General features: G+C 33.2%; 2 protein-coding genes and 1 long non-coding RNA gene across 5 annotated transcripts in view; 2 read left to right on the plus strand and 1 right to left on the minus strand.

The window, feature by feature from the left end:
- Window positions 1-8,528, minus strand: part of LOC118184541 (uncharacterized) — a 10,812-nt gene extending 2,284 nt beyond the window's left edge. The window contains exons 1-2 of the mRNA XM_085823392.1: window positions 8,115-8,528; window positions 1,343-1,557 (exon numbers count right to left, since the gene is read on the minus strand). Of these exons, the coding sequence (XP_085679518.1) occupies window positions 1,343-1,429 (87 nt within the window). The 5' untranslated portion in view covers window positions 1,430-1,557; window positions 8,115-8,528. The remainder of the gene's footprint in view (window positions 1-1,342; window positions 1,558-8,114) is intronic.
- A 2,573-nt stretch (window positions 8,529-11,101) lies between these two features.
- Window positions 11,102-93,728, plus strand: LOC118202953 (uncharacterized). Of its 3 annotated transcripts, none has more exons than XM_035375176.2 (8): window positions 11,102-11,490; window positions 31,888-32,074; window positions 38,685-38,796; window positions 43,699-43,811; window positions 65,262-65,368; window positions 66,411-66,532; window positions 75,110-75,294; window positions 81,248-85,858. In XM_035375176.2, exons 2-7 carry the CDS (start codon window positions 31,920-31,922, stop codon window positions 75,263-75,265), a joined length of 765 nt encoding a protein of 254 aa, XP_035231067.1. In that variant the 5' UTR covers window positions 11,102-11,490; window positions 31,888-31,919; the 3' UTR covers window positions 75,266-75,294; window positions 81,248-85,858. The 3 variants fall into 3 exon arrangements, with proteins under 3 accessions (XP_035231067.1, XP_035231066.1, XP_085679529.1); XM_035375175.2 differs by lacking the exon at window positions 81,248-85,858 and adding an exon at window positions 93,537-93,728 and having other exon boundaries at window positions 11,104-11,490; window positions 31,898-32,074; XM_085823403.1 differs by lacking the exon at window positions 81,248-85,858 and adding an exon at window positions 93,537-93,728 and having other exon boundaries at window positions 11,105-11,490.
- Window positions 93,729-101,046: 7,318 nt separating this feature from the next.
- LOC146999401 (uncharacterized) lies at window positions 101,047-107,894 on the plus strand. Its single transcript, XR_015042970.1, has 3 exons — window positions 101,047-102,098; window positions 104,791-104,880; window positions 107,750-107,894. It is a non-coding gene; the product is annotated as an uncharacterized LOC146999401 (long non-coding RNA).
- The last annotated feature ends 23,557 nt before the right edge of the window (window positions 107,895-131,451 follow it).

Raw genomic sequence — 131,451 nt, forward strand, 5'->3', positions numbered from 1 at the left:
TCGGATAAATGTCGGAGTTTTCAATTTTACCAAAATTATTAATTGTAATAAGGTCATCAATATATCTGTAGGTGTGTTTGTAGTAATTTAACTCTTGTGTTAATTCTCTTAAGTTAAATTCTTTGATAAATAAAAAGATATTACAGATCGAGGTGCTGGAATGTAAGCCCATTGGCAATCCTCTGACTTGTTTAAAAAGTTGATTTTGAAACTTGATGTAGTTATGAAAAAGTGTGCATTTTAGGTAGGTTTTCCATTTGTCAAGAGTCATGATATTGAGTATATTAGGGAAAAGTTTTGGTAGATCAAGTAGACTATATATATAAAAAAAAAACTGAGAAGAAAGCAAAGCTAATAATTACTACAGTGAAAAGAAATAATTTGAGTGTTTTTAAAAGAACAGTATCTGTGCATGTACATCCCATATTTTTATAACTTCTCAGTGTGAAGCGGGGTTGGACTTCATTTACTTGTAAAAACTTGAACAATATGAGTAAGATTTTGATAGTAATAATTACTTAAAATGCAATAAGAATTCATGTTTCTCTATTAATATTTTTAAATTAGAGGTAGTCGCATATTATCTCAACCACCTTAATAAAAATTGCCATACTCTGCACATAAAAATTTCACAGGCAACCCTGTTCATAAAAATCCTTCAGTCAAGCAATGTTTTAGTTGTTGTGTTATTTTTGTTGTATTTGGAATTCTAATGATTTTGACAGACATTGTAATTTTTTTGGGAAGTTGGGAACCTTTAACTTACTTTTAAAATATCACTTGTGGAATCTGCCAGCAATGGAAGAAATTGCAGTAAAAATTCTGCAGAATATAGTATTTTCTCACAAAACTGTTAACACAAACAGCGATGAGATGTGTTTGGTAAACAGTTGATGTGCAGTACAAGTTTATGCAATTTATTGGTTTTTTAAGTGAAAACAGATCACTGTGTACATTGAGAAAAGAATAACGCTAAAAGTTAGAGAAGCATTTTGCAAATTCATAAGTGTTTTATTTTTTAGTACTTAACATATTAGCGTAACCACCTCAAGTTTGGCAAATTTTTATAAATGAAAAAGAATGAGGGTAATGTTGCTTGACTGAAGGAATGTTTATGAGCACAGTTGCCTAAAGTATTGTTATGCTCATGGTCGACAGATTTTAGCACATTTGGCTAATATAATTTACACAGCTAAGTATGTATAACAATATTATTTTATTTATCACAAAAACTGTTAAAGTTTTGCCTATATTAAAAACAATTCTATAATTTTTCAAATAGTAAAGGGAAATTATTTACTTTATAAGCCAAATTATATAAATTTAAAAAGTAATGGCTTACCAAAGAAGTCACAGTATTCCTTAAGGACACGGCATCACTTAAAAATTGTAACGATGTGTAAAATTGCCATGCCGATTTGTACTGCATTGCAGTGCTTGCACCAGATGTATAATTTTTTTTCTCTTTATGTTTCTCCTTTGTAAATTGAGTACGCAGATTACTCCATTTTTTTTTTAAATTTCATTTTCTGGAACGCATATTTGTGTGCTTAAGTCCTGAAATGTTAAAATAACCATGCTTCAGAAAAAGTAAATAACTACTGTGCTTTAAATGATAACCTTTACTATTAAATAAATAGACAATAATGTTATGAAAACCGCAACAATATGAGTAAAAAGTTCTAATAAAGAATAAAGATTACTATAGTAGAAAGGAATAGTGTAATTTCAATACAAAAATTTCAAATAAGAAATATAAATATGCAAAATCTTAAAATAGCATACGATACTGAATAATTAAAAAATACTAATACAGTTCTGAAAACTGTAATCATATTGATATATCAGTTAATCAGCTAATAAAATTGAACAATATTGTATTAAATTGAGCTGTAATTTGTTTAACCAACATAAAATAATTTTCATCACGAATAAAAAAATATTTGATTATAAAGTAACGGGAAGATAACTTACCAAAATAAGGGAATCCTTTAACTTTTTATTTTTATAATCTATGTTATTTGTGTCCCACAACACAGCATGGTCTCTATAAAAATCAATCAATTGAAAAATTTGATTTTCGCTCCAACGAAAAAGCGCCATGTTTCCAAAATGATTCCAAAATGAGAGGGAGAAGCACGTGATCTCTGGAAGCAATCTAATTGGCTAGAGTCGCCGATTTTATCGTCGGCTAGTGAGCGGTGAACACTAGCTCTGAAATCGTCGCAGAGAACATGACCAGGGATAAATAGAAAGGGCTAGCTCATTTCTTTGTTCAACTTCTCGCTGACGCGAGCCTAATGGGGGGACTTAACACAAGGCCAACTAGATATCTACAGGCCTGCTCCACCGATTTGTGACGTCACAATCGAAGGCGATCGTTCCCACGGTAGACGCAGCCGACTGTTTCATTTATGTAGTGCGCAGCGTTTTATTTCCAACACAAAAGTCAAGTCAAATTAATTTTTACAACTAATATTTCGAATTTTAGGAATAATAACGTACTATGTTACATCGTAATGATATTTAAATACTAAATACCGATTTATTAAACAGAAAATAAAAATAAGATTTGAGTGATATTGTAAATTTAGCAGAGCTGATTTAAATTAAACTGAAACATATCTGAACTTTTATACGGAAATAAAATGGGCACAAAAATTATTTATAAAAATTATACGGTATGATAATAGCAATGAAAATATAACATATGTAATGAACTAAACATGAGATGTTTTCATTTTGTAATAAAAAGAAAAAATATGTTAAAGCTCTCAGATGATTTTATATTGCTTAAATTATGAAGACTGATTTATACTGCTTGAATACTAAACAAACACATATAGTATTTCATAATAAAATTAATATCAATTCATTAATTCTAATATAATATTGCTTTATAATTGTTTTTGGTGCAATGATATTGAAGCAAAATGAACTCTTTCTTTTCTTTATTCCCATAAAGACTTTTCAAGATTCAATCAGAGATCCTAAGAAGCTTTTTAATAATAAATACACATGTGGACATTAAGTGAAATACATAAATCTTATTAATACATTAATATTTTAAAAGTATATCTGAAGTTTAGTCTACATATTGAAAAAAGATTCATTCTAAAGATGTTTTATAGCAAAAACATTACACAGAATATTCAAAAATATATTTCAAGTTCTCTTAAAAAAAGCAAGATCATAACTATGCAATCAATCCCAATGAGCATCATATTATGCTCCAAAAAATTCTTATGAAAGAAAATCTTATTAAAAATACACTCTTAATACATCTCATTAAAAATACACAATATTAAGCAACGAAAAATCCTGCGAGTCATTACGATAGTATAAGATACTCATTAGCCAGTTGAAATTATCATTTCACGTCTGCAATAAGTTGTCATTTGAATTTTTTAAATATTAATAATGGAACATTATTATTGCAGACTCTGATGCGAGGTCCACAAAAATAAACTTCATAAACTTGAATAAGTTTCTACGACTCACTGATATTACAATATATCATCTATATCATTCTATATACCAAAATGGATATAGTTTACAGATGCTTAGTATTCAATTAATTTAGACATTCTTTTTTTTTTTTCTTTTAAAAATATTTAAACTCTTTATACACCACATACTACTACATTAATTTGTATTGCTTAAATTAATTAGATTGATTTACACTGCTTAAATATTAAAAAGATATGTGATATTTCATAACAAAATTCATAAACATATTAATTTAAATAAAATTTTGATTTACATTTATGATTTTACATGCAATTGTATTGAAGCAAAAACCATTTTTTTTTTTGTTTCTCATAAAAACATTTCAACATTTAATCCAATATCTTAAGGTACTTTTTAATTATAAACATACAAGTGAACATTTTGGGAAATATATGACAAAAAAAGTTTTATTTTAAAGATGTTCTAAAGCATGAACATTATACGAGAAATCTTGTAGCATATCCAAAAATATATAATAAAATTCCCTGAAAACAAAGTGAGATCATAACTATGCAATCTACCCCAATGAGCACCATATCATGCTATAAAAAATTCTTATGAAAGAACATCTGATTAAATATACACTGTAAATTTATTTAATAATAGACAAATAGTAAAAGATGCATGCAGTATTAAGCAATGAAAAATCCAGCATATCATTACAATGTTATAAGATATTAATTATTAAGTTAAACATCATTAATTCACATCAACAAAAAGTTTGCCATTCAAATTTTTGAAATATGAATGCCAAAACAGGCTTATCATTGTAGCCCTTGATTTAAGGTCTACAAAAATAAACATGATTTAGCTAGTTGATTTGGCTTACGGCAAAGGATTTCGATTAATGTGCCTTGAACTACTACTTTGTTTTGTTTTCTTTTATCCAATCTATTAATGCTTGACAGTCTGAATCTGATTTAAATCCAGGTGGTTGTTCCATATAAATTGGTTTATTCAAGTATCCATTTAAATATGCAGTTTTTACATCAAAAATCTTATTTTGTAGTTTTCGTAAACATCGTAATTTTCTTATTGATAGATCTTTCAACTAATTTCCAGACTTCATGAGCCTCCATGGAACTTAGTTCTTCTATCATTTCATACATCATACTACATAATCTTTTTTTATTGTTCTCGTTCGTCTTTTCTTCTGCTTTAGTTTTCGTAAAAATTGCTTTTAAATCATGATCTACAATTTGTTTATCTTAAAACTTGTATAATTGAAGCTATATCTTTCTCTTTATTACTTTTGATAATTTTAACAACAATCAACTTTAATGTCCTTCTAGTATGAGGTAAATTAATTTTTTATCTCTTATTTCATCCCAACTTGAATGCTTTTACTTTTCAGAATTACAGCTGTATTCATGTAACATGTAAGCATCTACAGATTCGTTTTGACTCATTTTCAGTTGAGCTAATTCTTTCTACATTTGATATGAATATCTTCTGTTTTTGCCGCCATTTCATTTTTTATTTTCTCCCATCATTTCTTTGTATTCTGTTCATTCACATATTTAAACGCTTATGGAGCTGTCACAGTCTAATTCATTAGATTTCTTGCTATCGCATTATCATCCCATACTTCCCAAGTTTTTATTTCACTTTTAAAATTAACATCTTCCTTTTTGTTGGTTCATCAGCTTCTATCACACTTGTCAATATTTTCAAACTTAATTAACTTTTGATTCTATTTGATCATATAAGGTAATTATCAATTCTATTTGCCCGTATAAGGTAATTATCAGCCAGCCCGTTCGCCGAGATTGGAACTCCAGACCAAACTATCAGTTTTCAGCTATTTTACCACTCAGCCACTAGTAGGCAGCAGCAAGTTTCTATGGCTCAGTTATGCACAGTTTGCAAATACTAATTATTTAACTTTAAAATTACATAAAAAATTCACCTAAATTCCAGAATTATTTAATTTACCCATTTTTCTTTTTTGGTCATTGGTTTCCTTTAAATTGTTATTTTTAACCTTACAGTAAATATTCTGCAATATATTGGAAATGCATGTGACACAACTTTTCAACAAATCATGCAATGATTTGCCACATTCACAAATACTATCATTCCAAATAATCCTGTTTTCAACTTTCTCTGTGATTAGACTTATTAATATAGAATGTTGATTTTTTGATGAAATATATAACTTCTCATACATTTCAGATATTAGGATTGAAAATATTTTAAATGCAGAGGTATTAATGAAAAGCACGAATTCTGTTGGCCAAAATAAACCACCTTGATCAATAGCAGCTAAGTACGCAAAATCTTCCCAATATTCAACTATCATTTCTTTGTCAAGAATTAATTTTTTCCTGGAGAGATTACAATTTATATGCTTCAATACAGATCTACAAACATATCCAGAAATGTAAATTAGACACATTGTATCTTTTTCTGTAACATTAACATCGTTGGATTGATGCAAAACATCACCAAATTCCTTATCAATAAGTTGATCATCATTAAAATCTTCAATATCATTACAAGAAAAATGTTGTAAAATAAATCAACCTTTCTCAGAAATTGCATTTTAAGCAAACTAATTAATTTTAGTTTTCTTTCCGACTCTATAATCTGCTGTAAGGATACATTATAATTACAGCCACTCATTTGTTGAAATTGACCAAAACGTCCCTCAAGGTTATCTGTCTGAAATTTTCCTGAAAGAATAAAAGGTAATTTAAATTCTTTTAACAAATACTTTGAAAGTTCATTCAATGTTGCTGTTGTATGGAGAAGAGCAACTTGGGCTTCTTTTGACAGTTTTCCCAATTTGTGACTTACAATTTTTTGTTGTTGGGCAAAAATCGTTTCATGATATAAGCCACGTACAAAACTGTGATAAACATTCTAAGCTTTTATCTTCTGTTGTCCTTATAGGCTGCATAAATACATATCGAAACTGTAAGGCCTTTTTAGAGTGTTTAACTTTTACAATTTTCTACCACTTTAAAATTACATCAATAAAATGTTTAGTTCTTAAGACATCTTTTCCATACCGAGTTCTATTATTCTGCGATTCAATTTGCAGAGCAACTAAAGTCTTTTCATCAAAAAGTTTAATAGCAGTACTTACATTCTGTTCCTCTGTAGAAGACGGAAATAAAACTTTCCTTGATAAAGTTGGAGCCATTTTAATATTATCGTTTTTTTCTATTTTATACAATTTTTTTAAATGTAGAACACTGAAATTGTAAACAATATTTGACGTATGTTTGGTTTGAATCGTTCTGATTGAAGCAGTTGTTTCGTATAGATTTCAATAAATGAACTGGCTTTAGTGTAGAATTGGGTGCCCCTTCGACTGGCGACATTTTTAAAAAAATTTTGGCGATGAAACCTCACTTCTGGTTACCACAATAGTTTTAAATTTGTTTTAGCTTCCCGATTTTATTTAAATGAAAACAGAGTGATGTGTACATGGACATATTTAAGGCGCAATGCCTAGTTTGTGCAATTCTAGGATGTTTTTTTAAGTAAAAACAGATCGATGTGTACATGGACACAGATCTTATGCAATTCTTCGACTTTTTATTTTGGTTTTGTATAGCGGCCATCTTGAAATTGTGACTTCCTGGCGCCGATCTTGGCGTCAAGAAAGAATCGCCAATAAACGAGGGGCACCCAATTGTAAACTTTTACCAATGAACTGTATCAAATAATGTAAATATAGGAAGATTATGCATGGTAGGGTTTATAAATGAGGATTTTAATGCACCACCACAAAGCATTTTGAACATATTTCTGTTAATTCTATTATTGTCTTATATTAGAGTTATGATTCGATAGCCACAAGACTGTACATGGTTAATTACTTGTTTTGTAAATATTAATAATTGATGTGATGATAAGTTTTTTACGGGAAACATTGCTACAATATCTCTGTTTTTTGCTAATATAGCTTATCATAAATGTTTGCAGATAATTCGGATAATTCTGTTTTTCGGATAATTCACCTAAAACACGACCACTTTTATACGAAACTTGTGGTTTTATATATATCACATCTAATAATAAATCGACAATTTTTTCAGAATCATTTAAAATTTCACATTTTTTTTTTCAAATACATCCAGTGACTTGTTTGTAATCCAGAATCTGCTCGGCCAATTTTCAGAGATAACTTCCTTAAGTATGACGGATGAGGCAATATAAAATACTTACTGTTACGTATAATATTGTAGCTGTTTGGATTACAATAAAATATATAACAAGACCAGGCAAAGAATTCTGCACTATACGAATGTTGTTTCATTTGCATTAATTGAATCTGTTCATCTCATAATGTGGATTATTTTCTGTTTCTGCACATTTCAACAGTAGTTCTGATATTTTATCTAAATTTAAATTGCAGTCATCATGAATATCAGAAGCAGAAAAACCATCCAAATGGCTAATCACTGTCTCAAGTTTAAACCATTTATCACATAGTTTTTCTTCTCCAAATATCCATTTGAACTTTTCAATGGGAATTTCATTTTCATTGAAAAAAACTCTTACATTTAAATCGTCCAATATTTTTAAAGATACAAGCACAAGCACTTTTGAACAGTTTAAAAATTCTAATTTCGATAGCCAAAAGATCTTACCTTTGGTTATGAATATCCATGAAGAGGGAAGATCTATTTTTCTTGCAAAACCATTACTAATGCCGTTCCATCATCACGAACAGCTTTATCTTCTCGAACGACAAATTTTTTCTTCAAAATGCTTAATGCATACACTACTGTGTTTGCCAGCTACAAAATCTTTGCGATTAATATTTTTTATCCATTTCTGAGAGAGTACAGGATACGAAGGAAATTTGAAAGTCGACACATGTTCATTACTGCTATCGTAATTTGATCGGCATTTACGTACACTACACTTTCTTGGCATTCTAAAACACACTTTTTCTTATAAATTCGAATTCACAATATAATATTTTACTTTCCGGTAAAATACAAAATTTTTCAGAAGAAAAAACACATGTAAACAATTATCTCACTAGCACTAGTCCTACGGCGAAGCAATGCCAACTTACAAAATTGAAGGACTAAGATTATGACGTCAGATCATGTGATCATCAGATTGGAGCAGGCCTGTAGATATCTAGTTGGCCTTGCTTAACAGGCAGTAATCTGACGTCACTGTGATGCCACCTGTTCTGATTATCCGCGTTACAACTGTAGTTTCATTCAGCTGCGAGACGATTTTCTAGAGGTTACATATCCCAAATTAATTTTAATCATATATATATATCTGTTTTCTAATAATGTATATATTTAAAATAATTTATATATATGTAATTTTAGTTAGTTTTTATTTTAAATTCTATATTGTAAAGTATCGTTTACGTAATATAGCTTTTTGCGCTGTAGTAACGTGTCGTAGCACCTACAGAAGTACGAAAGGATGAGATATTTTATTTCATGGGACCAAAGGATCCATATGAGATTTTACTTTTGACGAAAGAATAGATACACAAATGTCAAAGACAAGATTCTATTAATGTGAAGAGCGGCAAAATCTGCAGCGAACATTTTCTATGCAGTGTTTATGAGGATGATATGAAGAATCGCTTGTTTGGATAGCCACAAAAAGAAACTGTTGAAATGAAATGATGTGCCAAAAGTAAATTATGATGACAATAATAAATGAAATTTTAATGATTTTGAAATAAAACTCACAAATAAAAATGTAGATATTCCTGAATGCCCTAAGTTTAAGAATAAACAAGAATGCATTGATAATTTGAAGAACAAAATAATATCCTTAGAAAATTGTATTAAAATATTGAAAAATAGAGAAAAGAAAAATTTTAGAATGTTTGTTCAGCGGCAAAGAAGGTGGACGACATCTAGACAGAAATTGGTATCAGAAATTAAAATCTCAAATAGCGAAATTTTGGGGGGGGGGGGGAAGCCCAAATCGGAGAATTTGGAAAAATGTCTAAAGCCTATTTTTATATAGAGGCAGATTAATGTATTACTGAAAAAGAAGGAAAAAATGAGGTGGTCATAAGAGCTCTGTCATCTTAAAGCTACGATTTTTGGAAAGAAAAAAAAATTAAGAAAAAAATTGGAATATCTTTACCTAGTATTAGTAAATTAAAAAAATGGGACACTAAATTTTAGCGTAGTTCAAGAATTCAAAGTAATGTTCTTACTCTAAAGAAGGAAAGAGGCGAATATTTGTATTCTGTAGAAAAAATATGCGTTCTCAGTTTCGACGAAATGCATATAGATTGAAAACTCTGCTATGACTCTAAACTGGATCAAGTTCTCCGTTCTTTTCAAAATGTGCAGTATGTTTTAATGAGAGATCTCATTTCGCGCTGTGCCTCAAATTACTGAGAAACCACGTTTTAGATAAAGGATTTGTTTTTTGAAGATGGAACTGTTTTAAATTTTGATATTATTAAAGAGGTTTTAAATAGAGAAGAAATCAAATTATGTCACAAACTAAAAGCGAATTATTTAATGGCCAAGGGAAACGAGAGACAAAAAGTCGCTCCAGAGAAAACATTATTTTCAAAAAGTACCGCAAAAGGTATACTCCACCGCACAGGAAATCAAAAAGCATCTGACTTCTATGAGTTAATTCATAATATCTTCGGTATTATGAATAGTACCAAAATAGTACCAACAAGAATAACAAGTATTTAACAAACTAATTTTGTTAAGTACTTGTTAAAGTTATTCTTATTGTATCCTTTGTAACTAATTATTGATTAGATTCTGTGCTAGATTAGCATTCTAGATAAAATATAATAGTATAAAGCATCAGAGTAATTGGCATAAAAAGACCTGCTTCCTTTACTCATACTTTTGAAAAATTGAAAGTACTGTATTAGATACTCTGAGTAAAGAAATTTTGTCAAAATTAAGGTAACCATCTTACATACATTTATTTAATTGTAATATAGATATAAGTATAAATTACAAAATTATTTAAAAAATATCTATTATTATATTGAATCGGAAGAGAATTATAACAATGTAAAATTTACAATTAGGCAAAAAATCAAACGTAGGTTAGCAGAAATGTTGCCATATATGTCGTATATGTTTAAAACTATGTCAATGTAAAAATTTTTTTTTTTTTGAGTAAATTTAAATAGCTGCTATTATAGTTATCTTATAAGCAGTATAAAAATTCTCTCAGTTAACATGCAGATGAAGAAATGATTAGAAATAAACGTGCATTAAATAAAAAACCTGCAAATAAAAATAAAAAAACCCCACGGAACTTTATGTTAAAAGAGTAGTACATTTTATGTATTATTTTTAAATTGAGTATGTATTATTAATTCTTTTAATGGTTCAGTCTAAAATGCATAAAGCAGTAACATTGTCTGTTCCAAATTATAGCTATCTTTCACACACAGCTCATTTTAAACGCTGGTTCAAAAACGCTAATTTCCAAGCTGTGAATTGCATCTGCGCGCTCAGTGTCATCATGACTACGTCATCACTTCTCACTGTCTGTTTCAGGGGGAAAAGCTCTATGAGCTAGCCCTTCTCTTCTAAGTCCTGGAACATGACAGATTTTTAGCGCATGCGCACATCCTGAAAATTGTTCCTGTGCGAGAAAGTCGGCCGATAAAATCGGTACGTGTAGATTTCCAAAGAATTTCGAAGATTCTTTGAGCGTATCGGGCAGAACGATGTAATTCTTAGTGTTATCGCCTAATTGGCCTAATTGAGTGAACGATGGATCTAACAAAGAATATTTGGGTTTTAACGTTAAACTTTATTATAAGTTAGTTTTAATCTGTGTTAAATGTGCTTTTTCATTAACAAGTAAATAAGTCTTGTACTTAATGCATTGCATTTTATCACTTGTTTTGTATTAAATCTGCATTAGATAAACAAGTAAATAATGGAATACTTTTGCGAATTACCTTCATAAGTAGCAAATAAAAATCGTCAACACATGTGATTCATAATACTTCTGATTCATATTGTGTGGGGAAAAAAAAAGGTAAGTCTTTTTCATTGATTTATGTAATAATGCGCAATAACACCCTTAACTAGCTACTTATATATTTATTTGCTTCTATTTACCATGTTTATATTAATACAGCGCCGTTACCGTTAATTAATATACCTTAAAAACTTTATCTGCAATTCTTATGTGGATTTATGAATTTCTTCTAATTTTTTTTTTTTTTTTGTCGGTTATTTGAGTAAACCAAAAATTTTATTCTCTTTGACAAGGAAATTGAGAGAAATATTTTCATTTGATATAAAATTTTCTAATATAAGTAACATTATCAAGGAATTTTTATAATTGTTATTAAGAGCAGAATACCTGATATGGAACTCAAACTAAATTGAAGCGTTCAGTGACGGATTTACAGTGAAGCATACAGTATATGCGTAGGTCATTCTGAAATTTTTAATATAGGTGCAGACGATAAGAAAAAATTAACGGTTAGATTTGAAAAAAGAAACTATTCGTAAAAATATATTTCGGCGTGCCCCTTGGAAATTGGCCAGCAAGACACAATTTTAAGATGGTAGCTACACAAAACCAAAATAACAAGTCAAAGAATTGCACAAACTTGGTGCCTGTGTATACATCAATCTATTTTCACTTAAAAAAAAAAAAAAAAAAAAAATCAGAGAATTGCACAAACTCGTCATTGCACACTTGCTTGACTTTACCCATGTACACATTGATCTATTTTCACTTTAAAAAAATCAGGAGAATGATGACGTCATATAATGTTAAAACAAAGTTACTCATTGCTAAAATTTAACAAAAGTCGTAACTAATCGAAGCTCAATAAAGTGCATTTTTAATCACACAATGAAATAACATAAAAAAAGAAAGGCGGTTAATCTTTGGATTATGGTAACTTGGGGATTTTTTGGCGAAAATTTGGCAGCCAACCCTGCTACAGCAACCTGCTAGTTTTGTTTTGGATGCCATTTTGTTTTCCCAAAGTAAAGGCATGTTTTTTTTACTCAACTTTTTTTCCAACAATCTGCTAGCCGAATTACGCTTATACTAGAACTTTTATGGAACAAAAATGCTTAATCATGACGAAGATTAGGTGCGAAATTGGGAGAAAGTGCAGAATCGCAAACTGCTTGCTGCATTTTTAAGAATTTCACATACACGGTATCATCCATGTACACGTCGACCTATTTTCACTTAAAAAAAATCCCAGAATTGCACAAAAATGGCATTGCGTACACTCTTGACTTTATCCATGTACACTACTAAAGTCCTAGCTAGTAACTTTTATCGCCTTATCAAAATGTCGCCGAACTACCTGTTACCATATTCCAAAGATTAGCTAGAAAGGCTCTAATCTTATATGCGCCCTAATATCTTCAAATGTGGTGATATGTGTTCTGCGCTGGTTTTTGGTGCGATTGCGTGTTCTATGGCAACCCTGTTGACGTTGAAAAATCTTTTGCTGGAGTCGTTTAATTGCTCGTTGATTCATGTCGTACGTGTTTTGAAATGGCCTACATTGCCAATGATAGACGTGGTGGCAAGATTTTAGTTGCATATTTTAGATTGTGTGGAAAGTAAATTTAGTATTAAAAGGTACGATGTTGGAGTTGTTAACGAGTCTTTTGTTTGTGGGTGTGTTTATGAGGATTGAAGTATATTTTTGGAATTTCTGTGAGACTTTTAAAACGGAGTCTGAAATACGGAGCTGTTATGAGAACTCGGACGAAGAAGGGCATTTCTGATAATTCTTGTGTGGATTTGCATTCAAATGGTTGCTGGTAAAGTATGTGGTTGTCAGTGGAGTTTAAGATTTGGATTGTGGGTTTGGTGTAGTAAATTAACTTTGGAGGAAGTTGTTATCATTACTTTCGAAATTTTGAATCTTTGAAAGACATGTGATATAGCAAAATCGTGGTACTTTTGTTCAGAGACGTTGTGCGACTGGCGAATTTTATTCAGGAATGTATTATGGTAAGTGCATTTTATTTTGATGTTTTTATTTTGTAGAATGTTATGTTCATTGTTTTTTTACTATGAACTTTTGTTGCTGTTGTTGTTTTTTGAATTGTTTGTAATTTAGTCTATTTGGTTGATTTATGCGCAATGTAGATTGTGCAGTTTGTAGATTTTTTTTAGGTTTAAACAGGATGCCCTGTACATGGTATTCTTTGAAATTTATTGTTGTTATGTTAATTTGTTAAAGCGAGGTATGCGTAGTTCGTAGATTCGTTCGTTGCCTAGATTGTGCAATTCGTAGATGTTTTTTTAAGTTAAAATATATCGCTGTGTACATAGATTCTTGAGAAGTATTTGTGGTTAGAAACTTTACGTTTTTGCTATCTAAATTTTTTGTGGATTTTTAGCTTAAATTGTGTGTTGAAAACGTTTTTTTGCATGTGCGAAAACCACGTTTTTGGAGACATTTTAGGCTTAAAGTTCCAAATGTAGGCAAACAATTTAGATAGTAATATGGCAGCATGGAGTTGCTTTTTGGTGAGAAATTTGGCGACCTGAGGTCGCATATGTTATAGAAAATTCTTATGTATTTTTTTGTTGTGTATATTTATTGCGTGTTATTTTACTGTGCATAATGTATTCTTATTTATTACATTATTTTTCTGTGATTAATGAATTTGTATTGAGCTTATTTTAAATTAATGTATAATATTTAATATTGTTAAACTTTACGGCAAAGCTCCTTTAAGTTTGGCAGAATTGTGTTACAGTTAAAAGGGTGCGGGTGTATTTCCGTTTCTCACGCGTAGGCTTCTTTGGAGGTTAGAGGTCACTGTCCAGCTGCATTTTTCCTCTTTTTGCGGGGGTTGAAAACACGTGTTTTTTCTCGTTCAGAGGCGAATAGTTCTAAGGGGCGGCGATTTTTGACAGAGTTATAGGTTGGAAACATTCTTCTGTTGCTGGGAAAGAAAAAGTCTGTCATCTTGTAGAAAGTTCTGAATTTCTGAGAATTTTAAACGCTATTTATTACCTTTCTTCTAGTTGGTGAAAGGGAGTCCAAGTTTCCTTAAGGTTGGCTAAATTTTTAATTTTAGTGTTGTTTGAACCAATAGTGATTTTGAGGCATTTCTTAGTGAGCGTCTGCCGAGGTTTCTTAAGCCGTTGCACGGAAAAAGGAGAGGGATCTTTTGGATTGAAAAAGAGATTTTTAGAGAAGACTTTTAGCAGATTTTTTTGGAGCCTTAGCGGGCTTTTTTCTCTGACGGCGGCCCCTTCGGGGCCAGCCGCGGTCAGTGAGGAAAAACGTGGTGGTTCTTCGGGGGTCGACCGCGCTTTAGTTAAGTTTTTATCTCCGAGAATCTGGGTACGGAGGGTCCGAGACAGTGTGGGTGCTCGACATGTTGACGGCAGCAATTCTTGCGGCCTATTATTTTCAATTTCATCGCTGATGTTTCTTTCCCAGTTGTGGAACAGTCTGAACTGCTCGTTCGTACTGGAGTTTCTATTTTGCTTTAGAAAAGATGGAAATATGGAAGGTCGTCATCACCTGAGGTCTGCCTTGGTCTTTTGTCTCCAGTTTCGTCCTCTTTCTCTTATCTTCAGTGGAACTTCGAAATCGGGAAGTTGATTGAGTTAAAATGCTGCTTGACGATGGTTACAGCTGGAACTGTGAAAAAGTCCGGTTTCTGAAAAGGATGAAGATTTGGCAGTTATTGTTTCGGCGATTTGTGACTGGATCCGGGCAGCTTCCTGTGTCCGTGGATTTCGTGAGTGACTTTTTATTTTCAGTGGTGTTTTATTTTGATACATAATCTTTTTAAATTTGGAAATGTTTAATACTAAAGCAAGAACTGTCATGTTAGGCAGATAAAAATTGAATATTTTTACTAAATTCTAGCTGAGAAGGTATTTTTTTATTAATGTTTAATAGTCAGAAGTTAATTGAACCAATTTGGAGGAAGTAAATCTTTGTTTTAATGTTTAAGTGCTATGTTCAATATGATTTATTCTAAATTAGTTTTTTTAAATGAGTTTAATCTTCTTGAGTTCCTGTTTAAAATGATTAAGAACTGTGATGTGTTTCACTATGTTTTTTGTGTTAATGGAATAATGTTCAAATTGAGATTGTTAGGAAAAGAAAAAAAAAAAAAAACTATGAGTAACATTTAAAAGATTTTGTAGGGGTAGTCTGGCCAGCTATCTTAAATTATAATGTGTGGGAATTTTCAATAAACGTGTTTATTATTTTTATTATTGTATGTTTCTTTTGTGTATTAATTGTGGTCTACTGTAGTTCACCCATGTGATCCTTACAGAAACATGGTTATTTAACCGAACCTGGTTAATTATATTGCGGTAGTAGAAGAAAAATCAGTTTTAGTTTGGTGATTATATGATCTGTTTACTGAATTTATTTTAATTTTGTTGAGTGGACTTCTTAATTGTGAGATTGTATCTGTTCCTGGTGTTTTGAAGAGATCTGTGTGGTATTTGAAATGTTAAGGATTTAAGGCTATCTCTAGATTTTTTATTGAAATTTATGTATTTTCAGGTTGGAGATCTAAATTAATTTTAATTCAGTGAGAGATAGCGTGTTAAAGATTTTGTTGTGGAAGTGCGTTTTCGAATTTTGTTTTTGTCAATTAATCGTGATTCTACCAAAACACCAGGGAGGATATCTTTCTTTGATGTCTTTTAGATTTTAAAGGTTTTGATTATGTAAATACAAAGTTTAGTAGTTTTTTTTTTTTTTTTTTTTTTTTTTTTTTTTTGTCGCGGCACCAGTTGAGTCAGTTTTAAAGAGTTAAATGAAAAAAAAATTTTTTTTCTACGTAACACATATAAGAGTAGCTCCTAAAAAAGAAAATTCATCTTTGCACTACGCAAAAGAAATAGCCATTTACCTTATTTATGAATTAACATGTCTTCAGTCAAATAAAATTCCTTAACAGCATCCAAAAACTTCCTATTGACAAAATAAGAGTAAAAAATGTCTTCCATAGCTATGTTCGACCGTATGCATTTCTGACATTCGACCATACGCATTTCCTTCTTACAAACAGGACACCTAATAATGGCTACTAAGTAAACCTTCATTTACACACCAGTGAAGATATGCTCTTTTCCCCTTTCTTTCCAAATTATATAGAAACTTCAAATTAATCTTACCACATTTCAGCCATTTTACCGTCTAAACCACAAAACAAGCAATATAATACTTCCTCACCAACACACACTACAAGCCCTTATGAATTTGCTTGCAATCATGCAACCAATTATGCCATAATAGGCCTTCCATAATATTTAACTACTCAGGTTACTATAATTGAAACAACAACTTTGTGATTTAAGTTATAATACAAAGGGTACCTTCCTTCTCTCTACTCTAAAAATATGTGGCATAATTTATAACCATCTTCCATGTTTCATGGTGATGATAGTCACAAATTTGAAAGTTTTCTGATGTTAAAAAGCAAATGGCAAAATTTTCCATTTTACAGAATTTATGGAGAAGCTATAAAAAATGATGATATAATAGAAGTTACTCACTATGATGACAATACCAGTATTGTCAATTAATTACATCACCAAATCTGCTGATATCATCTCACCAACTTTTTTTCATCAAGATTTAGAGTTGCCATGCAGAATATATAACCATACTTTTTAAAATTGTTTTACCATATTTTTTGTTGATGGTTGTATGTGCAAAAGAGTTGTGTTGAATGTGTAGATTTTGCATATCTGATTAGGTTACAAAGTAAAGGTGAAAAGGTTTGTGATAAACTAACAGAAAAAACCCCTAAGTGCAAAAATAATATGAAATTAATTAAAAGAAGAAATGTTAATGGTGGTGTTGTGTATTCGGTCCTTCCATGTACAAATTCAAAAGAATTGTAAGAAAAGGTTCTTGATTTTCTGAGGGATGGGCTAATCTTTACTGTATGGTAACTCGTTTTTTTTTCTGAAAAAATCGCCTAGCGGTATTGGTTGTTCATGAAATCTGGAAGCCTGCTGCACTTTTTTGTAATAGTAACCCTTTCGCATGGACCCGGGTTTTTTGTTCTTACTATTTTCAGTTGCTGTGTTTCCTTGCATGTGTGTGGTATGGTCTTGGATTTTAAACTTGCTATTATTATTTTACTGTGGATACCATCATTTGAGTATGTCTGAGGTGGGTAAGAGGATGAATGGATTAACAGCAGATGAGCCGAAAGAACGAAGCCTAAACCTATGCATGTGAAAAAAAGATATGTTAAAAAATTGACATTACTTTTATTTATTCGTCTCTGTGTGTTAATTTTTGTAAAACGATTTGTTGTTTAAGGTTTTTATGTTAGGAAATATGTATTTTTGGTTATTTATTCCTCTATGTTTGTGTATTTTTGGTTATTTGTTTGTCTCTGTGTGTTAAAACAGCGGCGAGTTTTTTTTTTTGGTTACCGTGATAGTTTTAACTTTGTTTTAGCTTCCTGATTTTGTTTAAGTAAAAATAGATTGATGTATACACGGACAAAGTTAAGGCAGTGCACAATGCCTAGTTTATGCAATTCTCTGATGTTTTTTTTTTTAAGTAGATCGATGTGTACATTTTTGTGTAGTGGCCATCTTGAAATTACTGCCGATCCTTCCTGGCGCCGATCTCGGCGTCAAAAAAGAAACGATTTGCCAAGGGGTACCGTAGGTAAATTTTTATCCTGAGGTACAAATACCTGAGTCTGATCCTTCACACAACATAGTGTGGTCAGAAATGTATAAATCACCTCATAACAGATGAATTGACCACACTTTAGTCGACTGAGAGATTTTTATAGAAAGTTGTATGTGGACATATTTGGAGTGCCTGGAAGTATGACTGGAATCATGAAAATAAATATGGCAAAAGAAAATAGCATCAGGGGAAGCGTGTGAATGGTAAGTGGCTGTTTGGAGATGCATGTTTATCATCATGAGATTGCTTTACTCATTTCTTGAAAGCAATAAAAGATATTTGTCTCTTATAAGCAAGAAATATGAAAATGTAAGGTTCATTTTTATTTTTTTCGATAAATTTGTTTTCTGTATTTATACTTTCTGAAATGATTTAGATTTTGATTTAAATGCAGGTAGCAATTAGAAATATTTATTAAGCACAAAGCTCATAGTTTTGAAGCTTTCTTTATTTTGTTAAGAGTTTTAGTTTAGATAACGAAATGTATGTTTTTATACATTAGAAATATTTTTTAACAGCATGAATCACATGGGAAACATTTTTTCCTGTTATTAATATGCAATTATAACACATTGCTTAAATGTTTGCCATCTTGATTTTATCTTCCTTTTTGTGGTTTTATGTAATCAGATTTTCCGCTTAAATATGAGCAAACATTTTTTTTATTACTATTTATTGCTCATTTTAAATAGTACCCTTTCTTAACATTTCTGAGATTCTTTTCTGTTGCTGCTGCTTTTAAATTCAAGATAGAGAGCTTTCCAAGTTCGTAATATAACTGATCCTGTAACATGCATATTAATTTGGGTTCTAGTGTAAAAAAGGGTATGTGTATTATGCACTACAAATCATATTGTTTTTTCTTCTTTTCTTTTCCCTTTTTTTAGGGGGGTACTTTTCTGTTATTAAGATCAAATTCAGAAATATATACATATAAATCTGTAAATGAGCTTTATAATTTAATTTAGAAATACCCTTTTAATTCCTCTTCTTAAATTGTATTTTAAATAAAAAAAATTAAGACACAAAGCTGTATAATTGAATTTAGTAATAGCCTTTTAATTCCTCTTTTTTAATTTGGTTATTTCCTCTATATTCTTAAGAAAAAAAAACTTTTGGACTGTGTCAATTCTAGATCAATCAATATTGCATTGCTTGCATAATGCATATAGCTTAGTTAATTGTGGACTTAAACTCTGAGAACTGAAACTTTCCTACCCTAAACCAAACCTTCTCTTGGTTTGGATAAATGCATACTCTTAGCTTGAGCCTCTGTGCTGCTTGGATGCTATTTCGCTGTGCTTTCTTCATATGGCAATAATATCAAAAATGTTAATGTCCTTGAATAGGCACTACTAGAGTGCCAAGTAAATTCTGGACACAAATGTGAATTCAGATAAAAATGGAATTAAAGCTGCCTCGACTGCCAAGTTTCTTAGATAAGTACTTTTCCGTTTTGCCGGCGCAAGCGATAAAGTCGCCAATAACGGTACAACTGATGCCAAACGGAATATTCTTGCTGGTAACCTTTTACGCATCATTTTCAAAACAAGTCGTAGCTTTTTCTTATCAGACTGGTTGTTTCTTACAATACTGGCATATAGAATACATAGAATTTTTATCAGATAGTTCAGTTTATGTCTAAGGCCATTTTTGGTAATTAGGTCAATTGGGATGCAATCACAGCGCTTATCCGAAGCCGAAAATATAGAAAAGGTAAAGTCAAGGGTTAAATTCATCCATTCTAATGAGAATGCATTAGCGAAGTAAAGCACTGCAGTTTTACATAATTTCTGAGTAAGCTATTCGTACGAATTGAAATATTTCTTGCATTTAAACTTGTGTTCCAAATTAAGATTTAACTTGAAATGAATGTAGATAATTACTGAGAGCATTAGATTTTTGTAGAGTAGTTTACGTGAGATGAGATCGCTTGGGGTCACATGATATGAACTGGCGAATCAGGATGTTGAACCATGAAAGCTTAGTAAATTCTTAAATTAATGTCTTTTTACAAATTTATTTTCTTTATTTATTGGCTTTTTATAAAATTTTAAGCAATATTAAAATGTTTACGCCTTCTTTTTTTAAAAGAATTCTTAGAACTAATATTTTTTTAATATTTTTTATGTGTATACTGTATGTTGTCGCCAATTAAAGTCTGCTTGGCGAGATTTGCGCCGGCGAAACGGAAAAGTACCCTTAGATATTACAAAGTCAAAATATTAGCATACTAACCAATAGGAATTCTTACCTTTCAATATGCCATCTACGTGCTTTGTCAGCAGAATTTCTGCGTTTCTACGTCTCATTGTTCCTACATTAGTACTTCTCTAAATTTTGCTTTTCATTACATGTGTATATGTATATGTTTATACATGTACACATACCTACATGCATACTTGCATGTATATACATAAATGCATTTCTAAATCTGGTCTTGATAACAGAAAAGAATTTTTTTTTTTTTTTTTAAAGATACAAGCTTGCCCATAATCTGTAGTATGGTATTAAGTCCAGGAAATATAGCTACTGTAAAAAAGTCCCAAAACATAAAAAGTCACATCACACACTAGTGTGAAAAAATCACAAAGAGGATGTTGAGAATGAAAAGATTTTGATTGGCCGTTTAGTAGAATTTTTGATATGGCAAGTGTAGAACTTGAACAGTTGAACTTTGTAATTGAACAAAAAAATTCACTAACAAAAAAATATCACTACCGATAATGAAGAAAGGTCAAAGTAGTTGTTGATAAGAAAAATTTTCAGTTGATATTTTAGTGGGAATTAAAACACAGCAGTTACAGGATTTGAACAATGGAACTTTGTAACTGAATGAGAAATAATGTCTATCTGTAAATTTAAAGAGAAAGTAATAGGGTAAAAAAAAAAAAAAAAAAAAAAAAAGGCAACTTAAACAATGTACATTTAAAGAAATGTTTAATGGAGCAAACAAATAATTATTGAGCCTTTTTTTGGGGGGGTGTAAATTTTGATTTTTGTTAAAGCCATAAATGCTTCATTATTTCATAAATTACCATGTCATATTTTTAATTTTATAATTTCTACATGCCATCTTACTAGATTTAAACTGATGATCTAATATGCAGAAAAATTCCAAATCCGGAATCACGAAAGTCCCAACAAATCTGGATCTCGGACTTTGTACTGTATTACAGTGATATTTTCAAATCAAACAAAGCATGAGAACTGATTATGTACTTGAGCACGTATAGTTATCATTACTAGTGATTAAATTCTGCAGGAGCCCACCGGAGTTAGGCCCTAGTATGTCTTAATTTTTGACATAAATCGTAATTCCAGCCGAAACACATTGGAACCCTAAATTAACTCTGGCATTTTTTTTTTTTTTGTAAGAAATTGATCTGCTGTTTCAGCGGAAAATTCTTTTGATCTCATAACATTATATGTTAGGAATAAGTAAGATTAGGCAATAGTTACAGACTTCATAGTTACAGGCAGTAGTTACATGCACTTTTCTTTCCTTGGGAAACATAAATGGATGGAAATTCAGACATTTAAAAGGAAAGAAAAGCTGCAGTCCACATGTTAAAATCGTAATCTTCTGAATATGCAATAAATTTGCTACAGCTAGTTTGGGAATGAATAAATTTCTTGTGGCTATCCTGGTTATGCCATTGTATCTGCTGATTTGGTATTTGGTTTTTCTTATCTGCATTTACAGAAGAACAGAGAAGGGGGACCATTGTATTTGTCATTAAATGTCCACCAAGTGATAATAGGCCTACTGAAATGGGCTGAAGATAAATGGTTCAACATGTTGAAACCCCCAGAAAAGGGCTTATGCGGACCTTTCAGATTAATTTATGGAAACAAGGAGAATGAGAGTAGTGACTTATACTGACTGACATTTTTCTTAACTTAGATCAATCCTGAGATTTGGGAACTTTTTTCTCTGGTTTACACTTTCTGCTTGACAGCTGTATTGGCATATTGGCAGATGATCATTTCAGAATGTATTTGATTCTTCTCTCTTTGCTTTTGTATCCACGTTGGTCTGTTGGCTTTTCCATGTTTTCATATTATCTTTAGCATTTTATCAATTCTCATTAATGATAAACATTTATTATTTTTCATTTCTCTGCCTGTAAAAGAATTATTTGTATTCTACCATAATTTGAAATTGAGGTTGGCCATAAAAAAATGTCCACTCAGCCAACCAAAATGCAATTTTAAATATTTTTATTTGCAGTAACGTCTTTAAGATTGTGATGATTTAAAGCAGTGGAACGTGGTTATGTTACAGTGAAAAATTTTGAATTTACGAACACTCACTTTTTTCCTGCGCAAAGTTATCAATGTACAGAAGGCCATAAATGATGCTAGAAGATGCATGTATGACGAAAGTTGCCAGTGTAAAGCATTTGCAAAGAACAGCATTCTAAAGACCAGTGACAACATAGAGAGGATGTGCATTGATGCACTGAGAATGTAACCTCCAAGAACTGTGTTCACTGGGCTGGCAAAAATCCTCGATATAACACCAGCATCTTTACATAAAGCTTAAGTCACCATATGGTGCTGGATCGCAAGCACATTCATTGTCAGTCCGTACTTCTTCAAAGAGGTCACTTCCACAAATATGAAAATGTACTCTATCACAAGTTCTTAGTATACAACTGTGTTGCAGAATTACATAATTCCAGAATTGCAGCAGCAAAATGTCATTAATGACATTGGGTGCACGATGGTGCTCCTCTACATGGGCACCATGTGTTCAACAAATGCTGCAACCAATAGAGTCATCTCCCAAACGTTTGCAGTTTCATGGCCACTGTGATCCCCCGACATCACTCTGATGGATTTATGGTTATGGAGTTATCTGAAATCTAATGTGTATACATCAAATCAATGGAACTTGCCAAAACTGAAAGATGCCATAAAACATGAAGTTATCCAGATTCCTCCTGCAATGTTACTTTCATCATTGTTGTAAACATTTTTCTGTATGCAGTGTGTTATCTGTGAAGGTGGGTAGGTTGAAAACTTGTAATTCCAATAAAAGTTTTTTCCACGTATCCTTTCTTGTGTTATCATTGGTCCTTTACGGTGCTGTTTTTTTGCAAATGTTTTATGCCAATAATTTGCATTATAAGTGTATCATTCCAACTCTATTTATGATTTATCAACATACTGATCAGTTTGTGCAGGGAAAAAGTGGGTGTTATCATTCGAAAATTTCAAAATGTTTTCATTGTAACTGTAACTGTAAAGCTCTGTTGTTTTAAATCATCAAACTCTCAAGCAATACCTTCAGATAACAATATCTTAAATTTAATTTTGGTTGGTTGAGCGGATAGGTGCTAAAGTTTCATATATTGGAGAAGTTTTTATATGACCACCCTGTATTATGCTATGTTACATATTGCGAGATTAAACTCAGTGCGTGTGCATCATAGCCCAATTTATGTACTTAGATTTTAGTGAAATTGGAATTCCAACTGAAGCCTTCAACAGTACAAGACCTTTTATTTTATTTTATTATTTAACTGTTTTTCATTAACTTAATTTAAATTATTTTTATATACCTATTTACATTGTATTTAATTGTTAATTATTTATTGTTTATTTATTTTTGTTTGTCTTTTCTGATGACCTTTTGTAGGGCTTCCATACTTCTAATTTTAGAAAATAAGCCAAGTATTACTATTGACTTTTGTTTTTAATTACCGTATTTGATGGCATATAAGACGCACTCTTATTTAGACACACAAGGGGTAAAAGTTTCAATAGTCCGTGCGAGAGCACAGTACTACAATAACTTAAAATGTGGTTTTAGTTCTCACCTTTCGTAAAAGCCAAATAAACAATCATTGAATGCAATTACCAAACATATTTTTATTAAGGAAAATTAACAAACGGCAAGCTATTTTGAACATGATATGTAAATTTCAATAACGAATAAATGAATGAATGGCAAGCGATCAAACATAATAGAAAATAAAGCAGGAACAACAAAAAACACAGATTCAAGGAAAACGTTGCCTATCATGAAATTAGACTTTAATCACTTTCAAAACCATAAAAATCCTTTTCACCATCATCATCGAAAACGAGAATATCGTCATCAGTACTGTGTCCGTCATCGCTAGTATCACCTTCTTCGAATAATGCGTCGTCTTCTGTTCCGTCCAGAGCATTACTGATTCCGCACTTCTTAAAGGACTTAACAATTATTTCAGCCTTTACGTCCTCCCAAGAACTTTTTACCCACTCGCACACTTGTGAAATAGAGGGCCGCTTCATTCTACCTGAGGGTGTGATGTGGCTCTTCTATCCACTTGTTCCATCGTTCTCGCACTTTTTCCTTAAATGGCTTATTCACCAATACATCAAAAGGTTGCAATTGGCTAGTCAGTCCACCAGGAATGAGGATTGACAGCTATCTGTGTTTTTCTCTCGCTTTATTCTTTATGGTTTCAGTTCTATGGGCACTAAACTGATCCAAAACCAAAAGAGAGGGTTTTCTTAAGAGTCCACCAGGCTGCCTCGTCCATACATTCTGTAACCACAGTTTCATTCCAGCTTCATCCATCCAGCCTTTCGGATGAACATGAACAATTACACCCGTTGGAAGTTTTTCTTTCAGATGAGTTTTTCTTTTGAATATGAAAAATGGAGGTAGTTTTGTGCCATCAGCACAACATGTTAGAACTATTGTATATCGGGTTTTTCATGACCTGTGGTTTTTATGGTTATTGATTTAGACCCTTTAATACTCAGTCTTGTTGGATGGTACATCAAATGTGAGTGGAATTTCATCCGTATTTCCTATTTGACCAAGCTCAAAAGAAGTTTTTTTGCGTGCATTTATAACAAACCTATGAAATGCTAGTATTTTTTCTTCATAATCTGCTGGCATTTTCTGGGCAATAGTTGTTTTTGTGCGCATTGATAAGCCTTGCCTTTTCATGAACATGTAGCACCAGCCCTCAGACCCTAAAAAGTTCTGATTCCCATGTTTTTCTGCCAATCCTTTGGCCTCATTGATTATCATTTTGGTTGAAACACTTATCCCAGATTTCCTCTTATCTATCACCCACATTTTTACGGCATTTTCAAGTTCAGGCCGAGATAGAGCTGGGCATCGAAGGTTATGTTTTTGTTTTTTAGCAGTCTTCAGTTGATCTTCCTGCAGTCGCCAAGTACGTATCATTTTTTCGGTAGGTGTTGGACCGAAATGCCTTGCTGCTGCTCTGTTTCCATGCACTTTGGCGTAGTTTAACACTCCTAGTTTATGTTGAATAGTATAGCTTAATCTTGTTTCCTGTAGTCATTTTTTCCAGGGTATTTTTTTTAAACAAATAGTTTTAAGCACTGATACCGACATGTTTATACATAGTAGCACCGATACCGAAACGTGTCGGCTGAGTCAAAGAAAGTCTATGTAAAGGAAAGGCTCCGTAGACGTAATGTGACCGTTGAACCTGTTCGAACTTCGACATTGTTGGCTTTAGTTTTCCACATGCAAATTTTGATCGGAGGTCAATCGGCGGTAAGTTAACGTGGTTGCTGCCGATTGGCTGATGATGTCAAGATCGGCGGGTTGGCCGAGTATTATATATGTACGCTGGTATCGGCGAATGTCTTGTTCTCTTGTGTTATTATGAGTTAGCATAATGCTAGTTTGCTTTCAATCAAATGATTTTAAATGTAAAGGCTACAGTGTTAGCTCTTTTATTTTAATTTACGGAATAAAGCATGAATTTTATTTAGATTAGTCTTAGCTTTATTTAAGGGAAGCAAAATATGCTTTGCCTTTATCACCACTGCCAACAGCTAATCGGCCATCCGGTTCAACTCAGCATTGAAGGAATGTAGGTGAAGAGGGCTGTTATCCACGAAAAGAAGCTGACCTGTCTTAGAAGTTTGTTCAAGTCGTTGTGCTCACACTTCATTGAAGATGTCATTACTACCTGAAGGTTTTGAGCTGTTAAACCATGACAACTAGGATCGATGGAAAGTCGACATGAAACTGTTATTGGATAGAAATTGTTGGAGGTTCATAGAAGATAAAGAAGAAGAATTAAATAAAGTGCAACAAGACGTGAAAAGCAGGAGTTCACACTGAGAGAGAACAGAGCCTTCACTGCATTATATTCTGGAATTAAAACTGAGTTCAGGCCGCTGATACAAGAATGTTCAAGTGGTAAAGAAGCATGGGAAGTTCTACAGAAGCAATTCGAACTCAAAACAAGAGCAAGGATAATTCAATTACTGGATGAATTTTTTAGTATTAGATATACGCCAAATGAAGAAATAGGATTATTCATCGCGAGCATAAGAATGACTGCAAAGAAGTTGGCTGAAGCTGGTCTCAACTTGGCAGATCTTTTTAAAGGATTCCAGGCAATAAGGAGATTACCCCAGGAATACTCCGGCATTGTACAGTTGATCTATATGTGGAAGGACGAAGATTTTACGCTGGAAAGAATTGCTGAAGAACTGGTAAGGGAAGAAAGCTGCCAGGTAAATGCCGATTTAGAAGACAGCAAGGTAAGCGTGTTTAATACTATTGATTCAAATGCAGGGAAAGATAAAGTTGAAAATAAAACTAAATCTAAGAAAAAGATGGGGAATATGATAATAGGATTTTGTTTCAGATGTCATAAATTTGGCCACTTAATCGCTCAATGTAAAGAAAATGTAAGTAAAAATCAGAAGTTTAAAATAGACGATAAAAATGGACAGTTTAAAGATAAAGAATTAATGTTAGTAGAAAATTATGTAACAACTCCAGATAAAGGAGGTAATGCAGATAAATTTAATTGGGTCGTAGATACTGCAGCTACAACTCATTTCTGTAATAATAGAAATTTAATGACAAATTTCGAAGAAATAAACGATATATGTATGTCTTTAGCTGTAGGAAATTGTGAAAGTAAAGTACTAGGAAAGAGTACTGTCAAATTTGCAGTAAAATTTGCAGTGGATATACTTTAATAATTGGGATAGATTATGCTACGGTAAACGATGACGGACTTTATCACGTAAAACCATTTAGATATGCAACAGGTAAAAGAGAAGCTGGTTACGGTGCAGAAATTGGAAGGTTAAATAAAGTAGACGATGCAATGCTATGGCATCGGAGATTTAGCCACGTAAAATTTGATTATATTAAGAAAACTAGTAAGAATCAAAGCTTGAAAGGGTTACCAGAAATTGGAAAACCAATGAAGAGTTGTGAACCGTGTATTATTGCTAAATCTAGTAGAATAACTTTTAAAACTGTTCCAAAGAGATCAGACAAACCATTGCAGTTGGTTTATTTAGACGTTTGTGGCCCACTACCAGTTCCATCTAAGGGTGGGAGTAAATATTTCCTTGCTATTGTGGATGACTATAGTAGATCAGTAACAGTGTATTGTATGAAACATAAAAATGAATCGTTCTACAACTTTAAGAATTATCATAGGCAAATGGAAAGAGTGACAAATAGAAAATTAATAAGTATACGCACCGATAATGGTGGGGAATTCTGTAACAGGCAATTCAAAGGGTACTTAGCCGAAAATGGAATTAGTGTTGAACGCACAAACGCGTACACCCCAGAAGAGAACGGTGTGTGTGAACGTTTTAACCGAACGGCATTAGACGCAGTTAAAGCTATGCTTAATGATGGTAAAATGGGGTGGGCAGAAGCTCTTGGCTGTTTCGTACATACGTGGAACAGAGTATGTCATAAAAGCAACCGAACCCCTTATGAAATATTCCTAAATAGAAAACCCAGTGTTGTTATTTTAAAATATTTGGTTGTAAAGCCTATGTTGGCGTGCCAAAACAAATTAGAAACAAATGAGAAATAAATTACAAATGAGGTGCAAAGAAAGAATCATGGTAGGTTATGTGAAGGAAACTAGGGGTTATAGGATATGGCTGCCAGAAGAACGCAGATTAATAGAAACCTGTAATGTGAAATTCGATGAAAAACTGTATGCAGCAAATGGCATCCTGGAACAAAAAACAAAACCTAAATTCAAAAGACTAGAGCAATCTGAGCTATTAGCAGGATCAGATGAAGAACAGAAAATTTCTAGAGAAGAAATAAAGTTGTCAGATGACAAATCTACTCCGAAAGAAGTATCAGACTTAAACTGGCAAAGAAAAGCAGTTAAAAGGCCAGATGGAACACGTACAGACATATATTATTATGTAGAGGGAACAGACACCCGTTTTAGATCTTATAATGATATTGAAAAGTATTGTGAGGCAAGAAATATTAAATTTGAAAAAGATAAGTTCGATTTTAGTGGAAAAAACGAATACTTGGGGAAAGTTTATTTTGTAGAACAGGAGACTAGTTCCATGTTTGAAGAGGCAAATTCCGTAGAAATTGTTATCCCACAAAATTTTAAAGAAGCACGAAAATCAGTAAATGCCGAAGAATGGGATAAGGCAATGAAAGAAGAAATTGACACGATGAAGAAAAGAAAGGTTTGGGAATTAGTCGAAAAGCCAGAAAGTAAAACTATGATAGGAAACAAATGGGTCTATGCACTAAAAAGAAATGAAAAGAATCAAGTGATTAGATACAAAGCACGTTTAGTAGCACAGGGATTCAGGCAGAAAACAGGTGAAGGTTTTGATGACGTTTACAGTCCTGTAGTAAATTTTTCAATCATAAGAATATTTTTCACTATCCTGGTATGTTTATATGGATGGACTAATTGTCAGTTAGATGTAAAGAACGCATATTTATATGCAAACCTAAATGAGAAAATATATATGACCGAACCAGAGGGATTTATCGAAGAGGAAAATAAAGTGTGTTCATTACACAAGGCCATTTACGGTCTACATCAAAGCAGCCGTGAATGGTTTTGTGAATTTGAAAGTACTTTAGAAAATCTACATTTTAAGGAAATACAATGGTGTAATTGTGTTTATAAGAGTTCAAATGTAATTCTCTTGTTATATGTAGATGATATTGCGATTTTTAGTAAAGATCAATGTAGTATAGATAAAGTAATTTCACAGCTGAGTTAAGTTTTTTGGTCTTAAAGTATTAGGCAAAACTAAAACGTTACTTGGAATTGAATTCTTAGGAATGAGAATGGGGTTTTTATACATCAGCAAAAATATATCGAAGAAATTTTTGAAAAATTTAAACATTTCCAGATACCAATAACTTCACTTCCCATAGCTAAAGGCACTATTCTTACAAAATTAGATTGTCGATCTACAAGTGCAGAAATTGCGGAAAGGCATACATTACCCTTTAGAAATATGTTACAACGTTTAGTTTTTGTAGCTAACAGGACAAGGCCTGATATTACATGTGCAGTGAATATCTTATCACAATTTCAGGAGAATCCTGGAATTAAGCATTGGGAAGCATTGTTGAAATTGCTTGGTTATCTCAATAGTACTAAATTATATAAGTTAAACTTATCGAAAATTAAACATATAAATTTATATTGTTATTCAGATGCTGATTATGCAAGTAATAGAGATGACCGCGTTTCCATGGGAGGATTTATATAATATTTAGATGAAGTACCGGTAATCTGGAAAACTGTTAAACAAAAATGTGTAAGTTTATCAACCATGGAAGCGGAGTATATCACCTTATCTGAAGCAGCGAAGGAATTAATGTGGACGAAAAATGTCTTACAAGATGAAATTTTAAAGTTTAATTTAAAAGAGTGTAAACTAATTTGTGATAACAAGTCTGCCATTGATTTTTCTAGATCGGCAATAGAAAATCTCCGAACTAAGCACATAGACGTAAAATATCACTTTGTTAAAAGACTAGTAAATGATGGAGTGTTTGACCTTGAATTTATCACCAGTAAATTAAATACTGCCGACTTATTAACAAAAGCAGCAACTGCTGTTAATTTAAGAAAGTTTTGTTTAGATGTTTTCAGTGTTTAAAGACAATAAGTGTTTTCGTATAATAGAATTGAACTATGAACTTCTGTGTAAGTTTTGTTTTTGTCTTTGCATGAGGAAAAGAAGGCCATTTGTTGGCTTTAGTTTTCCACATGCAAATTTTGATCGGAAGTCAATCGGCGGTAATCTAACGTGGTTGCCGCTGATTGGCCAATGACGTCAAGATCGGCGGGTTGGCCGAGCATTATATATATGTACGCCGGTATCGGCGAATGTCTTGTTCTCTTGTGTTATTTATGAGTTAGCATAATGCTTGTTTGTTTCAATCAAATGATTTTAAATGTAAAGGCTATAGTGTTAGCTCTTTTATTTTAATTTATGGAATAAAGTATGAATTTTATTTAGATTAGTCTTAGCTTTATTTAAGCAAAATATGCTTTTCCTTTATCACCACTGCCAACAGACATCAGCTTCGATCTTTGGCCCTTTTTGGTGACAGATATTTCACGCATACGCAGAATAATTATGGCAGATGTAGAAAAAGTTATATGTGTCTAGACCTTTATCCGTACTAAAAATAGCATTCAGTATTGAAAGTTAACCTGTGTCCTTCATCTATAAGACGCAGATAACTTTTTTGAGACCAATTAGGAAAAAAAGTGCGTCTTATATGCCGTCAAATACGGTATATTCTTTTCTTCTTTGATTTAAACTAACTTATACAGTCAAAAGTCTAATCCCTACTCGTTGGGACTTCGGCGATTCGGAATTATCGATTTTTCCGTATTATAGATCATCAGTTTAAATCTGGTAAAATGGCATGCAGAAATTCTAAAATTAAAAATATGAAACCATAATTTATGAAATAAAGAACAATTATGATCTAAAGGGTATCAAAATTTACAAGAAAGAAAGCTTAATATTTATTTGTTTACTTTATTAAACATTGCTTTAAATGTAAGTTGTTTAAGTTGCTTCGTTTTATGTGATAATACTTTCTCTTTAATTCTATTAACAGACATAATTTCTTGTTCAGTTACAAAGTTCTGCTGTTCAAGTCCTATAATTGCTGTGGTCGAGAATACCGAATAATTTGTCAATCGAAATTTTTTCGTTTTCGATAACCTCTGTGTCACTTTCTTCACTATCGAAAGCGAATTATAATGACATAAAATAAAAAAATCTGCCCTGAAGATAAGGATAGTGCTGACAGATCAACTTCTAATTCGTTGCACGCTGCGACGTCCCCCCCCTGCATAGCAGCGTGAAATTGATAAACAGATTTCGAAATGGTTAGAGAAACAAAGGATATGCCTTTATCCATTTTTGCAGCAATTCCACTTTTTGTTTGATGGATGTCGAAACATACTTCTGCTTTGTACATCCTTTGGCAGCTCCAGCATCGGAAATTCTATTTGACATAATCGAAAGGTCAAGCTTACCTTTATAAAATTGCTCTAACAGTATGCAAAAATTAATAAGCCGGATCCAATTTGGAGATTAAGGAACAACGCAGTCTGCAACATTAACTGAAATAGATAATTTTAGCTTAGCTTATACCGTCTGTTATACATTAAACGTGCATGCGTAAACGTATTATGCGCATGCGTAGAAGTATTACGCGAATGCGTGAACGCTTTATACGTTGACGCATGCGCAGAAAGTTTATAGCTTTGAGGTCCGGATTATAGATCATTCCGGATTATGGATATCCGGATTAGCGACTTTTGACTGTATTACCTATTTGTCATCGGCTTTGCCAAAAAGCAATTCATGTCCATAATCATTTAAATTTATTTATATAGTTGATAGATATCTTGAAAATTCACTCTTAAGTTTATACAAACATGCTTGTAATTTTTCAGTTTATTTTAGCTACATAGAATCTTAAAGAAAAATGGAGTTATGGGGTGAAATTCCCGTGGAAACGATTCCCAAAACATACCTTGAAAGTATTGAACAAGATTCCATAAAGGAATTTGTACCACTTGCACTAGATAATGAAGCAAAATTTTTTGAACCTGAATGCCCCGAACCTATTGAGCCCAGAAGGTGAGTTATTAGCTTTTTCTTTTAAATCTCTATTAATTATGTATAATATGTAAGTGCACGTTACAGTTATTCATACAAACTAATTCTAGACAGTGTCGCCCACACGATATAGTGGTTAGGAGAGCCTACTACGGTACCGAAGAGCCTAGGTTCGAATCCCGGGTAAGACATGGATGCTTGTAAATGTATAGTGTCGGTGTGGCATGGCGACATTCTAAATATTGTTGCGTGCGTACGGGTTCGTTACAAAATGAATGCACAAGTCCAATGGAAAATGAACAAAATTTATTATTATCACAACAAAAATGCTTAAATCTCCTCAGATATTCGTGCAGTATTACAATATCTCACAGTAGTTATAATAACTACTCAAACATTATAGAGAACTTAATTCAAAACAGCTAAAGAAAGCTAATCTGCGAATTCGCTACAGTCAACAAGAACAGTTTTCTAAACAAACTCTTAAAGCAACAACGAACTAACAAAATTGAGAGGTTTTCGTCCTTTTTAAAAGATTTTTAAATTGCGTGCGAGAATTTTCCGGAACTTTCTCGAAATCAAAAAGAGATATTTACTTATTAAATGTTAAATGCACATGCTCTTGTATTTTTAATTTTACGGCTTAGCTTTCCTTTAATATTCGTCATGCGCGGCACTGCACAGGGAATAAAACAATTTAATTTATAATTCAGCTAACTTTAGCTATTTAAATACCAAATCTGTAACACTGCCCCCTTCCCAAGGACTGCACGTCCCGGGCAGTACAATCCCTGTACAGGAAGCCGAACTTACAATTATGGCATAAGTGCAATACTAAGCATTACATTATAATAACAAACAACATGAGCAATCGCAATAACTAACTTTAAACAAATCAAATGCTATCAAATACTAAATACAAATCAAATACAAAACAAATACTAAACACACATTTAGAAACAAAAAGGACCATGGTGTTACACTATTTACAATTATTTACACTACGTACTATGGCCATAGTAATGAACGACTTTATGTTTAGAGTTTGAAGACTTACGGATCCGAACCATGACATCATTCAGCCTGTTTAGGTCTATGTATGGACCATCCCAAGGTAACTGTAATTTCAGACAGAGTCCTTTTCATCGGATTGGGTTCCACAAACACACCTCGTCTCCTTCTTTTAATCTGTGTCCAGTAGCTCTCGTATCGTATCTAGTCTTCACATTCTCTGTCACCCAGTTGACTTGCTTTCGTGCAGAACGGTGCATCTCTTCAAACCGAGCCTGGACATCTTGGATGTATTCCTCAGACGATGAAGGCGCAACCTTAGGGCGACCAAACAGGCGATAACAAGGCAGACGAAGGTCTTGACCAAAGAGCATCTGGGATGGAGAATAGCTGGTAGTCTTGCATTTCTTTTCGACCCTAGTATGATTTCGGCAGCTTCCCGAACTGGGTCTTTTGGACAAGGCATCGGCATTTCCAGGTGAGGATCCCTTCTGAGGATGGATAGTCATGTCCTCAGATTCTGAAAGCAGTTTGTTATTTTTGAAGTCCAAGGAAAAATTGTATTTCCTTAAAAAGTCCAGTCCGAGTATGCATGGATCTGTAATATCCGCCACATGTGCAGTGTGATGGTAGGCAGCACTTCCAAACGTGATGTTCACATTTAACTTACCAGCTATGTCGATCTTGTCACCAGACGCAGTCTGAAGGGTAACACACAATGGCTTCCAAATAAGTTTGCTTACCAGTTGTTGAGCCAAATCATTTCGGATAATGGTAACGTTGGCTCCTGTATCTATAGTCATATTGCAGGGAATTCCATTAATATGTCTTATTATGAAAAGTCCATTACTGCCACCTCTCACTGCAGAAATCTGAAGCACTTTAAACTGGGGCTTTTTATTATCTGCCAACCTCTGCCCCATGTGGTGGCCACTAATTAGTTTCCCTGCTGCTTGCTACGAGCGGTCTTAATATCCGTACCCTGGGGTGTTCTGCAGTTTCGTCGTATGTGTCCTTCAGCACCGCAGTTCCAACATTTTACGGTCGGTTACCTGTCACCAATATTCCATCTCAAGACGTTCAGTTGTCTAGTTAAACCGTCTAGACGAGCAGTAACTTAATCCCCTGGCTCCTGGACATGAGCAGCTCTGATAGGGTGGCGGTCTCTACGAGTTGCTTGTTGAGCTGCCCCGAATTTCATGGCATACACTAGAGCGTTTTTTTAATCTTTAACATCCGCCATTCATAGAGCCTTCTGTATTTTGGGATCTCGGATGCCATTGATAAAGTACTGCAGGGGCAGGATTTCCCTCGTTTCTCTCAGGCACTCCGTAAAGGCAAAGTGGGACAGCCTTTCAACATCTGTGGCAAGTTCCTGGAGTGATTCAGCGGGTTTCTGTTGACAGGATTTTAATTGAAGCCTACTGCAGTCTTTTAAACATTTCTCGCCAAAGCGCAGCTCCAATGCGCCGGATAGAGCTTTGAAGTCAAGTGTTTGGTTTTCTGGAAGCGTCTGCAGGATATCCACCACGTCTGCTCTCAAAGAAGTGGCAAGATGACAGGCCTTAGCTTGGGGATCCCATCCATTTGCTTCTGCCACTATAGAAAACTGTGTCTTATATACTTGCCAGGAGGTCTTCCCATCATATGTACATAGCTTCAGAGAGGGACGAGCAGGCATAGATAGAAATTTAAAACCTTCAGAATTGTTTCTTGCCATTGCTATGCACTTCTTTAGGCTATCAACTTCTTTGGCGATGGCAGCAGAAACCCTATCATCAATTTGGGTTTGGACGGCAGAAACCTTTTCTTCAACTCTGTTTTCAACCCTGTCAATTCTGTCTTCTATAGCTTCAAATTTGTTTTCTATTATGCATGTGATTTCTCTCTTGATTTCCTCTTGGCCCACTTTCACTTCTGCTTTAACAGCTTCCATCTTTTCTTGAACGGCTTTCTGTCCTGCCTTAATCTCTTCCTTGACGGTTTTTTGACCGGCATCCATTTTCTCTTTAATTTCTTCTTTAAAAGATGTTTGGCCAGCTTCCATCTTTTCTTGGAATGCAGCAAAAGCACTCTGAAGAGCTGCCTCAATTGTTCTTCCATCGCTCTTGTTATTGGCATTCAAACCCCACTCCTGACACCAAAAATTGTTGCCTGCGTACAGGTTCGCTACGAAATGAATGCACAAGTCCGATGAAAAATGAACAAAATGTATTATTATCACAACAAAAATGAATAAATCTCCTTATATATTCGTGCAGTATTACAATATACCACAATAGTTATATTTTAACTACTCAAACATTCAAGAGAACTTAATTCAAAACGGCTGGAGATAGCTAATCCACGAATTCGCTGCAGTCAACGAGAGCAGTTTTGTAACAAACTCTTAAAACAACAACAACAAACTAACTACAAAATTGAGAGATTTTCCTCCTTTTTATCAGATTTTTGAATCTCACGAGAATTTTTTGGAACTTTCTCGAAATCAAAAAGAATGCATGTGCTCTTGTATTTTTAATTTTTTGTCTTAGCTTTCCTTTAATATTCATCACACGCTGTTTAGTACAGATATAAGATATGTCTCTGGTACTGATAATTGTGTCGCTGATGCCTTGTCTCGGGTAAACAATATCAACCTCACTACCCCAGATTTCTCTGAAATTGCAAAAGCTCAATTGCATGATGAGGAACTCAAGAACCTAATCTCAAATCCACAAACCTCCCTTCAGTTACAGCCGCTGCACATTGTTCCAACGCTTAAAATTTGCTGTGACATAGAGAACAATAGAATACGTCCGTATATTCCTGTCAATTTTAGACATGAAGTGTTTAATGCCTTGCACAATTTGGCACATCTTGGAATCCGTGCCACCAAAAAGCTGATCGCAGACAGATTTGTCTGGCCAGCAATGAATCAAGACATCACAGAATGGACTCGTTCATGTATTAGATGTCAACGGTGTAAAGTATCCCGTCACACTCACAACCCCATTCAACAATTTAACCTTCCAGCAAGATGCTCTGATCATGTGCGCTTAGACTTGGTTGGCCCATTGCCTCCTTCAAATGGTTACACTTACCTCCTCACTTGTATTGATCGGTACACAAGATGGCCTGAAGCCATTCCTATTGAAAATATATCCGCTGAAACTGTAGCTCCAGCATTCATCTCCCAGTGGCTTTCAAGATTTGGCATGCCTACCACCATCACTACTGACCAAGGCCAACAATTTTAATGTCACTTGTTCGCATCCCTCACCTCTCTTCTTGGCATTCGCCATATTCGCACAACACTATACCATCCATCTGGAAATGGGATGGTGGAACGCTTTCACCGATCTCTCAAACAAGGTCTGAAGTGCCACAGTAGCACACACTGGACAGAAACCTTACCCCTAGTCTTGCTTGGTCTTCGCACAGCATTCAAAGAAGACATTGGTAGCACTTGTTCTGAAATGTTATATGGTGCAACCCTCCGTCTGCCAGGTGAATTCTTTCACCCAGAATCTACTCCAGTTATCGACCCTCCAACATTCCTTCAACGTTTACGTGAGACCATGAGCAATATCTCGCCAACCCCAGCATCTTCGCATAACCAGCCAAGCTATTTTGTACATCCTGCGCTTGAGACATCTTCGCACGTATTCGTGCACAACGATGCAATTAAGCCAACTTTAACACCTTCATATGATGGCCCATTCAAAGTTGTCAAACGAACACCGAAACATTTCACCATCATCTGCAATGGCAAACAATCAGTGATTGGAATCGATCGTCTCAAACCAGCATCTCTAATGCAAGATCCAACAACTTCCTCATCAACATCACTCCCGGAAGAAAGCTTACATCCCGTTAAAGAGCAACCTAAAAACTACCAGATCTGGAAGAAAGGTTAAATTTAACCCAAAGTACTTATAACGTACCAATGGTACTTGGGGGGGAGTACTGTGGCGTTCCGACAGATACTTCAACTTCTATTCATGAGATGGCGCCACGTGTAAAATCCAGTTCTTAATCGGAGCAGCAAAGCGACGTCATTACTCTCTCAGACTTCTCGTGAGACAACTGTACGCGACAGTAGCATGAACTGTGTTCCAAGCTCTGCATTGATCTCTGCAATGTAATTTAAATTGTAATTTAGTACTTAATATATTCTTTTGTTATAGGAGATTGTCTACTCTTATTTTCTTTAATTATATCATGCATTAAGCACACGACCACCAAAGAGCCAAACAAAAAATACATAATCTCAATAAACTACACTTTAAATCAAACAGTAAAATAACATAAAAAAGGAAATTTATCTTATGCATCTAAGCACTACGCAAAGCAAATATCCACTTACCTTATTTAGAAATTTCTGAGTCCTTCAGTCTGTGGTACACAAAATTCCTTAATAGTATCCAAAAACTTCCTAAAATTATCTGAACTAGAATCCGTATATCGGCGTCACTACATAAATTCAGAAAAATAAGTGTTAAAAATATCCTCTATAGTTAAACCATACACATTTCCTTCCTACAAACAGGACACTTATGATGGCTACTAAGTAAACCTTCATTTACACACCAGTCAATTAATGTGCGTTTCCCCTTTCATTCCAAATCGTACAGAAACTTAAAATTAATCTTACCACATTCAGCTGTTCCACTGAATAAACTACAAAACAAGCAATGTACTTGCTAACCAACACACACCATAAGTCCTTACAAATCTGTTTTCCATCATTCAAAATTTACGGCAATCGCGCAGCCAATTACATCATAATAGGTTTTTCATAACATTCAGCTACTCACGATACCATAAATGAAGCAACAAATTGACGATAAATGAAACAACAACTTAACGGTAAATGAAGCAATAACATCACAATGATACAAAGGGTACCCTTCAGTCTACTCTAGCCCATTTCTTTTCGGGTAATGTATATTTTTACAAAAAAAAAATAGAAATGGCTTATTTTTATGCTCCAATTATTTTTGAAACTATTTAAATGAAAACAAACTTTAAAACTTACTATGCAAAATCTCATTAAAAAATGTAATATTAGTTTCTAGTTAATAACAGCATTTTAAATTTTGTAGTAGAGTTCAAATAAGTGGCACCTGGTGATATTTTTTGAACAATCTTAAATAGCCACCCCCCCCCCCCAAAAAAAAAAAAAATTGAAAATTTCTCACAGATTAGCAAAGTTTCACTTAAAGTGCACAGCAATTTTTCTGTTTTATATAATTAGTTCAAAAATTTGAATATCCTATTTTTGGTAATTTATTGACTGACTTTAATAAATGCAGGTATTTAAATGCATACTTTCACAGTAACAGAGCCATCTAGTCATAATTTCAAGTTTATTTAAAGAAGTTACTTATCAGGTACAAGTTGTGATTTTTAAGAAAGTTGCCATTCTATCTGTATTTATCATAAGGTGGCAGACATTATCAATAAATCACGAGAAAACATAAGATCAACATAGAAGAAACATAGTTCAAAAGGTTTTTGATAGATAAACCTATTTTTTTCAGATCTGATCATTAAAAATAAATCCAAAATATTTTATGTACTTTTTTTTATTTTTGAATGTGTGTGAATATAGATATATATACGAATTCTCTTTCAGGATATATAAATATTCTTTAAATCCTCCAATTCTTCAACATACAATTGAGCTGCTAAAATATTCAAAAAAATTGAAAAATGCTGTAGATCAACTGGAAGAATATGCAAATAAAGTAAGAAAAACTATGATTGTATTATTTCAAAATCTATTTTATTTTTTAGTAAAAACTTAAAAATGTTAGTAATAGAATTTAACAGAATCTAAGTATATTTATTTTTGTTGCATATTTCAAGTTCTTTTGCTGCTTTTTTTCTATTTTAGTAGTTTATGCCCTATAAATCATACAAAAATGCAGAAAAGGATTAATTTTGGGTATAACCAACATGCCATAAAGCTAAACTAGCTATGTACTTCCTAACCAACACACACAAGAATTTGTGAGCTTCTTAAATATTTTATCCTTCTCCTTTAAAACTAAATTACATTGATGGTATGTGTGTTGGTAATATAAGCATTATTGCTAAAATGTATTTATATTTTATTATTCGCATTGTAAAAAGAAAGAATTACTAGTTGCGTAGAAGCTTCAAGTTGGAGATAAAACATCCACAAAACTCTTATCTTATTGTTAACTTTTATCTTTTACTGTCTGTCCTCTTCATCTTTAAAACATGTTTATACTTGCAAATTTTGTCAGTTACTGTCATTCTAAAAATCTTTAAAACATTTTCTTACTGTTGCCATTTACCATTTTCTAAGCTCTGTATTGCCATGACCACATGCTTGAAAGCCACTGGGTTACAGATTCCCTCTGTGGTTTGTACGACGTCTCAGAGAAGAGTCAGTTATAAATTTCTTTGGTCTGCCACATCTCCAGAGAGGTGTTAGCTGTCCCACTCACCGTGTCTTGAAGCAGGCAGTTCATAAACATGCAAGGCTGAGCTGTAGGACTTCATCTGGCTTTACTGGGTCAGCAGTATAATACGTAATGGGTGAACGATTGGGGATCGCTAAATAAGATCCTTTATGTTTGGGCATGAATTTGCAACTTTTTTTATTTTGTGATCTACTAACAGGATATAACGTCCCGCATAACATTAGTGGTGCTTCCTTCTTATGAAAAGAAGGAAAAGAGCTTAGGCAACGTTGCCCATTGCTCTTCCAACATTTGATCATTTAAGTCAAACATTTTAAATGGTAGTTCCCATGAAAGGTAAACAATAAATAAGTAGATAAGATCCCAAACTCATACAGCAAATATATAGTATCAGCAAAAGATCCCATCTCTAAATTCAGGGTGTCGGTTAAATCGTTAAAACTTCCCAATTGGATGAAGAGCCAATTCAATCCCTCCCAAACCACGAAACACAAACTCTTGACCAAACAAGGGTGCGATAGTGAGTCTTAAAAAAAAAAAAAAAAAAAAAAAAAAAAAAAAAAAAATTAAAAAGCAATTTTTTAAAAAAAAAAATAAGGAGGGCAGAGGTACTTTCTTAAGCCAAAGTGGCCAGGTGGTGTATAAAGATTTGATATCTATTTCCAAATTATATTCCAAAATACAGCTATGAGAGAGAGAGATCCCTGCATAGTTTCTTTTACAAAATAATAATAATAATAATAACTCGTAGGGTGTCTCAATGCTTGTTTCTTGTGGTTTCAAATTCACCTTACCTGTTGGTGTACCCTATTATGCCAGAGAGCCCTTTGTATAGAAGGGCTTGATCGAAGCTGATATAGGGAAACCCAAGGAATTTATTTCTAGGGACAGAAAGCACCAGACATCATCCCAGGAAGTGAAAAGGTGTTTTCTCTTCTTCTCTACAAGCTGGGCAGAGAGGAGATTCGACAAGACCACATTTGTTGAGATGCTTGGCCAGATAAGCATGTCCAGTAACAATTCGATTTACCTGGCGTAAGTTAGTTCTACTGAGGTATATGAGTTTACCTGATAAGTTAAGTGTACTGAGCACCAATTTAGAACGAGCACAGTCTGCTAGTTTAGACCATATATCATCATGTTTGTTCTTTATCCAGTTTCATACTTCTTTTTTAACAGTTTGATATGAAACTGGGTAAAATGGTTCTGTGCCAGACATGGGTAGTTGTGACGCATCTTTAGCTACTTTATCAGCTAGTTCATTTCCAGCAAAATCACAATGAGCTGGGACCCAAACTAAACTAATGGTATTATGGGCCTGAGCCAGAGAATTGAGATCTTGAGTACAGTTCAAAACACAGTTTTGTAACTTGACACGATTAGCCAGAGCAAGAATGGCTGATTGGCTGTCAGAGAGAATATATATATTCTTATCAAATATATTTTTAGCTAAGTGCTCCCTGGCGACCATATTGATTGCCAGAACCTCAGCTTGGAAAACAGTTGTTAGCTGACCAAGGTATAGGTGAAATCTAATGAAATCTTCTCCAGATTCCTTGGTTCTTATAATGGCTCCAGCTCCTGTGAAGTTAGATTTTGATCCATCTGTGTAGCTTTCAATTGATCCTGTTGGAATCAGGTCAGTTAGAGATTCTATCTCATTCCTTTTTGGTACATAAGTTGAGAATAGTTTATCTGAAACTATTGTTTTAGTAATTGCATCTTTGGGCATATAAATTATAGGGATCTCATTGCCCAAGTCCAGGCATATGTCAATGTGGCTTTTCAGGTGGCTTTTATGACTGAAACCTATCCTTTGGCACCATGTACCATTTTTATTCAACCTATACATGGCTTTAATTGCTTCTCCGATCAAGAATAATTTCAAGGGTTAACCTCACCCATACTTTGTCAGATTATCTGTAGGAATCTTTTGATCATTGACCATCATGATGTATGTTTTTTTTTTTTTTTTTTTTTTCAATTAAACAAGCAAATTTTTTTTAGATATGAGTTTGTCTGCCACAAAATTATTGTCGAAAGAGCTCAGAATATTTATGATTCTTGATGGGATTATTTTTCTAAAATTGCATAGAATCTGTGTGATTCCATTCAAATGTCGTTGAATCGGGATGATTCATCTCAAACTGAATAGAATCAGGGTGATTCCACTCAGACCTCACTGAATTGGGGAAATTCATCAAGTTGCATAGAATCATCAAGTTACATAGAAATATTTTAGGCAATGCAGGAAGGTTCCATTGGTGCCATTGCACAATGTGTTCTGGGAAATAATGTTGAAATATAGCGATACTCATGTTTGCTGTTGAGCTGTCCTCTTAGAATGAAACTGTATCCTTCAATTGTCCTGCTCACAATTCTGTGATCTTCATTCTTCTTCCACATTAGCCACTAGTTGTCTGTGACAGAACCTGTTACAGTAAAGCCTTCTGCTGCTCTAATCAGCAGTTGTCCTGGCTAGTGATCTACAATATAGTAATGGCCTGGCTTCTGTTTACTGATGTAGGTATACCACACAGTGCATGCACATTCTGGAAGAGTTGCCAATTCAGATAGGTAGATACAGTATGTACCATCCTATATTACGAAAATAAAGAAAATTTACTCCCTTCACCCCCAAAAAAAGCAGGTTAGTGAGAGAATTTCTGGTTGCCATTTCCAGTTGCATTCTTAGAAAAAAGATGGTGAATTTAAATCATCTGAAAAATTTCTAATTTATCACCCAATAAAAATACTGTCAGCATACGGAGGAAACCTTAACTACAGAAAGAAAATTGACACAAGATTACCTCATAACATATTATTCACGGAAGTATTCTTCATCAATTACCCAATTTATGTAATATGTGGTTTACATAAATTCATTCAAACATAAATGTAAAAGGCCGTAATATTCAAACTAATATCTCCCAATTAGTACTAGGACTTCATAAATAATTCAGCGGCCTAGCGGTAACGTCGCTGAACACTGGTAGTTCGGTCCGAGGTTTGAATCCCGCGAATGGGCTGGCTGCATGGGCGTTTTCGTGGTTTTCCCCATGTGTAACGTATATATGAGCCAGTTTCCCTTAAAAAGTCCTCCACGAAGGCATCCCTCCCTTAAGGCAGATAGCCCTCGAGTGCTTTGCCGTAATCTAATAATCCAAACCAAACTAAACCAAACCATAAATAATTCCCCCTTTCTCTTTTTTTCTTTTTGTTCAAAAAGTATTCACGAGGTTAAGTTTGTCACTTGTTTGTCACTATTTATTCACAACAAAGGGATCAACTGAGCTTTTAATCTCATATACATGGAAGTAGCATAATTAGAATGAATGTACAAAACACCGAGTGGTTTGAGAATGGTAGCGGTCATATCTGTTCTAATGTGTCTAGTTACAAGGCCATCTGTGATAATAAAAAGCATATAAAGCATATGGCTATATATTCCCTTCTAGACATGTTTGTTAGATGCTACTCACAATATCATTAAGATGAAGATTCAGATTCGCCTACCCTCAGCCTTCAAAATCAAGAAGTGTAAAAATTATCAAAGACTAGAAGTTCTCTTCACAAAAGTCCATCTTCATTGCATACTCTCCCACTACATGGCTCACAGTAGTATTAGCCATATTGAGTTCTTCCATGCAAAAATTTATTGGTATCATTATCTTAGGTCAGCAATAGATGAATGTGGTGGCAATAACAAATGGCAATCTACTTTCTGCAAACCAATTGCTGAGTTGCATTCCCACCAGTTCCATGTTTTTTGAACATTGCCATGTGTTCTAAGATTCACTCAAATAAAACTTCATTTTGAACAAATTGGAGCACTGGTGATTGCTTGGCAATATGTATAGTAAGAAACTAATAGTATTATCTTCATTGCTTGATAGATCTATGATCAAGCTGTAAACTCCAAAAAAATTCCTATCTTAAAACTGCAGATATAAACTGCTTATAGGCTTTCTTAAAACTAAGTGAAATCATGTGGTTGTAATAGCAATTATTTTGTGTTATGGTGCCAACTAGTTGCCTTTTTTGGCAAATTTTGGCTTTTTTCCATTAGCACATAAATACCAAAATTTTGACTTTTAAACTCAAATTTCTGTAAAGAAAAGTTATTTACAAATTAATGATTCATTTAAAATCTTAACTTTTTTATTTATATTAATTATATATCATCATATTTTATAGGAAGATGATGAGTGTAAAGAAGTGCCACGAATTCCAGATTTTCCTGAATTTCCTCAAAATTATCCTTTTGGTAATGGAAGTACAAAAGATCTTACATCAGGCCATACTTGCAAGTAATGATATGTTTATTTCGAAAAACAATGCTAGCCTCTTAAAAATTTAAAAATAGTAAAAAAAGGAGGAAAAAACTATTTGCTTTATTGAAAATCTACGTAAAAAATATATAATATTTCTGGAAAAAGAAAAATCGTCTTTAAAATAAATAATCTTTCTCTTCAAGTGTAGTTCTTAAGAATGAAAATTATATAATAACAGAGAAACATTTTTGATTAATTATAAGAAAATATTCATAAAACTAAAAAGAGGAAGGGAGTTAGGTGGTGTTACTACTAAAGTAGTATACTGAACATATTGAATTACTGTAATTTCGCGCGTATAGTCCGCGGACTATCTGTGTTTAAAATATTTGAAGCTGCGGACTATCCACCAGTGCGGATAATACACTGGTTGTTCACGGTTAAAATAGTTGAAATTTAAAAAACACGCTGTCGTGAACTGCCGATGATCAAATATAAAAAAAGCGCGAGATTCCAAGAAAACATTCGTATACATCGTATCGATAGTAAACCATAGAGCACAGTGCAGAACGAATGAGTAGTAGCAAGTAGAGCTTCTAAAATCCAGGCTGGCACATCAAGCGATGCCGGGATATGAGCACTCACTTAGCGCAACTAGAGTCTTGTATCCCAGTATCCTTCGCACTGCCGAGAGGGGGAAAAGTAGTTGATGCGTCAGCTTGGTTTTTAGGAGCCTTAGTAGCAAGTACCTGGAGTACGAAAAAAAAGTGTGATTCGTTTGCTTATAGCGTGGTTTGGCAACACTGAGTGAGTGGGGTCGAAGGTCACATTTCATTACCACTTATCACGAGGATAGCACGTTGCACAGTATTTTGTTTTCGTATTTTGTCTTTCATCTTCGATAACGTTGATGAAACATTGCCAGAGTTTTACTGCTGAGTTTCAACTCAAGGTAGTTGAGAAAGCTCAAAAAGATGGAAATAGAGAAGCGGGCCGTTATTTTGAAGTGGACGAGAAAGCGGTGAGAAATTGGCGCAAACAAAAGAATGTTTTAAAAAGCATGGGAAGAAAGCAATCCAATCGGCACGGAAAAGTAAAATGGACAACTTTAGAGGAAAATTTACTGAGATGGGTTCTCGACCAAAGAAATGCTGGACGCTCCATTTCAACAGTTAAAATCCGTTTCCGAGCGAAGTCCATGGCAGAAGAGATGCAGATAACGGATTTCAAGGGAGGAATAAATTGGGTTTACCGCTTCATGCGTCGTAAAAACTTGAGAGTTCGCAGCAGAATGACAATGTGTCAGGCTGTTCCGGACGACGTAGATGAAAAAAAAACTTCTTTCCTTCACTTTACAAGGAAAATTATTGCAGAAGGGAAGTATTCCCTAAAAAATATTATAAATATGGACGAAGTTCCATTAACATTTGATTGCCCACCGAATCGCACCGTCGATACTTGTGGAGTGAAAACAGTATCAATAACCAACAATAAAGTCAAGAAAAGACCCAATTCACAGTGAAGCTCACCTGCTATGCTGACGGCACAAAGTTGAAGCCGCTCTTAATCTTTAAGAGAAAAACAATTCCCAAGGAAAATTTTCCTCCAAGCGTCCTAATACGGTGCAATGAAAAGGATTGGTGCAACGAGGACATTATGCTCGATTGGTTTCAAGAAGTTTGGAAGAAGAGAGAAGGTGCCTTTTTCAATTCCAAACGAGTACTAATTATGGATTCCATGAGGGCACACATAAAAGACAGTGTAAAGGCGGAAGCTACAAAAAAAAAAAAAAAAAAAAAAAAAAAAAAAAAAAAAAAAAAAATCGGTGTTGAACTTAGCGTTATTCCAGGAGGTTTAACAAAAATCCTGCAACCTCTGGATATTAGCGTGAACAAAAGTTTGAAGTTCCACGTACGTTCTTGCTGAGAGATCTGGATGTCGGAAGGTTTACATACTTTCACAAAAGGAGGAAATATGAGACACGCTTCATACACTGCAGTTGCCGAATGGGTTGATAAATCCTGGAAAAGTGTTAAAGTGTCAACCATCCGATTATGATTTATAAAAGCCAGGATTGTTAGTGAAAGCGAGGAAATCACTGACAGTGAAGATAGTGATGCTAAAAATGAACTTTTGGACAATCTTCCCGAAAATATATTAGAACTGTTTAATTCTGATACTGATGAATCGGACTTTGAAGTTTTTCGTGAATGTAGTAGAATGTGTGATTAATTAATATATGATTTATTAGTAAGCACTGTGTTTTATTTGTATTTAGCATTTTATTTCTGAAGGTATATTAGTAAGTAAGTACTTTTTTTCTATTTATACTTAGTTCTTTGTTTCTAAAATACATTAATATTGCCGTATTAAAAAAACGTAATTTCGGACATATAGTCCACGGACTATGCGGTGGTGCCGACTATCTGACGATTTTTTAATTTTTTTTTATATAAAATCGTGTCTGCGGACTATATGTGCGAAATTACGGTAATTCCTCCCAAATCTAAATCTGTTGAACTATCACTGGATAAGGAGTGCTTTTCATATTCTCATATTTGTTCAATGTATTTATTTTAAATATTCTAATTAATTATAAAACCTACTGTATGTTATCTCAGTTTGTATGTAATGTAATATGCAGGGTGTTTCATAGATCATGGGACAAACTTGGAGGAGTGGTGGAGCATACTAAATCATAAATTTTTTTATAGGAATGTAGGGTCTAAAAAGACGGGTTAAGGCAGAACGCAAAAAAACGACATGAGAGGAAAATGTGTTTATGTACAAAATCAGTGCAAAGTACTTCTTTGTAGCAATACAGAAGTCACAATAAATGTTCAAAATTGCGACCACCAGCAGTAATACATGCTTGGTAATGTCGCAGAAGGGATTGACGAACATTTTGAAAAATGACAGGCATTTCACGCACACTTGCAGCCGCAATGACGAACGATGCTACGAGGTCCTCCAGTGAGTCAAAGAGAGTCTCGTAAATGATACTCTTCAGATGGCCCCATAAAAAAAAAATTCCAAGCTGGATAAATCTGGCGAACGGGGTGGCCATTGAGCGGGCCTACCACAGCCAATCCATAAGCCTAGAAATGTCCCATCCAAGTGATTGCGGATCTGCACGTCGTTATGGGCTGGTGCACCATCATGCTGGAACAACATGCGATCACGAATGACAGCCGGAATATCCTGCAGCTATTCCAATAGCACCTCTTGCAGAAAAATATGATAACATAAGTCATTTGTATGTGCAGGTAAGAGGTGTGGACCTACGAGGTAGTCGTTAACAATCCCCCCCCCCCACGTTCACGGAGAAGTGGGTTTGGAATGCATGTGGACATGTGGCGTGTGGATTATGAGTTGACCACACATGCATGCTGTGGCTATTGAAGATGCCGTTCTGTGAGAAAGTTGCCTCGTCCATGAATAGCACATCCGATGGGATATCCGCCTGTGCGGCACACTGCTGCAAGAACCAATGACAGAAATGAACTCGAAGAGGATAATCTGTCTCTTGCAATGCTTGGACTCTCTGCAAATCTTATGGGTGCAAACCATTTTCATGGAATGCTCTCCAAACGTGGAATGACTCAGCTGCCGTGTAATAGCTCTTATACAACGTGTAATAGCTCTTATACTTGTCTGAGGTGATTCATGCACAATGTTCAAGATGGATTTTTCAATGCGAGGTTGTCGTGCACTTCTTCTTCCACTCCTAGTGTCAGAGGTGGCTTCAAATCACCTGTTTTCACCAATGCAACCTTTACGAACATTGTGTGCTTTGGCATATGCCTGTTCGGAAACTATTCCTGGTACAACCGTAGCGCTGCTCTGCCATTCCCATTACACCATGCATGAGATGCATGTCAGCTTTTTGCCTGTGCGTAAACTCACCCATCACGTTTGACATCAGAGTTACGAATGATCCTCTGATGCATCGGATCGTTTTTTGTCTGGCTCACTACCGCCCTCTACTGCTGCATTGCCAGCCAATGACAGCTGTAGTTCCTATTACTGTTAGTGTTCCCTTTTTTGAATATTTATTGTGATACTGTATTGCTGCAAAGAAGCATTTTATGTTGATTTTGTACATAAACACATTTTCCTCTCGTGTCGTTTTTTTTTTGTTCCTCCCTTAACCCGTCACTTTAGGCCCTATATTGCTATACAAAAAATGCATGTTTTAGTATGCTCCACCACCCCTCCAAGTTTGTCCAATGGTCTATGAAACACCCTGTATATATACATAACCTTTGTATAACATGGTAGATACCCAGGCAGCATGCATTCATAAATTGTACGAGAAAAATACATGCAATTTACGAATGGCCCTTCATATAAAAAATGTTCAAGTTGAACGTAAAAATATCATGAAAAGTGTCCAGTGGCAAATACTAGATATTTACGTATATTTTTTACGTTATATTATATGTAAGTTTTACATAAAATTTAGGTATATTTACACGAGAGACTGCTGTTCATTCGTAACTTTTACGTATAATATACATAATTTTCAGGGATTTACGTATATTTTTATTAAAAATTTTAAGTATATTTATTGCATATACGTAAATCTCTCCAATTTTTTTGCTTCGCGTATGCGTATATATTTAGTAAAAATTTAAGTAAATCTCCCCGATTTTTTACTGTATATAAACGTATATATTAGAAAGAAATTAAGGTAGATATTCCCCATATTTTATGGTACAAAAATGTATATGACATTTTTGTACCATAAAATATGGGGATTTGATAGAAATTAACGTAGATATTCCCTGTATTTTACGGTACAAAAACGTATGTATTTGATAGTACTTGACCTAAATCTTGCATATGCGAATGACTTTGGTAAAAATTTAACCCCATGTCTTCTCCTCTTTACTGTGTATAAATGCATAAAAATTTTTGCATAAATCTCCAATTACCTTTTTACTGCATTTTTCGTAAAATGTACTTTTGGCGAACGGCTCATATTTTTGATATAAATCTATGCAAAAATTTTCTGCATGTTATGATTCAAAGGTAAAATGTCATTTTTATATCAAATTTTTACATATCTACCTTTTAGGTATGTACAGCAATATGGAATATATATAACTGGAAAATTTAAATGCACTAGTAAATGCAAAAAAATAAATTTCTATTAAAAAATTATGTAACACTTAAAGGCTGAAAATCACTTTTAATATTTCATTTCAAAGTGACTACAAAATATGCAATAAATTTCGTAAAAATTTAATTTCATACTATCACACAGTAAACTTCAATTATATATCTTACACAATGCCTATAATTTCAAGTAAAAAATACCTAAATATTTGTTTAGAATTGTAAGGTTAAGAGAGTCTTTAATGGCTATGTTTGTATTTATGTACATGAGAAAAAAATTAATTTTGTATTAATTATATTGCATTAGCCTTTCCAATTTTACTCCTACATATAGTAAAGAATATTTACTTTCTTATAGATAACATGTTTCTTAAATAAAGAGTAAGCAGAGAACCAATCGCAACACCATATACATATAACAGAATACTTCATAAAGATATACATGACATTAACATACGTATATGCATTAACAGGTTATTTTACACATTTCAATAAACCTGAAACCAATACACAATCAAAAGTATTATCTGTAAATTCCTCCCAAATCAGAATACAAATCTTTAATTATGATAACAATGGCATCTCAGTTTGCAATATAAAATATTTTCTACATTCATGTGCATTCTCAGCAAAACAAGAAAGCTGAATAACAATAAAATCATAAATACCATAAAAAAGCCATGTAGAATGATAGCAATACTAAATGAAGTCTTCCTTCAAAAATCAATTTAAATTCAAAAATTTGCCTTCCTATTTAACATCTCAAAATAGGGTTACTGCTTTCACTAACTAAATTTTCTGTCTTGGCAAAATAAAAATTGTCATTTCTGTTGCAGGAAATATTTGCTGCAAACTTTGCATGCAAGTAATCCAGTGAAAAAAAAATTTAATTGTGGCTTGAATATTTTCTTTATATATGAAAAATATATGAAAAATTCCCACATAATATTAATTTATGATCCACATAAAGCTTTTCACCTCTACCATCTGACGCAGCTATTTTAAAATATATATGCAGAATTTCAGCCCCAAAATTTCTGAATTAGATACCCAAAACATAATTCTACGTAACTGTTAATTTATGCATTTGCTTGCACATACTTAAAATGAATTATACACACAAAAACTTAACATATTAACTTTAATAAATTCTTAATTAGCAGGATGACTCAATTAAGGCAAAATATAAAAGAAATCTACCTGATGGAATAGTTTTAAAAGATATATTTAAAAAAAGCTAAATACTGTTCTCATTACACATGGCAGAAATTGAGTAAACTGTATGCAGCTGGATTATTTATTAGAAATAGAAGTTAGGCCAAAGTACCAGTTCTGGAAGGCTTTAACCATTTGGGTGCAAAGAAGCATCTCAATTTAAAAAAGAATATAAGCTATTAGAAGTTTATAACTTTTACAATCTAGTACAAATATTAGACGCATAAACAATACTAGATGCCATTATTTACTTGCATATTCTTTGTGTACTTTACTCCTTAATTTTTCAGGATATGATTTAGAAACAGACTTATGGTAAAAATGTATACTAGTAAAAAGAATACTGCTGAAACTGATAAGTCATTTGAAATGTATAGTGCAAAGAGGGATGAAATATGTGACTAAATATGATAAATCAGATTACAATAACATTAAACAAATAACATGAAAAACTGAAAAAAGAAATTTTATTTGAAATTATTTTTTAACTCGTGGAAAGACAGACAGTATTTCCAACTTATTAAATTCAATTAGACCTTACCTTTGTCAAACAAATATTGGTACTTTTCCATTTTGCCGGCGCAAGTGATAAAGTTGCCCAAAATTGTACAACCGATGCCAAACGAAATATCCTTGCTGGTAACCTTTTACGTCTCATTTTCAAAATAAGTTGCAGCCATTTCTATCAAGTTTGAATGTTTCTTTCAATACTGACATACAATTACATAGAATTTTTACCTGATAGTTCAATTTTATGTCCTAAGGCCATTCGCAGTAATAATAAATTAGGATGCAATCACACAGCTCACCCGAAAATATAGAAAAGGTAAAGTCAAGGGTTAAATTCATCAATTCTAATAAGAATGCACTAGCGAAGTAAAGCACTGCAGTTTTACATAATTTCTGAGTACGAAATGAAATAATTCTTGCATTTAAACTTGTATTCCAAATTAAGATTTAACTTGAAATTAATGTAGATAATTACTGAGAGAATTAGTGCAGTTTACATGAGATGAGATCACTTAGGGTCATGTAATATGAAATGGCGAATCAGGATGTTGTACCATGAAAGCATAGTAAATTCTTAATCTCTTTTTACAAATTAATTGTCTTTATTTATTGTCATTTTACAAAATTTTAAATGATATTAAAATGTTTATGCCTTTAAAATAAAAATTTCATAGAACTAACATTTGTTAACATTTTTTACGTGTATACTGTGTGTTGTTGCCAATAAAGTCTGCTTGGCAAGATTTGCGCCAGTGAAATGGAAAAGTTCCCTAATATTTTGTATTTTTCTTATAATTTTCATAAATTTAATATCTTAGGGAGGCTTGGTAGCACAGTGGTTAGTGCGTCACACAGCAGCACTACAGGTCCGGCGTTCAGTTCCCAGGCTGGGCAAGGTTGACTCAGCCTTTCATCCCTTGAGTGGGTTGATAAAATCAGTACCAAGTTCCATTGGGGACTAAACTCCAGGGGGCCTGCAAGAAGCTGACTTCTTATGCACAAACACCACGGAGTTCACTGTCTAGAAAGCAGATATCAAGGCACTGCCAGCCATGACCCTCTAAGGGCTGTTTGTGCCATCCAGTTTAGTTTTTAGTTAAGTTTTACTATTTTAGTAATATAAAAATACATTTGTAAGAGGTTTGGTTTAGGTTTATTTAATTATGACAAAGCACAATAGGGCTATCTGAATAAGGTGAGGGATGCCTTCGTGAAGGACACTCTAAGGGAAACTGGCTCGTATATACGTTATGCATGAGGAAAACAACGAAAATGCCTATGCAGCCAGCCCGTTTGCGGGATTCGAACCTCGGACCGAACTACCAGTGTTGAACAACTTTATCATTGGGCCGTTGGTGAGCTTTCTGATACAAAGGACCTGTGTGTGCAGGATAGCCTTCGAAATTAAGAGAGTTGTATTTAAAATGGGTGCTAAACTAAAGCTGCTTTCTTGCCTAATTTTATACTATTGAAAATACCGGTAATTGTCAAAATTATTCGTAATCAATATGTGCAAGATTATTAATGAGCTGCCAAACCGCAGTTAACCATCTAATATATTAAATTCAACATTATTATTTTTCTTTCTGAATGTCAGGTTTTCATTGTTTCTGCCAATATATCTGTAACAGGACATAAAGATTAATTGAGTTAATGTAGAATAGAAAAATAGCTTGCAACATATCCAACACGAATTAGTGGCAGTACTTCATTCTCTAGAAAAACATTTTAAATTATTATACTTAAACAAAAAATTTATATTTGTTACAGCAAAACATCATTAACACAATTAACCAGAGCTGAATGCAAATCTAGTTTTACTCCATTCTTGAAAACTAGTTTATTACTTTCAATTTAATTTTAAAATAATAAAAAAAATAAGGTACATACTATGATGACTACATAGATATCTCGCCCAAACTGGCAACCCTTGTAGGTTATACAGGTTAACCCTAACATAGGTTATAGAGGGCACTAAGATAGAGAGCAGTAATCCCACACTAGGGACTCTAACATTTGGTGGGAACAATTTGAAAAGTGAAACGGACATTTATAGTGAACCAACGCAAAACGAAAACAATAGTCCTTTAGGGACAAAGCCCCTTTGGACTAATAAATAAACAGCTTTTTGCTCCTTTATTTTCCCTTGTAAAAAATAGCCATGCAGAATATTTTTAGAAAATAACAGTAATTTAAGCATGCATTTTCCACATATTTAACACAATAATTCATTTTAGCCCTGTTGCAATACTGGAAAGGTACTCCTCTGTTATCAGGACGGGATTCAGAAATTTACAATGAAACATCGAGATATGAGGAAAGTATGAGCGAAAAATTAGTCTCTAAATACGAGCATTGACTTGAGTAACGAGCAATGAGCAGGCTGTTAATATGGGTGGCGCCATTTCCCTATCCGGCTCAACTCGGGGAATCCCCTCGTCAGATCATTCAGTGTTCTTTTATATATGTGTTTGTGCACTTGTTAGTTAATTGTTTTGACATTTAATGTGAAAATAATTACTTCAAGATGCCTTCCAAGAAGATTGTTGCCTCAGATAGTGCTGCAAAGAAAAATAAGGAGGCCATGGCTGTCGATATTAAGAAAGAAATCATAGATAAACATAAGCATGGAGACGGAATTGGCGAAGACTTGGGGGCTTTCGACATAAAAAAAAATCTACATTATTCTGAAGAAGCAGGAAGAAATTAAGAAACTTGATATAGCCAAAGGAGTTACCGTTGCTTCCAAGCACCATAAAAAAACTCCCAGATGTTGAGAAGCTGCTGTTGGTGTGGACTAACTAGACGCAGTTAAAAGGTCGGTGACAGAAAGTTTAACTATGGTTATATTATTTACCAGTGTTATTTATTAGGGAAAATTGACTTGATATTGAAATGTTGATATTTTTGGGGTGTGGAATGAGTTAAATGGATTTCCATTATTTTTAGTGGGGAGCTTATTTCTAGATACGAGAAATTCGCTATGCCAGTTGAATACTGGAACGAATTAAACTCATATCTCGAGGCTCCACTATAGATATGCAAGCACGTGGACGGCTGTTTGCACATTTTTTAGATGATTTTGGTAAGCGGTTATAAAAAGTCGTTTGCTGCAAAAGAAGTAATTGCAATCGTACTATGTTTTCAAAAGTCAAAATTATCGTCTGTGGCTTGAAATTTTTGTTTTTATTCAAAATGGCGAATTTAACAAAGCAGTGGTTCGAAGGCTACATTTACGCTCTTTCCGAAGAGAAATATGCATACTCCGTTATCCAAAAACCATGTGAGAGTCATGGTTTTGTGATATCTAAAGCATCGATAGGTAATATCATCAACAAGAAAGGAAAAAAAAACGTAAAATTGGAGCCTCAATTGGAACAAAAATTCCAAACAAATATCCAAGGAAAAAACAGACATCTTCAACTATTGCAAAGGTACGTTGTTTAATGTTAGAAGAAAATCTCCCTAGTCAAAGGACAGTTGCAAAATCATTAAAATGCTCGATGTCCACTGTAAACAAAATGATAAACATTGATTTAAATCTTAAGAAAGCGAAAAAATGCAATGTGCATCGTCTTCTTCCAAAGCATATCGCTCAACACAGGACACGCTGCAGAATTCTATATGAGAAACACTTATCCAAAGGAAAATGGAAAACAATTGTCACAATAGATGAAGTATGGGTGTATTTAAATAATTGTAACAAAAAAAGAGCCATTTATTATTATAAAAGGGGAGAAAAAAATTTAAGTACATGGTTAAAGAATCGAAAGAAAGTTTTTCTAAGGGATTCATGATTGTTGCTGGTTTTTCTTATAATGGCAAGTTAAAAATAGAGAGTGTGCAAAAAAATGTCAAGATTAACTCCAAATACTATCAGGAACATATTTTATCGCCAATTTTTTCTGAACGACATACCATCGCTTTACCCACAATGCCATCAATTGAGACTCCATCAGGGCAAAGCTACCAGTCACACATCAAAATCCACTGTAAATTTCCTAAAAGAAATGGAACAAAAAACTGGCCATAACCCATCAAGGCCATAACCCTTCATTGATATCCCTACTAAATCTCCCGATGTGTCACCTATGGATTTTTGTGCTTTCGGACTTTTATAAACTGCATTATCCAAATGTTGTCCCAAAACCCTAACAGGACTCTGGAAAGCTGTTCGGGAGGAATGGGATAGAATACCTCTTCTGGCGCTTCAAAAGACATTATTATCCCGGAAATTGCAGTGTCGAAAGATAGTTCAGAATAAGGGATGTCAAATAGAACATTTAAAACACAAGAATTTTATGTAATTTAGTTTTGTGAATACAATATACATTGTCTAAAAAATGTGTGAACAGCCTCTGTATATGCATGTATGTGCATATATGTGTATGAGTATACACATACATGAATAAAGAATATACACATGCACACACGAGCACCTACGTTTAAAAATGCATGCATATAGACACACATTTCTGAATCTGGTCCTGATAAGAAAAGAATACCTACATGAATCATAGGATTTTCATTAATCAGTTTTATTAGAATTCTTAAATGCAGAGAATTTCATCTTCACTATCCGAAAATTCAGTTTCATTTCCAGCTGAAACAATATCAGGACAATCTCATTTATATTATTTCCCTCTAACAACTGAACATTTTTAAAACATTTTCTATTCCATGGAAAACTAATGCTACATTAAACACCTATTTTCTAAATGTGAAAATTTTAAGTTATCTTAGAAACTGTAATCATTCTTAAAAAAGTTTGATCTATGCAGATGTTAGATCAATAAAATTACTTTCCTGTGAAAAAGTAATATGGCGTTCAACAGCATGATTTTACAGATCAAGATATACTTGAAAATTCCTGAAATGTTTTATTTCTTGGTATCTCACTAAGCAAGAATTGTATAAATAAGACTACCTCTCTTAAAAAAAAAAAAAAAAAAAAAAAAAAAAAAAAAATTTAGTAAATACTATGAAGAAAATTCGTTACATTATTTACATTTTATAATTAATAGAAAATAAATCATTTCTTAGCTTATCAGAATTTATTTTTGTCACATTCATAAATAGTACTAACGTAAACAAACATACCATTATTATTTCAATAACTATGAAAGAGAAAATCCAAATCTGCGTCTTTGATGGTCTAGTAGATTGGACGTCTCATTTACTACAGTTCAACAGGGTGCTGACTCACCAGACTGTAATATATATATATATATATATTTAATTTACAAAGGAAAAAGCAACAAAAATATAAACAATTTCTTGGTTTTATATAAGCATTTCTGCACATTTACAATTTTCACTTTTTTAACTATCTAGTTATATCAAAATACATCATTTAATAAAATATAATTCAAATAATTTAATATATTTTAGATCAAATACTAACTTTTCAATAAATATTTTCATGCAATAATCAACATAACTATCAAGTTTTGACTTCGAAAATTATGTTTAGAGAAACCTGAAGCTGCAGTAAATAGTAATAAATTTATTCAAAACTGAAAGTAAAGCATTCTTACTTTATTTTCTTTCTTTAATTATGGCAGATCTTTTAAAACAACAAAATCAAACAAGCAAAAAAGAAATTCATTCATGAAAGTACTTAAAGAAAACTTTATATATTTCAGTAATTACAAGTGCCTGAAAATTCAGTATATATAAAATAAAATGAACAAAGATTTGGAACAAAGTACCTGTGTTTCTATCACATAAAATTTCCAGTTTTAATAGCACAATATCTTTGAGTTAAAGATTATATATTAAAGCAAATTTATTAAACTAAATTCAAAAATAAGAAATTAAATTATTTTTAGGGAAAACACTAAGCAAATAAAAAAATTTGAATTTCATAAATAAATTAAAGTTACGTGCTTTATTTTTTGGCATAAGGTAGATAGATATTTCCAGAACAGATTTCTGAACAATTAATCCTGTTAATATTGCCTTTCTTTTACCATTAAAAGCTATTTCCTGCTTAATTACAGTATGCTTTAAGATGACTATTAAAACCTTTGAGTAAAAATAATATAACTATAAAAAGGTGAGACATATACAAACAGGAGTGACACAAACAGTAAGAAACAGCCAAGTGCAAATTTTTTTTCAATTTATTGATTTGATATTCTGTGTCATTAACAATACCAAATGCTGAAAATGAATCATTAGGCACGTGCACAAAAGAACAACACATGGAAAATCGTATTTCCTACAAGATGCTATTTATAAAATTTTACATAGGTGAAGAAAGTATGACTATTAAACACTGAAAATATAAAATGTTCACTTACTTTCTTCAAATAATTAGTAACATGGATGGATTCAGTCACAAATGCCAGTCCACGAACATTCTTTTCGCCGCCATTTCTGACTTCAACTTCACAAATATCCCGCCACAACTGGAAGTGGAAAGTGTCTGCTTTGCTATTGGTCAATGAACAAGAATTGCAACGCTTTGTTTTTTCTTTATACTTAAACATATTAAGAAAGCCTCTAAATTAGCATCTGAAATAAACTTATTTTTGCATTATATAAGTTTATATTCACAGCATCTCTGTATTAAAGTAATAATTAAATATTTCTAGGAAAAATAGAAATGTCTGTGTATGCACATGCTCAGTGTATAATCATAAATCCGGTTAATTTTTATAAGTTAGTGTAACATTAACCATGTAAATTTTGAGTTCATTTAACTGGACCCTTGTACTTATTCTGTAGATCTCGATATTAAGAATGTCTTTAACTGTTTCAGGAAAAATATAAAATATAATATAATTATTTATTTACATTATTTATTTATTTTTCCTCATATAAAAATTATTAAAATCGCTGTATCATTTTTCCCGTACATTAAACAAAATTAAAATATTGTAGCCTCATGTGATTTTTATAACAAAGATTAAAGGAACTGAAATATACGTAAAATATCAGGATTCAGCTTGCAATTTCTAGAGTTATTATTATTTTAATTAAACAAAAATATTAGTATATCTTTGATTGTAATTAATTACCTTTGGTCTACATTAAACTATTGTTCAAGAAATTAAACATTTTCGAGCATCTTCTGTTCTATTTATTATTTTATTCCTCAACATGAAAGATTTGCTAGTCTTGTTCCCATTTAATTAATTGCCCACATTTGCTAAATAAAATAAGGCGAGTATTGTACCAAACTCAGTAAGTACACAAATTTAATATACAGCTTATTCCAGTTAAATGGGTAATAGGATTTTCATAAAATAAATTAAATTGTGTAAGTTAATGTAAGTGTTGATATGAATAAAAATAACTAATTTGATATAAGAAAATAAATTATTTTGAAGATTTTTAAATTAAGAAAATACTTGTATATTTTTTTGCAAAAATGCACATCAAGATTTAGCTCACATGTTAAAATTCATAGAAAAATTTTAGCCTCATATTAGAATGCTAGAATAATGATTAAATTAATTTAAATTTATATGAAATATCATGATTGTTTTCAAATTCGTAGAAGCTTTTAACCAGAGGAAAATCAAATTTAAACGTAAAAGTGATTCAAAAACAGAAATAATTTTGATAACACAATAAAATGCTGTTGGAAAAAAATATTTGCATACCTTTTTTCATGTTTGTGAAAAAAGGAAAACAAAGTGAAATGCCAGAAGTACACTAAATATTTTGAATTAATAAACTTCATTTTCAATCTTTTTAGACTTCGTATAATATCCATAAAAGTGACGAATGAAATATACCATAAAGGCAGTAGTTTCTTTCAGTACATTTGGATTCATATAATATCCGTAAGAGTCATGAATGAAATATACCATAAAGGCGGTAGTTTTTTTCGGTACATTCGGATTCATATAATTTTCGTAAAAAATAACGTTTGGAAAATAACGATAAAGAGTCAACAGTAATTTCAGCCTTTTTTATTTGTATAAATTTCTTAAAAATAACGTGCAAAAAATGTCATACCCTTATTTCACCAAAATTATACATATATTTTTGGAGACATGCTGCCTGGGTAGGTTCCTAGAAAATGCCGTGTTGTGTGAAACTGTGTTCTATGAGACCCAGAGCCAGTATAAAAAGGGGGTAGCGTTCCGAAAACGTACTAAAAACAATTTTTTAAAAATTATACATAAAGAATTTAATTTTTATTAAAAGTGTATATGTATATATAACACAAAACAAAAAATATTACATATTTTAATTTAACGCAACTTTAGATTAATAAATTTCTTCATTGTCATTGCTCAGTATAATCAACTGAGAATGTTTTTTTTTTGGTGAAATGAGATTGCTTTTACTTTCAGAATTTCTTTCTTCATTTAACGTTTTGGCATTTTCTTCCCTCTTTAAAAAATCTCTAATTTTACTTTGCTTACTAGTTCTTGCCGGGTCATTTAAAATTTCTTAATATAGAGCTAGACAGTTTTACAGCTCTCTTTTGAATATTCAGATTATTTCAGTGGAAAGGTCTGCACTCAAGAAAAATAACTCGAGATTTTCAGCTAAGAGTAGGCCTTCTTTTAATTTTTTTAATGTTAAATTGTTAACTCCACAATCTTCATCAGTGGTAGTGTCCTCGGAATCGATTTGATTTACAGCTTCGGATGCCACTGTCAAATCTTCGTCAATTTCTTCTTCCGCTAATAAATCTTAAACATCATCAATAGCCATGTTCACAAAACCTTCACCTCCGATTGATTTAGCAAGTTCTAATGTGCTACCAATTTCATTTTCTGACGATTCACGCACGTTTTCTATTTCAACTGAAGAGGGCTATATCTTCTAACATGCATTTAACATTGATGCTTTCAGTTCTTTCAGCGACAAAGATACGATGTCGATTCAGTTCTTGATTGGAAATTTCTTCCAAGCTTCCATTACATTAATTGATTTTGAATCAATTATTTCTAAAATCTGCTATAATGCTCTTCTTATGTAATATATTTTAAAGGTAGAAATAATACCTTAATCCAATGGTTGGAGTAACGAAGTAATGTTAGGTGGTAGGAACAATATTTTGAGATTGGAATGATTCAAATCTTGTGGATGACATGGAGCATTATCTAATAGTAATAAGTGGCTTGAAGCTCATATTTTTCTGCCTTAAATAATGTTCAGCATCTGGCACAAAACAATTTAAAAACCAATCTTTAAATATATTCCCAACTACCCAAGCTTTTGGATTTGCTTTCCAATATACTGGTAAGGTTTTTTATTTACGCCTTTAAGCACACGGGAATTTAATGATCTATAAACTAATAAGGGTTTTGTCATATAATAAAATTCCATAGTTAAGAATACACTTAAAATTCTAACTGTATGTTCTTTTCATTTTTAATGACGACCTTCTCTTATTTGGAAGTACGTGGAATTAAATCCACAGCCCCGTAGTCAAGTTGTTTTTCCCGCCTTTTCTACACATACAGTTTTAGAATGTTCTGGAAATATTTAAAACGAACTGGATTGGCTGACGTCATTTCTTTGAAGCTCCGCCTTTCCAGAGGCTATAAAAGGACTCGCAAAAGAATATCGGGGGCTTTTCTTAAATGTCATGAGGCAGTAAACTTCATACAAAAAGTTATTAGTATTTTTATTTACTTCGGATATCTGATTTTGTAACTGCTATTTCTCCTGAATAATAATAAATGGATCCTGTTTTTTAAACTTATTGTCTGATAATTTAAGCTATGACTACATTTATGATTCTTCACCAATCTTTTATTCTGGACAAAAGCTGGTACATCACAAGGAGTTGACAGGATAGGTGTACCCAAAGAGTAATTTCAATGGAAGAGGAAGAACTTTTAAGTGCAAGTTGTGTCTGTTTTTTACAACTGAAGAATTGTGAATTGTGATACAGCTTTGTCTTTGAATTTTGAGCGCATCTCTTAGTTAGAATCGCATGATTTGGATATCGTCTGCTGGAAAGAAGCTGAAGAATTTCAATCATTTATGCTGTGTTTTTTTTTTAACAGCACACAAACGAGCAGGATTAAATAGTGTACTCAGCAGCCAAGTAAGAACATATTCTTAGAAATTATAATGTAAAACAACTTCTAACTACTGCCCATCACCCCCAGACAAATGGGTAAGTAGAGCATGTGAACCAAACCCTAGTAACTCGTTTAAGATGTAAAGTAAATTCTACATCATCAAAAATTCTATGGACGAAAATTTTGGATCAAGTTATTAGTGAATATAATAATTCCCTTCATTCGGTAACTAAATTCACCCCTGCATATCTTCTACTCGGAAAACTTCCTTTCGATTCTCCCCTAGATCAAAATACTTACCCTCCAGTTGACATAGCAAGAAAATTAGCTAAAGAGAGAACTATTGAATATCATAAAAAGGAATAAAAGTCGTTATGAAACAAAATTTGCAGATGTAGATTTTCAACCTGGTGATCTAGTTTTATTTGATGAATTTGAATTTCCGAATACACGTAAATTGACACCCCCTATTCTGGACCATACCAAATTGTCAAAAAATTATCTGAGGTTAATTATGAAATTGATAAAAAGAATTACCACACAAAGAAGCCTACTGATATTGTCCATGTTTCCAGACTACGACACTACCAAGACCCAGAAAATTTTAAACTACATCACCAATAGGTAGACACACCTTCCTTTTGGTAAACGCTCAACTGGGGTTGCTACTAAAGGTAATTAGAGCACCTCTAATTATTTAATGTTTAATTTTCTGTGTTGTTTTGTATCTTTGTATTTATTTTGTATTTATGTGTCAATTTTTTGGCAACAACATTAATGGTAATTATAAAATACTATTGAAGTTGAAAGTTGTGTTGAACGACAATGCAATATATGACATAATTGTCATCGTCGATAGTAAAAGGTAAAATATGAGTAAAATTATTGTGTAAAATTATTGTTATCAAAATAAGTGTTTTATATGAATAAGTTGTCAAAATAAAATACTGTAAACAAACTAAAAGTCAAAAGGAAATGTTAAGAAATTAGTCAAGTATTGCAATTGTCAATGATATGAAGAAAAAAATAGAGGAATAAATCACCTCAAATAGAAATTTTTAATATTAAAGCCACAGCGAACTAGAAATGAAAGATTTGTAAAATAAGAACTGCTCTAATGTTTTGCAGCAATCTCTAAAGATCTGTATCCAGACCTGAAACTGTTCTCGAGAAATGTTTTCCCAATACTGCATGCATAATGTTATTTTTCTTTATTTTCTATAAATGTCAATATATTAAGATATATTATTTATGATTTATATATTGATATTATTATTGACTGTGATATAGTGAGAGTGTCTATTTAAGATTAATATTATTGTAACTCGAATTCTGGATGTGAGTTCTTCAAATGAATTAAGCAATTATTTGAAATATTTTTTCTATTTGGAATGTCTTGTGGTCGAGGCGCCCGGCTTCAAGCCTTTCAGATGGGGGAATATTTGTAATAATAAAATTCCATAGTTAAGAATACACTTAAAATTCTAACTGTATGTTCTTTTCACATATATATATAAAGGTTCTTCTGGGCATTTTTTCCCTCCAAAGCCCAGTTTTGTCGACATCGAAAACTTGAACTGCTGTGTATCCCTGTTCTTCTATAATATTTTGAAATTGTTCAGGAAACGTCCTAGCAGCTTCATAATCAGCTGCTGCAGATTCTTCTTGAATTCTTATTCAATGAACTGCAAAACGCTTTTTGAAATTTTTGAACCAATTTTTACTTACCAGAAAATCTGGGTTGACAGCACCATGCTCTTTGAGGTGCTTGAAAATTTTAGTGCTTTTTGTTTAATGATATTATCATCCAACAAAATTCTTTTTTGACAGCTATCATCAATCCAAATGCTAAGTGCCTTTTCCATCTTCTCAATTACTGGCGCCCCCGAGAGCGAACTGCACGTTTTGCAGATGTCGAAGGTCCTGCAGCAACTGTACTTCTTCTTATTTCTTTTTCATTTTTCTTAATAGTGTTTCTTCATTCCATTTAAAACTTTTTCCAATGTGAGATGCCTTTTCTCCTTTTAAAAGACGGTCCGAGATTTGTATCTGTACTTCTGAAAAAATTAATTTCCTCTTAAACATTGTTTTTTTATCTTTATCGAACATGTTTGGGAGCTGAAACTTAATGTCTTAAAGACGAAAAAGTTATTCTTTAACACACCATGGCTCGCGCAGACTGCTGACCAGCAGTGTGAGACACTTTTGTTTTCAGGCCACAGAGACGAAGATTCGAATTTTGGAAGTCGAATTTGCAGATCGTGCATTTTAGAGTTCTTATTGTGACCTCACGTTATTCACCTTCTGCGTTAGTGAGGTTTTTTTCATTGTTATCTGGGGACATTGGTTCATACGGGTCATCTGAGGAAATTTGTTCTTATGGGTACTGGATCTTGGAAGACAGCTGGCAGAACTTACAAAATGAAAATTCTTATGTGTTAAATGACTATATATATGCTTTGTGCAATATGGAAAAATTTCATGCAGAGTTGTTAAATTTTTTCAGATTGCTTGGCCAAATTTCTTATCGTGTTAGAGCGAAACCGTGTTGTAGGAGGGTTCTCGCAATTTATGAATCGTGTTGTAGCGAAACCGTGTTACAGGATACCATGTTGTAGGAGGGCTACCTGTATTTAGACCTTCGTATCTGGAACAGAATTTTTATTTAATTTTCATTCCGATTTTTACATTTTAATTTACTATCATTATATATATATATTGTAAAATGCTGTCTAAATTATTTAGGCTCTGTAATTAATATCTATGTTGAGACTGTGTAAAAATACATTTGAAAAGAGTTATTTTCATAAGCATTATCTCCAAAGTTCTTGAGCTGTGTTGATATATTACAAACTAAACTACTTAAATTATTTTTATCTTCCTATCTACTTCTGGAATTCTGTGATAACCAAGTGTTACAGATTTAAAATAATGTTTCCAGGATCCACATTTAAAAATTAAAGAATATTTTAATATTATATTTCTTTATGAAATGGATTATATTTTTGGCTAACTAAATTATTTATCTGGAATAGTTTTTAGCAGAAAATCCTGCCTAGTATAAAATGGAAATAATAAAGACAGTAGGGCTATAATATGCATTTTTATTGCAGAAACAAAAGGAGCATAGTATGCCAATTTTCATTTTCATTATATATTTATTATATTAATGTGTTATGACCCTATATAGCAAAAGCATCCTTGGAAGTCCATACAGAGCTCCTTTTGCATTGCTTAATGATTGCATCTGGTGACTGTTATACAGCTGGTATACTTTTTAGACCATACATTTTTTTTTTTCCTGAAAATGAAAAACTTTGAAGACATCCAACGAAACTACCAATGGACTTACATATATTGCCTAGAAGGAAATGATTGCAATACCTTAACAAAAAATGGGAAGAAAAGCTATGCAGAACTTTAGGTTTAGGTTCCAGATGTTTATATAGCATTGAAATAAGCATTAAGATGATATCATTTCAAATATAAAATGATGTAATGTAAACACAGTGTAAATATTGTCCTGATATATCACTGATAAAATCTTGAATGCAAATGATAATAAACAATTTAACATTGATTTAAGTAAATGGAATATTATTTTGCAATAAAATTACGTATCATATTTTTACTAACCTTGTATGTGTACTGTTTAAAGGTTATAAAAATGACAGTGTGTAATAATCCTGTTTTTCATTTTGAAATTCCATTGGAAAATATTTATTAAGAACCAGTTAGTGAAATAAAATACTTTAATAATAATTAGTGTCAATTTAAAAAAAATTAAAAGCATGATTTCATTGATTAAACCATGATTTGATTGATTTGAAAGAAAGTTTCAGACATCAGCTATAGTTGATATATAAGAATGTATCAACAAGATGTCCCATTAATAAAATAGGGCATCCTTTATGTTCGCAGTTGTTGATCGTAGATTTATACTTCTGATTACAGAAGTGTTTTAAATGACAAAAATGTTCATTTTATACATGCCCTCAACCTGTCTCTTTGTATAAGTAATTTTACTTTTGACATTTCTGAAAGAAATCATGAATCAATGATTGTTAGTGTGGTAATATTTTTCAAATTCTGCATTCTCTTTATTAGTATGTACGTTTATTTGTATCTTGATGGGATTATTTGTCTAAGTGTTGGTAGGCCTTTAGTTTGTTTCAGTAAACAAAACACTCTGCTGTGTTATGACATCTTTCAGACTGTGCCAAGAAACTAATAGGTTAATAAGAAAGAAAAGCCATTTGAGATTAGTATAAGATCAGCAGTAGAAACTCATAAATTTCTGTTATTGTAATACAGGTTTACCATAGCATAAAAACAATAAAATTGTAACTAAAAATTTAATTCTAAATACTTTATAAAATGTACTTTTTTTTTTTTTTTTTTAAGTAAAAACTGCCATTTCTATTTATCTAGTTCTAGGGACAGTTTAATTCACTCCTGTTTTATAAAACATGTTAGTATCGATCTTTCATTAAAGAGTTTCAAAATTAGAATTTTATATACTTTATAATGCATTGTTTAACAGTTGTTATTACATGGATTTTGTGTTTGTTTTACATTTTTTTAATATTATCCATATTTTGTGTAAACTTTGCACTGAAAACTTTGTCATTTATTCCAGGGATGGCATAACACATGAAATGAAACCTGTAATGTTATCTCATGAAGCAGTGAGAAAAATATTGCTGAAAAGTATTGCTGCCATTTTTTGTCATGCTGGTTATGATGGTTGGTTTCTAAACATAATTTGGCATTTTTATTAAGTTATATATATTAATCTGTTACATAATAATTAAATTAGCAATTAGTTATGAGGCTTAAAGTACTGTTTTTATAGATTTACATGTTTATGTATGAAATATCTGTTAATGATTTTCCTTCTTTTTTTAAATTTAAATTTTAGATCACAGAAAAGTGTTGTGGATAATATAAAAGTAATCTGCTTGTCATAAACAAACAGATGAAAGTTTCAGGAAGAGAAAGAACAGTTAATGCTTTTATTTAGTTATTAAACAGGAGTTAACACAAAATATAAAAGAACATTATTTTTTAATAAAAGTATGGAGTAATGTGGAATTTTTTTTTAACCACTATAAAATTTGCAAACATCTTGCTTTTCTTTTTTACTTTTGAAGCAGGCTCTGAAGGGTATCTGATGGTGAAAAAACTTTATAAGAAATCATGTAGTTGTATGGTGTGTTGAAGAGGGGGGGTTCTGTATTTCCTGTTGCAGTAGGCCAGTCGGCAATATTTAAATTGCATTGTTAATTTGTTGAAGATGCGGCACAAAATCAAACTTTTTCCAAAATGACATGTCAATTCCTTTCCCTCATTTAATTCGATGTGTGAGATAATGCATAAATACCAAATTTTGTGAAAATCTCACAGCAAGCCAATTCAGAGATATTCATACTTTTAACCTTTAGCAAAAATTTAAAAAAAAAAAAAAAAAAAAAAAAAAAAAAAAAAAAAAAAAATCTTAAAATGAATGAATGGCTGAATGCTAAAATCTTTTGGAAATTATTAGTTTTGCATTTTATACATAAAATTCTTAGTTTTTGAAAATTACTAGAATTTCTTTAATCTGTGTATTTAAAAAATAGTTAAGATGTTAGAAAAATATTCAGAGGAATTTTTTGGAAAAGAATTTTTATATTTAATTTATTTGCTGATAAAATTTGATACTTCGAATCATCTCCCATATCAAAGATTTAGAAATTTTTATCATTTTATGTTTTTAATAATAATCTTCAATTCTTCAAATGTCTAGCTGCTCCAAAAGACATGCTAAATTTACTTTGTGATGTAGTTGAAGATTACTTTCATGGCATGATGCGGTTGCTAAGAAAAAATGTTGATAGACAGATGATTTCTGAAAACTTAGACATTATGGTATGTACTTTCTATTTTTAAAAAAAACATACATTTGCAGTGTCTTCTTAAGTCTATCATGTTTACACTGATTGTACTATTATACACTCTTTTGCAAAATAATTGAAGCACAAAGAAGGACTTTAGCGATAATGACGAAATTTGATATGCAAAAGCATCTTAATCGAACATGCAAATGATCAAAGTTTCAAGGCGAATGAGCTGGAATTGCGATCATAGCGCACATTTCTATTGTGCAATTTGCAAAGTATAAAACCAGTAACAGAGGCGGAAAATTTATCTTTTTTTGTTCCTGCCATTGTAATTCCGTAAAGAGGCAACTAAAGATGCCATTATGACGATATTGAAGGCCTTACGGACAACTAAACAACTTTGAACGTGATCGCATTGTAGGATTGCAGGAAGCTGGGTGGTCATACTGAGTAATAGGCTGCCACCTTCAGCATACAGACACTACTGTGCAAAGATGTTGGCAGCAATGGTTGTTACAAGGAAATTGCTGCCGAAATGAAGGCTCTGGAAAGCCAAGGCGCACAAATGTGAGGAAAGATAGGATGATTGTTCGCCAGACCTTAGCCGCACCAACAGTATCATTGTCGACTATTCAACACACTAAAGCCACATCTATACCTCCCGTGGTACCGTCCACCATCTCGAGGCACTTGTCTGAGGCGGGGTTACACTCACACAGTACATTCCCTTTTAGACATTTGACCTTTTGACCCCACAACATCGGCGGAGTCGTCTGGAGTGGTTTTGCAGCTGATCATCATAACTGCCATCATATAGTGTTCAGCGATGTTCGTGTCTGGAGAGAACAGGGCCAGCGGTCCCAATCAGCCTTTGTTTTACAAAGGCATACAGCCATAGCCCCTGCAACGGCTAAGAAATGTCCTACAACGGAATTTGTTATGTGTGCACACAGAATGGAAAAAGTTTCAAAAGGAATCAAGGTACAATTGCAAGGACTGGGATGTTCCTTTATGTGACATGCAATGTTGCATATCACAGCATCACAACCATATAAAATGTTTACAAATATTACATAAAATATGATTCTATAAACAAATTGTCTTTTTTACATGCTATGGTTGTCCTACCTGATTTAACAAGTTAATTCGAGTTATGGATTTTTGAACTTTTGTTTGAATGTTTATTGTCAAATTTGTCCTTATAAGCAATATTATTTTTGGATTATAATTAGGCACATTGGTTTTTTTTCAAATTGACAAATAAAAGTAGCAAATTATTGGCAGATAATTAAAAAGTAATTTAGCAATTAACAGTTAGAGGGCCTATTAATTTTTTTCTTTTACAACTGACTTTAAATCTGCAAACAAAACTTAATACATATATAATACAAACATAGTTAACAAAGCAACAACCTTGTGTTTAGTGTAGATTTCAGTCAACAGTCTATCGATTTCAGGGGCAAACAGGTACAGGACCCAAGTTTGTTGCTTTGCTAATTTTATGTTTTAATTTGTTTCCCTTCTGTCTTGAGGAACATAGTTATTACTAATATTAAGAATATGATCTCAAACAAGGGAGTTTACATTTATATTAACTAAGTCACTATCCTTAAGTTTGAGTTCCTTGACATATGTTGCATATTTCTCGTGCCATTCGGCTAGAGGGCGCTGTGTACTCTCTATTAGCCAGTGGCAGGCTGGATACTAAATGTGTTGGATGTGGAAGACAGTGCTGCTTAATAATATATCCTGCATTATTTAAATTTGTTACATATTGTTGTAAATAAATGTTGTTGTTTTCGAAACTCTCTTTGTTGCACCTTTAGACACACTGAATCATTAGATGCAAAAATGTATTCCACATCAGCCATATCAGAAACTATTTCACAAGGCTTCGGTTCTTCCTTAGTTCAGAATGTTAGCCCATACCACCATATAAACCATTCACAGGCACTTTATTAGCAACATATGTCTTTAGTTGATGAGGTTCCTTCTTAATCCATGCTAACACTACTGATCAATCAGGGAAATAGTATACCTTGTCTATGGGTAGTGGAATGGCATCTAATATTCTTTTCATTAGTTTTACCAAAAGAACTACATCACAAATTTCCAAATTAAGTACATAATTGACTTCAAGGGTGAAAAACGAGACTTGCTGCAGAGATGTCTTTATGAAAAGTCATTCAAAGATGAAATATATTTTGAATAAATTGCAGCACCATAGACTTTCTGACTAGTATTGCAGAATCTTGTTACTTCTGTTTGCTATAACTCCACTGTTTAAAAAAAAATCTAAGGATGCAATACTCATTGCTTGTTCTAAGACCTAGCAGAAATGCCTTCCAATCTTCAAAGTTATTTTTTGGAAGAGGTGTGTTCCATTTTATTTTTAAGAGCCAAAGTTTTTGTGGAAATATTTTAGCTTTTGCCATAATAGGTCCAGTTAAACCTAATGGATCAAAGAGGCAACATATTGTTGATATAACATCTCTTCTCATTACTGTTTTTTTTCAATGTCAGGTACACTGCTCAAAAAAAAAAAAAAATGGGACAGTGCTATATCTCCTGTTCTACTGGGGCGATTCACGAAATTCAAATTGCGTTCTTCATGTCTCGAAAGCGCGACTTAGGATATATATTAGATTTATATATAGCACTATTCTAATATAGGTATTTTGACACAAAATTGGACTTTTCCTGAAATAACATACCAATATTTTTACATATTTCGATTCTACGACTCAAATTATGCCAGAATACCAAGTTTTGTAAAAATCGTACGAGTAGTTTTTGAAATATTAACTCTCAAAATTTTAGCTCCTCAATGTTAATTGAATTTGGCAAATATTTATTTATATCTCTTTTTTTATTAAACATTTTTGATTTTTTTTCTCTCACATTTCGAAGTTTAGGTTCATTCCAAATAAAATTTACCCATTTTTTGTGTTTTATTTTTTAAATTTCTATTTTTAAATAATTTTTATAAATTTTTCGAAAAAATTTTGAATTATAACCTATAAAATTTTTACCATCATCTTAAAGTAGGTATATTTTTAAGCATATCTGCAAAAAATTAGACTTTTTTATTCAAAATTTTATAAGATATACACAAATTTACATATTTTCGCATTTTGAAATTTGGCATCTTTTTTTTTGAGCGATAACGCCAAATGTGGTCTATGGATTTTTGTTACACTGTATTGCCACAGCTATTTTTAACCTTAAATTTCAAGTAAAATTTTACGGAGAATTAATTATATGACATTTTTCCCTCAATGATGCGTAATAAATATTTATTAATACTATATGAAAAGCTATTTTTTTAAATAAATTTTTTAATATTTTTTAAAATTTCTCTCTATCTTTTTTTTTTTTTTTTTTTCTTTTTTTTTTAATAAAAGTAAATTTTTGTAAGAGTAAATTTTTACCTTCAGCGTTTTATCATCTGCTACTTTACTTCGTTTAAATTGAATTGTCTAAAACTGAGAATTTTCATTTGATGTTTATTTGAATTTTATGACATTAACTGCACAATTTATTTCTAAACAAACTGATGCTTTTGAAGTGGCTGAAAGAGCGGCTGGTACTATCATCCATATTTTTAAAGCACACTATATTTTTATAGAAACATAAGATTTAGAATAATCATTTTTATAAAAGTCAAATTATGATATAAATATACAACCCTCTAGAGACTGAATTAATGGAAGTTCAATGGTTATGTAGAAATGATCTGCAGCTACTTAAACGCTGGATAAGTTAGCAGATTCCGTGGACAAGTAAGAATAATTATATAAACGACACCCAACATTCTGAATTCAATTAACAACGAGGATACAATGTTTATTAAATGAATTCAAGAAGTTTTAAAACAAAAAATCAACTCATTTATTATCCTAAAATGTATTTTTGTGCGTAGCGTATTTTCATTATTCTAATTTAAAATTCTAATAATTCTTAAAATTCTAATTTAGAATGTAATTGTCAAGAACTGATTCCTAATCATCAGTAATATAATAAGTAATTATTACGGTTATTAATATATCCTTCTTATAAAGTAATTGCAAATATTTCAAAAAACTTTCTGTCTGAATGCAAATATTTTTCTGTGCAAATATTTTTAATTTTATATTAATCAAGATTGCACATGATATTATTTATTTGCACTTCAATTCTTAACGTCAGTTCTAGTAGAAGTTACAAATCAATTATATTTAAATAAGGATTGGATTGGATTATTTAAGTATGGCAAAGCACACAAGGGCTATCTGCCTAAAGGGAGGGATGCCTTCGTGGAGGACTTTCTAAGGGAAACTGTCTCATATACACGTTACACATCGGGAAAACCACGAAAACACCCATGCAACCAGCCCGTTCGTGGGATTCGAACCTCGGACCGAACTACCAGTGATCAGCGTCTTTACCGCTCGGCCGTTTGTGGGCCTTTATGAAATGGAAGGCGATAACTTTATTTAAAATGATTGTCAGAAATACCAAAATGTTTCAAAAAGTTGGATACTTTTTAATATGCTTTCAGAATGCTTAATGAAAAAGAGAAGAAAAATAAATTTTTTCGTAAAATTTAGTATTTGTACTTTTTTTTAATTAAAAACTTTTCAATCTTATTATATTTGATTCTTGCGATTTCAAAAATAAAATATTTGACTAAAATATGAATAACATTTTAAGAAACCAAATGTAGGATAAAATTGTCTAAAGCAATGGGCACAATGATAAAACTGTTTAAAGCAGTGTATGCAAGTCATCCTAAGTTAAAAATGTCGGTTATACGTCTCTCTTATTTATATATATCTTTACTGAACGGAACATTGAAAGGCGTGTAAAACTGTGCTTTACTGTATTTTCTCTTTTAATATAGTATGCAGTTTTCAAACTGATCGTAGTCTGGGTTACAAAGTATTCTTCCGAAAGAAACGCAGTTCAAATAAATAAAATCAAATTCTGGAAAATTGATATTAATAAATATATTTAAAATGCTCAGTTCGAAGGAATAAATAGAAAATTTTAAAACAATTATCTGAAGAGACAATGCAACACAAACAATTAAAATAAAAGTATAAAAATTTAAAAATTACCTAAAATAATAACTATGATGAAAAATATATATAAAGAAAACTATTTGAAAAACAATAAACGCTGCACCTTTATTTACGCAGTTCGAATAGGTAAATAGAAATTTTTAAAACAGTTATTCAAAGAAAAAATTACTTAAAATAATAAGTTATAATTAAAAATATAATAATAAGGAATATTATTTGGAAAAAAGGAACGATGGTGACTTTTTTTCCTCTCACGGGAAAGGAAACTAGGTTGCCATATATTAAGAAGTTCGCCAAGTGAAGTATTCTTGGCGCAAACTGACAAAAAAGTGCCAACATAAATTTGTGAATTTCTCCATAAATTTCGCTCCAAATTTTACAAAATTTCATATTTAGGCGTAATTTGAGTAGTAGAATCGAAATATGTAAAAAAATTGGTATGTTATTTCAGAAAAAGTCCTATTTTGTGTCAAAATACCTATGTTAGAATAGTGGTATTATAAATGTAATATATATCCTACGTCGCGCTTTCGAGACATGAAGAACGCAATTTGAATTTTGTCAATCGGGAGATATAGGACTGTCCCTTTTTTTTTTTTTTTTTTTTTTTTTTTTTTTTTTTTTTTTTAGCAGTGTACCTTTAAATTATAAGAAAAACTGTGTAGCCATACTCCATGACATTCCCAAGGCTCTTGTAACCTGAGGCTTAACAGTAGCTAGAAAAGAATAATCCTGAGTTGCACTTTCTCTGTTCTTCAATAGTTCAGTATTATTTGAACACCATTTGTGTAACTGCATTCCACCACATTGTAGAAGACAGGTTAACTGTGGCTGCACCTCTCTGGCTTCTTGCACCCTATAAGCTCCAGTGAGAACACACAACAGTTCTTCAGTATGACTCCTGAAGCACAAGGGAATTCAGTCGCTTCATCCATTCGTAATTGCTTCAGGACCCTTGTTGCGAGGAATGGTGCGCTTGCTCTATGTGTGACAGTGTTCAGACAATAAGTGTGCATAGAGCTACCAATCAATTCTTTCCATAAGATCAACTACAGATTTCTTTGAGATGGCTGACGAGTATTTGTGCTACATCTTCTGAACATCACTCCTAGTGCATAGCATTTCGAAATCTTAACAATAGTAGAAAATAAATATTTCTGTGGTAATCTTCCCTGCATTAATATTGAATTAAGTATAGTAGCCGCTGGTGCATTAAACACAACTCAAAGCTTGTTAGAGGTTTTCTGCAGATGATAAACTCTGTGATGACTAAGATAACTGCAGGATGATGTTTCATTTTCTTGAACTTCTTCCTTGTGATTTAAATTTTTAATTCCTTGATAAAATTCTTAAACAAGGTTTTCAAATTCAAATTACTTTCTAGTTGATTTCACACTTGATGTAATTTTTTCTCAGTAACCATTTTTGATTCTCCTAATTTCGAACCTCCCCCAGTGGGTAACTGTGCTACATATCTTCCATCACATTATCGATAGTGTGTATGTTTGAAATGTTTTTCACAGTATTCTTCTTCTTCACTCAAAACATTGGTGATACTTGCAGTGCATTTGACTTTCCAGAATCTTTGCAAAATTTTACCAAGTTCTTCTTTGCTATTTAGAACTGTTAGTAATTTTAGAAATAACTAAGCAATTAATTGGTCATATGTTAAATACTTGTTTGAATTCTGTATGGCTAGTTGATAAGTAATAATTATAACATTCTCGCTTATTCCAGTGCGGTTGCATAAATTCATTCTTTCCATATATTTAACAAATTGGCAACTTTTTCAATGATACAGCATGACATATTTCCATTATCTAAAACAGCGCAAACTGGAATTCTTTTTTCCTTCTGAATTACAAATATATACTATTGCAGTAGCTAATACATTTTTCTCCATGTCAAAGGACAACTTAATTGATTTTTCTGAGAACCATCTGCATTCTTGTATATAATCTCTTCATCCCATGTTTCCACCTTTGTTTTATCTAACTGCTGATTAATTGCACCATTGCTGAGTAGGCAGTGAATTATTGAATGATGCTTTTTATGTATTTGGAGCATCAGAATTTCATTTTGCAATTAAATGTTTTTTACTAAGGCGTTTTAAAACACAATTTATTGTTTTGAATTATTTCAAATGTTTGATTTTAATTTTAAAATTAAAAATGGATGACATTTTTGTAGTGGGTTTATTATTATTTTGGTATATCACACAAGTCTGAACATTTTAGTTTTAACCATCAGAACATTTGATTTTGAGGTTTCTTCTAATGGATATTTCACGTTACTAATATTATGGTTAATGTTATCTAATAACATCTTTTGTCTAAAAACAAATTAATTCATCAAACATAGGAACTTCTGTATCATTAATACTTGGTTCAGTTTGTTTGTACATCTCATAATCTAGCTTCTGGAGTACAATATTTAATAATAGAATGTCCGATAAATTATTTTTCTCATACTTTAGAACATTTGAAGTCTAAGTTTTTAGTAGTATTATCTATTACATACCTTATCCTCTACAATTCAGCAGTTAATATCCTTAAATCCATTTCCTCAGTTAAGATTAATTTATTTTCATACCTATCTTGGAAGGGTTTTAAATCGAGAACTGAAAGTATGATTAACAGTTTCAGGATATTTTGCTTAATCAAGTAATGCAGTCTTTAAATAACAGAACTTCAAAACTTCTGTTAACTGAGTATTATTCACAACAGTGTCTTCAAATTGCAACTTAAAAATTATTCCATTTTGTGTATTTACCTAAAAATTTAGGAATTGGTAATTCTAGCAAATGTAACTGTATTTTAGAATCAGATTTACTGCAATCACTTTCATGTTCATAATGTACAATAGATAATTTCCATAATTTTTACCTCCGAAACTTCTGTTCTTTCTTCCATTTGGAAGATTTCTTCATTAGTGGCTATTACACCTTTTTTGTATGGCTATGACATCACTTTCAAAATGTATGTGTCTTATGTTCAATTGAATGTTTTGAAGTGCTCTATTCCTTATGTGTAATTCATTTTTGTTTACACTATCATCATATTCCGTAACTAACTGCATTTTCTAATCTAGTTAGTTTCGCTTTAACATTGTTTTACTTCTGCCAACATTTGGCTTTTAACAAACACTTTTGTTTAAGGGCCAAATGAACATGTTTATTATGCTAAAGGACTGTATAAGATAAAACAAACTTTATTAATTCTAATAGCTAATAATGTACTATTGACATCCTCTGGCATGGTGCCTTAATTCAATCCAGTGGCTAAGTGAATGTTTTCTGTTTTTGCAATAGGTGGCACTCTATACTAACTTCAAAACCTTTTCCATGTTTGTTTTTTAAAATTAATAAACTTGAATTTTTTTTTCTTTTCTTAACCAGTAGCAATTATAAAACATTTTTACTAGTTTCTGTATCTGCATTTTTAAATATTAATTTATCAGTTTATTATATAATTAAGTTGCTGTTTCATATCTAATTTTATAATTACTCTAATTATTAAAAGAAAATAATATTTCTTTTATAGTCATTGGAAGAGGCCTTTCAAGGAATGGGTTTTGATGGCTTAAAAGAATATCAAAATTATTTTGAAAGTATGATTCAAAATCATGATCGTCTTCTAGCAAGATGTGAAAATCTTGTTGAAGAATTTAAGGAGTATAACCTCACTGAAAATGAATAGTATTGCTCAGAAAAGTAATTGTATATTTTGTAAGTAAAACTCTGATTGCTATCAAAGTTTAAGTGTTACTTTTTTAAGTTGAATTATTTTGTATTATTCTGTATTTGGGAGAAATTTAGTATAGTAATGAATTAGAGTGCTGTGTCTTGCTAATGTCAGATTATCGTGGTTTATTAGTGAAGCAGATTTCAACAGACAGTTTTCTGCCCCTTTGAATGGCAACATAAAAAATAGGAAAAGCACATTGACTTAGAAAATGACAAGTGGCAACAATGTAAAATAGAAACTTCTTTCCATTTATTTTGATGCATCTTAAATGCTGCTGCTGAGATGTTAGATTAGATTATTTTGTTTGTAATATTCAAATAAATTCCTTTTAAAACTATCTTGAGTGTTGATTTTAGGTGGAGGTAACACTGAGCTTCTACATTTAGAAATTCAGTTGTGGTTTATAGATTCATTATAAAATTTCATAAATATGGCATGCCATTACTATTCAAGTAGTAAAATTTGCAAATTAATTAGAACAAAGCGAATTTTTTGTAATTTATGTACATACTTTCATATACAAGAATAATAATTAAACTGATAGAAAGTATGTCCTCCTTTAGCAGAACTGACCTCTAGAATGTGCTTAGAGATTGATTCTTATGCTTTTTTTTTTTTAAATACTTCTTAGTCATGGAAACGCACTTTTATAGTGTTCTTAATAATGCACTCTTTTGTCATACAATCCATTTTACCAAGATGTTCTTCAAGAATATGCTACAATTTGTCAGTTGGATTTAAGCTAGGTGAATTTCTGGGTCGATATAGCGCAATATTTTTATTTTCCATCGTGAACCTTCTGGCAGATTTTGCATTGTGACATGGATTGAAGTCATGTTGAAATGTCCCTGCAAAGGTTCTCTAGAATTCAATAATCATATGTTTTAAAATTTCTATGTACTTCCATGAAATTTTCTATATACTTCCATGAATTCATCATTCTATCAACAGGAACTATACTCACAGTACCATCTGCTGTGAAAAAAACGCCGAAACATACGTTTTTGAGGTTATTTTATGGTTTTTCGGATATGGTCTTATTGATTCACCCTTTCTTCATCTAACAATGTTAGATGTGCAACCATGAACAAATAAATGAGTCTTATCACTCAAAGTGACATTTTTACAGTCATTTATGGTTCAAAACTTGTATATTTTGGCCCACAATAATCATATTTGCTTCATGTGATATATCAAAACTTGTTTTTTTTAATTAGCATTCTCACCTCCCGCGTAGCACTGAGAAGTCTACACCACACATTTGCAGGATGAATATCAATACCATTAGACACCATATCTCTTTGAAGGTATTTGCTGGATTAATAATGCTATAATATCTCTTCCTTTCTGGAGAAAATGATCCAGTTCCAGTATGTCCTCAGAATTTGAGAAATTCTCGATTTCCCAATGTTAACAGAAGCAATATATCTTATAGCAAGGATGTCAAACTAGCGGCCCACAACGAATATTTTTGCGGCTCGGCCAATATATTGGCAAATAATAATATATAATAATAAAATAACATATCGACGAAGGAAAAAATGAAATGTTTACTGCTAAGTAATTAACGATAATTTATTTAGTGTTGTTAGATTACTCACAGCGAGCTGACACACACACTACTTAAATTACAAATGCGTGTGAGTAGCTTGCGTTCAGCTGCCTTCGGCTTTTGGGGGACATGTGCACTCAGAACTTGTACACATCCCCCGATAGCCGAATGTGGCCGAACTCATGGTCTCAGTTTTCCAATCATAGTTTTGTACGATAGATTGGTGCATGCATGTGCATGCACTTTGCTTTATTATTAATTATTACTTAATTCATATTGTTACAGATTTCATAGTTATTTATTTATTTAGTTTTTTTTTTATTTAGAATTGTAATTAGATTTGCTTCATGTTGCCTTAGCAACGCAGACGATTTTTGAAAAGACAGCTGCGTTAGAAGGTTAAAAATAGAACAGCGCGTGCATTTAATACCTAATAAATAAATATCTCGTAATTGCTGTTGCCATCCACAAAAATCCAGATATTTATAGATGTTTCCAGTATATTCGAGAAATTAATTATAAAGCTTATAAAAACTGAGAACAAACAACTCATCTCAGTAGTAGCTGTAGTTCTAGCGAACTGTTTGTTTACTTAATGCTGTGATTTATTTGTAGCGATTTTGCTGTGAGATAGAATTAGTTTCTCTGTTTTGAATTGATTTTTGCTAAACGTTTGACATTTTGTGATATTGTTAGAATATTTTTGAAGAAATATTTCAGCATTTTGATTTATCTCTTGTGAAAAGAATAAATTTTTGTTAACTTTTTAACGTTAACCGTGTTTATTCCAGCCCTTTGTATTCAGTATCTCTATATCAAAACCAAGTGGTAGTAAAATTAAACGAAAAGTCGCTGACGAACATAGAATATTCCAAGTAAAATGGGACTTAGAATATTTTTGCTGTGAAATAAAAGATAAAATAATCTGCTTGATATGTAATAATACTATTAATGTACCAAAGTTATATAATATTAAACGTCATTATGAACAACACAAATCGAAATATAACAATTATGAAGGATTAATGAGAGAAGAAAAGTTGAAAGAGCTCAAGTTAGGAGTGAAAAAGCAACAGTCCATGTTTAGTAAAGTATTGCAAGAAAGTGAAGCGGCGGTACATGCAAGCTATGTCTTGTTCGAGTTGATAGCTAAACATTCGAAGCCTTTTACTGACGGTGATTTCATCAAGGAATGCTTAATGAAAGCTGGAGAAATTGTTTGTCCTGGAAATGTGAAGGCTTTTCAATCAATTTCATTGTCTCGAAATACAGTTTCGGAAAGAGTTACTGATTTAGCCGCGAATTTAAGTGATCAGATCAAAGCAAAATCATCTAGTTTCGAAAGTTTCTCCATTGCCTGTGACGAGAGCACGGACATTAATGGTAAAGCTGAATTAGCAGTGTTTCTTCGTTCTTGTGACAAGAATTTTAACATTTTTGAGGAATTACTGGAACTAATACCGATGCCTGGTACTACCACAGGAGAAGATATATTTACTTGTGTTTTTGGACTTCTGCAGAAATACAATCTACCTTTGGCAAAACTAAATTCTGTAGCTATAGATGGTGCTCCATCAATGACCGGGAAAAACAAAGGCTTTGTAGCATTACTAAGAAAAAAACTTAGTGAAATTCACGGTTCAAACATTCATCATATGCATTGTATTATACATCAAGAAGTTCTATGCTCGAAAGTAATAAATACGGAGAATGTTTTGTCATATATAAAAAAAGTTATAAATTTTATAAGATCTCGAAGTTTAAATCAGCGTCAATTCACTGCTTTCTTAAGTGAGTTAGATAGTGAATATTCGTGTTTGTCTTACTATACCGAGGTACGTTGGTTATCTTGCTCCAAGATTCTCAAACAATTCTGGGATTTGAAAGAAGAAATATGTCAGTTTTTAAAAACGAAAAATCAAGACATAAGTTTGTTTTACGATCCAATATGGATACAAGATTTATCTTTCTTGGTTGATATAACCAAACACTTAACCGATTTAAATTTATCGTTACAAGGAAAAGAATCATATTATTATGAACATGTTTGACATAATTAAAGCGTTCAAATGTCAACTAGTTCTTTGGGGAAAACAACTTAAAAATGAAGATTTGACGCACTTCCCGACGAGCAGCATGAATAAATCAAGTTTAGATGATACTTGTTCGTATGAAAAATACGCAGAAAAAATTCAAATTTAACAACTGAATTTGAAACGAGGTTTAATGATTTTAGTTCCCTCGAAGACAAATTTTTTTTTGTTTTCTTCGATTTTCTCAATAAGTATTGACTCAGTACCTAGCCATATGCAAATGGAGGTGATCGAGATTCAATGCAACTCAAATTTGAAAGCAAAATTCATTGAAGTGGGCATGCCTGAATTTTACAAATATTTACCAGCCAGGTTTGAAAATACTCGAAAATTCGCAGATGAAATTATTTCCATGTTTGGTAGCACTTATCGGTGCGAGCAGTTATTTTCAGTCATGAAAGATAATTAGTCTCCTATTAGAAACCGTATTAATGATGCTCACTTTGGGTCAGCGTTGAAAGTTATCACTGCAAACAAAATTTCTCCCGAAATGGGAAAGATAATAGCAGAGAAGAGATGTCAAGTATCAGGACGTAAACATTAAATTTTTCTTGTTATTTTCTATATAAATATATATATATGTTTATTATTGTATTATTCGAAATAAATATACGTTTCTATGAATATTGATTTTTTTTTTTTTTTTTTTTTTTTTTTTTGGGCTCGCCTAAAGTTAAACCTTGTTTGTTTGGCCCAAGTGTACCTATGAGTTTGACATCCCTGTCTTATAGTCATGAATGTGTGACTGTTATGTGTAATAATCCTTACTCTCTTTCTAGGCGTTATATCCATTTTTAGTACACTAAAATGAACGAATACAAAACATATTTAAAAAGTATGCAAAAGTAACTTCTTATAGAAACAAACTTCAAAATGGTGCAGTGGTTCTAATTTATTGTGTAATTCTTAGTAGTTGAAAGACGACAGTTGGATGATTAAGGAAAATAAAACTGCTTTGAGGGACCTGTTGTTGCTGGCTGGCAACCATCTTAAAATTCTGTCTAAAAAAAATCTCTTTCACACTAATTTCTGCACTATAGTACTACAGTCAAAAGTCGTTAATCCGGACTTGCCGGGACTTCAGCGATTCCGGATTATCGATTTTTCCAGATTATAGATCATCAGTTTAAATCTGGTAAGATGGCATGCAGAAATGATAAAATTAAAAATATGAAACCGTAATTTATGAAATAAAGAACAATTATGATCTAAAGGGTATCAAAATTTACAAAAAAAGCTTAATATTTATTTGTTTACTTTATTAAACATTTCTTTCAATGTAAGTTGTTTAAGTTGCTTCATTTTTTATGTGATAATACATTCTCTTTAATTCTATAAACAGACATAATTTCTTGTTCAGTTACAAAGTTCCGCTGTTCAAGTCCTGTAATTGCTGTGTCGAGAATACCAACTAATTTGTCAATTGAAATTTTTTCGTTTTCAATAACCTCTGTCACTTTCTCCGCTATCGGAAGCGAATTATAATGATGAGGAATTTGATTTAAATCATATCAAAGACGGAGTACATCGAGATGAAATTCTACATTTAGTAAGGAATTATAAGCCAAATAAAATACAAGCATCTGCCCTGAAGATAAGGATAGTGCTGACACATCAACTTCCAATTCATTGCCCGCCGCGTTAAAGATAAACAAAGTTTAGATAAACAAACGTTAAGTTTAGATAAACAAAGGATATGCCTTTATCCATTTTTTGCAGCAATTCCACTTTTTGTTTAATTGACTTTCCAAAGTGAAACATACTTTCACTTTGGAGATCCTTTACATATTAGTAAATATATATCAGAAATTCTATTTGACATAATCAAAAGTTCAAGCTTACTTTTATAAAATTGCTCTAACAGTCTGCAAAAATAATAAGCCGAATCCAATTCGATGATAAGGAACAGTGCAATCTGCAACATTAACTGAATTAGATAATTTTAGCTTAGCTTATACCGTCCGTTATACATTAAATGCACATTGGTAAACGTATTTTGCGTATGCGCACACGCATATTCGCAGCCATAAAGGTCTTATGCGCATGCGTCAATGAGACGCATGCGCAGAAAGTTTGTAGCTTTGAGGTCCGGATTATAGATCATTCCAGATTATGGGTGTCCGAATTAACGACTTTTGACTGTATACGTTTTTTGCCAGTAATTGTAGTGTAATATATAAATATGAAATATTTTTAATTTCAACTTTACACAGGATTTTGTATGCTTATATATATTTTTTTGCAGTTTATGACTTCCCTGAAAATATTTTTTTATGTTTTTCTTCTCAGTCCAGGGTTGCCACGCTATCTGGAAAACTGGGAAAACCGGAAAAAGTCAGGGAATTCGGAAATTGACCAAAAAATTCAGGGAATTTCATACAACGATCCCGCCAAAAAAGGCGAGTTTTGCACCGACGTCCGAAGTGATCACTTTTTTGGCGAATTGTGTATCACGTGAGTGTCATTTGGGCAGCTGGCATAGAGCCAATTTTCGCAGCTCCAATTTGATTGTTTCTTTAGAAAGGCAAAGCAAGTTTCCCGCAACTTTTGGTTTCCAGTAACCTCGAGAATCGCATGTGCAGTGCATGAACTAAAGAAAGTACCTGTTCTCGTATAAAACAAAATGGGTTTAATCCTAGTATACGGTACCATGAAGGTTAGAATCAAAAAATATGTATTGTAAAGAAAGAAAACCTCTCTGCAACAGACGTTGCTCCGTTCCATCATAGCGGATAACAGCTGTGCATGCGCCAAAGCTCGAAACCGGTGTCGAAGTTCGAAGGTCACGTTATCAAGAGTTCATAAAATGAATGTCATTTAAAATTTCTTTAAACTCTAAAGGAAAAGAAAATATTTTTGGTGCAAGTAAATTAATTCATGGATTAGTTATTTTGAGGGGGGGAATCTACGAAAATCCGCTTTTAAAATTATTGCGAAAAATCCAAGAAAAAACGTTCTTTGATAAAACGTTTCTTCTTGGATTTTTCGCAATAATTTAAAAACGGATATTCGTAGTTTTCTTTTTTTTGTCAAAGAACGTTTCTTCTTAACACGTGTTTTTCAATTTCCTGTACACATTGCGGAGAATGAAATTCTGGCCGCCAGGTTCCGTCGCCAAATCCCTTGGCAAATTTTCCCTCCGCTTTTTACATAGACGTTCTTTGGTTAGAATAATCTCCATGTATGGTACAGAGGGATTTGGGGACATGATGATGAGCAGTAAACGGGTCATTTTGTTCTTGGCGACAGTTTTCAAAATCATGCGAAGGCCGTATCGTATACTAGGATTTTACCGCAAAATCTTTTTTTTTTTTCTTTTCTTTTTAATAAATACCTTGCCATTTTGCAGTAAAATAAAAAAATAGTAATCAATCATCTAGGATAACCATATAATATAACTATATTTGCTAAAATATCATTGATTATTCTAATTAAATTTTTAAGTAATTATCTTTATTTTTATGTTATTCATATCATTTAATGTTGCTTCTTCCCTCTAAATTTATTTATCATTAGTAAATAATATTTCCAAATTTCAGGAAATTTTCTCTGGCATAATCCTGAAATTAATTCTAACAGTACGATGACATCACGAAATTTAATGCACATATTTTTTCTTTATGTATGCTGCGAAATAAATATAAAATACCTCAATTTAGTAAAAAAATATCATTAAATAGATTTCTTTCTTTCGTTTAGCTGCAGAATGCCTGCAAAAAAAAAGCCTTATTTTATTCCAGATTTGGCAGATTCTAATCTCAATCTTCAGTGGAGAAAACAACTATTATAATAATATTTATGTTTTCAAGTGTTAAGGTGCCTTTTAAGAATACACCTCACACAAATTAAATTTACCTAAAATCTAACCTAACTTTTAGCATTGTGTTGTGATTTATAAGAACCGGATTAGCCTCGTGTTGAACTGGGGATGATCATGAATAATAATTAAATAAAACGTACAGTTGTTATCCAATGTTTATATCTTAAATTTTATTAAGTTTTTTTAAGCGGAAAAGTAAACAAAATTATCAAACAAAGTGTACCAAGAATAATTAAGAATATATGTCCTCAGGAATTTATTGAATAATTAAGTGAATTTGCTACACAGTACAAGTAATACCATAATTGATGTACCTCTTAGCACAGCCAACGTACATTACGCAGATAGACTGGAATTTTCTCGAAACATACCTGGAAAACCTGGAAAAGTCAGGGAATTTCATTCTCCTGTTTGAGTGGCAACCCTGTCAGTCTTTAGTTATAAATTTCTAAATTTCTTTGATGCATCTGAAATAATGGCCTTTGAGGTGAGATTTCACTTCATGAAAAAGAAATTGGTAGATGGCAAATCTAGTGAATAAGGGAGGCTGAGTTTTTTTGTAATCCAAAGGGTCTTTGTCCCTGAAAAACTGCTGTTTTCGATTTGCAATTTTTCATCAGAACTCTATAAACGGCGTGTCACTTTTCAAATCATTGCCACCAAATACTATTTCCCTGTATTATATTTGAAGAAATTAAATAATGAAGAATCTGCATAAATGTAGGTATGTTTCTCGCATTGTGATAAAACAACGGTACATAGAGCCATCCAATTTTGAATGGCGTAATCCTACTGTGAATATGGGCATCTGAAAGCCCAAATTTGGAATTTGTTTTATTATTTATTTCATATTTTGTAAAACGTTAACGAATTTTTTGTTAACAAACTCAGTAATTTAAAAGCGAACAATAGCAACACACTACGGGGGGGGACCCTTTTCATTTCCAGCGCGCAGAACTGTGTATTGGAAATTGTAAGATATGTTAATTTTAAAATTCTTTCGCGACATTGCTGTTAAACTGGTTATGGTTTTATGGTTTAAGTGCAAAGAACATAATATTTAATAAATATAGGTAACACACAAAACATTAAAAAAAGCCCTGTTTGAACATAATTTAACGTTTAAAACCTATCAGATTTTATTTTTTAAAAAAAAAATTTTTAAATCAAGAAATTACTTAATGATGATAGAATTATGGAACAGCACATTTTCTGGAGCAGGAATCAGTTATTTTATTGAGCTTTTTCAGGCTGATGTGCTGAATTCTTATTAGAAATCTTTAAAGTCATTATATTTTTGTAAAATATGGAGTTCACCATCTGCCTCTGAAGAACAAATTCTTCGTGAATTAATTATTAAGTGAAAAAATTTTCTTAACTTTGTCTTTACTCAAGATTTCTGAAACCAAAGTTTCTCTAGCATTGGTAAACCCAAGCACATGACAGCAAGTTTCGCTGAGAATCATGAACACAACTTTTAAGTTTTATTTCGAGGCGCAAAATTGACAGTGTTGTTTGAAAAATCAGGTCAAATGTCTGCCATTTAAATCAAATCATGTCAAGCAAGAAATTTGGTCTTCTGTCTGTTCTTCCGTTTGTACATGTAGAACAAAGAGAACATTTCCCCCTCCCAAAAAATCATGTCATTTATGGCATTTTTGTGAACAGTGTCTTTACTGCTATCAAACTCATCAGCTATCATTTAAAATGAGAGGTGATGAATATTCAACATTCATTTTCAGACCTTTTTGATGGTCTTATCTATTTGAGACTGCAAAGGTGACTGTTCCTGAACTCATAATCAAAATCTTTGTATTTATTACAAAAGCCTCCATTTTAATGAAGATCCTTAGGTTGTGTTAATATTTGATTTCCATTTGCTTTATACAACATTTCTAATTTCAGCATTCTTGTTTATCCTGCTTGTACAGCAAAACTTTATTGTTATCCTTTGCTCAGCTTTATAATCCAATTAAATTAATGGGTTCAGTTTAATTAGCAGGATTAAAGCAAACAGTTAACTGCAAAGAAAATTTTGTATATACCAGATGATATTTTAGGAGAAACAAGTTGAGTTGTTGTAATAAGAAATGGTATCAGTTATCCTTACACATGTTTGCTGCAAATTGTTAAAAAATTAAGAATTAAAACATGTATTTTATTCCAGTGGTTTTTCTGAGGAATTTTATTCTTTGTTTTTATGTGTGAGTCACAGATTCATATTATTAGAAAAAATTTTAAAAATAAATAAAATAAAGTTTTCTCATGGAATGAAGTATTAAACCTTTTAATATTGTTGCTATTGTATGTCTGTAAGAATTAAAACAAGATTTTCGATTTTTATGCTATTTCTGTTCTCATTTAATCCATGTACTCTATGAAAGACAACAATGCAATTAATGTAGCATTTCCATATGAGAAATTTTATGGAGAACAATTATAAAGAAGGGCCATGTGCAAGTATTACTATTTTTTTTTTTATCATACATAATTATTTTATGCTGGAATTTTTTTTTTTTTTTTTTTTTTTTTTTTTTTTTTTTTTTCTGTTTGAAGTAATCAAACAGAAGCAGTTTCTCTTTTAATTGGACATGGATTTTTGGTTTTGCTGTAGAAATTGTATGCTTTAAAGCAAACATATAACTGTAACAGGATTATTTTATTTGTATTTATTGTTGTGAAATCTTCAGTAAAATTTAAGATGATTTAAAATTAAAATAATTAAAAAATGAGATTTAAACTAGAGCATATTCAAATTAAAATGTGAATAAAACATCTCTAAAAATAGAAATAATAACTCTTCATAGAAATAACTGAAATGATTTTAATCCTTTTTGATTTCATTATTAAACTTATGTAAAAGTTCTGCTGAGTTCTTGCAGTTTTTGCTCCATAACAAATGAAATAGAAAATTTCTTATTCTTGGATATATACTTATGTAATTTTTGTTAGTATGCAGAGATTTTTCTGATGCTGGATGATGAAAAATGAGCAGTGCCTTCACCGGGTCTCGAACCTAGATCTCTCGAATATGTGCTGAGTGGGCTACCATTATATCATGAAGGCATGCAAGAAGGGGGGAGAAAATACCTTATATACTCCCCCATTTAAAAGGGGACCCAGGATTAGGAGACCCTTTCACCAAATCCTGGTATAGGGGTCGCAAATTATCATCCATCACCTTTTAGTTCGGGCACCACTGTAGAGTCCCCCCCCCTTTGGGGACCCGGGATTAGGAGACCCTTTCACCAAATCCTGGTATGGGGATCGCAAATTATCATCCATCACCTTTTAGTTCGGGCACCACTGTAGAGTCCCCCCTTTTTTGTTGTTGTTGTAAAAGCAGACGACATGAAAAATGAACAGTCCTTTGCTGGGACTCAAACGTAACCATCGAGACTCAAGGCCTCCGCACTACTTTATGACGTCACAGTCGTCGATCCTCTAAAAGCGAACATCGCCCGATAAGAACTGTGCTCCCTCCCGTATTTCCCTAAACTTTGTTTTTATATATACGTTTCATTCCGATGCTAGTCAAAGAATAAATTAGCAGTGATATTTCAATTGCAATAAATATTTTTATATTTTATGATTTCCAAATAAATTTTTGTTGCACTTGATGATTATTTCATAAACAAGAAAATTGAAAAATAACATGAGAATTACCTTAAGCAAACATAGAAGGAAAAGTAAAGGTTTAAACAGAAATAAACAATTAAACAAATTTCATTCAAAAAAGACTTTATTCAAAATTCCCTTTTTATTTTAAATAGATTAAATACAAATCATATACACAGATAATTATCATAAATAAAATTCACTCATGTTGTTTAGGTTATGCATATTATTTATAAAAATGAACAAAAAAATTACTTGAATAAATATTTGAGGAAAAAAATAGCAAAGGCGAAAATGTACAGAATTTTTCCTAGGTTTAAGAATTTCCTTACTATTAAATTCTCAAAATGAAATAGCAATATTCATATGCATTACAATAGAATCAATATTCAGTTTGTAGAATCAAAATACTCAATATTGTCTTACATTTAAAATAATGTATGTGGATAAATTACATTATGAACAATTTGTAAAAAAATAAAAAAATCCACTGGAATTTTTACATTCAAAAGAAATATTAATAATATTGTATTTTAACAAAATTAAATTGTTTTGTTTTGTTTTTTGTCCACTGAATAAAAAATAAAGAATTATATTTCATCTTATTCTATTTTGTAAAGTTAATTGATTTAGAAAATGAGTGGCTCAAATCTAAGTATAACATAAAGGAGATGAATGAGTTGTAAAGGAAAAAAAAAAAAAAGAAATAAATACACTAGTGCATTTTATTTTTCATAATCTGAAATATGCATCATGTTAATGTGGATAATTTTCTTCTTTTACTGCAATTTCTTTTATCATTTAAATTTTGCAAATGTGTGTCATTTTTCACTTTACAGTAATTATTTAACAATATATTTGTTGAAGACCAAAGGATCGTATTTATTATTTTGTTGTTAGAGTGTCCCAATTCACAGTTTGTTTCTTCAAATAGTTCTTCATTTAATATGATATTGCTTGTAATTGAAATAGCAACATTAAGCTGATTTGATGAATTTAAGAAAAGGCATTCATATTCACTACACAGTTTTTTAATAACAATATAATTAACTAAGACAATATTTAAAACACTGTCATTGGGACAAGAAAGTCTACCCCTATCTAGATTTTTGAAGTAATCAAAGTATGCATGTTCAGTTGTTTTGTCTCTTAACAATTTTTTTTCGCAAAAATTGCATTTTAAATGCTTTAACACAGCAAAAGCACTATATCCTGCAACATAAATTAATACTGGAACAGATTTCTTACATGATTCAATATCAGAAAGGCTTACAGAGACATTGAAAGTTGAATCTGTAATAGAATTAAGATCTAAACTGTTGAAATCTGTCAAACTATTTAACGCAATGTCATCTGTTATTTTTGGAAATTTTAACAGAGACTGGATTCTTAATTTTGATTCAGCTTCGAACAGCTGTCTAATGCTTATATTATACTGACTTCCTGATAATTGCCTATACAAACCAAATCGAGACTCCAAATTATCAGTCTGAAATTTGCCAGGCAATATGTAATTAAGATTTAGTTCAGAAGTATAATATGATGTTACTTCAAGCAATGAATAGGTACTTAATTTTAATGCAGAATGAGTTTCTTTACTGAAGATGCTTGTATCACAATTGAATTTTTCCCAACGCTCTAATCAATCTAAAAAATAATGTAAAAATATTTTTTTTCTCATCATTTTCCGAATTTGTTAGCGGGTTTTGATATACATTGTTTAAACGCATGCCTTTGTTAGGCGATTTAACATTAACTATATTCCACCATATTACAAATATTTTAATAAAATCAGATGTGTCTTGGAAATGTGCAATATTATTTTGTTTACCTATTTCTAAAAGGCCATTCTTTACATAATCACTGAAAACTTGTAGCACAAGTTTAACATTTTGTTTCTCAAGATTGGAGGGATTTAATGCTTTATGTGATAAATTAAAACCATATTTAACCAAGGAGTTAAATTCAAGTTTATGCATTTTTTTAAGTGCATTCCATGATGCTGTTTTCAAAGAGGTTTGATTAATATCATTAAATGATGGGAAATACATACATTTTTCACCTTTTTGATTGACCCAGTTGTTACGAACACATTTCAATAAGTGAACAGTATCAACTAAATAAAAAAAGAGGTCTAGAATTGCCACAGGGGTGAGGATATACGATTCGTATTTGGGGAGGTGAAACAAATAATGACATACATTTTCTGTTAATAGAATTATTATCTGTTACGACACATATTACAAAAAAACCAATTTCTTCTAAACCAATAATAATTTTTTTTACAATTTCATGTATTATTTCAGCATTTATTTTATTGGTTGGCAATATATGAATGACATCTTTGTATTTTGTTAGCAAACTGCTAATCATAAATACATGGGCACTGTTTGCCAAATTTTTATTGTCATAAGACAAACCACAAATGTTACCGCCCTTATAATCTAAATGCTGTTTTAAATGTATCTCGTCAATCATCAAAATTACTTTTTTATCATTATCTTCCAAAAGATTAAATTTGTGTCTTACATACATTAAAAAATTAGAATTCAATGTTTCGGCATCTGGTTTCGCATCATACGACAGGCAAATGCGACAAATTGTAGAGGGATGTGGTAATAAAATATTTTTACTATTACGAACAAAATTATACGCATGTGGAGCCATGTTAAAAAAGAGAGCAGAAAATATCATCAGGTCAGAAGAATACCTGAGACCATTCTTATTTAAAAAACACAATGATAATTGCTCCTCAATAAATTTTAGTTGCAGTTTTAAAATTTCATTACCATCACATTTCATCATTTTTTTTTAGTAAATAGATAACAGTTTTCATAATATCTGTTGCATCGCTTTTCTTTACACATACACTTTCAATTAAAGCTTCAAAAATGTTGTTAAGGGCGTCTATGTGGCTTATATTTAAAGGAAAAGAGTACGTACCTAATTTATATACTTGAGTCTCATATATGTATGCACTTGTAGAAAGTTTATCATTTATTACAAGTGAACATTCTATCACTGGAGCTGTATCTGTTATAATTTTTGCAAAAAATATCTGGTCAGTTTTTCTAAAAACAGTCCACACTGAAGTGTCAATATATTCTATTTTTGCATGTAAATCATCCAGCGAGGAAAACATTCTTTTAGAGTCATAGTTCTTTTGTTCTGCAGCACTCTTCTGTAAAGCCAATTTCAAATAATCCTCCTCATGGCGTTTCCTTTTGACATCTGGATCTTCCCTTGGTGTCTTGGAATTCGATGATAAATATCCTGGCAAATTGGGAAATTTAGATGGCACTCTCCCTTTTATTAGCCTTGGATTTTTATAGGGAACTGTTATTCGACAACCTGTTCGCTGATTGAAGGCGCTATTGTTGTATTCAAAATCACAGCCATTAAAATGTAGTTCACAAACCTATGGGAAAGTACAAAAATTATTTATTAATTTAATATTAAAAAACATGTTTAATGTGATATTTTCTTAAATGTAAAATAACATAGATATGCCTGAAGAATTTTCGTTATTCGCAGATTGGAAGTTTTATTCACATAGTAGCAAAATATAATTAATTGAATTTGTTTTAATACGACTAAAACATATTGTTAAGTAGGAACAGCTTCCGTATAGGTCATTTTTTCCTTGGTAACCAAATATGGTCGCTCACACTACACACAGCGAGAAACATACAAATTATTTTTAGTAGTATATATGTAAATTATATAGTCATTTTTAATTCCATTTAAAGTTAAATTAGCAATTATTACACCAGATGTAAAATTACATCTGGTGTAATTATACACATCATATAAAAATTCATATAAAATGAAAATATACATGAAACCTGATAATATTTAGATTTAGATAAATAATGGAATGTTATAAATAATTAACATACCTTACTATGAGGAGTAACCAGAAAATTATCTCTTCGTATGGCGCGTAGCCATTTAGCTGAATCTTGCTTATTCTTCGGAAATCCAAATACTCGAACTTTTGGGCCACTTTTATAATTTCCTTTACACCCGGAAACGCAACAAGGATGAGGCATTCTTCACAACTGTTTGGAAGCTTAGCTTATATACTATTTTTAATTAATTACCAGTCCTGGAACAAAATAACAAACGAACCAAGGCGCCCGAACACAAATGAAGCAAGTTAACGCCGCGCGAAAACATGTTTGGAGTCTCGGCGGTTAGATCGAGCTGTGTGACGTCACGATCTTTCAGGGGAGGGAGTGCAGAGGCCTTCAGTCTCGATGGTTACGACTCAAACCTGGACCTGTTGAATATGTGCCAAGTGTGCTACTGTTATGCTATAAAGGAATGTTGAAAGGAAGGAGAAAATACCATATAAGTGTATTAAAAAAATTCAATTTGAAATTGAATTAAGTTTCTGCTGTCCTTAAATTGCCAAATTTAAAATTTGCGGTTTCAGGTGGCACAGTACTAAAATGTTAATGTTAATTGTTAATTGTTTTAATACTCTCTTCCAAAGAGATGCACATTTTAAAACATGCTCTTTAAAGTTATTTGATGCAAAGTTAGACAAAAGAAACAAAGTTACAAGGTTAAACAAAACAAAAGAAAAGTTAAAATGTGGTACTACAAAGTCATGTTGCTGAATGTATATTGAATAATTTTGTATAAATATTTTGAAAACAGGTATTTCATTTTTGGTGAGTGTATTATTTTCCATTTTAACAAGTAAGATTGCCTATGGGAATGCAATTTCACTAAAGCACCAAGCAAAAAATTCATTCACCAAAACTGTTTTTTACTAGTATATTATTTTTGTACGAAATTTTTAATCAAACTGGCAGCACTGATAAATATGAGTTCAAAAAGGGTTAAAATATTTGAAATGTATGTATAATTTTCTGAATAAAATGCGTCATTTTTCGAATAAATAGATCATGAATGCAATCAACACATAAATAGGATGATGATATTAGGACATTCTGTGACCTATAAATATGAAGCTAAGACAAGAATTATGCTATAAAGACGACTACAAATATATTATGTTACCTGCAATTAAGATGATTTTTCTCCTTTTTAAAATGCCCCTTTGAAAGCCATACCCAACTTATTTTAAAAACTTAACATTTAAAAATATATTAAAATAATTTATCGTTTAACCCTTTAATTTTATGTTGAAAAAAAAAATCTGTAATTTTACTGTAAAGTATTTTATTGGTGCCATTTAATCAACTTTATTATAGAAAACTTTCATCAGATCAGTTAATATATGGATATAATCTTTTATTTAAGATTCTGTTCTTTACTAATAAAACATGTTGGAAAAATGCAAAGTTGTCTTAGACATAAAGGCATCTAATATTTAATTTGTTTTAATTAACATCAAAGCAAAAGAGGGATCTCTGCTTTAATTAGAGGGATGCTTTTACAGAGAAATTTCTAAGGGAAACTGGGTCATATTCCTGTCTAATAGAGACAAAATCATGAAAACACTCATACAGTCAGTTCATTCATTGGGATTTGAAGTCAAGTTGAATTTCTAGCATTCAACAATTTTATTCATTCGACCACTAGAAGGCACTCATCATATATTTAAACCAACATAGTTCATATGGAAGCAAAGGAATGATTGAGACACTATTTTCTCGATCTTATAAAATAGTATCATATGCTTAATTTGGTTAAATTTTCAAATAATTCAAAGAAGCCATAGTTAGTTGCTTGAATTTTGCCCAAAATACCACAATATTTATAGTTTCATCTTTCCTCTCTTTTAATTTATGAAGGCTGTTTTTAATTTTTAAATAAACCAAAATATTGGGTTTTAATGAAAGTTTCCCTTCAGTGCAAATTCCTCTGCAAACAGATCACATTGGTGTATTTAATCATATTTTGTCAAACGATTTTTGTCATTTGAAAGAAATTTGCTTTAGAACACTATTGTGAAAGTTGCTAAATATATCGTTATCATGAAGTACAATTTGTTTGAAATGGAACTATCACACTACCAGATTAGAACCATCATTTACTCTCAGTTCTGTTGAAAAAAGTCAGCTACATAATGTCACCAAATCATGTGTATAGCTTTAGGTACTAATGTTGTGTCATATAACACTGTGATGGTTTGGTACTGAAAGTTCAAAAACAAGGGCTATGACATTCAAGAAATAGAGTGCTCTCGCCAGCTTACTGATGTTGATGAGCCCACCTGTGAGAACTTATGGAAGTAGATTAGTATGCAACCACTTTAGAGCTTGTTAAGGAGTTAGATGTTAGTACCATGTCCATTAGTAGCGCTAGGCATCACATAAACTTGATGTACAAGTTCAATAACTGGGTGCGACATGAGCTGACTCAAACACATAAGGACAGATGTGTTCAGACCTGCACTAATCTACTGAAATGTCAATGCAAGGAGAAAATTATGGACTGGATCATCACTTGTGATGAAAAGTGGATTTACTTAAACACAGACCAAAAAGGGGGTTGTTCTGCACTCAATGAGCCCATTGGTAGAGTCACAAAGTGCAATTTGACTAACAAAATTATCTTGCTTTGTACCTGATGGAATTGCCCTGGTATTATCCATAAAGAGTATCTGGAAAGAGGTAAAACCCTCAACAGCAAAGTGTGCAGCAAGATGCTAGTCCGTCTGACACTGCTATCAAGGAAACATGTCGAACTGAGTTCCGGTGCAAAAAGGTAATGTTCCATCAAGATAATGCAAGAAGACCATGCATGTCTGCATTCACCAGCTGGACTCTGTACGAGCTCAAATGGGATCTTTTCCCACACCCACCATATAGCCCCAACATCCGTCTTTATCTTTGTTCACACCTGGAACTACATCTTGCTGGTGCTATCTTCCATTCTTCATAGGACGTCTGAAATGAGGTTGATTTGTTTTTGGACTCGTGGCCAGCGAGTTTCTGGGCAGAAGGCTTTGAAAAACAACCAAAATGTTGCCAGAAAATAGCACAATTACAGTGTTCATGTTTTTTTTTTTTTTTTCCCCAACTTTATTAAGAACTTTTTTGGCATAAAACTTACATTACAACAATATATTTTAATTTCTTTATGATTTGTTAATTTCAGTAAAAGTTTTTGTTTTGAGGTTTAATTTCTTGGTAAAATTAAATGAAATGAATTTTTAACTAGGATATGAACATATGAAGACAGGATGGAAAAGGAGCAGTGATCAAGATATCAGTATATTTGTTAATCTCCTTGAACTATTGGCTGTATGAAAGTAAAGCATTCCAAGGAAAATGGCATATTTTATATTGTTGAAAGAATAATTTTTTACTTGTTGCCTTTTTTGTAGTATATAATAAATGAAGATTTTCCTAATTTTTTCATGCACTCTTTCCTTTGTGACTAAGACATGGGGCATTATAACCAGTTTTACATCTGTTATGTCCATTTTCATAACATTTCTTTTCTTCTTAATGTGATATATTTTTTATAATAAGAGGGCTTCTTAAGGTCTTGTTCTGTTTTAGTACTGAGTTTCCACTCATCTTAAAACTCCCAGAAAGCTCTGAAATGAAAAGTGGTCACGAAATATATATATATACACACACACACTGCAGGCCATTTAATTTGCAACACCAGGAAAGAGTGATCTGATGAACATCAAAATCACATGAAAGGGAAAAGAAGTTGGGCAAATGAATTAGTATTTCAGCGCATTCAGACGATGCAGGAGTGAGAAACGACATCTGAAGCACTTCATAAAAGAAAAGTTGTGTAGTGGATTTCTCGTTCGGAAAGTGCTTTGTAAGGTTGGAGTTTGCTCAGAATATTGTGTTATGACTCGAATAAGAAGAAGAAATGTGTTAGAATTCAATAGAGGTAGGATCATTGCCTATAGAGAATGTGGATTATTGTTCTATGATATTGACCATCGCACTGGTCAACATCCAACCACTGTCATGCGAATATGGAATTGATGGGTTGCTGAAGGTCAGCATGCAGGATCTCAGTGCCCTTCCATGATTAATGTCCAAAAGAAGAGACATTGTGAGGTCAACCCTGCAAAAACCATACAACCACAACACGGACCATTAGTCAGAAAATGGACATGTTTGCAGCATGCTGAGTACCCGCTCATAGGATGTGTCGATATTTGCAAGCTTCAAAATTTGATAGAGGCAGGATTGTTGCCTATTGAAAGTGTAGATTATCGTTCCGTGATATCGCCGGTTGCACTGGCGGACATCCAACCATTGTCATGCGAATATGGAATCAATGGATTGCTGAGGGTATACTGAACAGCATGCAGAATCTCAATGCTCTCCCATGACTAACACCAGAAAGGACAGACATATTGTTAAGTCAGCCCTGAAAACCGTACGACCACATAACAGACCATTAGTCAGGAAATAGGCGTGTTTGCAGCATGCCTGGTATCAGCTCGTAAGGTGTGTGAACTGCCAGCTGGTTGACCATTACATCGGCTTCCTTTGACAATGCAACATAGAGATGGCGACTCTGTTGCACTAAACAACAAAGCTGTGTACAGGAGTGGCACAATGTCCCTTTTTCAAATGAGTCGCGGTTCTACGTGCAATATTCTGATGACAGTATATGTGTCTGGAGTGCCCGAAGAGACTGCACATTGCCTGCTTGCATTTTATATTGACATAGAGACCTGGTGTGATGGTTTTGGCAACCATTGAGTACACAACACGCACAGTTCAGATCAACGGTAATTTGAACGCAGATGGGTACATTTTTCACATCTTACGTCCAGTGGTTGTGCTCTATCTTTGAGGCTGCCAAATGCCATGTTCCAACAATATAATGCAAGACCACATGTTGCACATCGTGTTCTGGCCTTCCTCGATACATAGGGTATACGATTGCTGGTTTTGGTCTGCGTGATCTTCAGATCTGTCACCCATTGAAAACATCTGGTCATAGGTTGCTGAGAAAGTGGTCCGCCAAACCTCTCCAGCTAATACAATTGATGAAGTGTGGTATAGACTTGAAGCAGCATGCAATGAGTTCTCCATTTCTGTCATCCAAGCCATATTTGATACCATGGGGTAAGCCGTTGTAGTTGCCAGGGATGGCAGTTGTTTCTACTAATTTCGCAACCCTGTAAAACTCCAAAATGCTTACATGTTTAACCATTTTGTGTTATGCCATACTGTTTACTTGCAATAAATATCTTTTTTGTATTTGCTTTCCTTCAAGGTGTTGCAATTTTAATGGCCAACAGTGTATATATATTGAAAAGTTTAAGGAAAATGAGAATTTTTTACTTAGAAGTCAGGTAAGTTGAAAAAGAGTGCAGAAATTTGGTGAAAAAGGTGCAAAAATTTTAAAGCAGTCCTTTTAAATAATAAAAGGTTCATGTTTTGACTGGTATCCAGAACACATTCTAAAACGAAAGTAGATGAGGTTATTGTAATTTTTGCTCTTTTTGAAGAAAATATAAGGGTCTCAAAAGTCATGTAGGATTTAACATTTACAAAATTAAACCTAATTTTTGCATGAATTGGCAAAGTTATGGCATATTTTGAGAGAGTAAATACTCTATGTTATATCTGGTAATTGTCCTCTACATCTTGTATAACTTTTGCATAATCTTAACATGTTGGATTTCTTCTTTAAGTTCATAAATGATTGGTGGGCGTTTGTTATAAACCTTATACTTAATCCCCACAGATAATCATGCAGTGTAAGATTACATGACCTTTGGGTCTAATACCCCTTTGGGCTAATAAAAACTGATGACCAAAATTCCAATAACTGTGTATATTTCAATTTAAAAGCAAACTTTATAGTGAAAAGAATTGTTTCGAAAAAAAATTTTTTTTTTTTTTTTTTTGTATAGGTTAGTTATTGTAATCTGGATTTTTAGTTTCCCCCACCTTACCTTTTAATTATTTCAACTCTCTAATCTTACACAAGGAACTGGCACTTAAGTTTCTTGAGGTTTTCTTTATTAAAAAAAAAATGTCCTGAAGCGGCTCCTTGAAGACAACTAGACTGCAGTAATTTGTACCATTTTCTTGGATCTCTCGTCTACAGTGTAGTAGAGTTGAGGAGCATTTTGATAAGAATACAATGGTATACTTGTTTTTCTATTATGCAGAAGGAAATAAAGCATGTCGTATCTTGTCTAGTTTCCCTTAAGGCTATTTACACTACCCGACATTGAAAATGCAACACCAAGAAGGAATGGCCAGAAAGTAATGAAACTCGGCAAACAGAGAGAGACAGCTACGAACAGTAAGTAATCTTTATTTCGAAATGATATGCGTAATTCAAGGCGAGAACAGCGTCGGTTCAGTAGGTTGTAGGACCACCTTGGACGGCGATACACGAAGCAACATGTCTAGGTGCAGAGTCAATGAGACTACGGAAGATGTCACTCATTCCCTGTCAAGTATTTGCCACAGTTCGTCTTCTGAACGCAGCAATAGCAGGGTCTGCAAATGGAGACCAATCACATCTCAAATGTATTCGATTGGTGAGAGAATAAAGACCAGGGAAGCATCTGTACATCTTGCAGAGCACATTGGCTAATACAGCAATGTGTAGTAGGGCATTGGGGTAGGGAAGTGTCACCGGCCGCAGCACATCATCCATGTATCGTTGGGCCGTCATAGTGCTTTGAATACGAACTGGAGGTGACCTGGAATCGTACGCAATAGCGCCTCAAACCATGATGCCGCGCTGTCGCGTGGTGGTGCGTTCTACAATTGCTGTCGGATTTCACCTGTCTTCTACATCGACGCCACATTCGTACGGGGCGATTATCATTGGAGAAACAAACGTGACTCATCTGAGAACACGACCTTGTGCCATTCCGTCGTCCGCATCGTTAGCTTCTATGATGTAAGGTCAATGGCAGTCGTCTTAACGGACACCACGAGGGAAGACACTAGCCACCAATCGACGGCAAACGGTTCTGGTCGATATGGAGACATCCAGAGTGTATTGAACATGCTGCAGACTGGAGGTAGAAGTGACTTGCGGGTACGCCACCGCTTGTTGGCGGTAGCGTGCAGACATCACTATGGCTGCAACGGCACCCCTCGAACTTGCCACATTTCCTTGTTCAACCCTTGTCGCCACAGCCGATCTTCGCGTCCAGATCTGTGTCAGCTGAGATTTGCCGTTTGGACCAGCCTGCGTTTCTGTTGTGTAGCGAATTTAATATAATTAAGTGATTCATAAAAATCAAAATTTTAATTTGTAATTATTCAAAACTTGAGCTACACAACAAGTTTGGTTATATTCTTTTATTTGGGTTATTAATTCTAGAGTAATCTATTTCGGCTATTCGAGTTTACGCGAACTGCGTCTTCAATCTTGTACACTCAGACAATGGATATAGGTGAATTTTCATGTAATAAACTCAGTTTTTCATGTTAAAAATTAATTTTATTTCTTAGTATTTAATATCATTAGTTGCAGAAAAATTAGCTCTTTAATTTGACATAACTTTCGTTTTCCTAACTTTAATTGCATTTTAGTTATGAACTTTAATTAATAGTTTTTTTTTCCGTTTTCATTGTGATTTCTCCTGTTGGGGAAAAAGTGCCCTCTTTCCGGTAAAATAGTCGCTTTTTCGAGTTTTCAGCGTTCCTTCGTTGGGACTGCTTGCAGGGTTGTTGAAATTCCAAGTTTCTCCCTTCACTAGGCGTGGTTATTTGGCGACAGCTTGGCGACTTAGAATTTCCGTTGGGTTTCAAAGTGGTGGCTTTGGTGAGTTTGCTAACATGAAGGAATGCTGTAGTTGCAACTGGTTTAACTTTTGGCGAGGAGTGAGTTCTGTCAAGTTGGCATTTCTTCGCTCTCCCTTTTAACGGGTTGTTTTGTGGGACGAGGTCACTTTTTGACACTTCTTTTGCTCTTTTGAATTGCTTTCTGATGCTGTTCGAGGCGACAGCTGATTCCGCCGAGGAAATGGATCTTCGCCCCAAAAGAATTACGGGCCTCTTGGCTAAGCGCTTTGAGCGCGGGCCTTAGTGGATGGGCATCTATGTCTTCGCAAAATTTAATTCTTTCTTCAGTTTTTTTTTTTTTTTTTTTTTGTGTGTGTGTGTGTGTGTGTGTTTGTGTATCTCAAGAAAAATATAAAGCAGAAAAATGATGCGTGCTCCCAGTTCTCAACCATCTGATTGCCGCTGTGGTAGTCGTTTACGATGCCATAGAAAGAAATCATTAGGCTTCTGCATACTCCGAAATGGAAAGTTAATTTACAACCGTTGCGTTTTGGACCCTTTAGAAATTGATTCGTCGTTTCCCGCTGAAGATTTCCGGAATAATGGTTTGAAAATTTGTTCATCCTAATCTCCTCGTGTCTCCAAATCCGAGATTGTATTAAACTATTTAGCCGTATTAGAACTTCATTTGTTCATCCTAATCTCCTCGTGGCGCCAAATCTGGGACTGTATTCAACTTTTAGCCGTATAGGAACCTCGTTTGTTCATCTTAGAATCTACTAGGAAAAAAAAAATGCTCGGTTCCAGTGATCACTTGCTGCCAGCAGTTCTGAGCTTCAATGGACTCTCTCTTTTTTTTATTCTTCCCCATGTGGTTTGACTCTTCTTGCTTTCCAGCCACAGTTAAGTCTCTCCTTTTTTTTATGTTTTTGTCTTGGTTACTTAAAGGTTATAGAATTCTGCAGTTAAATGTTTGAATTAATTTAAATGTAAAGCTTAATTTTTTTTTTTTTTTTTTAGTTGACAAATTTAACTTAACTCTATAGAAATCATTGTTTTCTTTTTGTGTGGGTCGATTAAGTAAAAGTAGTAGATTGAACCAAGATTTATAACCTTATTAAAATTATTGTAACTTAACTTAATAGTAAAGAAAATTAAGTTCTTCAAGAAATCATTTAATAGAATATTTGGAGTTACTTCATGGTGAGGATTGATTAGTAATAGTACCAGTAATAATGTGACTACTTAACTTTTTTTTGGTTAAACAATATTTTTATAATCAAAAAGAAAAAATGATAAAAATTATTATGTACAATAACTATTATTTTGTTGGATGGTATTGAGTGCAATAACTTCTTTCCTGTATTGATTATTCTGTGTGAAGTGGAAGGTGTAACTTGTTAAAATTTATATATATATATATATATTTTTTCTCCCCGGGGAGGGTACTGTTCATTAATTTATAGTTTATTTTTGGTATGTTTACATGATTTGCAAACTAACAATAATAGAGATTATAAAGAATAATGTTAAGAAATAATTACTCAGTAATAGTTTGATTTGTACAACAATATAATTTGCAATAAGAGTTAAATAAATAAGTTTTTCTAGATCAATCAATGGTTAAATTTGTCTGCTCATGATTTTCACCAGTTTATTTCTCAACTTGAGTTTAGGGTTAATTCGGAATAAACACAACGCAAATTAGAACAGGTTATTGATACTAGTATGTTATGGTAGAAATGAGTATTTTTATTGTTGTGGTCAACTAGTAGGGTACCTTTCAGACATTTTCAAAACGACACAACACTTCTCAGTCCGATCAACATGCCCCTCGTAAAATCGTCTTGTCTGCTGGAACTGCCTCTGTTGACGACGGTCCTGCATTGTCTTATATTTCACGCGCCTTCTGAGGCAGAAGCACATTTTCTACGATGATTTACCTAGCAGAAATAATGACACAACAATAAAAAAAAAAAAAATCTGAAAAGACAAACGCTCCTTTGAGCGTAATTGAACATTACGCCCAAAAGGGCGTTTTTTAAACGTTTTGTGTGTTAGCTTAATTTATTAAATATCACCCCCATAGCAGAAAACATCCTCAGGATGTCCTATTTAAGTCGCAATATCCCGGGACATACTTAGGATGCCCTAAGGATGTTGATTCTCAGATGTCCTGAGGAGATCGTAATTTAACATCCTGAGGATGTCGTATTTAAGTCGCTATGTCCCGGGATATGACAGGATGTCCTGAAGATGTTGATTCTCAGATGTCCTGAGGAGTTCATCAATTTCACATCCTGAGGACATTCATTCTGCATTGTCCGGAGGACTTTCGGTGTCAAACATTTTGAGGATATTTGTTCTCAAATTTACCAGTTTTAATTTTTTGACATTGCACATCTGAAACTTGCACATTATTTTATTTTTCATATGTATTTTACTAAGTTGTTTCTAAATGCTGTACATTAAAAATATTGATATGATTGATGATTTATTCTTGTTATTTTGTTATTAATTTTAACTGCTATTTTTTCTGACGTTTTTAAAAATTTATTTAGTCATGGAAAAGATTTTTTTCAATGGATTAGCATTTTCTAGAATATTTGCAAAATTCTAGATAACATATATTTTTTTTATAAAAAATGTATAAATTACATGTATAATTACTTACAGATTACAAACCCTACTACAAATATAGGTAAAATTAGATATAGATATATTTAATTACGGAAACGAATTTTTTTTTAAATTTGGGTATAGAGACATTAGGTATTTTTTTGGAAGCAGGAAACATGAAAAATTAGCAACTGCCTTCGCCGGGAATCGAAGGACGGACCTCTGGAATACCGGCCCAGTGTGCAGAACCACTACACCACGAAGACACGCTAGGTGTGTTGGTGGTGTATTTAATTATGCCAAAGCACACTAGGGCTATCTGCCTATGGGGAGGGATGTCTTCGTGGAGGATTTTCTAAGTAAAAACTGGCTCGTATACACGTTACACGTGGGGAAAACCACGAAAACACCCATGCAGCCAGCCCGTTCGCGGGATTCGAACCTCGGATCGCACTACCAGGGTTCAGCGACTTTACCGCTCGGCCGCTGGTGGGCCGAAGACACGCTAAAAAAGCGGGAGAAATACCTTATATTACTTCTCTTTTTAAAGGCCGACATTTTTTTTAAGGGGATCCAATCACTAAATCCTGGGTGTGGATATACCTCATCCAACACCTTTTTAGTTCGGGCGCCACTGTAGAGACATTAGGATTTTTTGGGAAGCCGTAGAGATGAAAAATTAGCAACCGTTTTCGCCGTGAATCGAACCACGGACCTCTGAAATACCGGCCCAGCGTGCAGAACTATTACACCACGAAGGCACGCTAGGAGAGCGGGAGAAATACCTCATAAGGAAAATTTTTTTCCTCTAATTACAGGACAGAAAATGTTTTTCAATCGCGCGATCTGTTATTGATATTGAATTACAGTCGTGCGATAATTTCGCAGTAAAGATACATCTCTGATGACTATCCAAGATTCTAGAAACGTTGGTCTTATATAGAGATGGTCGTCTTATAGAAATAATGCTTAATATCAATATTTATTTATAATCTCAGAACTATTGGTCACTTTCAGAAGTGGTCGTTTGAGAGGCGATATTCTATATATTTATTTACTGATACTCTCAGATTCCAAAATTTGTTTATATTCTCAGAAATATTGGATGGAAGGTGGTCGTCCCATACATGCAAAATTTTACATTTCATTAAAAATGAATTCGGCATTATTTAACTATTTCCCTATTAATTAATTAATTATATAAAGAAAAAATTAGGAAATAGTACTGTTTATTACGGAATAATGTAGGAAGTTCTACAGAACTATATTCTTTCGCGTCATTGCACATTGTATCCGGCAAACTACTAGTTCCTCGTATTCTTCCGCAAATCCGTAAACATCTGTCTGATTTGAAACGAAATCCAAAATGGCTGCGCCATGTGGTTAACTTGTATGGATATTTTTTGTTGCATGAAAGGTAAGTTCATTTGCAATACTTGTATATTTACTTTTTTTGCTTTTCGAATTTATGTTATTTATGTCATTTTGACAGTTAAATGTTTCACAGCTTTATGAATTCAATTGTTACCATTCTGTCGTGTATCTCAATGGCTGGCTGTCTTTTCAAATATCTAATTTGCCCTGCTATCCAAATGTTTATGATTGAATTTTTTTTAGTCTAGTTTATGCATTCAGTTTCAAAATAATATGTGTGATCAGATTGCTTATTATTTTATTGCAGCAATAAATTTATGTTAAATAGTTTGAACAATTGTATAAAAATAAGAGTTTGCATTGTTTTGTCCAAAATATGTATGGTTGAAACATTATCTTAATCTAGTTTGTAATTCAAGTTTTTTTGGGGGGTACTGTTCTGTTATTGGGACCAGAATCGGAAATGTATGAACCTGTGTTCGTAAGTATGTGCATAGATGTGTATATGTTGAATATTTTATATATAATTTTTGTTGAATCTTGCAAGTTGCCTAACATTCAGAATTATTACTACCGAATTTTACTGATAGGTTTTTTCGAGTTGACATAATCTGTCTGATAAATAAAATAAACTGGTGTTTAAATTATATGCATTTCTCTTGATACACAAACATACAAGACACACAAACATACAAATATACAAGCATACATAAATACATTTCTGAACCCGGTCCTGATAACAGAACGGTACCTTTTTTTAATCTTTTTTGAATATTTTTTAAAAGGATTAAGCATTTTTCAAACTGCATATCATTTTAAGATTCGACTTGCAGGAAGACAAAATATGGTCATTCAATCAAATGCTTATGATTGCTTTTAACATTTTCTCATAAATATTGTTTGCATTTTTATTGTATTTTAGATACCTTAGTTATGTAAAGTGAACATGAGAATATTAGGAAAGCTGAAGAATATGAATAGCTACCATAATACATGTATTTTTTCATCGAGCCCATTGTTTTAGAAACCAATGCACCATTATTATATGCTGGCTTATTTTATAGTTATATGCAGTTTAATTTTATGTTCATGTTACTGTAGTATTGTCATTATAATAAAAGTATTGATAATTTATGTTGAATCTTGCAAGTTGCCTAACATTCAGAATTATTACTACCGAATTTTACTGATAGGTTTTTTCGAGTTGACATAATCTGTCTGATAAATAAAATAAACTGGTGTTTAAATTATATGCATTTCTCTTAATGTTTCATTGAAAGTGAGATGGAAATATAAATGCTATCCAGAAAAGTGAATTCTTTTTGCCTGAAATAACAAACTGTACTAAATGATTAATGTTTATATCATTTTAGAAATGTCAATATTAAAGTTTCTCCCCCTTCTCTTCTTTGATTTTGAAATAATTTATAATAAAATAATATATGCATAAGTGTAATTAATGTAAAGTGTCATTCAATAATATAATTTATTTTTACTGATATTTTTATATTTCTTATCTGGGTTTTCTTTTGGTGTTAGAAGGAGGAAGAGACTGTAATGTTTTAATTAAGGAAATAATTAAAACATTACAGTCTTCTAAATAACACAGTTACAGTAATGTTTATTGAAGCAATCAGTACTGTGTGATTGCCAGTGATTGAATAATGTTAAAATGCATTGTTCATAAGAAAATTTGCTTATCTTTGTGTTATAGATTTTATTTTGACACAAGCTGAAATTTGAATTATTGGAAGCACTTTGAAAACCCGAATTATTTCCTGAATCATTAATCAAGCCAATATATAACATACAAATTTTCATACAAAATTATTTCTTTGAGCATATTATAAAGAGCTCATTTAATTTTATTATTTGTACAAATTTTAGACAAAAGTAGGATATAACAGTTAAAGATTTATTGAAGCCTACTTGTTACTTGTGGTAACAAAGAAGTGTAAAAGATATTGCCACATTAGTGAACATGACGATCATTGATGCTTAGTTTAGTAATTTAATAATACATTGAGAAATGTTGGGAACTTTCAGAAGTAGACATTTCGGGAATGATGGGCTTGATAAGAAATTTACATGGTTTTATTATTTATTCTTTAGTTAAGAATGGATTTTAGATGTTCATGTGAAAGAATTGTTAAAGTTTGGCATTTAAAAAAATGAATTAATAATATGCAATTATCTTTTTATTATACATATATTACTATATATTTCTAATGCGCTATGTAAATGTCAGTGCTAAACAATTGAGATACTATTGTCAGGGCAATCTTTTCTTATACATGAAAAATTCTGATATTTTCTTATCATCTGCCCTCACAGCTTCAACTTATGCTAAAACAGCAAGAGTATGCACACGATAATAGCAAACTATGAATATGCATACCACACACATGTATTTACATGCTTTATATTTAATCTTTATTTCTGAATAGTATTCCATTGGATGAAAAATATGTGAATATTGACCCAATATATATATTTTTGTGTGTGTGCATCCTAAAATTTCTTGTTTCTTATAAAGTGCTTATTTGAATTACTACTTGTGAACAAAGCAGTAGATATGAACCATAAACTAACCATTTTGCCAATTTTCACGGCTTTGCAGATAGTCAGAAAGCACCAAAATTTGTAATAATGTTAAGTTTAAATGATGTTCTATACTTTTGTGTTAATTTTTCTATTCTATTAATTCTATTACTGTGTTATCAAACTTTCTGCAGGAATTTCAACTGGTTAAGATGTTATTACCATGTGGAGAAAAATTTGGTTTTCAAGCTAGAAAAAATTGCAGCTGAAGGATTTTGTAGAAGGTCAGTCAAACTGGTTTTAGTTAATTATAATTTAATTTTGGGTGAAGAATTCTCAAATTTATTTATCATAAGTGTCTAAAGGTATCATAAGTGTCTAAATTAAATTCTGCTTGTTTTTGAAATTTTTCATGACATTCATTCTTTGATTATTATTATTTTTTTTTAATTTACTAACTTATGTCCAGGCACATAATGTTGCATTTAATGCCATACCTTAAATATTGTAAAATGTTAAAATAATACATTTCATTTAAAAATGTGTTTGTGACAGTAAATTTTCTGTTACATTTAATCATATCTATAAACATTGGTATACATCATTTTTTAATAACCTGTATATTATTTTGTGTATTTCTTTTACATCCAAGATCTGGCATATGACTTGCTTTTCAAACTGATAACACGGTTTAATAATGTAATCTAATGGTTAAAGTTTACTATGGAACGGGCCAAATTTAATAAATTATTCTTTGATAGAAATTTATTCATGTGTTCAGTGTGTCTTATCTCTTTAAATTGCTAAAGTAAATTTTATGTACTTGCATTTAGGAATTTTGACTGTATCAGAGTAATTTTGTTTCAGTTATTATAACATGCAAGGGAAAAAATTCATTCATAGCTCCGTATTTAAAATTAGTTAATTTAAGTCCTTAATAAAGAGGGACGTTTTGTTGTTTTTAATGTCAATAGAGTTTAATTCAAAAATATGCCACATTAAGGGTTACTTTTTAACCTAATTTAAAATTTTCATTACTTTAACATGTCCAATAATGGTTATTTTAACTCCGATATTGTAATAATATCAAAATTCCTTACTTTTTGATAGGTAATCCAAATGTAAAACAAGAAAAGAAAAAATTAAAATCTAGAAGTATATTTATTTCATGCCTCTAACAAATAAAAACAACACAAGCACTTTTTACTGTCTATCTGCATAGTGTGGCATGTCCCGTAAGACTGAGATTTGTATGGTCAAATCCATGTTTCAGTTAAAGGAAAATGCATGCACAGTCTTCTGATTTTCCCTTCGATTTAGGATTCTGTATATACTAGCATAAGAAATATATTAGTTAATGCAGTGTTATACATCAATATTTATAGACAATTATTGTGGCTATGTTTATTATAATTTTGTTCACTGTAATGACTGGAGTGCCTAAACCACCATGCTGTGTAAACAAAACTTAAATCTTCATCTCTGCATACTGCCCCACTAGTGTTTAAACCACTGAAATGGTGATTATGGTAGAACATCTTTGGTAAAAATTTACTCTACTGTAACCCTTGGCGAATCGTTTCTTTTTTTTATATCAAGATCGGCACCAATTTCAAGGTGGCCGCTACACAAATCCAAAATAAGAAGTCAAAGACATACACAAATTCTGTGTATATGTACACATTGACCTATTAAAACAGAGAACTGCACAAACTGGGCATTGTGCACTGCCTTAACTTTGTCCATGTACACATTGATCTATTTTCACTTTAAGAAAATCAGAAAGTTAAAAATATCAGTTACCAGAAAAAATTCGCCACTCTCTTAACACACATACAACCAAAAATACACAAACAGAGAGGAATAAGTTACCAAAAATACATATTTCCTAACATAAAAACATTAAACAACAAATCTTCTAACAAAAATTAAAACACAGAGACAAAAAAATAAATGAAACGTCATTTTTTTAACATACCTTTTTTTCACATGCATATGTTTAGGCTTGTGTTATGCAAATTTTTCGTCTCTTAGTCACCTCAGACATACTCAAACGATGGTACCCACACCAAAATAATAAATAGCATGTTCAAAATACAAGACCATACCACTTCCGTGCAACCAAACACAGCAATTGAAAAGAATGGTAAGAACCAAAAACCTGGGACCGTACAAAAGGTTTACTATTAAAAAAAGTATTTTTTTTTTCCCAAAGGCTACTTTCGCCAACATTATCAACATTAGGGTTACCGAAAATCTTATTTGACGCAATGGGCTTCCACATTTCACAAACAACCAATACCACTTTGCGATTTTTTTTTCAGACAGAAACCAAGGTGTACCATACAGTAAAGATTAGCCACATCTTCATTTACTACTGTTACAAGTACTTCTTTGGTAAATTTCTGCGGTTAAGTTCAAAAGTTTAAAATTGCATTAACATGATCAGATTCAGAGTCATAGCTAGGGTTTTCAGCGCTCAGGGACAACTGAAGATTTCGTGCCCCCTACTGCTTGCCAAGGATGGAAAACATTTAATTCTAAAATGTTCTAACATCAATTTGGCGCCCCTTGGATTCTGTGCCTGTGGACAGATGCCCCTGATCAGATTTTATTTTCTGCACGTAGCTAACAATTACTTATGTGTTGTCAGATAAATGTTACCAGATGCATTTAATTATGTTTTACTTGCCAATCTCATGAGACAAGTTTTTTTTGCTCCTGCAAGACTTTACTTTGTGTTGCAAAATAAATTCATTCTCACTATTTTTGGACTTGCCTACACATTAAATTTAAAATAGTTTTATGAATAGGTAAGATGTGATTATCATAATTTTGTTTCTCTCTTTATCTTGGCAACTTTATATGTTGATTCAGTATCCAGGTTACCTACCAGTGGCTGATTGATAAAACTGCTCATATGTTCAGCTGGTGGTTTGAGTTTATTTTCTGACATAAAAAATTTTAAAAGGCATCCCCCATGTTTATTTTACTATAATCGAAAAATCAAATAATTGCTATTCTGTTTATAGGTATTAAATGTTAAAATATTTTAAATGCTTCCTTTAATTTGCATTCTAATAGTCATTTGTTTAAATTTAATTATGAATTATATTCACATATAGTAATTGTGAGTGTTTTTTTTTATTGTAGGTGCTGTGAAAGGCAATGACAGAGATCCAATTTATCAAGAGTTCTTATATACTACATAAGAATACATGGATATAAGATTGTTTTTCATGAATTCAAATAAAATGTGATAAATTTGATTAATAAAAACTATTTTGAATTTTGAAAAGTGTTTTTCCTGTGTTAATCATAATATAGTGCCATAAATTTCTGAATGTGTTTATTTTTCATCCAAATAAATAGCTTTACAAAAATTTGTCATATTAATAGATATTGCATAATTTAGCATTATTATAAACATTTATTATAGCAGATTTAGCTGAACTACGTTTTTAGTCTCTGCAGATGAAGTCACAAAGGTAAGTGGTTAGATATTTTTCTGTATTCCCCATTAAGTAATTTTATCTAATAAATTACCATTACTTATATACTAAAGGTGAAAGAATAAGCTTTCCTTGAAGATACAAAAATTTGCAGATATTTCAAAAAATTGGTGTACGTAAAAAAGTTCTTAAATTGCCACATATACGAAACTAAAAATGTTAGATATGAAATAGTTCAGAAATATAAATATTTTCACTATTTTTTAACTATAATTCACTGCATTTGTTATATATAATCACAGTTTAAGGTAGCAGTGCTTTTCTCACTGTGATTTCTCATGTATTTTGATTCATAAATACACGTACATAAATCCATGTATTTTGATTTCTCTTTTGAGACCGAATAAAAAATGAACTAAACATTCTCGTTGACATTGAGAGTTGAATAAAAGCTCACCTCAAAATAAAATGAATTAATAAATTTATGGAAAATTTTACATAGCATATATTGAGCAGAAAGAGTAAACTGAATATACTTAATGGAATTAATAATTGGTAGAGTTTATTGCAGAATAAAATGCCTTAATTGCATGGTAAACAGTAGATCTTTTGAAGTTTTTCTATGTTGCGTAAAATGCAGATTTAAATTTTTGATATTGATTGTCATATAAATGGCAATTACTGTTTTATTTTGCTCTGAAATGAATGGTTAGTAATAAAATTCTGGATGAGACAACCTTTAACATGCGTTAGAATTTACAAAGTTTAATTTGGTGCTGATTTCAATGGGTAAATTTCATTTTACTGAATTTTGCATAAAATAATACCAATGAACCATTGCAAATTATATTCAGAACTTTTTTTTTAATCTAAAAGGGCTATTAGTTTTGAAATGTGACTTCATATCGTCAGTCATAAACTTGTTTCGCTTTTCATTCAAGTCTTGCCATTTGGCAAAATTTAACATATTTACCTTTAAAATCTAATATATTATTGACTAACAAGCCAAGCTATTTAAAAGCATTACACACAGTTCTTAACAATGCTTTTTTTAATTTTTAATCTGATTGATTTAAAATGCATTTAATTCATGATATATCTAATTGAAAACATTTTAATATTTCTACATAATTACATGATATATTTCTTCATTTTTCAAATATATAGAAGATATATAACTTTCTGGTATCTTATAAAATGTTTTGCTATTTCCACTGCCCCATCTGTATTGATAATCTATGCATTCATAAACTTTTAGCCTCTTTGAGTGACTGCTAAAATCTGAGGCCTTTCAGATTTTTTTTTTTAATTGTGTGAGCAGAAAGATTGAATTTTAGAAGAGCTTCTTGAGTTACCTTTTGAATGATATAAAGAATTGTTAACATAATGTCAGATTTTTACAACTAAATATTAAATATATAAAAAAGCCTGCAGCATTCTCATGTTACGAAAACATATTTCTTTATTCTGAGGCTAGGAATTGATTTAGTTTTAAAAATACAATTTATTCCTTTTAACAATTTCCCAACAATGTCATCAAAACACTATAAATTCCTTACATGTTTTAAAGAAAGATGATTCATTTATGTAAAGATTATTAAATGGCTAATTTTATTATTCAATTTTTAATACAAATTAACTGAAATTAGAAACTGATTTTGTAAAATAATTTAATTATGAATAATTCAATTTGGGGGCTATTGGATGTTTAAAAATGATCAAAAGATTTTTAATATCTTAAAAATAAAAGCAAAATTTTCAGTTTTAATATTTTGTATTAATAATTCACTTTAATTTCCTTGCTCAGTTTTAATATATTCACAAATTCAGATTTAAAAACAAAATAAGTTGTATAAATATTTTCAACATTTCTGATTTTTCCATAGTAACCATAATAGAAGGATTTGAGACTATCTTTGTAAAAAAAGTAGGTTTTAGATCATCACACCTTCACATACTTTCACTGTAATTTTCCTCTGTTTATATACTGGGATGTGACACTAAGCAGTTGAGAGTATGTATTGAAGAGGTTAAAGGGATATTGTAACTAGTGTTTCAAATCCTGATAACATCCCATACGCTGTCGGTGGGACGTAGATGGGATGTCCTAAGGATATACTGGGATGTGACATTAAGCGCTCAGGAGGAAATTGGGATATTACGGGATGTCCTGAGGATGTAGTAAGTAGGACTTTAAATCCTAATAACATCCCATACGCTGTCGATGGGACGTAGATAGGATGTTTTTAGGATATAATGGTATGTGCTTAGGAGGTTTGTGGGATGTCCTGAGGATGTAGTAAGTAGGAGTTCATATCCTAATAACATCCCGCACGCTGTCGATGGGACTTGGTTAGGATGTCCTGAGGATATCCCGGGATGTGACATTAAGCACTCGGGAGGAGGAGTTTAGGAGGTTCGCGGGATGTCCTGAGGATGTGCGCATATCCCGCGAGCAACATCCTTGGGATATCCCAAGGATGTTTTTGTGCTATGTGGGCATGTTCTTCCCACTTAAACCATAAAATTCAGCTCAACAGCAATATCGCAAAATAATTTTAAAATGAGCATATCTTTAGAATTTCCGATACAGAATTTTGCGCGGTGGAGATAATTTTTTTCCCCCCGTACAATGTTGTTATTGCTCGCTTTGAAATCGTTGAGTCTGTTCATAAAAAATTTGTTAAAATTTTACAAAGCATGAAATAGATAATAAAACAAATTCCAAAATGCAAATTTGGCCTCCAGATGCCCATATTCGGGGGGAAACGTACGTTATTCAAAATTGGATGGCTCTAAGTACCGTTTTATCACAATGCGCGAAACATTCATATATTTATGCAGATTCTTCATTATTTTATTTCTTTTGTTACGAATTTGGTATTTAAAAAGCTAATGTTAGTTTAATTATAAATTAAATGGTTTTATTTCCCGCGCAGTGCAGCGCGTGACGGATATTAAAAGAAAGCTATGCCGGAAAATTGAAAATACAAGAGCGCGTGCGTGTAACATTTAATAAATATCTCTTTTTGATTTCGAGAAAGTACTAGAAATTCTCGCGCGCGATTTTAAAATCTTATAAAAGGAGGAAAACCTCTCAGTTCATAGCAAAATCCGTAACAGTATAATTCAGTTCAGTTAGTCAGTCTACTGGGAGTTCTAAACGTACGCTGTTGTCAAAAATTTTTGTGTCTATAAATAAGTCATTGATTTGCGAAGCCGAAAAACAAAAATGTCCTTTTATAGGACACCACTCGATAGTTCTGATGAAGAGGACTACCGAAGCCAGCGTTCGTTCAAAGCCAACCAGACCTATCCACTGAAGAAAGAGGATTTCATCCTTATGGCCAAAGTAAAGTGAAAAAGGCGAAAACTATGTCAGATACGGAAAGCGAACAACCAAGTAAGAAGAAAGATGTTAAACCTGGTAAGGAAAAAAAGAGGCATTCAAACACCGAATGGAGAAGCTACTGATGAACAGACACCAGAAGATTTATCAATGGGAAATGATGAGGACATCCCAAAATTCAAGTCATGTTCTGAAGAAGAAATCCGGGACCAGATTGCGAAATTTGGATTTGACGTAATTTGCAATTACTTTCATAAAAGAACTAAGGCTGAGATGGATGTAGAGACATTCACGAAAAAATTTTTTCCAGGGCAGAAAACTGAAAGAGGAACAGAGAGCAGGGAACAAGAATGGATTTCTCCTAAGAAAACCGCGAAAGTATCAGAAAACGAAGCTCCAATGGAAGTTACGATGGAAAATCGATTTCAGCAGCTAAGTGAAGTAGAAGGTATGGAAGAAGAAGGAGGAGCCGAAAAGAGGAAACTCCACCCCCCCCCATAGTTTTCCAGCAGAGCGAAGTGGATTGGTCTAAAATTCATGAAATCCTTATCAATACCTGCAGTGAAGAATTTGAAGCCAATATGAAAATGAAACTACTATATGTTAATTTAAAGTCAGTAGACGATTACAGAAAAGCAACTCTGGTTTTGCAGAAAAGAAATATACCATTTCATACTTTCCAGTTACTCGGCGAAAAACCTATTAAGGTTGTTCTTAAGGGCCTCCCATCGACGATGAAGGAAGAAATAATCCAGGCAGATCTGGAGAGAAGGAAATTCCCGATAAGTAAAGTCAAGCAGTTTTCCAGACGAAGAGGAGACGCTATCGAGAAACTTCCGATTTTCCTGTTGGAGCTGAAGAAAACGAAGGAAGGATGTGCAATTCATGGACTCAACAATGTGTTAAGTGTTAATGTCAAGATCGAGAAGTTTGCCCCGAAAAAACGCGTAATTCAATGCTATAGATGTCAAGAATATGGACATTCGCAGCATCTTTGCTCAAATCCTGAGCGATGCTGCAAGTGTGGACAGCACCACAGAAGTAAAGTGTGTGTGTATTGAGAATACGGCAAAGCACACTAGGGCTATCTGCCTAAGGGGAGGGATGCCTTTCGTGGAGGACTTTCTAAGGGAAACTGGCTCGTATACACGTTACACATGGGGAAAACCACGAAAACGCCCATGCAGCCAGCCCGTTCGCGGGATTCGAACCTCGGACCGAACTACCAGTGTTCAGCGATTTTACCGCTCGGCCACTGGTGGGCCCATAGAAGTAAAGAATGCCCTCTAAAGCCAGAAGAAAAACCTAAGTGCATCTTCTGCTCACTACCGCATGTAAGTTCATACAGGGGTTGCCCCATGTACAAGAAGCGATATGAAGCAAAGAAGCAGCAGGCGAAGCCAGCAGCTAAGATCCCTACGCCGGCAGATTTTCCGAAATTCATCGAAACAGAGGAAGACAGCAGTAAAACCCAGATGAAACCTCTCTACAGTGATAGAGTAAAGAAAAAATTGGAAAACCCACCCACAGAGTATAAGGATATCATAAACTGGATCCAAGATCCTAAAATCAAAAAAATTCTGAACAGTATGGTTGAGCACGTTGAGAAGATCCGCGCTGCAAAAACCACGGCTGAGAAGTTTACTGCCGGGTTCTAAGCAGCCATGACACTGATGAGATTTGCTGAAAGTGAGGAGTAATCACCAGCTTGTATTTGAGGGAATTTCACTATGTTTACGATTACTTTTCACTTTTTCAACACACAGGTTCCCCTGTTTACAGCAGCAGAGCTCAGGGTCCGTACTTGGGTGGGTGACCACCCACGTGACTGGTCTCGACGTATCATCTTTCTTCAACTAGTGAAGATACATCACAGCTTGTACGGCGGCCAGATGCTTGACCCTTCTTCTCCAAAGTCTACTTGACCAACTCACGTGCATTAGCACATGTTCCTGCTTCACCTTTGTCGGTGCGGTGTAAATCACCTTAATTTTTAATTCTTCCCAACGCCTTAGGGCATATCTCCAACACAGACGGTTAAAGTAGCAGAGGCTACTAAATGCCGCCTAACCATTCACTCGATTTCGATTTCGATTTCAGTTCATAGTAGTTACTTAGTTTGTTGTTATTTGGACTTATTTGGACGCCATCCTGTGTTACCCTTCAGACTGCGTCTAGTGACAAGATCGACATAGCTGGTAAGTTAAACCTGAACATCACGGTTGGAAGTGCCGCCTACCTTCACACGGCAAATGTGGCGGATATTACAGATCCATGCATACTCGGACTGAACTTTTTAAGGAAATACAGTTTTTCCTTAGAGTTCAAAAACAATAAACTGCTTTCAGGATCTGAAGACATGACTATCCATCCTCAGAAGGGATCCTCACGTGGAAATGCTGACGCTTTGTCCGAGAAGAAACAGCTCGAGAAGCTGCCGAAATCATGCTAGGGTCGATAAGAAACGCAAGACTACCGGCTATTCTCCATCCCAGATGCTCTTCGGTCGAGAGCTTCGTCTGCCTTTTGACCGCCTGTTTGGTCACCCTACCGATGCGCCTTCATCGCCTGAGGAACACATCCAAGATGTCCAGGCCCGTTTTGAAGTGATGCACCGTTCCGCGCGAAAGCGAGTGAACTTGGCGACGGAGAAAGTGAAAACCAATACAACACGAGAGCTACTGGACATAGATTCAACAAAGGAGACAAGATGTGGTTGTGGAACCCGATTCGACGAAAAGGAGTCAGGCCTGAATTACAGTCACCTTGGGATGGTCCGCACACAGTCCTAAACAGGCTGAATGACGTCGTGGTTCGGATCCGTGAGTCTTCGAACTCTGAACCTAAAGTCGTTCTTTACGACAGGTTAGGTTAGCTCATTACTATGGCCATAGTACGTAGTGTAAATAATTGTAAATAGTGTAAGACCATGGTCCTTTTTGTTTCTAAATGTATTTAGTATTTGATTTGTATTTTGTATTTGATAGCATTTGATTTGTTTTATTTATTGCATTTATTGTTCATGTTGCTTATTATTGTAATGTAATGCTTATTATTGCATTTATGCCACAGTTGTAAGTTTGGCTTCCTGTCCAGGGATTGTACTGCCCGGGACGTTCAGTCCTTGGGAAGGGGGCAGTGTTACGAATTTGGTATTTAAAAAGCTAATGTTAGTTCAATTAAAAATTAAATGGTTTTATTTCCCGCGCAGTGCAGCGCGTGACGAATATTAAAAGAAAGCTAAGCCGGAAAATTGAAAATACAAGAGCGCGTTCATGTAACATTTAATAAATATCTCTTTTTGATTTCGAGAAAGTACTAGAAAATTCTCGCGCACGATTTTAAAATCTTATAAAAGGAGGAAAACCTCTCAGTTCTAAGTAGTTACTTAGTTTGTTGTTGTTTAGGAAACTGTTCTTGTTGATTGTAGCGAATTCACGGATTAGCTTTCTTTAGCTGTTTTGAGTTATGTTCTATTGAACGTTTGAGTAGTTAAGATAACTACTGTGAGATATTGTAATACTGAAAGAATATCTGAGGAAATTTTTGTTGTGATAGTAATAAATTTTGTCTATTTTTCATCGACTTGTGCATTCATTTCATAACGAACCCGTACGCACGCTACACTTTAAATAGAATACAGGGCGATAATATTTGGTGGCCATAATTTTAAACGTGAACATACATTTATAGTGAACCACCGCAAATTAATAGTCCTTCTAGACAAACTGCTTCTTTAAAACTAATAATTAATAATCCTTCTATAATAATACTAATAAATTAATTAATAGTTCTAGAAAAACTGGAAATTCTGCAGGTTCCTTCCCTTACATCTTGAACGTGCGATGGAGAGCTGCGCATTTCACATTGTTTGCATAACCCGGTGACTTGCGTCTACCCTGAAATTTGTATAATTTTCGTGCCACTCCTTGCTGATGCATTTTTAATGTCCGGTAGTGTATTATGTTGTATTCTTTTGTATTCTTTATTTTGGTATGGTAGCAGAGCTACTATTAGTAAAAGTTGGAAGTGCAAGCCTTTCATTTCACAGGTCCGTATTATAGACCTAAAGCATGCTGGAGGAAACGTCAATTAAACCGGATTCAAGCAAATCGCTTCTGAAGAAGCCAAGACTGCAGACCCAGATCCACCAGAAGAACGCATGACAATCGCAGGCTTGACAGAAGGTCTCGACTCGGTTGAAAAACCAAAGAGAAGAAGGTAAACTTTAATGAGGAACGCTTTCTGGAAAAAAATAAAACTATAAATTGGCTATAAAACGTTTTTACATGATAAAAAGAGGTCATTGCGTCATCAAACAAGTTTGTTGAATTTTTATTAAGCCTTCAACAACGAAATAACTCTTTCATGTAGCATTATAATATTATTTTATATTCATATGTATGAAAATACGTTCTTATTGAGTTTTCATACATAAACTTTTCTTGTAAAATGTTTTCAGCTCTTTTAGTTTTCTATTTGATTAAAATTCATATGTACAGAGTGACCAGAAAATCTTTTTACATGTGCAATTATTTCATTGTAACTTTAATAACGTTTACAGTTATTTGTCCAAAACGTCCGTACGTGCATCACCTTTATTCCTGCACAGCTTGATATGTGTGAAAGTCATCCTTTTCACAAGCTTTAGCAGTTGCGGTATCACATGCTAGAAAGGCTTCAACGTGCCCGATGAGCATCGTTGTTCACTTACTGCTTCTTTCTGAAGTATGGTGTGGTACTTCTTTGGCAATATGAAGCAACTCCAATGATGGAACACAGAAAAAACTTTATTTAACACTCAAATGGCGACATACAAAACAAGAAGGAGAAAGAATTCTAACATTTAAAAATAAATTACATTCTTCGTGCGAGAGTCGCACGTGGCACTCGAGCCTGGTTTCAAATATTGCCATTCACAAATACCTTAATGTTCATCTATTTAAATTATTTAAACTACAAGATTTTAATAATATTTAAAGATTCCCCCAATGGAGAGACTTTTACCGAAGGGAAGTTCTGTAAAATTCGAAAGTTTATATGCTCAGCTTGCTCAGTTGCTTAAAGAGAAAAGGTAACTTCTCTCATAAGTTTCCAAATTTCAGGGCAAAAATTTTAAGTTTAAACAAATACTTTTACACCACATTTAAATAGAAAAAATGGAGAATGTTCAAATACATGAGTTGAGCATACATTAAATAATAAAATAAATTCCAAACATGGTTACATACACTAAGAGTTATTATATTACTTAATTCTACTCAGAACATTACGTTCTTATGCAAAGATCCTTTGCGATGAATGACCTTAAAATTATAAGGTTGTAATGAGAGTGCCCAGCGCATCAATCTAGAATTACATTTGGCATTGGATTGTAGCCAGACCAAAGGGTTATGATCAGTTTGACTCAAGAATTCTTGCTGACCATCCAGATAAAAATGCAGTTTCTTGATAGCGTAGATGATAGCAGCGTACTCCTTTTCAGTAGTACAATAATTCTTTCCAAACTTAGTAAATTTTTTGTTTATATACAAGATAGGATGTTCACGTTGTTCATCATCTAATTGGCATAGTACTATACCCATGCCATTGTCTGAGGCATCGGTTTGTATAATAAACTTTTTATCAAAGTCGGGAGCATACAGAATTGGTTTCTTGCATAGCAACCTTTTTAAATTTTTAAAAGCTTTGTCACATATTTCAGACCATTGTATATTTCCTTTTTTTGTTACCCCCTTCAAAGCGTACGGGAGGGGTGAAGCCATTTCCGAAAATCTCGATATGTACTGACGATAATACCCTAATAGTCCTAAGAAAGCACGTACTTCTGTTTTGGTTTTAGGTGTAGGATACTCCTTTACAGCCAGGATCTTTACTTCATCCGGGGTTCGTTGTCCTTGTCTCACAACACGGCCTAGGTATCTCATTTGATCTTGTGCAAATTTACAGTTTGATGGTTTTAGTCGTAAGTTTGCTTTCTGTATTCTCTCTAGAACAGAAGTTAAGTTTTTAAGGTGCTCTTCCCAGTTTTCTGAGTAAATGGCAATGTCATCCAGGTATATAACAGCGAATCCTTCGCATCCAGCCAGGACTTTAGTCATAACTTTGCTAAAAAAATATGGAGCATTTTTTAATCCAAAGGGTAAACGTAGAGGCCTGAAACTTCCAAAACTAGTTACAAATGTTGCATATCTTTGGGCTCTTTCTGTTAACGGAATTTGCCAGTAGCCTCTAGATAAATTTAATAGGGTAATATATTTTGCTTTTGCTACAGTTTCGATACGTTCTTCAATATTAGGCAAAGGATAGTATTCAGTTTTAGTAACAGCATTGAGTTTACTATAATCAATCCAAGGCCGAGGATTCTTTGATGAAGATTCTATCAAAATCATGGGAGATGTATAGTCCGATTCTCCCGGCTCTATAATTTTAATATCGAGCACTTTCTGGATTTCCTTTTTGAGAATTTCAGTCTGTCGGGCTGATAGTCTGTATGGCTTTATTTGTATTCGTTCGTTATTTAATAGCTCAATATCGTAACAAACTAAGTTTGTTAGTCCAGAATTATTTGAAAAACAACCAGAATATTTCCATAAAATCTTTCGTAAATCTTCTATTTGCTCGGGTTTCAACCTTTTCTCGAGTTCATTCTCCTCTATGATGTCCGAGAAATTTAATATACTTGGATTGGAAAGTAAATTAGGAATGTCCATTTCTAAGTCTCCTTCCACTTCAGTTATCATATTAATCATTTCTGGTCTTTTGTAATATGGTTTAAGCATGTTAATGTGATATACTTAATTTGGCTCATTTTGTTCCTCGAAACTTACAATACAATTGGTTTCTGAAATTTTCTGCTCTATTTTTCCAGGTCCTTTCCAGTGTACTTCTAGTTTACTTTGACGATTCATTGATAAAACAAGAACTAAATCTCCTCTAGCAAATTCCCTTTTCACTGCGTTTCGATCGTATCATGTTTTCCTCCGTTGTTGAGCTTCTTTCATGTTTTCCACGGCAAGTTCTTGGCATTTCTTCATTCGATTAATAAGTTCCAAAACGTAACTGACATCATTATTACTTTCTTCAATCGGTTCTAGCCACTGCTCATAAAGTAAAGTGACTGGCGTTCGTAGGTTTTTGCCATGAACTAATTCTGCTGATGTAAAACCAGTGCTTTCGTGTGTGACTGTTCTGAGAGCAAAAAGAACTGATGGTATATAATTCTCCCAATCAGAAGTTGCTCTTATACATACGACTCTTAACACCCTTTTTAGCGTTCTATGGAATCGCTCAACGGGATTACTCTACGATGATACACAGAGCTTCTTACATGTTTAATTCCGAAACGCTCCAAAAATTCCTCTGTCAAAGCACTGACGAAAGAGGTCCCCTGATCTGTTTGGATCACTTTTGGGAAACCCATACGACTGAAAATTTGTAAAAAAGCATCAATCACAGACGGCGAAGAAATGTCTGTCACCGCAACAGCATCTGGATATTTGTACGACATACACAGAGCTGTAATAATATATTTTTTTCCAGTCTTTGAAATAGGTAGCGGACCAACAGCATCGACATTTATTTTAGTGAATATTTCGGAAATTACTGGTACCAATGTCATTGCAGCCTTCTTTTTGTCATTTCCTTTTCCAGCTCGCTGACAAGCATCACAGGTTCTTACAAAATCTTCAGTTTCTTTGTAACACTTCGTCCAGTAAAAATATCTAGCAAGTCTGTCTTTGGTGTTTTTGACACCCAAATGACCAGAAGTTCCTTCGTGGCACATCTTTATAATTGACGGCTTGAGTTTCTCAGGTATAACTACAAGCTGCCTTTCAAAGCCAATTCTGTCTGTAGTTTTTTAACTAAAAGCTCTTTTCTTTACAGACTATAGTTTTCATTTTTGCATGTACCTTCTTTAACTTCTTGGATGATTTTAGACAGTTCAATATCAGTAAGCTGAAGTTGTGCAAATTCTTCTGAGTCAATGTTTACCAGTTTCATGAGAGCTTCGTCTTCCGTATTTAGTTCCGGTAAATTATCTTCTTCTTCAAAAACATCTCTGGATGCTTTATTTTCTTCCTTCATCGGTTCCAAGATCTTCTCTTCAGCTATTTCTCTTTTCTTTTGAGCTCTAGTAGAGACAGCATTAACCTGGTGAGGACAACTATCAGGTTCCTTTCCTTGTTTATTCAACAGTGCAAAAGTTCGATTGCCTAATAAATACCTTCCTTTGTCGAGTTCATTTCTAATAATGGCAGCCTTAGTTATTACTCGCCCAAGATCGAAATTTAGTTCGATTTCAGCCAATGGTAAACAGGTTGGATTCAAATCTAATGGTTGTTGCACCCACACATTTTCACCTATCAGCATTTTCGGCGTGATGTATTTGAGACAAACTATATCAATACTAGTACCTGAATCCCTTAATATAGGAATTTTATGACCATTTACGTAACCCATACTAGTATAAGGTAATAGAAATGTATCCTCTGGTTTTGCACTAATTCTGTTAAGATTAGCAGGAGATCCAGTACTATTCTTAAGTTTTGGACATCGAGGTCTTAAATGTTGATAGGACCCACACTGATAGCATTGTGGCGTCTCTCGTTTTTCATATTTATCATCTGGACGTGGACTTCTAGATCTATGAACCAGCTTTGCGAATTAAATCCTGATGACAATTTTTTTGCAGTTTTATTTTTATTATCTGAACTTAATTTACCATGAGTTAGTGCATTGTATCTTTCTTTCTGCCGATCCACTACAGGCCTTTTTTGAAAGTTTCCTCAAACGTTTTCATAGGCATCAAGTTTTTCAGCTAATTTTTTAGATGAAATCATTTCTACCCACTCATCAAGAAAATAATCTCGAATTTCAGGAGGAACTCGACGCTTAAGTTGGTCAATCACCATCAAATCTAGCAACTGATCAAAAGTCTTAACTCCTAGACCAGTCACCCATTCTTTGCAATAATTTTCTATTTCATAATTGAAATCCACCCGTGTGGATTCGGTACTCTTTTGATGTTTCATAAATTTCTGCCTAAACTTTTTCGGGCTTAGTTTAGATTGTCTTAACAATAAATTCTTCACGTGTTCATAGTCTTTAGCTTTATCGGAGGGTTCTCGAGCTATTAACTGGGTTACTTCGTAAGTAAGTAGTCCTAGTAAATAAGATACAAATTCTTCTTTATCAATTTGAGCCCATTCTGCTTGCCTTTCAAACAATAGCAAATATAGACTGATATCTCCTTTCTTGTCATCGAATTTCTGCATAAGGTGACGCAGCTCCCTTTCGGCCGGATCTGTCCGGTATTTTGAGACTTTATCTCTGTTTCAAGTCTTAATCTCTCTAATTCATACTGTTCTTTCCTTCTCCGCTCTTCTGCTTCTTCCTGTCTTCTACGTTCTTCTCTTTCCTCCCTCTCTTTCCGTTCTTCTCTTTCCCTTTCCTCCCTCTCTTTCCGTTCTTCTATTGTGTCTAAGACTCCTTTGATGAATACGTCATCATAATATCTACTTTCAACAATTTTCTGTTTTAAATCAACTATTTTCAAATCTGCAGTCACATGAACTCCCAGTTCAGTCGCGAGATTTTGCAAATCTTCCTTACGAGCTCTTCCTAAGTAAGACATTATTTCTATGTTTAAAATTAACGAACACTGTGTTCTTTATACTTCCTCAAAATAGCTCAATTCAATTACTTTAATTAATTAATGCAGTCAAGAATCACGGAATTAAATGCACTCTGTTAAATACGTATACCTCAAAAATGAAATATTTAAATTATATGAAGTTCATTCTCTCTACCACATTAATTGTGACTAAAATAAGAATAACAACATAGAGCAATATATATATCTACCGTCTGGACAACTAAAATGAATATTAAAAATAATATCCAATACGGTAATAAAATAAGACAATTCAATATTAACAGGAAGTAATAATCTGGTATCGCTAATATTGCGTTCAGTGATGAACTAATAACAAAAAGCAATTCAATATTAACAGGAAGTAATAATCTGGTATAGCTAATATTGCGTTCAGTGGTGAACTAATAAAATAAAAATACGCACGATTATTCGATCTCGCCGGTGCCTCCAAAATAATTATGACTGTGATACTTCTTTGGCAATATGAAGCAACTCCAATGATGGAACACAGAAGAAAACTTTATTTAACACTCAAATGGCGACATACAAAACAAGAAGAAGAAAGAATTCTAACATTTAAAAATACACTCACGTTCATAAATTAAGGATAATTCGGAGTCACGCGGAAATCGAACTCTAAAATAAATATATCACCTGTAAAATCACTACACACATCTTCAAGAATCATATGCAAGTTTCAGGAAGTAACCAGATGACACCGATGGTACGTCACAATGACGAGAGTGTAAGAGAGTGATACATAAGGAATACAGGCAAAGAAGTAAAATTGTTCGCAGGCGCTTTATAAGCATTTCAGTGCAATAACTGAATAGTTATGACAGGAAGGACGCATTTGGATGATTTTTTACGTGGTAGAATTATCGGCAGTCTGGAATGTGGGAGTACCCAACTGGAAGTATCAGACGAACTTGGAATTGCTCAGAGTGTCATCTCCAGGCTTTGGCAACAATTCCAAGATGATGGTAATGTGAGTAGACGTTACAGCATAGGTCGCCCCAGAGTTACAACGCCGAATGAGAACCGGTATTTGGCAGTTACTGCCAAAAGAAACAGGCGGAGCACAGCCTCAGACCTATCTCGTCAGCTCTCTTCAGTCACTGGTACGGCAATTTCAAGGCAGACCGTGTACAGACGCTTAGGGCAGATTGGTCTATATGCTCGTAGACCTGTGAGATGTGTTCCACTTACTGCAACTCACTGTCGCCTGCGGTTAGCCTGGAGTAGAGAGCATGCATTGTGGACACCGCAACAGTGGGCTTGTGTGATGTTTTCCGATGAGTCCAGGTTTAGCTTGCAGTCTAATTCTCGCCGGACTTTCATATGGAGAGCTCCAGGTATACGTTACCACCAAGAAAACATCAATGAACGACACCGTTACGGTGGTGCAGGAGTGCTCGTTTGGGGTGGAATTATTCTGGCTTCTAGAACTGACATGCATGTTGAAATTGGAACCATGACAAGCCAAATCTATCGGGATGTCATTCTGGAACAACATGTACGTTTGTTTTGGGGCGCCATGGGCTCACAATTTGTGTTTATGGATGACAACGCCCGTCCTCACCGTGCAAACATCGTACGCGAATGCCTTCAATCGGAGGATATCACCCGTATGGATTGGCCAGCATTCTCACCGGACTTGAATCCAGTAGAGCACGTGTGGGACATGCATGGGCGACGAGTTGCAGCCCGTCAACCTCCTCCTACATGTCTACCGGAACTTCGGAGAGCATTGCTTTTTGAGTGGTGTAATATCCCCCCAAGATCAGATTGATAATTTGATACTCAGCATGCCTAGGCTTTGTACGGACTGGATTGCATCGTCTGGGAGACATAAAATGTATTAACAATCATACCAACCATGTAATATTGGTTTTTTATAAATAGTTTTTTTTTTTTTTTTTTTGTAATTTGCTCCAGGGAGAAAAAATCGCTAATTTTTTTAATAATATCAAACATATAGCATCTTTTTTTGCTCTTTACCTTTTGTTTAGTAAATAATCTTTACAAATAAGTCAAATGTGGTTTGCTTCTAACTCTTCCTTTGCCTGATTTTGCATTATCCTTAATTTATGGTCATGAGTGTAAATTACATTCTTCGTGCGAGAGTCGCACGTGGCACTCGAGCCTGGTTTCAAATATTTCCATTCACAAATACCTTAATGTTCATCTATTTAAATTATTTTAAACTACAAGATTTTAATAATATTTAAAGCTGTTACAATGGTTTGATGATCTGTCTGCATTGTTTCGTGTCTGTCGTGAACATCATTGTGAGTTTAAGAGAAAATAATGAGCGGTTTGTTAAAATTTAGATCAGATGAAAGATCTTTTAATATATAGCATTTTAATACTATTTAGCACAGTGTAATAGGTTCATTTTACAATACGCAACATCCACAAAATGATCGTTACAACGCAGTTCGATCACCCATCTTTCCAACACAACAATCTCTCTCTCGTTGCCATTTAATAACAGAGAAACGTACCTCTCATGCAGTTTGATCGTGGTGCGACATTCTCCCCACCTTGAGTTTGGGGATACAAACTCAAAACAGTAACATCATGATAATACATACATACAATTTCAGATAACAATAACAAACAAATAATAATAGAAATATTTCAAAATATTAGAATGCAAACTGAAATAAATATTGTTGCGTGCGTACGGGTTCGTTACGAAATGAATGCACAAGTCCGATGAAAAAAAGGAACAAAATTTATTATTATCACAAAAAATAATGCTTAAATGTCCTCAAACAATCATGCAGTATCACAATATATCACAGTAATTATCTTCTAACTACTCAAACGTTCAAGAGAACTTAATTCAAAACAGCTAAACAAAGCTAATCCGCGAATTCGCTACAATTAACAAGAGCAGTTTTCTAAACAACAACAAACTGAGTAACTACTACGAACTGAGAGGTTTTCCTCCTTTTATAAAATTTTAAAATCACGCTCGAGAATTTTCTAGTACTTTCTCGAAATCAAAAACAGATATTTATTAAATGTTAAATGCACGCGCTCTTGTATTTTCAATTTTCCGGCTTAGCTTTCTTTTAATATTCGTCATGCGCTGCACTGCGCGGGAAATAAAACCATTTAATTTATAACTGAACTAGCTTTTTAAATACCAAATTCGTAACACTGCCCCCTTCCCAAGGACTGCACGTCCCTGGCAGTACAATCCCTGGACAGGAAGCCAAACTTACAACTAAGGCGTGAATACAATAATAAGCATTACATTACAATAATAAACAACAGGAACAATAAATGCAATAAATAAAAGAAATCAAATGCTATCAAATACAAATCAAATACAAAATACAAATCAAATGCAAAATACAAATCAAATACTAAATACACATTTAGAAACAAAAAGGACCATGGTCTTGCACTATTTACAATTATTTACATTACGTACTATGGCCATAGTAATGAGCTAACCTGTCGTAATGAACGACTTAAGGTTTAGAGTTCGAAGACTTACGGATCCGAACCACGACGCCATTCAGTCTGTTCAGCACTGTATATGGACCATCCGAAGCTGACTGTAATTTAGGACTGAGTCCTTTCCGTTGAATCGGGTTCCACAACCACACGTTGTCTCCTTTGTTGGATCTATGTCCAGTAGCTCTCGTGTCGTATCTGGTCTTCACTTTCTTCGTCGCCAAGTTGACTCGCTTTCGTGCAGAACGGTGCATCACTTCAAACCGGGCCTGGAGATCTTGTATATATTCCTCAGGCGATGAAGGAGTATCCGGAGGGCGATCAAAAAGGCGGTCACAAGGCAGACGAAGGTCTCTACCGAAGAGCATCTGGGCTGGAGAATAGCTGATAGTCTTGCGTTTCTTTTCGACCCTAGTATGATTTCGGCAGCTTCCAGAGCTGGATCTTTCGGACAAGGCGTCGAAATTTCCAGGCGAGGATCCCTTTTGAGGATGGATAGTCATGTCATCAGATGCTGAAAGCAGTTTGTTGTTTTTGAAGTTTAAGGAAAAATTGTATTTCCTTAAAAAGTCCAGTCCGAGTATGCATGGATTTGTAATATCCGCCACACATGCCGTGTGATGGTAGGCGGCACTTCCAAACGTGATGTTCACGTTTAACTTCCCAGCTATGCCGATCTTATCACCAGATGCAGTCTGAAGGGTAACAGAGGATGGTGTCCAAATAAGTTTATCTTTAAACTGTTGAGCTAAACGTCTCCGAATGATGGTAACATTAGCTCCTGTGTCAATGATCATATTGCAAGGAACTCCATCGATATGCCCCTTGATGGACAGTCCGTTGCTGTTGCCACTCACTGTAGAAATCTTGAGCGCTTTAAAACAAGATTTTTCATTCTCTGGCAACTTCCGTTCCTCGATATGGTCATTCATTTGTTTCCTTCGTCGTCGCTGGGAAATGGTCTCAATTTCCGTGCTTCGTTATGTTCTGCAGTTCCTTCGTACGTGGCCTTCAGTTCCACAGTTCCAGCATTTTGGTTTCTTGTACTCCTTTCTCGTCCGATGTCATTTAATTGTCTGTTCAACTCGTCTGTCTTATTTTCCGTGTTCTGGGGAGTTCTGCAGTTCCTTCGCACGTGGCCTTCAACACCGCAGTTCCAGCACTTTAGAACTGGTTTCTTTTCCCTTCTGTTCCGTCTCAAGCCACTGACTTGTCTGGTAAAATCATCTGTTTTATTTTCCGTACCTCAGGGTGATCTGCAATTCCGTCGTAGGTGACCTTCACTACCACATCTCCAACACCTTAGAGCCACTTTGTTCTCGCTCCTACTCTGTATCAAATCGTCGACTTGTCTGGATAAATCATATAAACGAACCATCAATTGATCCACTGGCTCGTGGACTCGCACAGCTCTGATTGGGTAGCGATCTCTACGAGTTGCTTGCTCGGCTGCCTCGAATTTCATGGCGTACATTAATCGCTTTTCAAATCTTTAACATCCGCCATTCGTAGTGCTTTCTGTATTTCAGGGTCCCGGATGCCATCGATGAAATATTGCAGCGACAGGATTTCCCTCGTTTCTCTCGGGCGCTCTGTAAAGGCGAAGTGGGACAGCCTCTCAACATCCGTGGCGAGTTCCTGGAGTGATTCGGTGGGCTTCTGTTGACGGGATTTTAATTGAAGCCTTTTAAACATTTCTCGCCAAAGCGCAGCTCCAATGCGCCGGATAGAGCTTCGAAATCTAGCCTTTGATTTTCGGGAAGCGTCTGCAGGATATCCGCTGCGTCTGCTCTCAGAGAAGCGGCGAGATGACAGGCCTTAGCTTGGGAATCCCATCCATTCACGTCCGCAACGATAGAAAATTGTGTCTTATACACTTGCCAGGAGGTTTTCCCATCATATGTAGGTAGTTTCAGAGAGGGACGAGCACGCATTAGTAAAAATTTAAAAAAACATCCAAACTGCTCCCTGCCGTCGCTATGAATTTCTTTAAAGTGTCCACTTCTCTGGCGACTGCAGAAACTCTGTCATCAATTTGTTGTTCGATATATTCTTGGACGACAGATACTTTTTCTTCAATTTGTTGTTCGATTCGATGTTGGACAGACGAAACTCTTCCTTCGATTCTCTGCTCCACAGCAGAAACTGTCTCTTTTATTTTTTCCTTCACAGAAGAAACTCTTTCTTGAATTTCTCCAACTTTATTTTCAACGGCGTCTATTCTGCCTTCCATAAAATCAAATTTGTTTTCTATTATGCAGGTAATCTCTGCCTTAACAGCTTTTATGTATTCTTTAAAAGTTACTTGACCAGCTTCCAACTTTTCGTGAACGGCTTCCATTTCCTTTTTAACGGATTCTTCTATCTTTTTCTGACCAGCTTCCATCTTTTTCTGACCAAATTTCATCCCATCTTTCATTTCTTCTTGCCCTGTTTTCATTTCCTCTTTAAATTCAGCAAAGGCTGATATCAGCTGTCTTAACTTCTCTTCCATCGCTCTTGTGATTGGCATTCAAACCCCACTCCTGACACCAAAAATTGTTTCGTGCGTACGGGTTCGTTACGAAATGAATGCACAAGTCCGATGAAAAAGGAACAAAATTTATTATTATCACAACAAATAATTCTTAAATGTCCTCAAATAATCATGCAGTATCACAATATATCACAGTAGTTATCTTCTAACTACTCAAACGTTCAAGAGAACTTACTTCAAAACAGCTAAAGAAAGCTAATCCGCGAATTCGCTACAATTAACAAGAGCAGTTTTCTAAACAACAACAAACTAAGTAAGTACTACGAACTGAGAGGTTTTCCTCCTTTTATAAGATTTTAAAATGACGTGCGAGAATTTTCTAGTACTTTCTCGAAATCAAAAACAGATATTTATTAAATGTTTAATGCACGCGCTCTTGTATTTTCAATTTTCCGGCTTAGCTTTCTTTTAATATTCGTCACGCGCTGCACTGCGCGGGAAATAAAACCATTTAATTTATAATTGAACTAACATTAGCTGTTTAAATGCCAAATTCGTAACAATATTTTAGAGTTCAAACAGAGAAAGTTCAAAACTTTGTTTAGAAGTTTATAAATCCAGTCTTTTAACTGGTTTTATTTTTCGTCCTGAGCGAGACACGCGAACAGTTTCATTAGAGTCAGTATTAAGCTCAGGATTTTCAGCTACCACTTTTGGAACATTCTCAGGTTCCGATACGACTTGCTCGTAATTTGGTGTCAATTCCAAAGGGTACAGTCGTTGGATTGGTCTTAATATGTTTCCCTTTTGAGTTCGTAGTTTCACAAGTCTGATGATTCCATCTTTTCCTGGAAAGAGTTCCAGTACTCTCCCTGGCAGCCAATGGAGGCTTTTTTTTATCATCTGTGCCAATTAACACTATGTCACCTACATGTATTTGACCTTCTGTTTTGTTAACTGAAGAACGAAGGAAACCCAGATACTCTCGTTTAAACCTTCGTTTTAGATTTTCAGGAACCTTTTGAATATGTCTCCATCTCAAAACAATATTAGTCTTTTCAATTTGATCCAAGTCAGGAACATCATTTAATGGAATGTCCTGAAGAAACATTGAGGGGGTCAAGGTCTTCAGATCTTGTTCCTCGGATATGTAAGTTAACGGTCTGCTGTTCATGACAGATTCGCATTAACAGACGGGAGTCTGCAATGCCTCGTAAGACAAACAGGAGCGTCCAAGATTTTTTCTTAAAAGATCTTCCAAAATCCCAATCAAGCGTTCCCAGAAGCCTCCCCACCATGGAGAGGAGGGTGGGTTAAACTTCCAACGAATTTCGTTGATTCTAAATTCACTTTCAATTCTAGTCCAATCCAATTGTTTCAGAGCGTTGTTTAGTCCTGTAAAATTAGTACCATTGTCTGAATACATCACAGAAATTCTTCCTCTTCTGGCTATAAACCTACGCATAGCTTGGATGAAGTCATTGGTACTCAGTGAAGGTATCAGCTCAAGATGGACGGCTCTAAATACGGCGCAAGTAAAAAGTACTATCCACACCTTTTGTTTAGATTTAGTCATCAGAGGTCCAGCTATATCTACACCTGATACTTGAAAAACTGCTGCTACTTCTGTTCGGTCTTTTGGAAGAGGCGGAAAAGGTACCTCAAAATGTTTTACCTTTTGCCTTTTACATGTTAAGTATTCTTTGATAACACTCCGGACAGTTATTTTCCCTTTCACTATCCAAAATCTTTCCTGTAAAATTGTCAGTAGAGTTAATGTCCCAGCATGCTTGTTAGCAATATGTTCTTGGGCTATAAATCTTCTCACTGTCAGGTGTTTCGATGGTAGAATTATTGGAGAAATAAAATCTTTCGATTCTTCCTCATTTATCAATCTGGACTTTAATCGTAAAATTCCTTCTTCATCTTCAAATATTAGAAGACCTTTCAAATTTTTTCGTGTTTCTTCATTAGAGTAACATTCCTTTTGTATTACACGGAAAATAATCCTTTGTGCATTTAACAGTTCTTCACTTTGAAGTTCCTTACATTTTCTCAAGTCCTTGGCCTTTGGTTGAAAACGCAGTATCCAAGCCATAACCCTAATCATCTTAGAAAATCTAGAGAATGTTCTGGTAACTGCAATGAAATCGACTCTAGCTCTGTGTTGCTAGCAGAGATGACTGACTTTCGTTTCTCCATCTCTACTTCTTTCTCGTTAATATTTACAGCTGACTTTGGCCACTGCTCATTCGAATTCTTCAACCATGCTGGCCCTTGCCACCACTTGCGTTTCTGAAGTTGCCTAGGTCCACAACCTCTTGATAAAATGTCTGCTGGATTCTGGTCAGTTGAAATATGGAACCAATCTTCCGAAGTTGTCAATTTTCTAATTACACTTATTCTGTTTGTAACGAATACCGACCACTGTTCTCAACGAGTTATCCACACAAGAACTGTGGAAGAATCTGTCCAAAAGTAAGTCTTGATGTTGGGAAGTTTCAGAGCTTGCTTCACAGAACTAAACAGCCTAGCAACTATGGTAGCGGCCATTAATTCAAGACGTGGTATAGTAATAGTCTTCGTTGGAGTTATTCGTGATTTGGCTTGAAGTAATTGAACAGTTACAGAACTCATATACTGGATTCACTTCTTAAGAAAATGCATGCCGCATAAGCTGTCTTACTGGCATCGACAAAAGTATGGATACTTAAATTGGATTCCTTCATCACACCTAATCATCTTGGAAGTTATATATTTTTGAAGTATTTCAGTTGTTTTACCCATTTTAAAATTTTCTTCTTTATTTCATCATTCACTTCATCATCCCATGATTCTTTGCTCTTCCAAGCGGCCTGCAGCAAAATCTTAGGCTGAATCATAACAGGTGCGAGGAAACCTATGGGATCAAATACTCGACTAACTAGTGAAAGTATTTTCCTTTTATTTACCTTTTCTCATTCATCAAATTTCAAAGATTAGGTGTCTATTTCTAAGGTATCTAAATCTTTGTCCCAAATCACTCCTAATACCGGTGATGTTTTACTTTCTGAAAATGCAGGAATGCCAGAACTTTCCCATCCTCTGAGATCAAACATTCCTTCTTTCATCACATTAGTTGCAGATTCGGTGAATATTTCTTTTCGGCATTATTTTGTACACTAGTTACGCAATTATCGACATAAAAACTATCTTGTAATTTTTTAAGAAATTCTTCAGAATATTTTTCTTTCCACGATTCTTTGGATAAGTGATGGTCAATAACCGCCATCAGCAAAAATGGACTACAAGTAATGCCAAATACCACACGGGTGTGACGAAATTTCTTCATTCTACCATTATTACCATACCAAAGAAATCGTAAAAAATCTCAATCTCTTTCATTTAGAGATATCTATAAAAAAGCTCTTCTGATGTCTGAAATCACACCAATTTCATCTAAGCAAAATCTTGCTAGAATAGAGGGAATAGTTTCAATCAAATTAATCTCAGTCTCTAAACAGTCATTTAGAGATGGCTGATTAGGAAGCTTTGCCGAAGCATCAAAAACGGATCTAATTTTCATGGAAAACAGTGAGGACGTTTCCTTAATCAGTAGACGATGTGGGAGGTAATGAACAACGGGTAAAGACAACTCCTTTTGGGGAACTTCTTCAATAACTCCTTCCTGCAGCCATTCATTAAACATTTCATGATACTTTACACGATATCTGATTTTTTCCAACTTCTTCGTACTAGATTCGAGTCTTTTCAAAAATAGGTCATAATTGTCTGGTAAGACTGCATGCTCAATTTTCCAAGGCATATCAACCTCCAAGGCGTATCTACCATTTTCTAATTGACGAACTGTTTCTTGGAAATGAACCATAATAGCTCTTCTTGACTCTTCTTTAGTTTTTTGTTCAACAGGATCTCGGATACCCAATAATTCTAAGTCCTAATATGATGAAATAGGCAGGTCTTCTTGAGATATAAGATAGAAACTATAGTCATATTTACATTGTGCTGATGTTCGGATTGAGGTACTTTACCCATTAAAGTCAAACCCAATTTTGTTTCTATAGCCACTAAACCTGTTCTTAGTTCTTCTCGTTTGCCAGTAAATAACTTTCCTGCAACGTCTGCCCCTAACAGTACTTCAATAGGGCCTGGATTTCCTTGGGTATCAGTTAAGCGTATTCCTTTATTCCCTGATTCGCGAATCCAATAACCGTATCTTATGCTTGAAATATCATTACAAATAACATCATGGTCTACAGCATCTAATTTACACGAATAATTACCATCAAGGCTACTCAAATAAATCTTGTAACATTTATGTTTATAAATTTCAGTTTTTGTTCCACCAAATAAAGAGTGACTAAATTCTTCCTCCCATTGCAAGTCAAAACCCATTTCTTCTGCGGTAGACTTTAAAACATAACTTTTTGAGCTTCCCGTATCAAT

The sequence above is a fragment of the Stegodyphus dumicola genome, chromosome 1 (assembly GCF_044657685.1).
Source record: "Stegodyphus dumicola isolate Sdum_Otavi_A_Nest chromosome 1, ASM4465768v1".
Lineage (NCBI taxonomy): Eukaryota > Metazoa > Arthropoda > Arachnida > Araneae > Eresidae > Stegodyphus > Stegodyphus dumicola.

Bases quoted from the DNA above. Each gene is read 5' to 3' on its own strand.
- LOC118202953 (XM_035375176.2), top strand. From the start codon at position 31,920: ATGGAGTTATGGGGTGAAATTCCCGTGGAAACGATTCCCAAAACATAC. The intron at 65,369-66,410 runs GTTGGTTTCTAA...TCAAATGTCTAG, and splicing joins TTGTCATGCTGGTTATGATG to CTGCTCCAAAAGACATGCTA. The intron at 66,533-75,109 runs GTATGTACTTTC...TTTCTTTTATAG, and splicing joins CTGAAAACTTAGACATTATG to TCATTGGAAGAGGCCTTTCA.